The sequence below is a fragment of the Plasmodium malariae genome (assembly GCF_900090045.1).
Source record: "Plasmodium malariae genome assembly, chromosome: 9".
Classification (NCBI taxonomy): Eukaryota; Apicomplexa; class Aconoidasida; order Haemosporida; family Plasmodiidae; genus Plasmodium; species Plasmodium malariae.
The window spans coordinates 1,676,179-1,820,357 of record NC_041783.1 but is presented as its reverse complement, the minus strand read 5'-3'; the positions used below and the strand labels follow the sequence as shown (position 1 = coordinate 1,820,357).

At 25.6% G+C, this 144,179-nt stretch overlaps 28 protein-coding genes, 1 non-coding gene and 1 pseudogene across 29 annotated transcripts in view, besides 1 other annotated feature; 17 read left to right on the top strand and 13 right to left on the bottom strand.

Annotated features, from left to right (window-relative positions):
- The window catches only part of PmUG01_09048100 (conserved Plasmodium protein, unknown function), a gene marked incomplete at both ends in the record, with an annotated part of 6,038 nt that extends 5,708 nt beyond the window's left edge, over positions 1-330 (top strand). The window contains one exon of the mRNA XM_029005186.1: positions 1-330. This exon is cut by the window's left edge and continues 4,962 nt beyond it. Within this exon, the coding sequence (XP_028861801.1) occupies positions 1-330 (330 nt within the window).
- A 1,536-nt stretch (positions 331-1,866) lies between these two features.
- PmUG01_09048000 (beta-catenin-like protein 1, putative) lies at positions 1,867-3,997 on the top strand (the record flags this gene model as incomplete). The annotated part of the gene is made up of 3 exons (XM_029005185.1): positions 1,867-1,926; positions 2,347-3,754; positions 3,897-3,997. The coding sequence occupies 3 exons, from the start codon at positions 1,867-1,869 to the stop codon at positions 3,995-3,997; spliced, it is 1,569 nt and encodes a 522-aa protein (XP_028861800.1).
- Positions 3,998-5,377: 1,380 nt separating this feature from the next.
- On the bottom strand, positions 5,378-8,071 carry PPM2 (protein phosphatase PPM2, putative; the record flags this gene model as incomplete). Its single annotated transcript, XM_029005184.1, has 1 exon — positions 5,378-8,071. The coding sequence occupies one exon, from the start codon at positions 8,069-8,071 to the stop codon at positions 5,378-5,380; it is 2,694 nt and encodes an 897-aa protein (XP_028861799.1).
- A 6,354-nt stretch (positions 8,072-14,425) lies between these two features.
- PmUG01_09047800 (guanylyl cyclase, putative) lies at positions 14,426-26,551 on the top strand (the record flags this gene model as incomplete). The annotated part of the gene is made up of 2 exons (XM_029005183.1): positions 14,426-16,716; positions 16,867-26,551. 2 exons carry the CDS (start codon positions 14,426-14,428, stop codon positions 26,549-26,551), a joined length of 11,976 nt encoding a protein of 3,991 aa, XP_028861798.1.
- Positions 26,552-28,436: 1,885 nt separating this feature from the next.
- PmUG01_09047700 lies at positions 28,437-28,808 on the top strand (annotated as a pseudogene).
- Positions 28,437-28,808: a sequence feature (conserved Plasmodium protein, unknown function, pseudogene).
- Positions 28,809-29,339: 531 nt separating this feature from the next.
- On the bottom strand, positions 29,340-30,110 carry PmUG01_09047600 (conserved Plasmodium membrane protein, unknown function; the record flags this gene model as incomplete). Its single annotated transcript, XM_029005182.1, has 2 exons — positions 29,340-29,683; positions 29,897-30,110. 2 exons carry the CDS (start codon positions 30,108-30,110, stop codon positions 29,340-29,342), a joined length of 558 nt encoding a protein of 185 aa, XP_028861797.1.
- Positions 30,111-30,973: 863 nt separating this feature from the next.
- URM1 (ubiquitin-related modifier 1, putative) lies at positions 30,974-31,351 on the bottom strand (the record flags this gene model as incomplete). The annotated part of the gene is made up of 1 exon (XM_029005181.1): positions 30,974-31,351. One exon carries the CDS (start codon positions 31,349-31,351, stop codon positions 30,974-30,976), a length of 378 nt encoding a protein of 125 aa, XP_028861796.1.
- A 913-nt stretch (positions 31,352-32,264) lies between these two features.
- On the bottom strand, positions 32,265-41,702 carry PmUG01_09047400 (conserved Plasmodium protein, unknown function; the record flags this gene model as incomplete). The annotated part of the gene is made up of 1 exon (XM_029005180.1): positions 32,265-41,702. The coding sequence occupies one exon, from the start codon at positions 41,700-41,702 to the stop codon at positions 32,265-32,267; it is 9,438 nt and encodes a 3,145-aa protein (XP_028861795.1).
- A 1,774-nt stretch (positions 41,703-43,476) lies between these two features.
- Positions 43,477-46,035, bottom strand: PmUG01_09047300 (conserved Plasmodium protein, unknown function; the record flags this gene model as incomplete). Its single annotated transcript, XM_029005179.1, has 2 exons — positions 43,477-43,786; positions 44,102-46,035. The coding sequence occupies 2 exons, from the start codon at positions 46,033-46,035 to the stop codon at positions 43,477-43,479; spliced, it is 2,244 nt and encodes a 747-aa protein (XP_028861794.1).
- Positions 46,036-47,894: 1,859 nt separating this feature from the next.
- On the top strand, positions 47,895-48,763 carry PmUG01_09047200 (conserved Plasmodium protein, unknown function; the record flags this gene model as incomplete). Its single annotated transcript, XM_029005178.1, has 2 exons — positions 47,895-47,955; positions 48,351-48,763. 2 exons carry the CDS (start codon positions 47,895-47,897, stop codon positions 48,761-48,763), a joined length of 474 nt encoding a protein of 157 aa, XP_028861793.1.
- Positions 48,764-49,409: 646 nt separating this feature from the next.
- PmUG01_09047100 (calcium-binding protein, putative) lies at positions 49,410-51,599 on the bottom strand (the record flags this gene model as incomplete). Its single annotated transcript, XM_029005176.1, has 1 exon — positions 49,410-51,599. One exon carries the CDS (start codon positions 51,597-51,599, stop codon positions 49,410-49,412), a length of 2,190 nt encoding a protein of 729 aa, XP_028861792.1.
- Positions 51,600-52,330: 731 nt separating this feature from the next.
- On the top strand, positions 52,331-54,042 carry PmUG01_09047000 (conserved Plasmodium protein, unknown function; the record flags this gene model as incomplete). The annotated part of the gene is made up of 2 exons (XM_029005175.1): positions 52,331-52,642; positions 52,906-54,042. The coding sequence occupies 2 exons, from the start codon at positions 52,331-52,333 to the stop codon at positions 54,040-54,042; spliced, it is 1,449 nt and encodes a 482-aa protein (XP_028861791.1).
- A 982-nt stretch (positions 54,043-55,024) lies between these two features.
- On the top strand, positions 55,025-55,714 carry PmUG01_09046900 (30S ribosomal protein S14, putative; the record flags this gene model as incomplete). Its single annotated transcript, XM_029005174.1, has 2 exons — positions 55,025-55,427; positions 55,611-55,714. 2 exons carry the CDS (start codon positions 55,025-55,027, stop codon positions 55,712-55,714), a joined length of 507 nt encoding a protein of 168 aa, XP_028861790.1.
- A 1,554-nt stretch (positions 55,715-57,268) lies between these two features.
- PmUG01_09046800 (UVB-resistance protein UVR8 homologue, putative) lies at positions 57,269-58,540 on the top strand (the record flags this gene model as incomplete). The annotated part of the gene is made up of 1 exon (XM_029005173.1): positions 57,269-58,540. The coding sequence occupies one exon, from the start codon at positions 57,269-57,271 to the stop codon at positions 58,538-58,540; it is 1,272 nt and encodes a 423-aa protein (XP_028861789.1).
- A 2,698-nt stretch (positions 58,541-61,238) lies between these two features.
- On the top strand, positions 61,239-63,215 carry PmUG01_09046700 (conserved Plasmodium protein, unknown function; the record flags this gene model as incomplete). Its single annotated transcript, XM_029005172.1, has 1 exon — positions 61,239-63,215. One exon carries the CDS (start codon positions 61,239-61,241, stop codon positions 63,213-63,215), a length of 1,977 nt encoding a protein of 658 aa, XP_028861788.1.
- Positions 63,216-65,649: 2,434 nt separating this feature from the next.
- Positions 65,650-71,730, top strand: PmUG01_09046600 (conserved Plasmodium protein, unknown function; the record flags this gene model as incomplete). The annotated part of the gene is made up of 2 exons (XM_029005171.1): positions 65,650-67,492; positions 67,745-71,730. 2 exons carry the CDS (start codon positions 65,650-65,652, stop codon positions 71,728-71,730), a joined length of 5,829 nt encoding a protein of 1,942 aa, XP_028861787.1.
- Positions 71,731-72,822: 1,092 nt separating this feature from the next.
- AEP (apical exonemal protein, putative) lies at positions 72,823-74,118 on the top strand (the record flags this gene model as incomplete). The annotated part of the gene is made up of 1 exon (XM_029005170.1): positions 72,823-74,118. One exon carries the CDS (start codon positions 72,823-72,825, stop codon positions 74,116-74,118), a length of 1,296 nt encoding a protein of 431 aa, XP_028861786.1.
- A 600-nt stretch (positions 74,119-74,718) lies between these two features.
- On the bottom strand, positions 74,719-75,612 carry PmUG01_09046400 (mitochondrial ribosomal protein S9 precursor, putative; the record flags this gene model as incomplete). Its single annotated transcript, XM_029005169.1, has 1 exon — positions 74,719-75,612. The coding sequence occupies one exon, from the start codon at positions 75,610-75,612 to the stop codon at positions 74,719-74,721; it is 894 nt and encodes a 297-aa protein (XP_028861785.1).
- A 740-nt stretch (positions 75,613-76,352) lies between these two features.
- PmUG01_09046300 lies at positions 76,353-76,551 on the top strand. The gene has a single exon (XR_003751945.1). It is a non-coding gene; the product is annotated as an uncharacterized ncRNA (small nuclear RNA).
- Positions 76,552-78,137: 1,586 nt separating this feature from the next.
- Positions 78,138-82,612, bottom strand: SUB2 (subtilisin-like protease 2, putative; the record flags this gene model as incomplete). Its single annotated transcript, XM_029005168.1, has 2 exons — positions 78,138-79,218; positions 79,527-82,612. 2 exons carry the CDS (start codon positions 82,610-82,612, stop codon positions 78,138-78,140), a joined length of 4,167 nt encoding a protein of 1,388 aa, XP_028861784.1.
- A 5,046-nt stretch (positions 82,613-87,658) lies between these two features.
- Positions 87,659-89,591, top strand: PmUG01_09046100 (DnaJ protein, putative; the record flags this gene model as incomplete). The annotated part of the gene is made up of 5 exons (XM_029005167.1): positions 87,659-88,432; positions 88,857-88,985; positions 89,083-89,179; positions 89,331-89,389; positions 89,550-89,591. The coding sequence occupies 5 exons, from the start codon at positions 87,659-87,661 to the stop codon at positions 89,589-89,591; spliced, it is 1,101 nt and encodes a 366-aa protein (XP_028861783.1).
- A 1,153-nt stretch (positions 89,592-90,744) lies between these two features.
- PmUG01_09046000 (conserved Plasmodium protein, unknown function) lies at positions 90,745-93,016 on the bottom strand (the record flags this gene model as incomplete). The annotated part of the gene is made up of 7 exons (XM_029005165.1): positions 90,745-91,345; positions 91,473-91,551; positions 91,849-91,935; positions 92,112-92,212; positions 92,413-92,472; positions 92,605-92,848; positions 92,947-93,016. 7 exons carry the CDS (start codon positions 93,014-93,016, stop codon positions 90,745-90,747), a joined length of 1,242 nt encoding a protein of 413 aa, XP_028861782.1.
- Positions 93,017-94,125: 1,109 nt separating this feature from the next.
- PmUG01_09045900 (conserved Plasmodium protein, unknown function) lies at positions 94,126-98,274 on the bottom strand (the record flags this gene model as incomplete). The annotated part of the gene is made up of 1 exon (XM_029005164.1): positions 94,126-98,274. The coding sequence occupies one exon, from the start codon at positions 98,272-98,274 to the stop codon at positions 94,126-94,128; it is 4,149 nt and encodes a 1,382-aa protein (XP_028861781.1).
- A 5,538-nt stretch (positions 98,275-103,812) lies between these two features.
- Positions 103,813-106,307, top strand: CK1 (casein kinase 1, putative; the record flags this gene model as incomplete). The annotated part of the gene is made up of 8 exons (XM_029005163.1): positions 103,813-103,929; positions 104,161-104,230; positions 104,451-104,599; positions 104,783-104,855; positions 105,124-105,273; positions 105,435-105,611; positions 105,868-105,967; positions 106,172-106,307. 8 exons carry the CDS (start codon positions 103,813-103,815, stop codon positions 106,305-106,307), a joined length of 972 nt encoding a protein of 323 aa, XP_028861780.1.
- Positions 106,308-110,090: 3,783 nt separating this feature from the next.
- Positions 110,091-112,609, top strand: SRP72 (signal recognition particle subunit SRP72, putative; the record flags this gene model as incomplete). The annotated part of the gene is given in 2 exon segments (XM_029005162.1): positions 110,091-110,336; positions 110,351-112,609. The coding sequence occupies 2 exon segments, from the start codon at positions 110,091-110,093 to the stop codon at positions 112,607-112,609; spliced, it is 2,505 nt and encodes an 834-aa protein (XP_028861779.1).
- A 965-nt stretch (positions 112,610-113,574) lies between these two features.
- On the bottom strand, positions 113,575-117,282 carry PmUG01_09045600 (tudor staphylococcal nuclease, putative; the record flags this gene model as incomplete). The annotated part of the gene is made up of 2 exons (XM_029005161.1): positions 113,575-116,675; positions 117,210-117,282. The coding sequence occupies 2 exons, from the start codon at positions 117,280-117,282 to the stop codon at positions 113,575-113,577; spliced, it is 3,174 nt and encodes a 1,057-aa protein (XP_028861778.1).
- Positions 117,283-120,250: 2,968 nt separating this feature from the next.
- PmUG01_09045500 (conserved Plasmodium protein, unknown function) lies at positions 120,251-123,089 on the top strand (the record flags this gene model as incomplete). Its single annotated transcript, XM_029005160.1, has 5 exons — positions 120,251-121,496; positions 121,623-121,750; positions 121,911-122,034; positions 122,341-122,587; positions 122,693-123,089. The coding sequence occupies 5 exons, from the start codon at positions 120,251-120,253 to the stop codon at positions 123,087-123,089; spliced, it is 2,142 nt and encodes a 713-aa protein (XP_028861777.1).
- A 515-nt stretch (positions 123,090-123,604) lies between these two features.
- Positions 123,605-125,353, bottom strand: PmUG01_09045400 (conserved Plasmodium protein, unknown function; the record flags this gene model as incomplete). The annotated part of the gene is made up of 1 exon (XM_029005159.1): positions 123,605-125,353. The coding sequence occupies one exon, from the start codon at positions 125,351-125,353 to the stop codon at positions 123,605-123,607; it is 1,749 nt and encodes a 582-aa protein (XP_028861776.1).
- Positions 125,354-127,051: 1,698 nt separating this feature from the next.
- Positions 127,052-138,367, bottom strand: PmUG01_09045300 (conserved Plasmodium protein, unknown function; the record flags this gene model as incomplete). Its single annotated transcript, XM_029005158.1, has 2 exons — positions 127,052-137,826; positions 138,196-138,367. The coding sequence occupies 2 exons, from the start codon at positions 138,365-138,367 to the stop codon at positions 127,052-127,054; spliced, it is 10,947 nt and encodes a 3,648-aa protein (XP_028861775.1).
- A 4,745-nt stretch (positions 138,368-143,112) lies between these two features.
- Positions 143,113-144,179, top strand: part of PmUG01_09045200 (3-oxo-5-alpha-steroid 4-dehydrogenase, putative) — a gene marked incomplete at both ends in the record, with an annotated part of 2,729 nt that continues 1,662 nt past the window's right edge. The window contains 4 exons of the mRNA XM_029005157.1: positions 143,113-143,215; positions 143,471-143,512; positions 143,892-143,972; positions 144,130-144,179. The exon at positions 144,130-144,179 is cut by the window's right edge and continues 80 nt beyond it. Of these exons, the coding sequence (XP_028861774.1) occupies positions 143,113-143,215; positions 143,471-143,512; positions 143,892-143,972; positions 144,130-144,179 (276 nt within the window). The remainder of the gene's footprint in view (positions 143,216-143,470; positions 143,513-143,891; positions 143,973-144,129) is intronic.

The following is a 144,179-nucleotide window of genomic DNA, read 5'->3' as shown; positions in this document are numbered from 1 at the left end:
TATTTAAATAATTTTGTAAAAAGGTTCCCAGATAACAATAAATATTATTACAAATCTTATTATTATAGTATGGTGGGCTTTTCAACTTTTAATGAATTTATTAATTCCATAAAATTATATAACTCATTTAATGTTTTGCACTTTGATTCATACAATATATTATTTAGTACCTATCCAGTTGATAAAAAAAATAAGCTACTTTTATTAATTGTTTGTGATTTTGTTAAAAAGAAATATGCAACTTCCAAAGACGCAGTAAAGTTGCATTTTATATCTGTATCCTATACCTTAATTAGTTTTGCCGTTAATCTATTTAAGCAAATTTTATAGTTAAGACTCTTTTTTTTGTTTTTCAAATGATTTGTATTTTGTATCGGAATTCTAGACATATACATATGAATACACACGTACCCATACACATACATATATATATGATTATACATATGCATATACATGCATAATATGTATTATTGTTCGTGCGTAAATATTGCATAATTCTTCCATTCGTTTAAATACATATCGTGTTGGAACAAAGCTCATATATTTTGTTTTTTTTTTGTGTTTTTTCATTTAATTTTGTGCTTCGTTTTTTGTTCTTTTTTTGCATGAAGAAATATGTTCATTATGCTTTTATATTATTATCTTTATATTGTTCTTTTTAGTTATCCGTTTAATTTTTTTTTAGTGTAACTGTCATTTCGTTTTTGAAATTGTTTAATACTGATTAGCGAAATGGCACTGTGGAAATGGGCTTCTTCAATTTTTATGATTTTTCAAATTACTTTATTTTAAACTTCTTTTATTTAATGCTTATCAGTAATTCTTTTACTTAACAGCAGCTGATATTTTTTTTTTTCATCGTTTATTAAACATTCCTTTTTGTATGTTTAACGTGCTTTGTTCCACTCTTCAGAGCAGAGTAATTTCCCAATACCTTATTTTTTGATACAAAATTATAACCCTCTTTTATATAGGTATAATGGAAAAAAAAATTTTTGTTTTGTGCAATTGTACAAAAATTAATTCTTTTTTTAATTCAAAAAAAAGGAACGATATTTCATATAGCACAAATAAAATATAGCATATATCCTGAAAGAAAATAATAATTATGCAATTCTTTTGTTGAGAGTATTAACTTTATATAATGCTTACAATTATTTTAAAAAATTAGTAACTAAATAAAGAAACAAAAAACATAATCACATAAAATTTTGTAATACGTTTTTCGAAACTTATGCTATTCATTTACTTACAACTTTTTTTTGTCATCATATCATATTTTCGTATTCTCTTTTTTTTTCTTTCTAAATTTGCTATAATATTTTTTGAATTAACTCACACGAAAAAGAATATTTTCATTTTTTTATATCACAAGATATATATATATATATATGTATGGCTTTGTGGGAGACCAGCGAAAATATGTTAGTACAATATGTAAGATCATAAACTTAATATTTATTTTCAATTATAATTTTTAAATTTACTTTTTTTGGTATCAGAATTTACCATTTTTAAAAGTGTTTTTTAATGAAGATATAAACATACAAAAAAAAATTTATATTTATATGTAAGTGTATATATATGTAAGTACATATATATGCATATTAAGCATATATACATTTCCTGCTCACGTAAGCATATGTCTCTTTTTTGAATTTAAGGAAAATATTAAAAAATTGTACAAATCCATTGAAGTCCTTTCGTCATTTTATGTGTCGCTGTAGTTTAGAGCCATGTCAAATTGAACCCTGTTAACTGCTACAATTTGAGAGTAATATATTTTGTTTGAATGTAGACTTATATATATGTATATAGGTTCCCCTTTTATCCACCAAAAAATAAGATGCAGAAATATTGTAGAATATGGAATACAGTGATGAAGATGATATTGACATTGAGGAAATTTTAAAACAAGCTGAAAATGTATAAAAAATAAAAGAAAAAAAAAAAAAAAATAAAATAATGAAACCGTTACAAGTGTCCATTTGCATTAGTGCATATAAATTTGTGTTACTCAAAAATTTATTCCGCAAAATGTGTATCTTCAGTGAATTTTTATTTTTAATTCTATTACATTTATTTATATTTTTTTTATTTTGTTTTTATTTTACTTTTTTTATTTTTCTTTATTTCCTTTTATTTTTTTTTTTTTATTATATTTATTTTATTTTTTTTTTTTAACAAGTTAATTTGTGTATTCCTTTTTCATGTAACCAAAAGTGTTAGAACGCATAGTAACGTGCGTTTCTGTATGTACGATAGTACACGCGCATGCGTGTGTACATATATATCCATATAAATATACATCCTTACACACGCTTATGCTTTAACCCCTTGATATAGGTCGAATGCATCGACGAGAATAGCATAAAAAAGTTCGCTACTGTTTTTAAAAAGAAAAAAAATAAGAATGAGCGAGATAGAATTGAGCATCCAGACAACCCGGAAAAATGGGTGAGTAGTGAAGTAGACTTAGACGAAATGTTAGTGAATACCAAAAATTTAAGTGTATGCACAAATTTGTATAAAAGTATGGTTGAATGTGAAATTTTAGGAGATATTGTTGATCTTTTAAATCATCCAAATAATGATATAGTTATTGAAGTACTTGATATCATTAAAGAGATAACGAATCCTTCAAATTTATATGAGTTAGACAAAGAGGTAAGTAACATAATAGTTGAATATTTAAACAACAAAAAACTAACGCATTTTGTTATAAATGTGTTAGAGAAAATTAATGAAGAAGAGAATGATGAATACTACAATGCTATGTCTTCTATCTTTAACATTTTTGAGAATATTTTTGAGTTAGAAAATAATTTACAGAATGACTTATTGACTAATTCGAAGTTATTATTTTTTTTATTAAAAAGAATTACTGTTGAAATAAAAGGAAATGATTCGAATTCTTTATATGCAAGTGAAATTTTGGTTTTACTTATCTTACGAATAAATCAATTTGCTGAAAATGTGTATGATGATTTTTATTATACTATTTCAATTTTTAATTCACTTTTAAAATATATTTCAAAATATAAAGATAAAGATCCTCCCAATATTAACAAGAAAGAGATTCTGCTTAATTGTTTTCAAGCCATAGGAAATTTATTACTTCTAAATGATAATAAAAAAGTATTTGATAGTACTATAGGTTTAGAATTAATGTTGAAATTACTTAGTGAAAGAAAATTTTTATGTTTCCCATCCTTAAAAATTTTTGCAATTGTGCTTAACGATAAAGATGCGTGCAACAAATTTGTAGAGTTAAATGGGTTAAAATATCTATTCTGCTTATTTATGTTAAGGCACATACAAAAAAATAAAATTACCATATTTGAATTTGAAGAAAATATAATTACGGTCATATCCAATTTATGTATACACTGCACTGGAACTTACCTAGGAAGAGTCCTAAATAAGTTTGGAGAAAAAAAATGTGAGAAAATTATCCGCTTGTTAGAAATAAGGCAAAAATATAATGATATCATTACCAATGAAAAGAAAAAAAAAAAAAAAAATTTATTAGTAAATGAAAATTTAAAAAAAATGAATATCCAAATTGATGATGATTGTAGAAAAAATCTCGAATACATAGAATTATGTGACAAGGGATATCTCATATATCAGTTAACTGATGTAATCTTAATAGCTCTTTTTTTTATGAACAATTCATATATTTCTAATAATATATTTATCCATTTGTACACCAAAAACATTGACATACAGTCTATTTATGAAAATATACTAGGTGGGTTAATTTGCATAATAATTGTGAAATTAAAGAAGTATTTTTTTTTTTTTTTCGTGTAATTGTGTACTATTTTAACTATATTTCTTTAAACTTTTTTCTGATCCTTCTCAAATTTTTTTTTTTTTTTCTGTTTTTTCAGATTTTCAGGATTGCTTAGATGATGATGAATTAAAAGAAAAATTAAAAAAAATGTTAACATTTTTTTTAACGTCGTCCAAGGAGTCTAACCTATTTGTATAACACAATTTGCAATGTGTAATTATACTTGAAGTGTTATTCTTATTATTATTATCACTTTTATTTCTTCTCAGTTAAGCCTTATTTCGTAAATTACAACTTATTTATATAGTGCTTCTTTTTACGGTCCATTTGAAAAGGTTATTGCATGTGTACGTACAGTTGTTTCTTTTTTGGCTAAAATGCAATGAGCTGTAGTGCCTGCATTTGTAATATTTATTTTGTTCAATATTAGTTTTTTGTTTTTTTTATATAAAAATTAAGGTGAATAATATGAAACAGGAAATTAATGTAAAATTAAAAGTTTTCTTATATATAATTGACAATTAAATAAAATGATAGCACATAATAGTTATTAATAAAATAGTTATACAATAAAATACTTACACAAAATGATGATCATATAATAATATTTATACAATAACACGTTCAAATAGTACGTTTGTGTAACACTATTATACAAGCTCATACAAAACGTTTTTATAGCACTGATATATAAAACACGTTTACACAACACACTTATATAACAAAATTATAAAACGCGCTTTATAACATGTTTATGTAATAGTCATCGTATGAAATAATTTTTTAGTATGATATTATGCTAATATATATGCATTCACACAATATTTTTGTATGTATAAAATGAGCAGTGATGCATTTATATATGATAGGGATACGTTGATAATCTTTCTTTTGCGCATAATTAATCATCTAAGTAATCCTCGTAACTTAGTATAAAAATATAATAGATGGTATGGAAGGAACAAAAGTATATCTTCAAAAAAGAAAAAACTACATAAATGCAGTAATTACGCACACGCATACATACACATATATATATACAAACATACTTATAAAAATGAATATATATATATATATATATATATTCATGTATGTACGTTGAAATATAATAGAGAAATAAGGTATACTGCAAAACATTTGTTTAAAATAAAAAAGCAGTTCATTCATATGAAGCACGCTTTCACTATTGTTATTTATTTTCTGTCTTTTTGCCTTTTTTTTTTGTTTTTTCAATTTTTAACTAATATTTACGCTACGAGTTGTAAGATTTACATAGACTTAAATACAAAAAGTGCGGGAAAAAATTAATAGAAAATGTGTAATAATACGTATAAAAATTTTAATGCATGATTAAATAGCATTAATACAAATTTTTGTACGATCGTATTTAACAAATAATATTTTTAATGCGCAGTATTTTTCTACTGAGTATTATTCATAAAATGTGTACATGTAAATATAGGTAAGTCCATATGTGTATATATATGTATATGTACATATATGTGTGAAACTTGCGAGTATACCCCTAATTCCTCCTTCCTCCTTTTCTACAAGTTCATTACCAATGACAACCGACCTTTACTCAATCTCATCTATATTTAAAAATTTCTTCTCTGTGTGTATTTTATAAACTGGGTTATACTGCACTATTAAACATGTCATATTATCACATCCAATTCCATCATTCTCTTTATAATTATTAGATAGACACTCATCACATAATTCTTCACATATTTGTGATAATTTATTAAATTTTTCGAATTTTGTTCTTTCGATAATTGGTGCGGAATCAAATTTAGTCTCATCTTCATCGTCTCTTTCTATATGCATTTCATCATTTTCATTTTTTTCCTGAAGAATATTATTATTGTCATCATCCATTTTATTTTCATCAGTAGCTAAAACAATATCCACATCATTCACAACATTATCATTTTTGTTACTGTTTAGATCATTGCTTGCAACATTTCTATTTTCTTCTTTATCTAAATTATTTTCAATATCTTTCCATTTATTTTCCTCATCATTTTTAACACTACTAACTATATTATCACTCGTTGCACTAGTAATGTTTTTTTCATGATTACCTATTTTTTCCATATGGGTCTCCTCATTGGTAGGTTCCTCAAATTTCTCCAGACGTGTTTTAACAAAACCAACTACATCTTGACCATCTTTACAATCCCATATTCCATCACACGCAAGGAATAAAAATTCATCATCAGGTGTTAAAGTAACACATGTAACTTCTGGGAAAGCAGAAATTTTCTGATCCTTTTGAGGTAAAAATGGATCTCTTTTATAATGTAAATCCCCAATTGCTCTTGTCAAATTTAAATTCCCATCTACCCTACCATTTGATATATAACCACCTGCTTTTTTAATTCTAGTTTCCTCTTCTTGTAAATGTGGTTTATGGTCAGTAGACATACCTAAGGAATTTCCATTAAAACAAACTATTGCCCTTGAATCTCCAGCATTGGCTACAATTAAATATCCTTTTAATATAACTGCTACAATGGCTGTCGAACCACAACTATACGCTATATTATCTTCATAATCATTTGAATAATAATTTTCAAACAAACGTAGTTCATCAGAAGCATATATTCCATTACAATCTTCTCCTTCATTATTTGCATCACTATTGCTACTACTAATATTATTATCAATTACATTTGTTATTGCTTCATCATAGGAAAAACCTTCCTCACTACTACTACTACTACTGCCTTTTTCATATAATCTCAATGAATTTTCATCATAACCACTTATATTTCCATTTGTGCTATTATTTGTGTCACAATCTTCATTAAGTTTATTTTTTGCTTCTGCTGCTTCTTGCTCCATACATTTTAAATTATCATATGTTAATTCTGATTTTACTTTTTCCGTTTTATTATATTCCTTATTATTTATTAAATTTTCCTCCTCTTTGTTATTATTATTGTTGTCATAATTATTGTTGTCATAATTATTGTTGTCATAATTATTGTTGTCATAATTATTGTTGTCATTATTTTTGTCATTATTATAATTATTATTATTGTTGTTACTGCTACTATTATTATTATTACTATTGCTATTACTATTACTGCTGTTATTATTATTACTATTACTACTATTATTATTATTATTGTCCTTTTCATTGATCGAATATTCATTATTCATATCTTTCTTTAATCTTTTAGCATTAGTTTCAGCACTATCATTCGAATCTAAATAATCAGAAATTTCTTTATTGTCCTCATCTTTTATTTTATTTTTATTTTCTTTATTTAAATTCAACAATCCATTATCATTTCTTGCATCCTTTTCAGCCATTCCTTTGTTAGGTGATATATTTATTTCTCTATTTTCTTCTGTATCACCATTAATCTTTTTCTCAGTATCATATTCATTTTTTTCTGCATCTTTTTTTCCTTTAACTACTTTTGTATCATTATTACTGGCAGTTAAAGCATTTGAATTTGCGCCATCTTTTTTAAAAACATTATTATTATTAATATTATCATCGTCATCGAAATCTTCAATGTCTTTACTACTTTCGTCCTTTGCATTTATTTCTGTTTCAAATTCTTCATCTTCATCGTCTTCATATTTTAATATACCATCTGAACTATCAAATATGGTCGAGGATTTATTATTTTCTTCATCAACTGTTAAAGACCTTGACGATTCTGTGCTCCCCTCTTCTACAGGATTTCCATCTTTATTATACACAACCTGTAAACACCTTTTTCCATCCCTTTCTATTGCTTTAATGCTAATATTTTTTGATATTATATCATTTAAAATGGAATATAAATAATTTTCCCTTGTATCCGACTCTTCTTCATTTTCTTGTGTTGGCACACTGTATTTTTTTAATTTTTCTTGATTTTCTGCTAAGAGCATTTCTTCATCTAATTTTAAAAAAGTTTTTTCAAGAGTTAATTTAATAAGTTTTAATTTATAATTTTTCGATTTATCTATATTCTTTTTTATTAATTCCTCACTAGCTTCTTTTATGCATTTTATAAATATTCTACGAAAATTGTACGATATCCATTTTGATACATTCGGGCCACCATGACCATCAAAAACACCATATATCGAAATATCTTCTTCTATTTCATTCACTTTCAGATTATTATAACAAATATGGCTGTCTTCCATATTCTTCCTCCAACCCTGCATACAAGACAACCCATATCTACTTGGATCCAACTCTAAATTTCCTCCATCTATAGATTCTTTATTGGTTTTTGGTGCCGATAAATATGCTCCCATCTATTTAAATGAACAATATATAAAAAAAAAAAAAATTAAAAAATAGTTATTTATCTTGTATTAACGTTAACAATTCTTTTATATATATATTAAAACATAAGCTACGGTATGTTACACATGCATGTACACGTTCATGTATCTATGTTTTACATATATGCCGAATGTTTAAATAAATACTGTATATCTATATAATTATGTATACGTATATATATGCATGTGTTCATGTGTGTGTGTATACTTATATATTTTAAATATAATACAATGAATGCCCTACTGTATTATTAAATTGATTTTTTGTCCCAATTAAACAAATTAATTTTATTTCTATTAATAACCCTCCTTTATTATGTATGTACTTAAATTTTATTAATATTTATTATTAAAACTTAATATTTACATATACATATATTATATATATATATTATTATAATATACTTCGTTAAACCTTTGCATAATCATTATTTATTTTCATTTTTTTCATTTTTTTCATTTTATTCATATGCTATGCTTTCAATTTTGTATTAAAAAATACAATTTTAGTTTTTCTTTAAATTTCGTGCATCAGCTCTTTTTTGTAGTGTAATATCTTTATATTTATTTTAAAAATTTTAACAAATCATGATTATCTTAATATATCATACATTTATCCATTAATTTAATCATTAATATATACATATAAAACATTTTTTTTACGGAACAATACATATATATAATATATGAAATATAATTTTTACAAATTTATTTTATAAACTTGTACATTAATACTAATATAGCATTCAACAATTCGTATATTTCCTATTCATTCTGTATGTTATAATTTTTTACACTTATGGGACATATGCATAAGAGCATACATACATATATATATATATACATATAAGCATAAATAAATGTATGTATATCTTTATTAATATTATAACTGAGCTTATTTACTTTTCTGATTTTCCTTAACAGCTCTAAAAATATCTTGGTAACATTTATTGTTCTTGTCAAAAAAACTATACTCTGTAATGAGTACTATATTAAATGTATGAAGAATGAAATGTTATTTCTGATTTTTATGGAAATTTTATATTTCTTGAAAAAAAAAGGAAATAAAATTAATTATAAATTGAGAATTAATAAAAATTACAAAATAAAATAAAAAAAGTAAACTGTTTTACATGTATATGTGATCTCTTATACGTCCCAATAGAAGAAATGTAAAAAAATTTTTAATGAAAAAATAAGAACATAAATGTATATAAATATACTTTTTTAATATGTATTACTTTTTTATAAATATATATGTATACATATGTATAATATGTATTATATATATATATATATTTTTCTAATTGTTCAAAAACATTCAAAATAATTAAATATAACATAAAATATATGTAATTAATTGTAAAACATGCATAACACAACACATTAAATATTTTAATACATAAAAACTATATTCATTGAAAAAAATTTTATTTTTAAGCTTCTAAATTATGTAATTTATATTTTTGTACAATTTTAATTAGAAAAAAATTATATAAATTACTTCATATATTTAAACAGTAACTCGTATAAAATTCATTAATTGCTATATTATGTTTAAATGGGGGTTCTCAAAACTTAAAATTGGTACGATATTTTATATATGTACAAAGCATTTGATTATAAATACATTGTATATTTTTTTTTTTCACAAATGATTTATCCTGTGTATATCAAAATATACAATAAAATTTTATTTAAAACGTTTCTTAAAAGTAGTGCTTAAAATAGAATGTTCGTTATGTTTTTGTTATAACTCATTCATAAAATTTCACAAAATATATATATTATAAAATTTGAGTATTTTAGTTATAAAAAAGTATATATTTTTGAATAAAGAATGTGTTTTTTTTTTTTTTTTTTCTTTTTGTATGTATGCATATAATATACATATATATACATACATATGTAATATATATCAAAATAAAAAAAAAAGTGAAATGTGTTAAAATTCCACTCAAATTTTTTAAATCAAAAATTATTAGGAACCCTTTTTTTTTTTTTTTAAGGGATATGTATATATATAAATTTACATATATATACTATAACAAAGCATTCAAATGCAGTTTTTTATTAAAGTATTGAAGTGAACAGGGAAAAAAATAATTTGCTATTTTTATGAACTTTCATAGATTTTTTATTTTTGTTGTAAAAATATAATATATAAAAATAGGACATTTGTTGTACTAATATATATTCTACAAAATAAATACAAGTATGAGAACTTCCGTGAATGTGAATTTTTAATCATATATTTTTACCTTTTTAGTATTAATAACAATTTGTTTTCTTCTACCCTTACGAATTATATATTACAATTATAAATTAATAAATATGTGTAAGGATTAATAAATTTCAATTGGTATTATTAAAAGCATTATTAGGAAAAATTGAAGTACCTCTTTTTATCTTCGTTTAAGCGAAGATTCAGTTGCATATTAAGAATTTAATGTTAATTTGTGGGTATAAAATTACATTGTAGAAGCTTACACGATTTTTAAAAATGTTTTCTTTTCATTTCTTTAGTTCTTTCATTCTTTTTTTCTTTCTTTCATTCGTTTTTTCTTTCTTTCATTCTTTTTTTCTTTCTTTCATTCGTTTTTTCTTTCTTTCATTCTTTTTTTCTTTCTTTCATTCTTTTTTTCATATCTTTTTATATTTTTTTTTTACATTTGACATAAGGACAATTTCTTTTTAATAGTACAACAATATGTGAAAAGAACGGATGGAAATTTTATAAATTTTCACTCTATATATATTCAAAATTTAGTTATATTTTCTATTTGAATACACTTGAGTTTTTAATATTTTATGTATTAAAATACACAAAAAAATTGATATTTATCTGTTTCCTTCACCTCCTTTATAAATAAAAAATAAAAAGATTACAAAGTTTTTTTATTATCTTCTTTTATATTATTACAAATACGTAATATTTAAAAGAACCAAATTCATATGACGTGTTGTCGTTATATATATATATATGTACATCCCCAAAAAAACTGGTATAACAAATATTCCGTAAAATGCTTTATTTATTCTTATTTGTTTTATATTATAATTAATCTAAGTTTTGTCTCTTTTTTTTTATGCATTCCACACTTGCAAAAGCGGAAAACGACAATCTTAAAATATGTTTACGTAAATATAATTTCATTTTATGATTTACAGTTCATAATAGAAGAATAACTTAGAATGCATTGTACATATACGTGTATGTATATATTTTTTCTTTTCTTTTTTTTTCGTTATATTTGTGGAGTAAGAAAAAGTACACTACGCTTCTTTCTACCATAGTAGTAGGCAAAAATGAACAAATAAATATTGAAATGGAAGGAAAAACACTATAGTCAGTAATTTGCTTATATGTGTATTACATGAGTATTTTTATTTGTACTGAATCATCTTCCTATATCTATATATACACATACATACGATTGTACGTAAAATTGCTGTCTCTCAATTTAAAAAATATTTCTTAAGATATAATTTACAAGCAAATGCTTTCTCATATTGTTAAGTTAAAAGTTAATTAAGACATATATAATGAATTATTCTAAAATTTTGTTTGTTTTAATGATATGAAACTTATTTATCTTAATACTATATAGTTACTTTTTTTTATAAGGATAGATCTTTAGTATAATGAAACTCTAATAATTGTTTCCCCATTTTTTTATCTTTCATATTTTTAGTTATTACTATATTTCAAAAGAAAAATGTAGATATATTCAAAAATATATATATCGTTAATTAATTGTTTTATCTGTTTTTGTAATCTCCTTAGTTACGTATAATATGGTAATAAAATAATTAAAATCTATCACTTTCTATCGTAAACAGTATTAACAACATATTGCATATAAATAAATAAAATTAAAAAAAAAAAATTTAAATAAGTACAAGCCAAAATTAGATATTTTTAATCAGATAAAAGGCCGAGAAAAATATAAAAAGAAATAGTCCCACCCTCCAAAAAAAAAAAAAAATATCCTTTTCGCGTTAATACGTTTCCATGATACGCTAGTATATATTATTATATAGACATATAGACATATGTACATATTTATATATGTAGTCATTCATTTATGTTAACGATGCTTAACTCCCATTTGTGTATGTTAATTAGTTGCTACCACTTTTTAAAAATAGAATTATATATATTCTATGAATAGTTAGGTTAAACCCTAAATCAATAATTAATTAAGCGGATAAACCAGCAATTAAATCATATGTTAAACACAGTACAAAATTATCTCAACTATATTATTGATTATTTATAAGTTGTTTAATCTGTTAGCGGTACTTCTTTTTTTTTTTTTTTCCCATTCCAAGTTACATTAGTCCCTCACATATGTACGTACGACGGCGCATATTAATGAGGAAAATATGTATGTGAGCATGAAAAGGAAAACTGTAATATTTTATCTTTATAAGGGTTCCTTTTGGTCTTTGAAACAAATTCTATGTTAATCCTTAAGTTATTAATTTTAAGAAAAAAATGAACAATTTTTCAGTTCGTATATAAACAAAAAATATAATTATTTATGAAAACTTCACCTGGCAAACACATAAGCCGAAAGCCCCAATATTCGCAATATAAATATTACATTCTTTAATGATCTAGCCGATAATATAAATATTTTTTTTTTTTTTCTATCTTTTTCTCCTTTTTGTAATTTTGAAAAAAGCGAAGTTATTTTGTAAATATGTTTAGAAAAATTAGGTATTCACTACGCCACATTTTCAGTGTCATATATAGCTTAAAATATTTGAAATGAAATATTTAATGACAGCAGAAATGCACTTAAATTTTTTCTTATTACACTTTACAATTTGTTAAAGAAAATATATTTCTGGAAAACACTTATTTCTTGATCATATTAACACCTACTAAATGTACACATTTGCATGTATACACATATAATTATGTACATACATATATGTGCAATTCATATTATTGTTGTATTAAGTTTGTAATTGCTCTACTCTCTTGGTTAATGGATATAAAATTTTTACATACATACACATATACATAAATATAAATGTATATTTATGAATTGTAGTTAAGATGGCAATATATCAAAAATTTCCAGTACATTTTTTCATATGTTCCTTTGATGCATTACATAACATTCAAATTGCAACAAAATTAAATAGAATAAAAAAAAATTTAAATAAAAAAATGAAAAAAAAAAATGTAAAAAAAAAAAATATAATATTAAAAAATAATAAAATTTATACATATACATTACATATATATATGTTTATTTATTTGTCTGTTTCATTCTCAATTCATTTAATAGCAGAAATATTTTTAATCATATTTCGAAGAAATATCATTTGTATACTTGCAAAAAAATTTACGTATTTACTTAAATTTTTCTAATGTATTCCCCTTTTCACCTTATATTTCTTATCTTTTATTATTTTTTTTTTTTTATATATATCCTTCTTAGTATGTCCAAACTATGTTCTATTTTTTACACATTTAAGTATATAAATATTTAAGTAATATATCTTATTTTTACTTGAAATTTCCTCTATTAAAAATGTTTTTTAAAATATTTTACCCTAACAGAAGTATACCCTTCGCTTAAATGTCGGTTAAACTTTGGTAAACTCTTCATAAAACTTGCTTAATATTCTCATAAATATCGCACAAACTTCATACGCACTTGGCATACACCTTTGTATATTCTTCGCGTATGTTCATATTTGTTTATACTCAAAACAAAATACAGTATTATATTAGTTTTATTCTTCTATTTTCGTAAAAACTAATATGAATTATTACTATGCCATTTGCAGCTAATATTTTTTAAGTACCATTTATATGGAAGAACGACTTTTTTAACTGTGATATTAAGAAATGTGTAACACGTTTCTACCTTAGAATAGGGTTACACATATATTAATGTAATGTATATGCACGTAATGTATGTGCATGTAATATATATGTACGTAATTTGTATGTATATATATATATATATATATATATATATATATATATATATATATATATATATATGTTTTTTATTTTTTTCTGTCATATCTCTCCTGCGTTTCTTTTTTTAAAACATTCTTAAGTGAATTCAATTAGAACAAATAAATATAAACATATATAAGTGCATGTATATATATATGCGTGTATACATATGCATGCGACATGCTTACAACGTGCCTATTCCCTTCTACTTTCACTTTTTTAAGTTGTAAAAAGAGAAAATGCGCCTATATATGCTCACTGATACATCAAAAGATATGTGAACGTGAATGTTATAACTTGTAATTAATTATGCTAAAAAAAAATTGCTAGAAAAAATGCTGGAAAAAAGAAAGAGTCACGATAAATCAAATAATCGTTATAAGGTAAAATATTCTGAGAAAATGCTCACTAATAATATAAGTATGAAGAATCAGAATTTCAATGAAAATAAGCAGCAAAATGATTTCACAACAGCAGAAGCAGCATGGATAGAAAAGAAGCAAAAATTATACAAAGACACAAATAATCAACCGTTATGGGATTTCAGAAAAATAGAAATTAATCCAACAGATACAGAAGAATTAATTAGTTTTCCAACAAATAAGATATCTTCCAGTAGATATAGTACTTATTCTTTTATTTTTAAGAGTTTATATGAACAGTTTTTACGTTTACCAAATATATGGTTTTTACTTATATCGTTATTAGAATTTATACCAGCTTTTCATAACATTAGTAATTATTTGTATTATTCTAAACATAAGTCTATATATTTACTGTTTTTTTTTATATTTGTATCTATTATGAAAAATATCTACGAAGATTCTAGAAGATCAAATATAGACTCTCAAATGAATAATAGGTTGTGTCATGTTGTAGATGTATCTAATTCTCAATTAAAAGCAGTTAAATGGATGGACCTAACAGTTGGTAGTATTATTCGTTTAATTGAAAACGAACAAGTACCTGCTGATATTCTTTTGCTAAGTTGTAATAATAATGAAGGATTAGTATATGTAGAAACTTCCTTAATAAATGGAGAGACAAATTTAAACAAGAAATGCTGTGTTAATGAAACAAGAAATGAAACATCTATGCATGGTATCTGTAATATTAAAGGGAGAATTATCTGTGAAAAACCAAATAGTAATATGGAATCATTTAATGGATCCTTAAAATTAGATGCATATCCACGTGCTACCTCTTTATCAATTAATAACGTTGTTTTTAAAGGATCCTATATAAAAAATACAGATCATATTTTTGGAGTTATTATATATACAGGAACAGATACGAAAATCATGAAAAATATGTTAAGAAATACCTATAAATTTGGTTATGTTAATAAAGAATTGAATATGTATACAATTATTACCATCTTTTTTACATTAATTTGTGTTTTCATATCCGTGTTATGTAAATGGACAGAAGATGACAAATTTAAAAGTGGAACTCATTTTATGTTAATTACTACAAAAGATAACTTATTTGAATCGATAATTAAATACATTTTGTTATATTCAAATACTATCCCAATTAGTATTCTAATTACTGTTGATCTTATTTCTATATTTCAAAGTATTATAATAGAAAATGATAACCGTATTAGTACATTTGAAAACGAATCATCTGATCCTTCTGCCATTGATGAAAATGAACAAGTCATTGATTTAAAAATGAACAAGTCATGTAAGGATTTTAGAAATTATACTTTTTTTATGAATCATTTTAGTAAAAGAAATTTCAGCAAAAAAAGATATTCCTATACGAATAATGAATCAAATTCTGTTAATAGAAAAAGTTTTATAAGTACATTTCATAAACTAAGTAAAATTAAAAATTATTTTTATAACACAAATAGTTTAATGAACAACTCGAAATCTCAGTCAAACACTGTCAATAATAGGAGTTCAATGGCACTAAGCGATACTATACATAAAAAATATAGAAAGACTGGCTCCTTTTTAGAAAAATTAAAAATTTTCTTCTTCAAAAAAGATGAACATATGAACTTTGATACACATTTACCACAGAATAGCTTTCTATATAAAAAATATATAAAGAATCATTCATATTCTCATGAATTGAAGGGAAAAGAAAATGCAAATGATAAGTGTCGTGGTACCATAAGGGAGAAAGATAAAGGATGTGTGACTACTAAAATGGAGCATGCCATAAATAAAAAGAATAGCAGTAGTTTCAAAAACAGCATCAACATCAATGATAGCAGACACAATAAAAGTAGTAACAATAATAGCGTCAGAAACAACAACAACGACAGTAACAATAATAATAGTATTATTAATATCAGTAATAGTTATAATAAGGGAATTATTTTAAATAGCAAAAATATGCAAAAAAAGGAAAAAGGAATATTACGGAAAGTTTTCCCATTTTTATATAAAACGAAAAATGAAATGCGAGCAAGAGACTTTACCAAAAAAGTAGACAAAGAAAAAGGAATTAATACACCCAATTTATCTAATGAGAAATCTTCCGTAGATGATGATGAATACGGGTGGGGGATATGCTTGAATTCGAATATGCATGGTGATTTAGGAAATGTTGATTTCATATTCACAGACAAAACCGGCACTTTAACAAATAATGAAATGTTCTTCAACATGTGTTCTATAGGTGGAAGGACATACGGCAACAAATATGCAAATAGAAAAAAAAAAAAAAAATAATAATAAAATAATAATAATAATAATAATAATAATAATAATAATAATAATAATAATAATAATAATAATAATAATAACAATAACATTAGCGCCAATAATAATAATAATAATAACAATAACAATAATTGTAATAGTTATAGTAAGAAGAAGAAGAGTAAATCATCCAGTTATGATAAAAAAAGTTCTTGGTGTAAAAATAGAGCCGACAGCAAAAAAACTGCAGACGATAACGAGGCAAAAAAAAATTGCTTTGCTACAAATACAGGCAATAATTTACATCTAGGAAATAGTAATATACACGAAGAAATTCAAGAAAAAGAGATTGTTACGGAAGAGTATGATGTTAGTGCTAATGTGCAAACGCACCGTGATTGTGATAGGAATATTAATAACAATAATAGTAACAGATACAACAACAAACTCAATAACAGCTGTAGTAGTGGTTATGATAGTGATAGTGTACAACTTATGGAAAAGGACGAGGATTCTTCGGATTACATCATGGAAAATATATATGACAAAATGAATAGTGATAATTATATAAAGGAAAATATGGACTATGAGCATGATAAAAATAATCTTAATTATAAATCAAACTCTTCGAGAAATTATAAAGGTAAAAATTCGGGAAATATAAATGGTAGTTGTTTTTATAATAGATATAAATCATCAGAAAATTCATCGACGTCATATTCTTCGTCTTCATCAACATGTTCCTCTTTATCTGATAATTTCAGCTCATCTTATATATATTCATCCTCTAATTATGATAGCATCGAAATGCATAATGACAATGAGAGTGTCAGAAGTTGCTCCAGTTATACAGAAAGACAGAATTTGTATGTACCATTAAAAAATTCAATGAGTAAAAAGAAAACTGAAGAAAAAATAAATGAAAAAGTGAAGCATATGAAAGAATCCACTAGTGGAACCTACTTTTTTTTTAATAAAGAATATCAGAATTATTTAATGCAACAAAAATTTTCAAAGCCAAAAAATTTTAGATCGCATATCAACACAAACCATATAAAAACCCGATGTGATTTTACTGATAAAAGAATATATGTTGATTTAAATTCTGATAACTGGAGAGGTTATTACATAGATGAATTTTTAAAATGCATAACCTTATGTCATACGGTGGTTCCATTTATTCAGATGGATGCTATTAGAAATAAGAACATGCCACATATTACTTCGAAACATTCAAAGGGTATCTTTCATTATTTGGATAATCATAATCATGCGAATAAATTTTATAATGACATAAACAAAACTAGAAATGAATTAAATTTTCAGAGATACACTGAATATGATAATGGTCAAGGTATTAAAACAAGTAATAGATTATATAAAGATTTTGATAAAATAGACAATTCCTATAATTTAGATAATGATAAAAATTGTAGAAGTAAAAGTAACGAAAACAAATTAACCATTAATGAGAAAAAGAAATGTGAAACAAATTTATACAACTACACAACATTAACCAACTTTAAGTATAAAAATAATAATAAGGGAAATGATTTAAAGTTCAGATATTTTTTTAACAAAAATTATAGAATAAAAAAAAGGAGTTTTAGATCTTCTAAATGCTCCGATATTTACAAAGGTATAGAAAATACAGAAACCAGTGTATGGAGGAAATATCCAAATTTGAGTAGAAATAAAAATACCTTTTCATGTGAAAGGATTAGTGAACACCGTGATAGTGGATATATATCAAAAAAACATAGTGTAGTTTCCTTTAAACAAATATCAAAAGAAAAATTGCTTTCTTTGAATAGCTACACAGTCAATGGAAGCATTGAAAGAGCAAAGTACAAAAGTAAATATCATAACGTGGACGATAAAAGTTTTGAACTTACTTCTTTCGTTAATGAAAAAAATTTGGGAAATTCTGAGTATGAATTCGACAAAAATAAAAACATGAAATTTATGGATAATTACCCTTCAGAATCAAATATATATTTAGATGCTATAAAATATCAGTCTAGTTCCTTAGATGAAGAATGTTTAATATATACATGTAACTATTTAGGCTATAGATTAATATTAAGGAATAAAAATATCATGTGTGTAGAAATAGGTGGAAACTTTTATAAATGGAATATCATTGGTATTAATGAATATACAAATAAGAGAGGAAGAATGTCAATTGTCGTTAAACCTGAATTTATGCATTCTGGGTCTATTCTGTATGTCAAAGGTTCAGATACGTCTATTCTCTCACTGTTAAATTTAAAGTATAGCAAATTTTTAGACAAAATAAAGAGTAACAAAAGAATAAAAAAGAACAGCCATGATGTCAGCAGCAACGACAACAGTAGCATAAACAACAACAAAAGATACAAAAAAAACTACAATGGAAGAGGGAAGAAGAATAGAGAAAAAAGAGACCGACGAGAAGGCGAGAACATTTCACTGAAAAAAAGATTTTTCGACCTGGAAAAACACTCCTTAAAATCTGAGCATATTGAAAGTATCGAATATGAGAATATTAGTGAGAAAATATTTTGCACTAATTATTCTGATGAATATGACGAAAAAAATGAATATTCTAATCTAAACGATTTAAGGGAGAGAGAAATATATGCAAAACGTCAACAATACAAAATTAAGAAACGATATCGACAATTAGAAAAACAACTACGAAAATTTTCATTGAAAGGGTTGAGGTCAATGATATTCGCGTTTAAATATTTGAATGAAGAAGAGACTATTAAATACAAGAGGATGTACGATGATGCATGTTTGTCTATATATAATAAAGAAGAAAGATTAATGAATGTAGCGGAAGAAATCGAAAAAGATTTAATCTATCTAGGAATAACTGGAGTTAAAGATAGATTACAAAAGAAGGTAACTAAAACGATGGAAATTTTGAGCCAATCTGGAATCCGAATTTGGATGTTAACAGGAGATAACGTTGAGTATTCTTTACACATTTCATTTTTATGTAAAATTTTAAATTCTCATACCAAAATATTTCATGCTATGCTTGAGAACAAGAATTATAAAAAATTAAAACGGGAAGGGGCAGCATTATATGAGTTATTTCAGGCGGAAAAAGAAGAGAAAAAATGTTACGAAAAATTATGTTTATTAATAAACGGTAAAAACTTACAAACATTTTTAAATCATAGTGATTTACAAACGCATTTTCTAAATATGGCTTGTAGATCTGATGTCGTAATAGCTTGTCGAATAACAGCTAAGCAAAAGGCATTTATAGTTCGATTAATTAAGAATAGATTATCTCCAACACCAAATACATTAGCCATAGGAGATGGAGCAAATGATATTGCAATGTTACAAGAAGCTAATATAGGGGTAAGTATAATGACTTCGGAATGTATTATATCTGCAGGATATTCAGATTACTGTATAAAAAATTTTTGTTATTTAAGGAAATTATTATTTATATATGGATCGAAACATTTATATACAATTAGTATTATGTTATATTGGAGCTTTTTTAAAAATATTATTCTTATACTACCAATTTTTTTTTATCAAGCTTATGCCGCCTGGAGTTGTGTAAAAATATATCCAGAAATGTTATATACATTTTTCAGTATTTTTTGGGTATTTATACCTATAATTTATTATATGTTCCTACAGCATAATTTGAATTATGATATATTATATAATATTCCTTTATTTTATGCACTAAGTAGAAGAAAGTACAATATGAACATCTTAAAATTTTTCTCTTGGATAATTGAGGCTATCTTTTATGCTGTGATTATATTTTTTTTTTCTTACATAGCACTTAAGGAAAATTCTCATCTGAATAATGGAGAAGTAGTCACAATAAATACCTTTGGAAATATATGTTTTCTAGGGAGTTTATTAATTTCTATTATGCGTCTTTTCTTAGAAGGATCTTTATGGTCTCCATCAATACTCATTACGTGCTTTGGTTGTTTTCTTTTTGTTTTTTTCCCTTCAATGATTTTTATTTTTTTCGCTTATGTGTCAAATGAATATATAAGAGAGGTATTTAGGCAAACCTTTTCTTGGAATCCTTTATATGTTCTTTTAATTTTATGGTTTACAATATGTATCATCTCGTATATATTTATTAATTTTACAAAAACTATCTTGTTCCCTAATATATATAATGTAGTTAATCACTGGATATTTGAACAGTATCAAGAGAAGCATAATAAATATAAATATGCTTATTTTCTATCAGGAAAGAAAAAATTTTTAAGCTTAAAAAGATTTAGCAAGAAATTAAAATTTAAATTTAGAAGAAATATAAACAAGACATCTAATTTTAAAATTGACGATAAGCATAATTCTCTTGAAAATACGTTAATAAGTAGTGCAAAAAATTATAAAAACAATCAGCGATACATTAAGAATAACTCCTTTTCTAAATACTTCCATAAATCGAGGAGCTCAATCATTGATCGTAACATTCATAGTAGTATTGCCAATTTGGATTATAATAACACTGATTTTGACGAGGAACAAAAATATAGAGGGTCACAAGTTACCTTATCGGAGCAGGCGGTTCACGGGATGGGAAATTTTGACTCTACTAGAAAAAGGGGGAAAAAAGGAATTACGGAAGAATATAGAGAGGGGCAAATGGCAAAAATAGATAAAAGGGAAAGCACAAATAATAACATTAAAAACACACAGAACAATCAGGTTAACAAAGTTCAGGTTAATCAAATGAAGGAAAAAGAGTTAAGTGTACATACAGGTAAGGAAAATGATACAGATGAAGAGAATACAAAACAAAGGCATTCAGATAAGACATATAAAAACGAGGAGATAAAAAAACGTGAAATTGATGAGAAGGCTAAAAATGATACAGAACAAAGTAAGAGGAAAAGAAATGAAAAAGGTGGAGATAAATCACCATTTGTTGAAACCGAGAAGAAAACTACAGAGGTAGATACATGTAACAAAATATATTCTTTCCAACTGAAGAAGGAAAAAGCAAATCAGGCAATTTGTGAAGAAGAAAAGAATCAGAGTATTTCCAATTGGTCCAATAAGTTTAATATATTTAATAAAATATGCAGTAACGAAAATGAGGAAAAGGACTTCTTTAAAAGTGATGATAGATGTCTAGTTAACAGAGGTTTACTTAATTACAGAAATAGCTTAACATATGATGAAACAACTATAAGTGGGAATGGTTATTATATAGAAGATAGTTTTCCTATGGATTTTAGATCAGATGAATATTTGGAATCAAGTTCTAGAATTGATGAATCCCTAATGGCAGAAATGAAAAATTGTTTAAACCCATTAAAAAATACGTTTCTAGTTGATTTATTACCTCAAGGGAAACGTTTTCGAATTAACGAAGAGCATATATTTTTTAAAAATAATGAACGTATGGAAAATATACCTGAACCATTAGATGTTAATAAAAGAAATTATTATATAATTCAAAATAAGGCTGCATATTATGATAACGAATCGACATCCGAATTTTCCTATACAAGTGCGGATAGTTCAAATTATAATGGCAATAATAAAAAGAAAAACGAAAATGAGAATGCACAAAAAGAAATTGTGAAAGTGACCAATTTAATTAATAGATTCACATTAGCATTTAAAGATATGCAACTGGAATCAGGATTTCAAATACATAAAAAGAATAAATTTTACAAAACATTAATACCATGGTATCGTTTTATTTTTATATTATTAGGAATATTTTTTTTATATATTTGGAAATTAGAATCATCATTAAATGAATCGTGGTATATGTCACCAAATACTTCCACGGGTTTATTTGTATTAATTTTATATCTCGTATTTGAATTAATCTTACTAATTGCAACAGTTACCACATTTTTCCCCATTATATTTATAGAAAATTTTAACAAAATTATCAATTCATTGGTAATATTAATAATAACTCATCATGTGGTTAGTTATTCCATTACACACACAGATGGAGTCTTTCAAGCAGTTCTTTTTCCCTTATACACATTTGTTATTTTAAGATTACCCTTTGTTAACGCTGTATTTTGCAATATTATTTTTTTAAGTCTGTTCATTATTAGGTTTAAGGGAGACCATTTTTTAGATAAAAAAAGCTTAGCTCATTATATCCCTTTGTTTATTGGTGTTGACGTTTTTGTCGGTTTTGTAGGTTATCGTCTTGAGTTTAATCAAAGGAAAAACTTTTTATTGGAATATTCGGTAGAATCCTCTAGAAGAAAACAGAGGGAAATATTAAACACCATGCTTCCTGCTTTTATTGTGGATGAAATGATATATTCTGAATTAAATGAAGAAGGTATACCTATATCGTTGAAAGCAGAGGACATAGATACTGTTACGGTGATCTTTTGCGATATATATGACTTTCAAAACATTGTAGCTAATATTGAACCTACAAGATTAGTTGAAGTGCTAGATAGACTATTTTTATGTTTTGACAAATGTACTGAGCAATTTAACTGCACAAAAATTGAAACAGTTTTTGAAACATACTTGGCTGCATGCGGATTGGTGAAAAAGGAAGGTGACAACAGAAGCGGCAGCAGCAGTAATGTTAATAATGACAACAACAGTAGTATTAACAACTGTAAGAATAACACATATGACAAAAATAATAAACATTTTGAGGAGAGTAACGAAAATTATAACAATATGTGTGGCAAAACTAAAGGCCAGGAAGACGCTCATGATTCAATCGATTTTGCTTTATCAATTCTTCAAGTGAGTAGTCATATTAAATACGAAAAAACAAAGCAAATGGCAAAAAAGAACGACTGCTATGAACATGATAATGCGGATGAGCATGAGAATATAAACAATTCAGTGAATAATATGACACAAGGAAAATCCTTAGAGAGTAGACCAACCAGAATTAGAGTTAAGATTGGAATACATTCAGGAAGAATTATTGCTGGTGTTGTAGGATCTAAAAAACCGCAATATGCTCTTTTTGGTGATACGGTTAATACAGCATCTAGAATGAAAACAACAGGGAAACCTGATTATATTCATTTATCAGAAGCGACGTATGACTTGGTTAAGGATGATAAAACATTAATTTATGAAAAAAAAGAAACAGAAATAAAAGGAAAAGGAACTATGACCACATATTTAATAACATCTGTTATTGGGTTAAATTATCCATTTGTAGATGAGAATGTGGACAGAAAGAATCATTTTTTTTCTGATTTTTATGCAGATAATAATAAACTAAATAATTCTATAAATTATGATAAAACACAAAATATATTAGATTATTATTCAAACAAAACAAATCAATATAATGAATACAATTTAAATGAAAGTACTTGTAATATTGATATGAATAACTACGGTAATTTTGACAATGAAATAAACAATGATTACGTAAATTTGAAAGATTTGTCCTTGAATGATTTGCCCAATGAATATATAAGAGATGTTAATATGCATTGTTATGAAATTATAAAATTAAGGAATCTAAAAATTGGTGCAGCTCTAGGTTATCAGTTGAAACAAAAGGATTTTCTTAATATGTCCTTTTTAAATAATGAACTTCATAATGATTCTACAACAAATTTCAATCACTACCTTGAAAATAATAAAGATTTTGATGATATTAAAGATTTTAATACTACCTATATGAATAAACTTTCCTTGAGTGATTCATTGTACTATTTGAATGATAATTTAATAAATAAAGATCAAAATAGTGAAATTATCCAAAAAAAAACAAATCCAGAAATCATGAAACAAGTCAATGCGCAAAGCATGAACAACCTTACATATGTTGGTATAGAAACTCATGATGAAGACGATGACGAGGATTATAAAAATGTGCAATTATGTGCTAAAAAATGCAGAACATGTAGTGAGAGATATTGTACTGTTAGTAACTGTATTAATTATGATCATGTAAACCACGTAGCCTATCACAAAATGTTGAATAACAAGAGAAGGAACTATCTTAGGAGCATCATGAAGAAAGGTAAAAGGGATGGAGAGACAGAAACGGGTGGGGAATCGAAGCACCAACTGAAGATGCAGAAGGAGAAGAAGAAACAGCAGGAGCAACAACAAAAACAGCTAGAAGCGGATGAAACCTCTAAGAAGGGTGCCCTAAATATGTCGGGGCTTACTTCGTGCTTATTGAAAATATTTACTTTTTCTAGAAAGGGAAAAAAGGAAAAACACAATACCATATGCAAAAAACAAGACCAAGAAAGGGGAAAAGGGATAGCTTCCATAAGTAGCGAATGGATATTTTTAAAATTTAGTGACAAGAATTTAGAGTCTAAATATAGGTCTCATTTTTATAGTAACAAATCTAATCTAAATTCAATTGAGCAAGCACTAATAATTTTTCTAGTAGCCTTTGTTATGCAAACATTAATTTCAAGTACAGTACCAATAGTATTTGTAGATCATAAAAGAGCAACTCAAACGCTACAAGTTAATTATTTTATATATTGGTCTGTGAGATCTGTGTATACATATCTTGGTTTTATGTTGTGGTTATTATTTCATTATAGAACTAGACCTGAAGTTTCCTCTTTATTAAATATTAAATGGATGATATTTTTCTTAAATTTATTATTCATATCAGCCGCATGTGTTTTTTCAGTAGCATATTTATGGTCTATATCAGAAACGGATCAAACGACATCCCATACTATATGGATGACAAATGATACTATAGAATTTTTCTTTTATTTAGTCATATTACATCATAACACAGGTATGTTATTTCAGACATGTATATTAGTAGACCTGTTGTTAATTACTATGTCTTTGACATTTATATCAACGAGTGTTGTAAAAACAATAACTACAGACTCAACTCTTCTGCTTATACCATGGTACGTTGCCTTTAATTTAATATCAACATATTGTAAGGAATCTATTGATAGAAGAACATTTTATGCAAATGAGAGTGCAAAGAAGACAGAAAATAGAGCCACAGAATTGTTAAATGATATGCTTCCTAAACATGTGTTAGAAGAGTTTCAACAAGATAAATTAAAGCTAGCTTATACACATGACAGATTGACATTTCTTTTTGCTGATATATGTGGATTTACTTCATGGGCAAATGGAGTAGATGCTTCAGAAGTCTTAACATTGTTACAGAAATTATTTGCAAAATTTGATAACGACAGTACAAAATACGGTTTATATAAATTATGCACAATAGGAGATGCATATGTAGCTATAAGCGAACCTGTCACAGAAGACAACCAAGATTATGACCCTGTAGATGGTACTGAAAGAGTTCTAGAAATGGCATATTCAATGATAAGAATTATTAAAGAAATAAGAGAAAAATTAGGTATACCTAATCTAAATATGAGAATAGGTTTACACTATGGTTCATGTGTAGGTGGGGTTATTGGGTCCGGTCGTTTGAGATATGATTTATGGGGAATTGATGTATTAACAGGTAATCTTATGGAAAGTAATGGTATTCCAGGTAAAATTAATGTTTCTGAAACTCTTAAAAATTTCTTATTGCAACAATTTAAAAATAGATTTATTTTTAAAGCAAATACAACTGTTAGAGTTATTTACAAAGATGTCAAATGTTTTATTATTAATGATAAAAAAGAAACTGATTCCTCTAATAATACAAAAACATTACCCAGTAGAAGCCATTTATTTAATAGAAAATTCCAAAGACAAAACCATCTGGGGACAAACCGACTTGACAATAGAAGAACAAGCACTTTATCCATATCTACTCGTAACCTCAGCAATTTCAACGGTAAAAAATTTTCTAGCAAGGATCTCTATTACATAAACGTCAACAACTCTTAATCTAATTTGTAGATCGTTAGAATAAAAATGAGTCGAATCATGGAGAAGCATCGTCTATATTTTTGCCCCCCCTCAAATATGTGAGTACATATACATATATACCCACGTTTTGGTACTCAAATTTTATGTTAACATTTGTAAAATTGGCATTTAATAATTTTGTATCATTTATTGATAACTATGTGTTTTAAATAAATAAATATATATATATATATATATATAATTTTCCCTGTTTTTTGTGTGATTATTTGTGCTACTCATAATTAACACATTATATATAATTCTTGTAATTAAATTCTACTATATTTTATTATATTTTATATTTTAATAAAAAATAAATCCGATAATAATTCCTAACAACTGTATGTTATATTATGCACACGTTTGTGTTTAATGTTTTTTTTTTTTTTTTTTGCTCCTTTTGTATGATTCATTGTATATTCTGATTTTTTGTATTTTCTTTTCGCTATATTTTCCTCTTTTTTTGTGTAAGCTAAATTTTCGCTTCTTCATCGTTCTGGCATATATATAACGAGGAGAGCTACCTGCCTTTTATTTTCATTTATATTTTTTTTTTTATTCTGTTTAATTTTCATTTTATTTTATTTTCATTTCATTCCATTTTATTTCCATTCTATTGTATTTTTATTTCATGTTATTTCATTTCCATTTTAGTTTATTTTTCATTCCAACTTTTGCATTTTTGTTACCTCGCATTCCTTTTTTTTTTAAATTACAATTTCTCTGTTTTAAGTATGGTTCTTTGTTTAGTTTTTTTTTTTTTTTTTTTGTTAAATAAATATCGTTATGTAATATTTTGTTTAAAGTTTTATTGAATTAGACCAATTTCGTATTTTTTCAAACATCCATACTGTGCATATATATATATGTGTACTTATGTATATATATTGATTTACTTCTTTTAAATGCTTTTTAAAAAAAATTAATTTCTTCAAAAGACGCAGACGCATATTGTTATTAAAGAAATGAATAAAAAAACTGAAAACAAAAAAGTTCAAAAATTGGCTGAACTACTTGTAAGGTTAAAACAAGATGAAATAGGTATGAAAAATTAATCATACATATGTAATACCAAAAAAAAATAAAAATAAAAAAGGCGCTTGTTATAATATTAAGAAAAATTAGCTATGATTTCGTTAAGCTTTAAATATTACAAAGATCATAGAACATATATTTATAATGTAATAAGACAAAACTGCATAAGTGGTATTTCTTTTAAATGTGTGCTGTGCAATATTACCGCCGATATTTATATTAGTCCACTATTACGCTTTTTCCCATAAATAAGCGTTAAACAATTGCATATTCTTACGCGCAGGCACACATACACAGAAACGACATATATATATGTACCCACACATGAATGTGTTAACGTATTTATACTGTCTGAGAAACACTTTTCCCTTTTGATAACACCCCAAGATATGTGCAGAAATAACATATATAAAAAATATTATGACAACATTCTTATGTAGCCAATTTTTTTTTTTTTTTTTATTCTTAATTATGATTAGATGCCTTTACACAACTATTTAAAGAGAGAATAGGAGCAAAACCAAAGTTTTCAAAAAAATCAGTAGCAGAAACTGTTTTAACGCAAGCACATACGAAACGATTTCCAAATCCTGTGAACTTAAATTATTATAGAAAAGATATTATTTTTAACTTTTATTTTAAATTATTTCAAACAATAAGGAATACCTTGTTTTTTGTAAATACGAATTAAGAAATAAGTCGTCAGTATATATTTCTGTTTTTGCACTTCAAAAATAGGTTCCAACACATGTTGCTTATTCATATATGCGTTTATGTACTTATTCTTGTTTGTATGTATTTTCTTTTTTTCTTTTTTTTAGTTACATAGAAAATAAACGGAATAAATACTAATAAACAGGTAATCAAATTAAGCAACTCTTTGATTATTAACTGGCCTATTAGTAGATTATGTGATGCTGTAGCTTCTGTCTTTTATAGAAAAGCATTAGATGCTTATATTTTTAAAAATAACTCGGATGTAATAAATTTAAAATGGATCATCGGAATTATCTCAAGAATAACATACCTTCGCCTGCTTTTATTTTTAGTATGTTGATATTTAGACACAATATCTTATTAATGAAGGATTATTTTGTTTTTTTTAATTACAACTCCATTGAATTCCTTTAAGTTTTTTTTTCAAGTGCTACATTTGGTATTCTATTTTTTAATGAAAAAAGAAATCTTTTTTTTCTTTTGAGTATTAGGAGGTTTCCTTATATTTTTTGGTTTAGTACTTATGATGGACACCATAAGTGGAAAAAATGAAATAAAGAAAAAAGAATAAGGAATATAGAGAAGAACATTATTCTTTTGTTTTCTTTTGACACTATTTCATATTACATCCTATTTAATTATATAAAGTAAAAATATCGTTTTTCTTTTTTTTGAAAAATATAGTAATAAAAAAACATTAGCAAATGCGTCTTTAAATATATACGTAAAAAATAAGTTCAGACAATAATGAATTATTCTCATAAATCTTCCTTAGATAATACACATATAAAATAGTGATTGATAAAAAAATACATACACTCAGCTATTCCACATATACCAGCTATAGTTTAAGTATAACAATATTTAATTAAAATAATGAAAAAAGAAATACACAAAAAATTGAAAAAAATTATATTTCAAAAAGGAGGAAATAAAATTATTTTTTTTTTTATGAATAATTAGCATGAGACAAGAGGGCAAATATGTTATAAATTGTTTAAAAAAAAAAAAAAAATTATATAATATTTCTATTATCTTCTAACTGTTCTTCAATTCTTGTCATAAGTAAAAAGTATACAGCAATACTAACGATGGCAACAACTAAATGAAGAAAAATTAAAAATGAATTTGCCGAAAAAAAAAGTATAGCTTTGTAACAATTACAGTCGGTCATTCCAGAAACATCAGTAAATACTACGTCAACAATAGTATACAATACATAAATACCATAACAACTTGAACTAACATCAATAATAGCCATAACAGCAGAGACTATTGCTACTATAGCCCATTCAATTTCCGTTCCCCACTCTCTACAACTAATTATAGAATAATAGGGAGCCATTAAATATGATGCTCCTTTTAAAACAAAATAAAAATGGGGTAAAAAATTTATTTTATGTTAATAGTTATGGATAATAAAGACAGGCAAAAAAATTGGAAATTTTCGGGTAAAAAATTAATGTACTATTTACAATTATTTATGATAAAAAGTACGAAAGAAAAAAAATATTACATACTGTTAATTATTATATATGAGCAAAACATCAAACTATATGATTTATTTTTTACCTATTGATAGAGAAAAATTAAATAAAGAGTCACTCAAATAAGAACAGTGTAAATCAGATGCTTTAGGGAATAAAAATATACCATAGGATAAAATACATAAGCAAAAATATAGTATCATTAAAATGATTAACCATTTTCTAACAGGGTTGTAAATTAAAGGGGCAGTCCCACCACTTCTCAGTGGACGACCACATATGTAATTAAGAATTTTCATTTAAAGTAAAGAATACTCCAAAAAAAAAAAAAAAAAAAAAAACTAAATAAATAAATTAAATACAATAAAATATCAACTATATGCCACTACTTATTCGTATTAATATTTTAAAAATATATATATTTTGAATTTATTAGAGATTTATAATCTATAAAAGGATATTTTGTAAACAATATTTAGGGGAAAAAATAAAAAGAACACTAATATAATAAAACAAAGATGAATAGAATAGGTGAAAGAACAAAATGGACCACTTGAAAAAAAAAAAAAAAAAAAAAAAAATGCAAAAACAAAAGTAGGTGAATTAGAAATAAAAAAACTATGCTACAACAATCTTAAAATGAATAACATAAATGTGCTTGCGTGTATACAAATATGTTTTTGATATGCCAAATAACTAAACATATTTGCTTGTTATATACATATATACATGCACATATATATAATTGACGATTCCAATAATTCATCTTAATAGACATTATTTCTACCTTAAAAGTATGAAAAGTACTGCTTCTTCTTCTGTTTGTGCTCATTTTTTTTAAAAGGGAAGGAAATTTTTATTATTTCTATATAATACCACATAGGTACAATATAAGAAAAACGGTGAATATTTCTACTATTATTTAAATGTGTAGTAATAACTTTTTAGTTATTCATAAAAACATTACTACATAGGATATAAGTTTCCCCCTTTTTTCAACGATAGTATGATGTATTGGCTTCATGCATAAATAAAAGGAAAAGTTGCTTGTTATTGTAGTGTGTATACAAACTTAAATGAATAGGTAAGTATATACATGTATAATTATGTTTTTGATCATGTAGAGATATACAATCACCCACACACAATGCAATATTTTTCTTCAACCTCCATGCAGAGTTGATAGAAAACATATTTTGTCATCATTTTTAATTTTGTAGGAATAAGTATCTAAAATTTCCCAGTCATATTCATTAACTAACACAATTACTCCTGGTTTTATTTTTGCCTTATCATTTAAATTATAATTAGAGTATTCCCTATCATCAACCATCACTTTACAAAATTTCGCATTATCGCTTATCACAAAATCAGAAAAAACATCCTTTCTTTCTACAATTATGTTATTCCTTATGTAGGCAATTAAATTTTCAAAATTAAATTCATCTGATTCTATTTCAAGTGATACAACGTTTTTGGACTTGTTCTCTAAATAGCTTTCTAATCCTCCCAAAAATTTTAATTCTATTTTTATTTTCATATCATCTATATGTTGCTTTTAAAAATAGAAATAATATGATACATTACAAATTTTCCACAGGAAAATTAAGAAAAAAAAACAATATAAAAATTTAAAAAAAAATTGTTTTCTTTTTTCTCTTTTGGAGGCCTTTTTTTATGAATTTAAATAGTTAAATTAATATAATATAAAAGATAAGCTCTTTCCGAAAGATGTATTTCTCATTAAGTATGAAGTATGGTCATTATTATACTTGTGTTTTTACCTTTTTTATTATTTTTATTTTTTCTTTTGTATTTTTAATATGTTACATGTAAACCGTTTGCTCTAGATTATTATAGTTTTGATGTTCCCTTATTTTTTTGGTTTTTGAGCCGAAGTTACAATATCAAGCTTTAATTTTTGTTATTTGAAAAAATGAATCAAAGAATGAAGAGATATTTTATATATATATAAATATATATAGTATGTGCATATATATATAGAATTTTTTTTTATTTCCTATCTTACAAGAACTGTTAATATATTGTTTTTTTCCCATTATTTAAAATTCTTTGTAAAAAAAAAAAAAAAAAAAAAATCACTAAAACAATGTATTATGTTAAATATAAATAAGCAAATTGTTAAAAATGGAAAAAATTATTTCTTAAAAAGTTTAACAAATAAAAAGAAAAAAAATTCTGAACGATCATCAAGAGGCAGGATAACGGTAAAAACGTATATAATGCGTGCACATATGTGTGTATAAATGTATACACAGGTAAACGGGATCTTCAAAGGAATTATTCACTCGGATATGGCACATATTATGCCAGTAGAATATCCAAAATTAGCAAAACAAAAAAAAATATAGTGAGATGCATTAAAATATGTGTTGCTTCATAAAATACAGTTCTTTGAACTTTTTTTTTCTTTTTTTTTTTTTTTTTTTTTATCAACCCAAAATTCCTTGTTTTTTTAAAGCTTCTCTAAAGCAACTTAAAGATCTGCGCGTCTCAGATTGAAATGCATTACCTTCTTCTTTTCGATTTAAAATAATCGAATTCTTTACCAAATGTTGATTTGAATTTACCTGTTTATATATAATATTATGTGCATTATTTGAGTAATTCTTGAATTGGTCTTCTTTTAAGATATTTTCAAATTTATTCAAATTATAATTAAAATTGTTCAAATCATAATGCATGTTATTGTTTATATTACTATTTATACCAGCATTTAATCTTGTATGTTCACCATTTTTTGCATTCATAGACATTAAATTTTTTTTAATATTATTTTCATTATTATTGCTTGAAGAATTCCTACTTGATAATAATGCATTTTCGTTGGTTTTACCTATCATAATATTATTTACACCTTCCCCCACTAAATAATTATTATTATTACTATCATTTGAATCATTGTAGATAATTCTTGTCTCATTTTTATTAATAGATGGGCATTTATTTATATAGTCACCTTTTTCCAGTCCCAATATATTTATATTGTTCATTATATTTTCTGATACATTATTCGTTTCATCGTATCTGTAATTTTGGTAAAGATTCTTGGTTGAAGTACTTTTGAGGAGGGTTCCTCCATGGTTGCTATGTATTTTATCCTTATTTTTGTTTAATTTTCCTGGTTCATGTTTCGTGCACAATTTATAATTCGCACTATTGAAAGTATTGCTATTGCAACTTCCACGGCTACCACAGCTGTTACAACTACTACTACGACTGCTACTAATACTATTATTGCTACTACTAATGTTACTGTTGTTGCTAACCATTTTAGTAATAGAACGGCCTGTTTTACCTTTTAGGTTTGCCTTGTTAATTAAATTGCTGACATTGGAGGGAATCAAAGATTTCATATCCTGTAACACCTTATCAGCATAAGTTGACATATCTCTTAATCCGTTATTCTTATAATCAGAATAATTAAATATTTGTGTTTTCATCTTGTTCCTCGTAGAATCTCCTTTACTAGCTAAATCGTTCTTAGTTTCGAATCTTCTGATATCCACAGATTTAGATCTCCTTGTATTTCTTTCTAGAGTTTTATGTTTTTCGTCCACAATATTTTCCTTTAATAACTGATTGTTTCCTTTTTTATTTACATTAATCTTCTCACATACTTTAACCTCTTTTTGTGTTTTATTAGATATGTTCTTATCAACGCAATACTCCGGAAAAAAGGCAATACTGCCATCAGCATTCTTAAAATTATGTTCACTTTTACCGATGATTTTATTACTACTGCTGCTATTATCATTTTTGTTACTGCTACTGTTTAAATTGTTACCTAGAGAACCCCCCTTACTTCCTTCGTCCATATCATTCACATCATTGGTATCATTCATATCATTCGTATCGTTCCTGTCTATCAAATTGTAATTCAAGGAGGCATCATCATAAAAAGGGGGAATCATTCCTTGCTTTATTGTGTTAATGTCGAATAAGTAAGAATTGTTCATCTTATCAACATCAAAGATTGTACTAGCTTCTTTACCATTTTTGTTACTCAAAACACCGTTGTATAATAAGCACTGGTTCGTATCATACACGTTGCTTACAGGATCATTTATAAAATTGTTATTAATGTCTTGGTAGTTATTTATCACCATATTCATGTTCAAATTGTTATTCGTATTTTCAATACTATTATTAACGTCTTCATCCACAATAAAAGCTTCTTCGTCTTTCCTTATATTTCTGCTATTCATTATGTTCGCGTTTTCTTCAGCATTGACAGCCTTATTTTTTATAGAGCTATTCAGCGCATCGTTATTATTACTACCATTGTTAACATTAGTATTACTACTACTGCTACCATTATTATTATTATTATTACTACTAGTACTATTATTTTTTATGTTTATATATTCATTCACAACTATGTTGTTACTCTTGTAATTATTCCTATTGTTGCTTAATGAACTTTGGTTTAATTGATTCTTGTTACTCAAACCAGAAAAATTAAGGTAATCAATATTATGCTGTAATTGTACATTACCTACATAATCACAACTCAAATTCTGCTTATAATAAATGTCCCCTATATTGTTTAATGGAACTTCTGGTAGTACAGATTGATCATTGAGAAAGAGGTTTTCATTTAAACTTCCAATGTCTTGCATATAATTTTTATTTACTATGAAGTTATTCAACAATGTATCGTTATTTAAGTAGCTTCCACCATATAAGTAATTTGCTTCATTTACGTAGGTTCCACCATTTATAATAGATTTGTTCATATTAGTCAACTGAAAATTATTTTTATCGTCTCTATCCTTATGATCAACAAATGAGTTGTTATTTTTGCCTATATATACATGCCTTCCCTTTCCATTTTTTGATAAATTGCTAGCACAATCTGTGTTAAATGTCAAATTACTTTCCTGCATATTCCTCAAGAAGTTAGGAGTAATCTGATTATTCTTATGATCATCTATTGTTTCAAAAGTGCTATTTAAAGTTCCAGATGATAAGGACATTGAATCACTTAAAATAATCGTAGTTTCTTGGCTTTTATTTTTTAAACTACTATTTGGAACTGCTTTTTTTTTTTTTATTTTAGTTATTTCAAAATTTAATATATCTTTTGATATATTTTTACTCTTTAATTCTTCTTCTATCTTTCCTTTAACTAACTTTGAAATGTTGTTTACTAGTAAATGCAGCTTGTCTTTATTTTTACCATTATTATAAGCAGATCCCTTGCTAAATTTTTTATGGTGTAATAGTGGCTTCAATTTTGTATGGTTATTCATATACCTATTTTGGTGAAGCCAGTTTTTCATTCCATTTTTCTCTCTATTTTTTGCCTTATTTTTTGTCCTATTTATCCCATCTTTTACCCCGTATTTCCCTCTATTTTCTGTACCCCTCTCCACTTCCTCCGTTAAAATCGTACTCTGCAGTTTTCTATAAGGCATTATTTCATTATTCTTTATGTCAATGATCCAAGCCTCTCCTTTTTTTTCGTTTTTCGCATTTTGATATTTATCATTTGCCTCAACTCCATTATTCATGTTTTGAGAAGTAGCTGGTGCATTCCTATTACTATATTCAGGATTACCATATATTGTGATATCATTTTGTTTATTATATGCAATATACATATTTTCCGATGAGTTAAGCTTATAATTGTTAAATGAATTATTTACTAGATTATTATTATTATGAGCAGACGTGTTGTTTTCATTACATAAATGTAATTTGTTCATATAATCATTAGATTTAACATCATTTTCATTTGTTTTTTCTAAATTCGTTGCATTACATTTTTGTAATGGGTATTCATTATTTAAACCATTATTTTTTATTTGCATATCTTCTTTATCATCATATATTTGGTATGTTCTGAGTACACTTTTGAAGTTATCACTATCATTATTAATAAGGCTATCTCCAACATTCTCCTTGTACATGTGATAAGAATTAGTCGACCTAGCTAAACTGTTATTATAACTGCTATTATTCATGCTGTATGTATTGTTCGTATTATTTTTGTAATCCGCATTGTTCATATTTCCTAACTGCTTCTTGTTGTATGTTTGATCTACACTGTTCATAGGAATTATATTGCCATCTGTCTTATTATTGTACATTCTATTAATATCTTGTTCGTTCCCTTTTTGTTCTTTTATAATTCTATTTTTTGGATCTATATCTGAATAATGTCCTTGATAATCTTCCTTCATATGAGATTTGCTATAAGGAAAATTATCATTGTAACATATATTCTTTATATTATTTTTCTTTTCATCTATATATTTATTTATATTTTCATTCATTTTTTTTATTTTGTCGGACACAAACCTTTTCTCTATATTCCTTAAACTTCTTTCATTTGATATGCTATTAGTGCTTTCTATATTTTTTACCCCCTCCTGAGTATTAACCCTAGTATTAATAATACTGTTATCATTATCGCTCATACTATCCTTAAGTAATTTTTTGCTCGTGTTTTCTGTATCACTACAAAACATATTTTGCAAGTCCTTTGTTATGCTATCAATTTCGAAAATATTATTTACGTGAACATATTTATTCTCACTGTCCAGCCAGTTTTGGTAAATATTTTCGTCTTCATTATTCGATATCAAGTCATTAAATTTTAACAGTTTGCTCACCTCTTTATTCTTTTTCTTATTATCCTCATTTTCTTCTTTTATACCTACTAAAGTGCCTATACCTGTACTACATTTTCCATTTATGTTCCTCTTCTGTACAATCGAACCCATATTACCTTCCTCCTTAGTATCGTTGAATACTTCGGTACTTTTCTCATCTTTTTCATATAACTTATGCTCTAGGATATTTATATGTTCTCCTTCCTTGAGTAGTTGCATATCATGAATCTTATTCATTTTGTGTATTGCCTCTTCGTCTTTATTGTTATTAATATCTTTTGAATCATATAGAGATATTCCTGACTTTTCATAATTTACTTTTAAAATTTCATCATCATATTTTATTTTTAGTTTTTCCAAATAGGTAAGGCACTTTTCGTACTTTTTTTGCAATGTTTTGTTCTCTTTTATGATATATTTAACTTTCTTATTTAACTGTGTAGTTTGATTATTGGACGTTTTTAATAAAATATTTAACATGTTTATTTTATTTTTGCTTGCTTCTAAATTACATTTTAATAAGTTAATTTTATCTATATATATTTTTTCAGTTTCAGTTTGTATCATTTCTATATGTTTATTACTATCAAGTATATTACCATTTTCCTTATTGGACAATAGAGCAGTTTTTCTTAGCTTCATATTTTGTTCCTTCAAATCGCATATCTTTTCATTCAGATGAAAATTTTGCTCATTTAACAAGTCCACAGTTTTTTCCAGTTTTTTTATTATATTTCCATGCTTTTGCAGATCTCTTGCTCCTTTTTCATTTACTTTACTGCCAATTGTTTGAATGCTTGCACCATCTGCATGCAGCTCCTTCTCTATATTCGTAGGTTTATCATGTATTTCTTCACTAGAATATGGTACTGTTGTATTCTCTTTCTTCAACATGACAATATTTTCGCATAGATTAAAATTTTCCTTATATATGCGTAAATTGTGTTCATTTAATTTTTCTATATGCTTTTCTAATTTCATCGTGCTTTTTTCATAATCATTAATATTAGAATTCTTCATAGTTAATAATTTTTTTAATTCCTCATTTTCTAATTTTAAAAACTCTGTTTTTTTAATTTCATCTTTCAGAATATGTAATTGCTTTTGCAGTTGATCTATCTGTGTTTTAATCTTTTTTTTATCTATTATTTGTCCTTTAAATTCGTCTAATCTGTTATTTATATCTATATAAGTAAGTTCATCTTTTATCATATGTGTATGTCGCTTTAACGTAAGATCATCACTGTCATTCACATCATTATTAGTGTTACTCTCATCTATTTGCGATTCCAGAGCTATTATTTTCATTTTTTTTTTTTTTATATCACCTTTCATACTCTCATTTTGTTTAGACAAATTATCTAACTCCCCATGTAACTTTTCAATGTGTTTTTCTGTTGCTAAAAACAAGTTATCTTGACTTTCCTTTATTTTTTCAATTTTTTTATAATCGTTTTTTATTTTTTCCTTTTCTTCGTATAATTTTTCTATTCTTCTTTTTAATCTTTCATTATGCGATATTAGCAAATTCATTTCTTTTTCAAATGACTTCATCGATTCAAGTGTTTCCAGAGTGCTCACACTTTTGTTGCTCTTGCCACTGATATTTCCATTGTTACGGTTGTTATCTATATGACTACTGCTATTCTTACTACTATTGTTACTTCTCCTTTTTTCCACACTCCTACTATTACAAGTATTATTATCATAAATTCTACAAGAATTACTGTTATTTTTAAATTCTTTTTTATCCTGCAACATTAATATAGCCGCTGCTTCATCATTATTTTCATTAGTATTCTCATAGCATGATTTTATTTTTTCCAAAATTTTTGCTTTCAAATCATTTATCTTTTTCAATTCATTATATTCATCATTATTTAAATCATCATTCCTATCGGAAGCAAAATATTTTCTTTCTTTCGATTCGACGTGTGAATTCTTAACTGCACAATTATCAACATCTAATGGGTAAGAATCCTTACTTAGATTCCTAAAAAATATAGAATCTATACTGGTCTTTTTGCTTATCATATCGTTTTGTACGTATAATTTATTATTTATATCATTTATCTCAGTTTGCATACAACTGTCCGATTTATTTGTGTCCTTAATACTTGTCTGTATTTCTTCATTTTTAAAGTGTTTATCGGTTGTCTGCGTATTTTGATTAGACCTTAAAATATGTCTAGTTTCTTGTTCACACTCGTTATTTTCAATCTTGTTTATGTTCTTCTTTCCTATTAAATACATTTCCAACTGCTTTTTCAATTTATCGTCATTTTCTCTCTGAACAATGTGTTCAAAAACTTTCGTTAAGGAATTGTCATCGATGCATTTTAAATATTTCAAAAACATCTTAATCTTCTCATTTTTTTCTTCATCAGAGTATATTCTCGTATCACCCTTTTCCTTTATATACATACAATTTTCTTTACTTTCGTCAATGTTTTGGAAAAATGGCAAATTCTTCTCATTGTTGTTATTTTCTGTACTCTTATTAAAACACTCTTCATTGTTTTTTTCCGAATAGTTATTTATCTGATCGTAAATACTGTCGTAAATTTTATCATAAATGGTATATGTATCACCACTAATTTGACCATTACAAATTTCATTCTGTAACATATTTCGAGGTATACCTAATAAATCCTTTCCTTTATTTTTATGATCATTATTAAAGAATGAATTATTATGCACCTCGCATGTATTATTTGAATTGCTTATTTGATTCATATTTATACTATTAATATAGGGAACCTTCTCTTCCTTTAAAAAGGTATTGCTATTATTTATGTTTGCACCGTTTTCATAATTCACATCATTTTTTATTTTAGGTTTATCAGAAAAAAATTCGTCGATAATATTACAACTTTTTAACGAATCTACTTGATCATTAGTTGAAATTGGAATCATTTCTTTATTACAATCTTGTATTGTCGTTCTATTATTTGGTACTTTCAATGAATCATCATATCTGTTAAATCGATCATGGTAAAGATGCTCTAACCCCTTTTCCGCTTCTATATCTTGATTTTTGTTTTCCGAATTACGTGTATTAAATAAATCCTTTTTTTCACTTAAAATATCGTTCGTGTTGTTATGAGCAAGGATATTTTCAGATTCATTAACAACTTCTTTTCTATTTGCATCGTTGTTAACATTTATATGTACATTGCTACTATTTTTGTCGTGTTCCTCTTTTCTCTTTTGATACTTTTCTACATAATAAGAAATATCTTTTGGTATTTCATAACGATTTAATATTCTCTCTTTATTCAAAATTTCCTTTTCTGATTTTATTACTCTCTTTTCATTATTTAATTTATTATCTATATCTTCTTTCATGTTTTGAAGATTTTCCATTTGTGTGTGAACCGTTTTTTCATTAGGCTTCCACCATTCAAAATTCATTTCTTTTGCAATCTGCTCATTCACTAAATCATTTTGTTTTTCCGTTTCTGTTTTGTTTATTATTATATTCTTATTATGTATATAACTAATAATTTCATCGTTACTCTCACTTGTTGTACTACTGGTTGTTACCCTTTCGCTAGAATTCTTTTCATCAATAATTTCTGTTATTTTTTTACATGTAAAGACTTTGTCTTTTGCAATTTTTTTTTTATTACTATTTCTTTTTTTTGTTTCGTTATTCTTCTTTTGGAAATTGGGTATATTCTTACTATTAATATTATCAGTGCGTATTTTTGAAGCTGCTTTATTTGTATTCCTTTTACATTTCGAATTTTCTAAGACGGCATTATCTTCTTCCTCATTTCCTTCATCCTCTTCCTCCGTATTGCCACCCACTTTGTTATGTTGTTCTTCTTCTTCTTTATCTTCATCTTCTTTTATATCTGTGTTTTTCTGTGCGTCCTCTTCTTCCTCATTTTTTTCTTCTCCCTCGTCTTCTTCCTCTTCCTCTTCTTCTTCCTCCTCCTCTTCCTCTTCTTCTTCCTCTTCCTCTTCTTCTTCCTCTTCCTCTTCCTCTTCTTCTTCCTCTTCCTCTTCTTCTTCCTCTTCCTCTTCTTCCTCCTCCTCTTCCTCCTCTTCTTCCTCCTCCTCTACCTCTTTTTCCACTTGTTCAACGCCTCTGTTTGCTATTTTTCTCAACCTGGTATTTTTTTTCTTCACAGAATTACTATAATCCGTAATTTTCCTTTCATGCAACTTCTTACCCTTATAAGCAATGTTTTGATCCACCAATATTTGGTCAAATGTGTCTGATGTGCTATTATCAGATGAAATACCAAAATTTTTGGATATTTTCTTCAGAGTGTTATCATCTAGCACCCCTTTTTTTAATTTACTACTATTTTTAGCACTTGTATACTGTACATTCCTATAATGACTATTTGAAGAGTTTCCGCGAGTAAGGTAATCATATTCAGAAGTACTTAACTTCTCTAATATATGTCCTTTCTTTAATTTTTCATGTTCTCTTTTTAATAAATCAATATCCACCTTTTCATCACTTACATCGTAATATATACCATTGATATCTTTACACGTTTTCGGTTTCATAAAATGTTTAGTTGTATCATCATACCTATTTTTTATACTTTTAAACATACTTAAATTGTTATACATATTGTTTTCTAATTCTTCTCTAAAGTTATAATTAATACTACTAGAAATGGAAATGTTCTCCTTATTTGAAAAATTACCAAATGGGTCATTAGATTTTGAATTTTTTAATTCATCATTTATTTTATCAAATGCGAAAAAGTTTTCAGAATTATTAACTCCATTAACAAAATTTTTTATCCTTGCCGTTTCCTCCTTATGCTCTCCTTCTTCATACCGCTCATTCATTTCATATGGTTCATCTCCTCCATTCAGCTCATCTTTTTCATACAACTTGTCTTCTTCATTCTGCTCATCTTCACCATTCAGCCCATCTACTTCTTTTCCCTTTTCATCCTCAGACGAATTTCCAAATCTGGGAGATTCAATTTCGCTTTCCGATTTATCATTCTTAGAATATTCATAATCTGAGTACGAATCTTTTGCTGTCTCCTCAATATCGTAAAGACTTTTCCACACAGGTTTTTCTAATTTTTCTTTTTTATAATTTTTCAAGCTGTTGTTGTACGAATAGTAAGGTACCTCTTTTATGGACGCAACTCCTTCCGATTCTGAGTCGCTATAGCCTATTTTACACGATATATCAGAATGTGTTTCATATTCTTTTAGTTCCTTTTGCATTAAATTTTGATAATACTCGAACTCATAGTTTTTGTTCATTTTTGTCACTCAAATATTGGTCTTAAAAGTCGTGTATTTATATATGAACATACATGTGTGTATATATGTTTGTTTAGAAAAAAAATAAAAAAATAAAATCAAGTGATGCCTGCATACTTACATTTATATATCGAAAAAAAAAAAAAAAAAACACTTTATAAGAACTAATAAAAGTCAGATAAGACAAACAAAACAATAATCCAAGGTGTACTATCCCTAAGGGGTGTGTAATTCCAACAAGTACTCGTAAAATTCAAAATTATACAAATGCTAACAGGTGTGTAATGTACATAATGTGTGTTATGATCATACGCGCACATAAGATGTGTGAGTATACGTTCACACTAAATACGAATACAAAAACATAGAGAATATCAAAAATGAATCATATTTAATATATGGCCTAGGGAAATTTTACAAATTCCGAAAGTTTAAATAAGGCGAAATGTGACGATGTATGACGATTTACTACATATGAAGAACTATTCGAAATACCATAAAAAAAAAAAAAAAATGTATTATCTTTATATAAATTATGTACACTTATTTATCTTGCAAATTTTATAATATTTAAAAAAAACATACACTTTTTTTTATTTTTGTACTAATAATGTCAAAATCGGAACTATCATTTTGATGACTTCAACATTTTCTCATGAATTAATCTATTATTTTATATTTTTATTATTTTATTTTGTCGGAAGTTTATTTTGCATATACATATATAAATATGTGCTACAAAATACGCAAAAAAAAAAAAAAAAAAAAAAGAATATATGCTTTGTTTAATTTAGATGAAATTATTATTTATTCTCCTGTTTATTTGCTTATCTGTCTGGATTATTTATTCATTTATATTTATTTTTTTTTTTTTCGAATCTTGAATAATATAAAATAAATATGCATCATAAATTTTACAACGAAACAAATTTTTGAATAATTGATAATTCATTGCTTATTTTGTATAATTAGTATGCATACAAAAAAAAAAAAAAAAAAAAAAAAAATATACCGTTAAATAAATAATATAGTTATACTTTTTCATTAAATACTATAAACTATTCATTGTAAAAATTATATTAATCCATAATTTTACTGTTTTGTACTTAAAAATAAATAATTTTTTTTAAAATATTTCTATTTTTCAAAAAATTAAGTTGTCTAATGTGTAACTGTCGAGATTGTTTAAGTTGCACAATGTATACTTTTTTGAAAAGATGTTAAAAAAAAAAAAAAAAAGCATTATAAAAAAAATAATACTATTGAAAGTATTAAGAATAAAAATTTTAACAATTATATTTTTTTTTTTTTTTTTTTCTGTAATTTCTTTTTTTCCCTTTTTATATTTTTTATGTGAATGATCAATTTTGCCTATTCTCAGCATATTTAATTTTACATAAAATATTAATGCGTACTTCACCTTTTTCAAGCTAATACATATAGTAGTTACATATGCTAATGAAATTTAAAGGAAATTTTGTCTTCCTCTTTTGCATTGTTGTTCACTTTTACTCTTTGAAATTCGTGAATTTCATATATATATATAAAAGTAGTTAGTGTGTTTTTTTTTTTTTTTTTTTTTTTGATAGTGTTTGTATATTAATTATAAATATAACTTTCTATGATGTAATAATATGAAAGCTCCATCATAAGGCCACTTACAGATAGAAACGTTACTATGCATATATATATATATATATATATATATATATGTATGTACCCATATACAAGCATAACAGTATGCATACGCGCACATGTGTATGTACATTTGCCGCTAAAATTTTTTCGATAAGGAATTCATTTTGTATATCCAATTTAACTGGCTCTCGTTAAAATTGTTCGTATCCAGGTGATCCAACATCTCCTTATAATCCTTTAAGCAATTTTTTATTACTAAATTTGTTTGTTCAAACCTTTCCTTCAAATTAACACAGTTGTCTTCTAATGGGGATATAAGTTTCAGCTCCTTTGTGTTTTTAAAGTTATTTACCAGAGAGTTTATTTTTTCATTAAATTTTGAAGCTGTCATTTTTAGAACGTTGAGCAGATCGATTTTTCTACTTATGCTGCTATCATATTGTTTCCTGAAGTCACAGGGAAAAGCGGAAAGAAGACTAAATGTGTAAATGTACGAGGATATACATGTATGGGGATGTGCATATGTGGAGATAAGCATGCACGTCTGTGTGTATGCATAGGCATATACATATGCTACGTTTTAATTCTAACAGTGAAAAGCTTCTTTTTTCTAATTGTTTCCGAGTTGCATAATCCTATATTCACTACTGCGTTGCGGATGTGCATGTACTTTACAAAATAGAATTAATACAGACTATAGAAAGATTTGCTCTAATGATTACTTCAAATCGTATGTTTCTTGAAAAATTCGTTCCGCGTACTTTATGGCTTCATTTAAATTTTTCAAGTATTCTTCTTCTTTTTTTTTGCATATATCTTGTATCTTATCTTCTTCTTCATTAGCATTGTAGGTTTGTTCATCTTTTTGAAATTTATTTATATCTTCCTCTTTTCCTATTGTTTTTTGATCATGTATTGACGATTCATTACGAAATTTTAAAAAAGACGTGTATTCCTTAGCTAGCATACCATCAGCAGTCTGAAATTTTATTAAATTTTGTTCTTGCCTATGTTTTTCGCCTTGTAAATATTTCGAATTTAAATCCTTATGTTTTTTTATTTCATTTTTTAGTTCCAAACATTTTTCATTAATATAAGTAATTTCGTTAAGCGCACCATTTATATCTCTTTTTTTTTGCTCTTCCTCTTGTTCATAATTTTTTATAATGTCATTTTGTTTTTCCACTAAATTTTTAATACTCTTATGTAAGTCTTTTTCCTTTTCTTTATAAAACGAATAATTATGTTGAAATGTTTTATTTAGTAATACTAATCTATCAACATATTCTTCAGGAATATTCATAGCTTCTTTTATTATATTACATTTTGTTTTTTGATCTAAATCGATATTTTTGAATAAAACATTATTTATTTTATGATATTTTTCATTTTTTAATAAAAGGGTATCCTCAGAACTTTCTCGCAAATTCGAATTTACATTTTCTAATTTCTTCACATTTTTGGTCAAATAATTTAAGAATTCTTTTAATTCAAGGTCAATGGAATGGAGGAAATTCAAAATAGGCTCATCTTTCTTTTTAATATCATAATTTCCTGACATGTGCAGGACAATTTTTATGTGAATATTAGCTAAATCATAGAAAATTTCTGAAATTATTTTTGATATTTTGTTAAAGTTTGAAATATCAATTTTGAAATGTTTATCCGTATAATAATGCTTAATTAAACTGCTAAATTCGATGAACGATTTTCTCAAATTATCCTCCTTATTGTTTTCTTCTTCATAATTATTATCATTTGTATAATAGACATTAATAAAGTAAAAATTGTTTAAAGTAGATCTATGATTGTCATTATTATTTATGAGGCTACTATTAAACGTGTCTTCTTCTTTTATTCTACTAATATCTATAATTAATAATGTACAAAAAAATGATTCATCTTTTTTTAATTTATTTTCTACCACCCTTTTCTGTTTTTCTGCAAAGCTGAGCATGTCTTTTAATTTCCTTGAATCTGAAAATACAACAGCCCTTGTTTTCTCAATGAACTTTTTTATTTCACTTTTAGAAGGAGTATTCACATTTTTATAATTATAATAATAATAATTATTATTATTATTATTGTTACTGTTATTGTTATACCTCCTTTTATCTATTTTTTCGTCACATTTTAACGTACAGCTTTTTATTTTTTGGTAATACTGCATATGCTCATAGTAATAATCTTCTAATAAATCATATAAATTAAAGGAATTAGTGAAAATACCATATCGTAAGGAATAATTTTTTTTTTCATTTTTTTTAACTGATACATCACATGTTTTAATGAAAAAAGCGTCTATAAGGTTGCTTATATATGTTTCATCTATACTATTATTAGAATTATTGTTTTTAACATGTTTGCTGTTGTCTTTAGATATTTTTATATTTCCATATTTATTAAAAAAAGATATTACACACCCATTACTGTTTTCTATAAAGCTATTCGAAAGACGATTTATTATATCATTATTTATTTTTGTATCACTAGTATAATCATCATTATAACATTTAATTTCGTAAAATTTATTTGAATAAGAACCCAAAAGATTTTTATAACATTCTTCCAACTCTCTTACACTTTTACTTATATCATTATTCTTGATGCTTTGCTTTATTTTTATGTATAATTTTAATTTATCGTTACATTCGAAAATAACATTTCTTACTATTTTCCTATTTTCAATTAGCATTGTATGCAGAAGTAAAAGGATAAAACTTCGAGCATGTACATATATTTATATATATATATATATATACGTATGTGTTTTTCTTACTCAAAAAGTTAAAAACAATCAAATATAACATTACATATCATGTTCTTTTCTTATCGTTCCTCGGGGGAAATGTTTGCATATACAATAAGACTCAAAATTTTTATTTTTATCTCTGGAATCATTTTTCTTCTATGATCATTTTTGCACTAAAAAATATCAAAATTTTAAAAGAACGAATTTGCTGAAGGAGCAAATATTTTTAAAAGCAAAATTAAAAAAAAAAAATAAAAAATATTATAACTATATTACTTCTACCTTAGTGATGTTATGTATACACTATAGAGAAATGGAAATTAACCTTTTTCTTTTTAATCGTTATTCAGAAACGGTAATTAAAATTTTTAATTATAATAATTGTAGTTAAAATGTGATTTCCATTTTTTCTTTTTTTCCACATTTTGTTTTCTCTTTCTTACTTTTTTTTTTTTTTTATTTATAATACATTGCAGTTATAAAAAACTTTCCCACAAAAAAAATTACAATGTCATATTATATTCCTGAATACTTTTTGTTTCGTATATCGTTGCGGAAGTTGAAACTTTTAATGAATTTATATAAAAGACAATTTATTCTTTTCATTCTTTTTTTTTTGACCGTATATTCATTTTGAATTTTAACTGCACATGTGTATACATACATACATACATACATACATACGCGGTTTATAAAAAAATTCGATTTAATATAACATAGTATATATTTCATAATCCCCAATAGGATTTTTATATATATTTATTTTGTATTAATTCCTGTAAAATAGTGTTTTGTATATTTTATTGCACCCTTCTTTAGACCATTTTTAAGAATATATTTTTTTTTTCTTTGAAGATGAGCATAATTTACGTTTTGTGTTGGTTTTAAGAAAAAATTCTTTTTTTAAGCTTATTTCAATTATATTATGTTTTATATAATTTAAAAAAAAAAAAAAAAAATCATATCTCAATGGTGTTTTTTTACGTTAATTATAGCTTTGAACTTTTTTGCAAATTAAGCGTAACATGTTCACTATTAAACATTGTTGCTATCTTGTTCAGAAGATATTGGATTAAGCAGAGTTAAATGTATAAATGAATATACATATAAATTACGCTAAATTTGTTGTACACAAAAATATGGATCATTTGAACATTCACATATGTTCACTTAGTTAATTAGCAATGTTTTCATATATTACATGATGTATGCATGCAACAAAATAAACACTGAAAGTTAACATGCTGAGTTAGAGTAAATAAGAAAAAAAGACAGTATATTGTAAAAAAAATATATATATATAAAACATGAGGAATGAGGGAACTTTCTTATTTTCTTTTAAAAGGTGTATTATGATCATGTAAATTAATTTAAAAGGACTTAAAGAATTTAGAGCTTTTAAAGCTTTTTTAATCGCTGCTTATATTTTTCCAGCATTATTTTTCGCCTTACCCTTTGTTGTTTTTTTAAAAAAGAAAAAAGAAAAAAGAAAAAAACATGCTCAAAATTAAGTTACACAGAAAGCTAACTAAAAATTAACACATATTTAAGGATGAAAGATATTTCCTTATTTTAAAAACATAATAAAAAATTTTCCATATTATACTTTTTGAATAATTTTTAAGCACACAACCAAATTCATACATTTTGATTTGAAAAATATTTTAAATAAAATTCTTCTTTTACATAATATACATATATATACGAACGATATATATATATATATATATATATATATATATATATATACACGCACATTACATACGTGTATATTCAATTTTCAATACATTAAACGAGCAAAAATGGTGAGATCATATGCCTCCAGTCCCTTAATACTAGACACCTACGATTATACCTATTTAAGTAATAAATCATACAAAGATTACGTACTTTCTTCTAGTTTTTTTTTCTTTTTTTTAATTTTATTTTATATATTAATTTATATGAAAACGATGTTGCTTATGGGAATGGTCTTTTTATTTATTATACAGAACAGCATTTGATGAGTCATTTTATAAATAAAAAATTATGATCATTTTTTTATATGCCTATTTAAAAGAGAGAAAAAAAAAAAAAAAAAAAAACGAATGATTTTTAATGTATATTGTTTTTTTTTGAATTTTTTTTTTCTTGTACGATTACATGTATATTCATGCGCATACATTGTAATGTATTTTGGTATAATCACCAATGAAACACCTCCTAATATACTCTTTTTATTAACAAATTAATTTATTCTTTTTTATATACATTCTTAGGACCTGAAATGTATAATCCACTTTATTACCCCTTAGGTGTTACATGGAAATATGTTTTAAGTTCCAAATCAACAGGCTGTTTTGGCTCTTCAAAAAAATATACTGTAGTTCCTGCAGCTTATCATTATCCTTCTTACTATTATGTTTACTATTATCCTTGCGAGGTTTCCAAGTCTTCTTCAAGTGATAATGCAGTAAAAACAGATAAAAAAAAAGAAAAGGAAGTAAAAGACAATGAAACAAAGGAAGAAGAAGCAAAAGAAGAAACAGAAAAAGTATCAAAAAAGGAAGTAGCAAAAAGAGAGTATGTATATATAGATAGGGGAAAATGGATAAGAATATATGTGGAAGCACCAGAGCCATATTACTTTGCAAGTAGCCTTTATGTTCCGTATACTTATTTTTTTCCTTAATTTGTAGTGTAATAAATAAAGGTCTATACCTTTGTCTTAAACATATATATATATACACACTCATATTGACATTTTATTTGCTAATGCATTTTTGTTATAGTAATTATGGAGACGTGTATTTCTGTTATGTATCCATTAAAGGGAAACCAACTCATTTTCGTTATTATTTAAAAATTCTCTTATTTTATTATTTTTTTTTTTTGGCCATAATTCTTGAACTTTCGTTCATTCCTCTTTAATTTTTTCTATTTTTTTTTAGCATTTAATATTTTTATATCTTTGAGGATAATATTTTTATAGCTTTTTTTTGTTATTTTACTATTTATTTATTTTTTTAAATTATGTTACTAGCCAATTTTTTTTTTTTTTTTTGTATGACCTGTTTATGCAAAATGTTCGTTCTAATGAACGCCTCTTCCTAACATATAATGAAGTGAGCCGATTCCACTTTAAAAATACGTTTATTTTGAATTACATTTTTTAAAAACACATAAAAAAAATTATTAACTGTGCGAAGAAAAATTTTATGGTTGTAAGATACAAAAAAAAAAAAAAAAATTTATTGAAAAGGATGTTGAACTTCATACTTTGCTTAAAGGTGCAGAACAATGACAAGCATAGCACGATATTTTATTATTCTTTACAATCAAGTGTAATTTAAATTGTAAGTTGTTTTAAACCTCAAGTTGTCATTCATATACAAGTCTGAATTTTCGACTGGTTGCACTATATTGTTTGTATTTCTATAGGACGTTAAATGAAATCTAGTTGCATTTACGTGTTTATTCATAAAGTCTTCCTTTTTGGCCATAAAATTGTCTCTTATTCTTTCTCTTATAATATAAGAAGGACAATATGGATCTAATTCTAAGTTATAATTACTTATTACATCGTCATATTTTTTGGCAATAGAAGCATTTTTATTATTTATAACCTTTTCACTAACAGACCTTTCATGGCAATTATGTTCTCTTTTTAAATTTTGAACAAATTCGAAATAAGGCTTATTTGTATTTTTTATCCAATTAATCAATGACTTTTCTTCAAGTTGATAATTTGTTAAGAAATCATTGACATTTATGTACCCCTTTCTTTGTGTATCTATATACTTTAAAAATATATTTATATCCGCATTAGTTATATTTCTTATTTTTAATTTGTTAAAACTTTTTTGCAAATCTTCTTTAGTTATATAACTATCTTTATCTATGTCCAAATGTTTAAAAATCTCATAAAGGGATAAATACGAACTTTCGTAATCTTTGTTTTTGCTACTTTTTGCACCTAAATAATTTGACTTGTAATTATTCCTTACTGAATAATCTATTTCTTCAATTAAAAATTTTGCTCTTTTAAGTTCTTCATTATTTAACTCATCAGCATAAGATTCGCTCAAAATTTCTGTAGGTGCAATATTTCTAGAATAAAAATCATAAGCGTCTTTTACATTCTTATTTTGGTTACTTAGAGTTTCGTAATCAACACTTAGATTATCAATGAAATGTTTTACTGATACTTCACCATTTTTGTTCGTAAGTAATGTAGATATATAAGCCTTCATATTAAAATTTGTAAGCCCTTCCATTTTTCTGGAATATTTTTTATTTTTTTTTTCATCTGCATTTTCTATACTATCTATAATTGATGAAACGTTTTTTCCTATTTCCTGGTAATTCGTTTTCCCTATCCTTTCGTGGATTATATGATTGATATGCTTTTCCAATTCCTCTATTTTTATTTTTTCTTTACCTTTAAATAAATTATTTAACTCGTTTTCTGATATCAACTGTTTGAATTCTTTAGAAAATTCGGTAGCTTTTAACCTAATATTGTCAATATAATTAATTGTTTTTAATTGAACATTTGACGGATTAAAATTGTATTTCAACATTTTATTTTTTAACTTGCTTCCCACAATTTTACTTATGTTCTCGCTTTTATCATTTCCTGCTTTTTCATTAATGAAACTAAAAAAGTGCTCATAGTTTACTTGATCGTTTTCACATTTTAAATTACTTTTTAAAACACACCAAGAATATTTTATTTTATTGTCTGACATGCATGGTAATATATATTTAATCATATTTTTGTATTCATCGTAGTTAATATTTTCCTCCTTTTTTTTAATATTATTTTGGTTATTCGTTTTATTAGATACTTCTTTTTTTCTTTCTTTGCTACTCTCTAGTTCATTATTCTTCCCTTTTTTCTTGTAACTAATCTTTTCTTCATCCTCCTTAACACGTTTATCAATTATTTCGTTCATTTTATATTTGAGTCTACCACCTTCTGAATTATGTACATAGCTTAAGTAGTTCCATAATTCACTTACATCAATATTTTTCTCTATTTTCTCAGTAGTATTATTTTCCATATTTATACTTGAAACACTCAGTTTTTTTTTACCTTTATTTTCTTTAAATTTACAAGGTGTACCTTTAAAGTATATGCTATTTTCATCGTCCAATATTTTATTTAGTTCAACTAATTCTGCTTCGTTCTGCTTCTTTTCATATTTCGCTATATTGAATGTCTGTAATTCATCTTTGTAACTTTTCCCAGATTCTCGAAGCAGCTTTATGCCGCTACTTGGGCTTCCTATGTATTTATCATTTCCATAGGATTTATTAAGGAAAGGATTTAACTTGTGTTTATTGCTATTATTAAAGGGATGATCTCTTCTACTATTTTGGTCATTATCAGCATTATCAATTCCCTTGGAATATTCATTAAAATATTCATGATCAGAAAAACTCAAATAGGTCTTTTTTTTATTTGATTTCCCCGTTTTATGATATCTTTCTTTTTTCCTTGTTGCCATTTGTACTATAGACATTTAATATGTGTGGGGAGAATTTTTTATTTGTTATGTGTCTTACATAACTGGCAAATCTGTTAATGGTAAATGAGAAGTTTTAAAAATGAAAAATATATTCAGCAATAGAGCATAAATATGAATATTAAAGAAAGTAAGAAAAAAAAAAAAAACAAAGTCAATTAACTTCTTAAAGATTAGATACACTTATAAAACTATGTCATTATTTCGTTACTTTGTGTAATCATTGCGATACTTCTGTAGCACTATTACAAATGCTTCTTCTAATAGAAATGTCTTTTTTTTTTTTTTTTTTTTTGCATAATGGAATATTCTCTATTTTTTTAATTTAGGTTGTGCACTAAATATGTACCTACGTATGTGCACATTTAATGAAACAAGTACATAAAAAAAAAAAAAAAAAAAAATACATGCGCAGCTTTAATTTTGTAGAACTCCTAAGCATATGCGTACACAACATAATTAATGTAATGTGCACGTACATATACACATATATATACTCACGTACTGAATATTTTTCTTTCAAGTTTTAAACGATAATGTAATTTTCAAGGAGCACGATCATTTCAGTCTTCCATTCAATACAAATATATAAATAGGAGGGGGAGAAAAAAGAAAAAAAAGAGAAAGATTAAAGTAGAAAAATAAAGAGAAGAAAGATAGGGGGAAGAAGTATAAAGGTAAGAAAGATAAAGGAAAGAAAGAAAAAGGGAAGAAAGCTGAAGAGAAAAATGAAAGTGAGCAATGAACCTAACGACAAACAAGTAAAAATTGAAAAGAACTACATTTTAGAAATGCTAAGAGAAAATGAATGTGAAACTTTAGAAGAACTGAAAAATTTAATAATATTCTTAAACAGCGAAAACAAAAGGTTACATTCAATTAATATGGAATCTTTGAAGAAAATAAATATCTTAAGTGTGAGGGTTAAACACTTAGAAAATTTAACAAAAGATTATGATCGCTTTTATCAAAATAAAATAAGCTATAATCGTAAGTTTAAAGAGTTAAAAAATAAAGTAAACATGCTCGTAAGATTCGCAGTAAGTTGTAAAAAAAGTAAAAAAAAAAAAAAAAAAAAAGGTAAAATGTTTCTATAGAATATGATATAGACATATAAAAATGTTATATATAAACAAACATGAAGAATGAAGTGAAAAAAAGTAGTGCACGAATATATCTACCCATTGTACTTTTATTTTGCTTCTTCCTGCTCCCTTAAGCTTTGTTTTTCCTAATTATTCTGTGTTTACTTTTTATTTTATTTTATTATTTTTTTTTTTTCCTTCCCCTCTTTTTGACATAGAAAGATAAAGAAAATGAATACAATGAGTTAATTGGTAAACAAGACAAATACTTTAAAAATTTTTTTTTTGACTTAAATAAAACTATAGAATCAATTATTTCATGTGACAAAGACAATGGTTGTAGTACCCCTGGGAGAACATCTCCAAATGTTAGCTCGATTAAGTATAAAGAAAAGGTTCATTCAAATAGTCATCTAAAACATCAGGCGTTTCCCTTATCTTTTTCTAATACTTCCTTTTATGGCAATAACAACAATAGGGTTTGCAGTGCTAACGAGGACGGTGTCAATGAGAACAGTATCAGCGAAGATGGTTTCAACGATGAGGGTGATAAAGATTTGAAAATAGAAAAAAAAAAAGACGAGGTAAGTAGCACAAGACATGGTCTTGGAGTAAAGAATGTTATCCCCAATGCATTAAAATTACAGAAGGAATTATCATCAAAGAATTATATTTTATCACCGAAAAATTCAGGAAAAAAATGCGATTACGATTTATGTTACAACAGAAATATAGAGAAAATTAAAAGTTTATGTGAATCCATTAAAAATGTAGATAATGAATCATCAAATTCTAAGAATTCTTATTTAAGTAAAGAAAACAACTTTTCAATTTATAATAATCATAAGACAGAATTGGAATATTCTCCAGATGATGTACTATGTACAAAATTTGAAAAAAAAAAAAAATATATGGTAAGTTCTGATAAGGGTAATATTAAAAATACGAATTTGATTGAAAATATTACATCAAAAACTATAAACATACAAGATGAAGTTGAACTATACAAAACACAAAATGGGAGAAACCTGCAAACACAAAAATCGCTAAATAAAATTGTTGATTATAATGCTGATATAAAGCAGAGATTAAATAATTTGATGGATGAGGTCAGTGTTGAAGATAATAAAAAAAACTCTATCATTACCAAGAATTATTTGAATAAGGGCATAATCTCAAAAAGTAATATAACTGGTATACTAACTAATAAAGCAAATATTGCTTCCTTAGAACATATAGAAAATAGCATACCCAAATATGTTAAATATAACACTATTCATCGTGAAATTATGAACCCTCGTCAACATTTTCTCACTCAAAACAAAAGTTCAATTGATCATATTATTTGTTTATAACAGTCGTCTTCCCCTGTGCATGGTTCATTATATGTGTGTACAGTCACATTCCTATATTCACCACTTCCCATATACTAAAATAGTTGTAAAAACTTTTAATTATAAACAATTTAGCTTTTATGAAAAATTTAGCATTTATAAATAATCAGTATTTATGAATAATTAAACTATTATAAATAATTAACCAATTATGAATAATTCACCTTTTAACAGTAACCAACTGTGAATTGTTTTTCTGATAAAATATATATTTTTTTTTTTATTTTTTACACAAAATGTAAAAGGTTCTTTTTTTTTTTTTTTAAATAATATAGCTCTTTTTGTTTTCATTTAATTAAATTAATTTTTACATTTCATAAATTTATTTCTTATATTTTTTTAAAATGTTTAATTCTTTTGAAACGTTTAGCATTTTTAAAAAATTGCATTTCCATGTATAAATAGGAAGAGTATTTTTTCATAATAATGCAAATTCAAAAAGAATGCAAATAGTACTATTTTTTTATTGTTCAAAAAGAGAAAAGGATAAACTCAATTATGTATGAAACGCAAGTTCCACAATTTTCCTTATCACCTGTTTTAGTATGAAAGTTTTTTTGCACTCATTTGTTTTTACTTGAAAGAATTAACCGGGGTCAAAAAATAAAAAATATTTAAAAGATTTTCTTACAACATTTTTTAAAACCATTTATAAGGCATTTTTTCCCCTATTGGAATGATTAAAAAAAGAACAGTTTTCATAAAATAGCAAAAAATAAATTAACTGTCAATCGTTAACGCTGAAGAGCCCAAATGTAATAAAATACATGCACATTTATAACTGCGTGTGTACTTATATATGTATTATATAATATATGTACTTATCATAATTTTTGCGCTATTTGGTGTATTCAATTAATCACACAAACCCTTTTTTTTTTCTTTTTGGATATTATTTTTCACCATTTTTGCAGACCTTACTTTTCATTCGTAAAGATGTGAAATGTTGAGTTTTATGAAATTTTTCCTTTCTTACCTTATTTTAGTCCATTCACACATTTTTAGCATTAAAGTGAAGTACACTTGTCATTTATTTTTAAATAACTATTCAACTTTTCAAAAGAAGAGGAAACAAAATTATTTAAAAACAATAAACCCTTTAAATTTAAAAAAGAGGTTAGACCCAAATAACAAATATACTGTTATAAAAAGACATGAAGCAAAAATTCAAAGGAACTTAAAAAGAAAATATCTTATTGAAAGATATAAGGAAAAAAGGGAGTTATTAAAAAAATATATATCAGAAGCATCGTCTCCCATTGAATATGTTTACTGGAAATACAAACTCTCATTGTTACCGAGGGATTCCTGCCCAGTAAGGTTCAGAAACAGATGTGCAATAACAGGTCTGATATGAAAATGAGTATATATACCTAGATACGCACATATACCCGTGCATACATACACAAGTGTGTACATTTCCGTGCAGGATTGCATATGTATTTGCGTGTATGTACACGCTTTCGTCTCTACCCGTGTGTATATACTTTTGATTAATAACATACCCAAAAACGTACACATCTTTTTAGGGAGAGCAAGAGGCTATAACGCATTTTTCGGTCTGTGTAGACATCAAGCTCGAAAATTGATACAAAATATGTTTTTTCCTGGTTTCGTTAAGGCAAGTTGGTAAAATCTATGAACTTTATTACAAATTAAAGTTACTGAAGAAATGATTGATACATTAATTTATCGATATGTGCAAAAATAATTAGGTAAGTGATTACGTATGCATATCAAGCAATATTCTTTTTACAAGTAATTTTCCTTTCTTTTGTTTCCATTTTTTCCTTTTTTTTTTTTTTTTTGCGTGAATTTTTTTGTTTTCTGAACAATATATATATGTATTTCAGTATGTGTAACACAATAGAACATGCATATTATATACATATATGTGCCTGCATATATGTACACATTTTTGTAATACAGCAACTCGGAATGCATTATATTTACAGAATAAAAGAAAAAAAGTAATATAAATTTACTGTTTAATATTTTTTGTTATTTAAAACCTTTCTTAGCCTGTTCACGGGTACGTAAGATCCATAAATGTCATTAAAAGTGGTTGTAGTTACATATATGTACGATCATACATATATATATATGTATATGTTCCTGTTATACACTTTGCTTTAGCAAGAAGAGAAATACTCGAACAAATGAACATTACATCTTTCCATGTATCGATTCATATTTGGACATCTTTTAGGTATGCATGGATAAGCTTTTCATGTAACATAAAATATTGTTAAAAATAATTCTTTCCCTTATTATTAACATTCCTATTATACAGGAAAAAAAATATAATAATGAAATTAAGTCGCAGTTGCATGCATATATTATGCATGTATATATACATATTCATATATAGATTCACCTTTTCCGTTATAAGAAAAAAGCATAAAAAAAAAACTTCCTCAATAGGCAAATATATAATGTACAAGATATAGGTCATACTAATTTTGTAATTCTCTACATTCATCATGTTATGCTAATTTTTTCCCTTTATAACATTTTATGGGTCCATAAACATTTGAATAAAAAAATAAAAAAAACACCAAATTATATTTATTTTTTTTTTTTATGAGGTATTTCTTTTTATTTTCTCACGTTTACAATTTTAAACCAACAAATAGCAATAATATTGGTAAACTTTGAAATTGCATATATATATATATGTATATGTATACATATGTACATGTAAACCTCTATCTCAATAACATACATTTGTAGTAATTCGAAAATTTGTATCTTTTTCCGTTTATAGCATAACATTACTTATAAAATAATATCCACAATCATAAACGTAGGTGAAAGTGTTGTTTTTTTTATAAGCCAAGTGGTAACTTAGCTTTTCCGTATATCGTTGATATGAAAAAATTTACAAAAGAGTAATAACGCACGTAATAAAAATAGAAAAAAAAATAAATGCTTGTATCATCAGTGTAGAAGTAGTCATACTAGGCGCCAAGTATGTATATATGGATACATTACAAATATATTACATACTAATATATATTCATTAATATTTACATGTTATTTATAAGTACATTCTCTTCTATTTAATAGTATGCCCATTGAGCCTGTCATCCTTGAACTTTTTTTTTTTTTTTTTTCATAAATTTTAATGCTCACTGTACTATATTTGTAAACACACTTCAGCCATTTGAACACTTAAAATGTTAAAATGCAAAAAATTCGTAACACTTTAAAGGGAAGAAGTCGCTTTTTTATATGCGATTTAAAATATTATAGCAGTAAAAAAAAAGTAGAAGAAAAAAAGGAAAGAAAATATAACTTATGGAGATGGGGTTGTTCAGGTGATAGTATATTTTCCTCCATAAAAGTTGGGGAAAAAAGTCAGTTACCTGAGAAGGTACCAAATTTTGAAAATGTAAAGATTGAAAAATTGTCAGCTGGTTGCAACCATGCAGCTTTTATAGTAGAAGGGAAAATTTTCACATACGGTTTAAACGACAAAGGTCAATTAGGCAGAAATTTAGATGAAAATGAAAAAAGTAATAATTATTCGTTAATACCGAAAGAAGTAAATAATGTAAATAATATAAAATTTACAGATGTTTGTTGTGGTTATAGGCACACCTTAGCTGTAGATGAGAATAATGATTTGTACAGCTGGGGATGGGGAGGAAACTTTTTTAGAGGTGCAAACGGGTTAGGACATGGTAGTAAACAAAATGTAAATATCCCTAAAAGAATTGAATCATTTAAAAATGAAGATTCAGAATTTACAAATATATGTTGTGGTGAACAACATAGTTTAGTATTAACAAAAAATGGAAAAGTGTATGGATGTGGACGAGGTGAATTTGGACGGCTAGGCAAAGGAAATCATGGAGATCAATTATTTTTTGAAGAAATCGATTATTTTATAAGTAACAATATAATTATCAAACATATCTGTTGTGGTCATAGTTTTTCTGCTGCCTTATCGACTAATGGTGAGGTTTATGTTTGGGGAAGAAATGACTATGGACAATTAGGTATTGAAAATAGTATAGGTGATTTATATTCTCACGAAGTATATCCAAATAAAGTAAAATATTTCGAAATGGAAAATATTAAAATAAAATTTATTGCTTGTGGAGATAATCATATGATTGCTTGTTCAGAAAATAATATTATCTATTTCTGGGGATCAAGGGCATGGTTAGAACCAAAGGCCATAACTTTAAACCCACAATATGAAAATAGTATAATTAAAAAAGATATTGAGAAAATTCAAGCAGGTGGAAGTACTTACTACTATTCTATGTTACTCTCAGATAATAAATTGTATTCCTGGGGTAAATATAACTCATCCTGTTTAGCATTAAATGATAAAAAAAATCATAACGAACCAACTTTAGTGGATTCCAAACTATTTAATAACGAAATTGTTTGTGATATTTCTTGTGGCAGGGGACGAGTGCTCGCTAAAACGTTAGCGAACGTTTAATGTTACCACCAAAAAAAAAAAAAAAAAAAGCGGCCATCACATATGCTTACTTTATATATATGTAATAATATAACTTTTTACAGATTTCATTTTTTACCTCAACTGTAAAATGGGCCAATTTTAAGAAGTACAACCAAAATATATATAGTTCATTTATATATATATATATATATATACATTTTTATATTAGGACAATTTTCACCTCTGAATGCTTCCTTTTTTTTTTTTTTTTTGTATTTACCAAAGAATCGTGCATTCCGCAAACATGTGCTTTTACACATATATATATATATATATATATATATATATATATATATATATATATATGTTTGCCATTACATTTTTCTCCTTTTTAATATTTACAATGCTGCTCATAATTAGTACATACATTTTAGAATCTATATGCACAGCCTTGTGTCAGTTTTCCTTAATAAAAAGAAAGGAAAAGAAACATCTTCCTTACTTTCATTCGTTTGTTTATATTCAAAAATTTCTTATTTTTTTTGCGTATCTTTTTGTTGCAAATGTTTTGCATATAACATGTGGCATAATAAGTTTAATTTTTAACACGTTATTTGGACATCCCACTGAATATTATATGCATATGGTACACATATATGCATACATGTGTACATTGCTTTAACAAAAGCAACATTTTCAGAAATGTGAGGCACTTTATTTATCCAAAATACTTCTCCAAAAAGTTTGCATAATTTTAAACATTTAAGATTAATAAAAAAGAGTGCACACTAAAAGTTGTAACAAAAAGCAAATTTCCTTTTTTTTAATTCTACATTTTATATATTTTCAAGATTTCTGAAATATAAGAAAAGTATCATGTAATATCATTTAATCAATTTCTCTCTTTCATTTTATGTTGCTTTTTTTTCGTATATAATGGACTATTAACGAAGGGAGAAAAATACTTTAAAATATACATGCGTCTTGCACACACTGATTAAAATGTGCTCCATTTATCCCATTTTACTTTTTTAAAATAGAGTTTTCCATATTTCGACTGTTTAACAAAAAGGTTTTATATTTTACGTATTATGTTTACGTTTGTGTTCACATTAGTGTTTATATTTATGTTTTTTTTGTTTTTTTAAAAAAGATGAAAAAACATTATTTCACCTGAAAATGTTAGAAATTTTTTTTTATTTTGAGTTATGTAAAATCACGGAATAATACAACTGCACATATTTATAGGATTCACAGTAAATAGCAAGCATATATTCAAATGTGTATAATATTCCAACTTATGTATGTTAAAGTAAATAAGCTATTTTCATAGAAAAATGTATATCCTTTCTCTTTTTTTTTTTTTTTTTAATTTTCTTAGATTACAAGTATTCAGTAAACCCTTGCAAACAAAAACACTTATACAATGTATGTATGTGGGTACGTATATATTTACTTAATAGATTACAAAAATTTAAAAAAAAAATGAACTTCCCAACTTAATACTTTTCATTTTTCTCTCGTTCGCAAAAACCAGTGCTCAATTTTATATATATTCAAGAATGAACCTTTGACCAAGGAAGAGAAGGCAAGAATTATATCATATAATTAAACAAAATACATTAAAATACGAATTAAAACAGAGTTACACAAACGTACATACATAATACATACGTGATACATATATATATTCACATGCATATTGTATAAATGCACTTAGCGAAGATCGACTAATTAAGTAACAATTGCTGAGTAGATACATTCTTAATATCGCTTTAAGTATGTGATAAATTATAAGTACGTAATTTATTAAATGTGTAAAAAAAAAAAAAAAAAAAAGCCTTGCCTTTTAAATACGCAAGGAAAAATAAACAGAACACCTTGATGTATTTTTAAATTGAGCAAGTGTAATATTTAAGTGTTAATAAATTATGCTACTGTTAGTTTTTTATTAAATTAAAAAAAATATATTATTTATTTTAAATTCTGCAACATGATGGTAAAAAGTATTAATTGGGTTTATCACATGAAAAAGCTTAAGCAATAAAACTAGCGTATATAAGAAATGCATACGTATATATATATGCATATATGTAGCATTATCAGGGTTGATTATGTAAAATGTAACATATACACATATATATTTATTTCTGTGTATATGTTTTTATATAAGTTTGTTTATATCTATGCACATATGTTTACATATATATATGTATATATGCACGTATAATGTACATATTGTACGCCCCATCAGTGACTACGGAAAAGAACTATGTCAAGTTTACATGGAAATAATTAAGAAAAGCGTGATCTGAGAGTAAAAAAATTGATTAGGCAATTGTGCACGTATTCATAAACAGGTTATAATATAAATTACGAATAAATTTATTTATTTTGTAAAAAATCAAATTGATGTATGTATTTACTTTTGAATTGCCTGAGTGTGGACGACTTCATAAAAATTACACGTAAGAGGTTTCAAGGGATACAATAAAAAAGAACATATCGGAGATACTCACTTCTATCATATACCGTTTCGTGTATACATATATATGTTTATATATTTATATATATAAGTATTGTGTACACATTCGCTTTTACTAATTTTTGTTCGTTTTTGCATATATGTATTTGTACCCTTACATTTACAAGCACGCATGTACATACATACCCATACATACCTACAAACATATATATAATATATATAACATAATTATCGATTCGCTTGAAAGGAAAGATGGGGTCGGCATTAAGCTCTCAGAACGTTGTAACGAGTGGGGCTAACACTCAGAATGACAACAATAATGGTAATGAAAATGCGAGGGTACCATTTTTTCAAAAATTAGTATCAATAATTATTCAAATGCTAATAATGCATTTAGTGATGTATTTTATATCAGGAGGGAAAAATAAAATGGTACCTAAAAATGGTAATATAGATGGGAATAAGTTATTTTTAAAGAATAGTTTTGAAAATGGGGATATATTTGATGTATATATATTTTTAAGTAACAACCATTCAGTGAATTTTGATTACATAAAAAATAATAGCAAGTTAATACAAATAAGAGAAAAGGAATTATATATATATAGAAAATTTAGTAATTATGAAAAATTTGATTATTCATTTTATCTAAATGATTCATGGAAGAACGAAAAATATATATCTGTTGCTGTAATTCCTCTTCATTTTTACAAAAAACGTGATATGTCTTGTTTACTAAATAGTAGTATAAAAAAAGAATTTAAGAATCAAATTTTAGTTGACAATATACCAATAACAGTTAAGATGCTTCCATATGAGTTAGAGGAAGAGGAAAAATATAGTTTAATGGGTGAAGACTACAAGAACATGAAAAAGAAACAAAAGAAAAAAGAGAAAAAAGAAGAGTTCTATCATATAAAGAAAAGAATTGACATCAATATTGTACATGATTTGTCCCAACATAGAATAAATGAATTTAATATGCCTCATTTAAAAACATGGAAAATTAATATACACACAAATACGTATACACCACCTATATTTTTATCTGATTTTTGGTTAATTGAAAGTGATTATTATGTGTTAGATAAAGTGTTACTAAAAGATAAAGATAAAAGAACTAACTACATTTCTATATATGATCCATATAGGATAAGAAAAAAAATAAAGGATGTAGATTCCTTTTTAATAATAGAAAAAAATATGGATGAAAATAAATTACTAAACATAGAAATAAATTATGGTACTTGTAGTTTTATGTATTATATGTTTATAAAACAAATGGATACATCTATCCGAATAATGGATAGGAATAATAACAAAACATTTTCCTTTCAAAACTTGACTAACGCAACTGCCAATAAAGAAATAAATATGATGAAAAAAATATTAATGACAACTAATATATATATGTTAATCTTTTCAGCTATATTTATATTACTACATTCTATATTCTCTTTTTTTGCATTCAAGAATGATATGCAATTCTGGTACCAGAATGAATCAATGGAAGGATTATCAGCACTTAGTGTCATAACGACATTTGTATGTGATATCATTTTAGCATTATATTTGTATGATTCAGAAAATACCTCATGGTTATTACTATTTGAAATGTGTGTAGGTGTTGCATTATCAGCATGGAAAGTAACAAAAGCTGTCCACGTTTCTTTTAGCAAAAATTATCCTTTTATTATTTTGAAAGATAAAAAAAATTATACCGAATCTATGACTAAAAAATATGACAAAATAGCGGTGAAATATGTAGGAATTGTTTTAATACCATGTTTTATTGGATACGCTATTTATTCTCTTTTTTATTATAAATATAAATCATGGTATTCATATATTATCTCTGTGTTAGCGGGAACAGTTTATACCTTTGGTTTTATCATGATGACACCTCAACTTTACATAAATTATAAGTTAAAATCAGTTGAACATTTACCATGGAAAGCGCTTATATACAAATCGTTGAACACCTTTATTGATGATATTGCTTTCTTTCTAATTGATATGCCATGGATGCATAAGTTATCATGCTTCCGTGATGATATCATATTTTTATGTTACATTTATCAAAGGTGCATATACAAAGTAGATAAAAACAGAAATGAAAAACTTTCTCATGATCAACCGCAAGGCCAAGGTCAAATTAGCGGACAGAATAATCAGCCAAAACAAGTGGTTGCGTTGCAAAATGGTAGAAGCGATAAGAAAAATGACTAGATGTAAAAAAAAAAAAAAAAAAAAAAAAAATAACAGAAAAGGAGGAAACAGATGGAACAAGGGGCAAACGTAACGAAAAAGGAAGAAATGTAAAGAATAAGAGAGAAAATAAATCAAAAATAAATAGAAGGAACAAAATTTCTATGTTTGTATGAGATATGTTAAGTAGGTTCCCCTTCACTAATAAATCGAATGTACAAGTGCTAGTGAACAGTTATTAAGGAAGAACATTCGGCATATAAAATAACTATTAGTTGCAAAGCATGAGCCTAATGAGGACGGAGAGTTAAAAATTTGGCATTTTTAAAAAAAGTAAATAGTATGTAAGCACATATATATATATATATATACATATTACTATAACAAACGAACGAATGACTATTTTATGTGAGGAACACACAAATGACACAAATTGTTTTGCGGGTTTTTTTCTCACCACCTTACCTATAATTCACACCAAGAAAAATAAATATTACGAATGTGCTTAATTATACATATGTTTTTCTTTCGAATTTGTTCGTGGTCGGAAGTACCAGAAATGTCGAACATCATTATTTAACGCTTTTTATGAATTTTCAAAATTTTATGTCTCACATGTGGTGCTGAAATGGATCTTACATGTGCTGTTGTTATTACGTATGCTAGCTGTATAAGCATATGTATATGCATATATGTACATTTGCATATACATATATATAACAATGTATAAATGTACATATATACATACATTTGTGTACCACTATTTTGCAAAAGTATGTGCCACCCTTTTACAAATTACTTATGCATTATATGCCTTAATACGATTTTTGTATTACCTCACTCATATTCTGTTTACGTTAAAAAACGTAACTCACCATTTTTTATATTTATTGTTACCTTTTTATACCTGTTATTATATGTATTATTATATGCTTATTATGTTCTACTTTTTATACTACCTTCTGTTTTTACTCGATCATTTCTTATTTTATATAATTAGCTTAAATTTCTCTTTGTTTACATTTACATATATATATATATATATATATATATATATATATATATATATATATAATTTTAATAACCTTTGTCACAGAAAAAGGAGATAATATAAACGAATACAGAGATATGTGCATACATCTGTGTTTAAATATACATACAATCGTTTGTAGAAAAACTTTTTAGTACATATAAAATAAAAAAATTAACGATTTTATATTTGTGAAACTGTAGTCATTTCCTGATATATTGCATAGTTTATGAATATTCGACTTGTGAAAAAAAAAAAAAAAAAAGAAAGTTCTTTCCTATAATAATAGTTTATATTTAGCTATACGGCTTTTTCCTTTTTAATTATTCATATAAAAGATATCGAAAGTGTGTCCTTGTAACGCACAAATGCAAAATTTATATTATGCTTGTATTCAAATTTTAAATGACGGTTTTTTATTTCTATCTTTTAACTCGTAACCAATGATCTATATTTTTTTAATCATTTTAGCTAAACATTTGACAATTTTGATTTGTTGTTAATAAGGAACATAAAGAAGAAAAACATGCCCATAAAATTTCCGTGTAATAAAGTCAACACAGCAACATTGTAGCAGGGTAACTTAAAACTAAAATTTAAAACGTAGATGTTACAAGCATAATAATAAAAATAAAGCAAAACAGAATATAACAAATATAACAAAACATAACAAAATGTAAAAAAATGTAAAAAAACATTACAAAATGTAAAAAAATGTAAAAAAACATTACAAAATGTAACAAAATAAAAGAATCATTTTTTAATTATAAAAACAATAACACAAAACTGGAAAAGGGGAATTATGTCCTTCCTAGTTTTATAAAAATGCGTGAAAGGGGGATATTGTTTTGTTTGTACGTGTTATAGAGAATGAGTTTTTTTTTCTTTTTTTTTTTTAAAAAGTAGAGGATAATACATAGGTATATACTTCTGAAGCAAGGAAAATTCGTTACTGTCATTTCCTTGCACTTTCAAATAATTTTCCTTTTTCATATCTTTGCTAAACTGATTATTCATGTAATTGTTTATCTATATATTAAGCTATTCACGCAGCTACTAATTCTTGTATGTGTTTTATTTTTTTGTTTATTTTGTATTTTGTAAGGGGTAAGCGGAATGATAAGCTTTGTGTAGTGTCAATCGATGATCATAAAGCGCTCACAATTACATGTACATACATATATGCACATGTATGTGTATATATGCCCAATGGAGGCAAGTTTTCAAATAAAAAAGGCAAGAAAGCAAAATAAAGAAAATCCCAGGAGCTACTGAATTGTATCACTTCTTCCGTTCTACTGTTTTTTTTTTTTTTTTTCTTTTTTCTTATAAAAACATAAAGAAAAAAAAAAAAAGTTTCATTATATATGAGTAAAAAAAAAAAAAAAAAAGGCTTACTATTTTCAAGTGGAGAAGTACATTGAAATGGAGTACTCAGAAGAAGGAAAAAAAAACTTATGTTATGAATGTGAAAATGTAGAAAGTATGATATATAAAACCAAAAACAAATTATATGTATTAGACCAACTAGATGAAAATTTTGTCTCCAAAAATTACTTTGTGAACAACTACCTCTTATGCGATAAGAATGAAGACAGTAATATGGAGACACAAATAAAATATATTTCTAAGGAGACATTAGATGAAAATAAAACAGTAGGATGTTATAATGCTCTTGAAAAGGTTGGAAATAAGTATAAGGCAAAAACAAATATTTCTTTGGTTCATGATTGTTCTGAATATTCTGAACAAGGGAAACAAATAGGTATATGTTATAACAGCCAAAAAATGGAAGCCATCTGTGGTGGTAACTATAAGTACTACAACTACAGCAACAACTGCAGTAGCGGTTTATCCAGAAAAAAAGGGGAAAATAAAAGCAACACAAATCTTTCGTTGGATTACTATGAAAATGTGTTTTGTTTTCAGCTTGTTTTAAAAGAAATAATAACAGAAATGAATGAGATAAAATTCAAATTAAACCTCCTGGAATTCTACAATTTTTTTTCTAAAATAAATGACTGTATAGTGGTAGGTATAATTCCTTCAACCGACGAACAACAAAAGGAGAAACAGTCCGATTTGCTTATTCTAAATTTTATCAACTTATTATTATACAGACAAAACGAATTAATTGGATTAAATGATTTAACGAAAAATTACATGAAAAATAAAGTACGCTTAGAAAAAGGTGTTAAAAATAAAAAAATGGACAAAATGGGAAAAACGGTAAAAGCGGAAAAAGTGGAAAAAATGTGTACACATTACTATGGAATATTTATTATAGAGAAGCTAAATTATATAATTAATAATAATAAAAACATTTATGATGAAAATAACAATTTAATAAATCCGCACTACTTAATTAACATATTCCCTCCATCTAATATAAAATTAGGACCATCCTCATTTATTTGTGCAAATATGTTATTTGCTTATAATTATATTTATTTTAAAAGAGAAAACCTGTTATTTGCTTCCGTTGATTCATACAATATATTGAAAAAGAAGAAGTATGGCAGTATGCCTTATTTCGGTTTAAAGCAGCATAATTATATGCCTGTAAACAAAGAAAACAAATCAGTAAATTTTATGGACTATTTCTATGAGTATATATATTCTTCTAATATCTACTATAAAAACTTGCTTAATATAAATATTTCAAGAGAAAAGAGGAGTAGGAAAAAAATAGACCAACACAAATTAAACGAAAAAAAGGACACATATATAGAAGAGACATATCATGAATGTACATCAAATTCGAAATGTACACCAAAAGAAGATAACATCATGGATGTAGTTAACAAATTAAGAGATGCATTTAATGAAGAAGAAGGCAAATATAGTCCATCTACTTTTAATATCTACAGTGTGCTGAAAAAGTTATGTAATAGGTTATTTAATCAACATGACCAAAATGTAAAGAACCATGTGGGGTTTAAAAATATATGCACCTTCGAAAATAAAGACTTCCAGTACGAATTTGACAATTCTCAGGATATTTATAACCACTTTTCTCACGAACCTTACTTTTTTTTACATCATATTAATCAAACAAAGACAAACGAATGTGGTAATTTCAACATTCAAGAAGTTAAAAATGAAAGAGAATACACAATTTACAGAATATACACTTTTTTATTTTACATTTGTGATATAGTGTTTTACGTTCAAAAGACGGCATTATCTTTTCATACAACCATAGACCCGTTTTTTGAAAAATTCCTGAAATTTCTTTACAGATACAACTCTAATTTTAGCGCTAAAAGTAATACTTTTAAAAAGTTGTGAAGATGCTTACATGTGTTATGTATATTATTTTTTTTTTTATTTTCTCTTATGCATTGAATGTTTTTATTTTACTGTCATTTGTACCTTTTTATACGTTTGTTACATACATCTGATTCTGTTAACTCACTCTTTGACATTAAATACCAATAATGTACTTCTTAACGCATGAATACTGTCGTATTAACATGTGTAGGATTGCATATTTTGATAATTTATTGCTTCTTTATAGGTACCAAGACAGAGTTGCATTTCGTGTATAACGATGAAGATACAAATGAGTTTTTTAATAAATATAGCAAGTTTTATCATAATAAAATAAGGAAGAAGAAAAAAAAGAAGGAAAATGGAACATTAAAGAAAAAGAAGGAAAAGAAAAACGATTCAGATGAATACATTTACAAATGGTCGGAATCTGACAGTACAGATAAATTAATGGCAAAAAAGGATACATACTATTACAGTGAAGACTGTGAAAGGATTTTAATGAATTATGTGTATACAAATTATGATATGGTAGAAAAAGAAAAAATGGAAAAACTGAAAAGTATTATAGAAAATAATATTATGGAAAAGATTCAAAAAAATAAATTATTTTGTTATGGCAGTAATATTGTTACTATTGTTTTAAATTACAATTTTGAAAGTAACAATTTGTATAAATATTTTGATGAGGACAAAAAAATGAGGTTGGAGTATTTTCCTTTTTTTAAATATAATATTTGTAAATATCAGAAAAAACATAGGAAAGATATAAATAATTCGAAATGTTCTTTTTGCGTAAAAAATAATTTTACTTGTTCTTATTGCCTTAAAAAAAAGTCTACCTCATTATATGCGGAAATATTTAATAACATATTTTATAATGAAAAATATGATGTATCGAATTCTAATTACATCCATCCTACATTTTCTGTTGACTTATTTCAAAAAAGAATTTATCGTTTGATATATAAAAAAAAAAAAGGGGCGATAAATTATTTTGTTGATTATTTTAGTGCACTGTCTGATATTAGGGAAGAGGAAAAACTTTCACCTGATAACTGTCTTACGTTCAATTATTCCTATTCGTGTGATAATACTTCATTTACTAATGTTAAAACGAATATTGATATATTTCTGGGAAAAATGAACCATTCTAATATAGTTTACCCAAAGAATGATACTAAGAAGAACAGCGACAAAGAAGTTGATGAGAAAAAATGTACTATCAACAGTCATAGAGAAAACAAGGGTAACACTACTAGTATGGTTGATTCGAAAATTAGTAGTTACCTTTTAAACAATTCTGTGAAAAACAATGTAAGCATTTGTTATAACAGTTTCTTTTATCAATGGATTAAGGAGGTTAACAATTTTAATGTTACAATAAATGACCTAATAATATATATATCAACATATGATATTTTATATAAATATAATGTTTTGAAAAATAAAAAATTGGACATACAAAGATGTAAATGTATTTCCTGCAGATTTAGTAATATAGTCTCTGTGAAATGCGATAATTTTTGTGAATATGAACAGAATAAGAATACACAAATTCGAGAAATTATTCCATTAAATGATATCACTAAAAGTAGAAGAAACAGTACGCAACTTTTAAACAAAGGGGACATCAATACAGGCATAGATGATGGTAGGATCCACTTGGAGCTTAAAACTTTAAATGAGGAAAATAAAAATAAATTGCCAGAATTGCACGTACTAAATGAGAAGAACTTACTTATACATAACAACAAAGATAAGGCTCCAATACAAAAGGATAATATTTCAAACCAGGAGGGTCTTTACACTCCTTCTAACTCGAAAGGTGCTAAAAACAATTGTTATGGTGTTAATAGTAGAGAAGAGGACTATAAGGAAAATAAGAAAATTTCTAAAGAGGAAAAAAAAATCAACAATTATAATAACAAGTTTATCTGCCCAGACAATAGCATAAGTAACAAAAAGGACCATATCAACAGGAATAATGAGCAAGTATGTAGTAATGATAAAAAATTTGAGTCACAGGTAATTCGTATGCAAAATTACATAGATATAAATCTTTTTAGCAAAACTGGGAATAACCATAGTTGTAAAAAAAAAAATGATCTTGTAAAAAATGAAGTAAAAAATAACTATCATATGTTTTATAAAAATAATGATTACTCTTCTACAATCATAGAAGGTATTTTCTACATTTTGCATAAATGTTATGTTTCTTTACCGAAAGAATTAAAGGGGCATGAACTAGTTGATAACTTATTAGATTTAATCGAAATGTTTCTCTTATATTTGTTGAATAAAGGGTTTCATATTTTACATGAACAAGAATTGTTTGTAAATACAATTAAAAGTTTACATGCATATTTTTTGTTTTCCTTAAATAAAACTAAGGACATAATTACTAGTTACATTATTAATAACGATAATGTTGATCTTATTATAAATCCATGTATATTTCTCTTTATGAAACATTTAATTAGAGAAGAGAAGCGAATGCATAATCGTAAATTAGATGAATATTCATTATTTAAAAATTTATCAGGACGTAAGAGCAATGGCATAAATTATGCATATTTGCACCAGCTAGAAAGTGGAAAGTATGAAAAAGGAAAAGATAACAATAAAGATATTGAAAAAGATAAAAATAATGATATCGAAAAAGATAACGAAAAAGAAGACGAAAAAGATAAAAAAGAAGAAAATAATTACATTAAGAAAAGGGAGCATATTTACCGAGAATTTTCTACTCCATTTGAGGAAAATTTTATGTACACATTTATTATGAGTGCATTAAATTTAAATTATTGTGAAAATCTTAAGCTGCTAAAAAAAAAATCAGAGACAGTATTTTCCAATGTAACTGTTCTAGCGTACAATTTTAAAAGTATTAAAATGTACAAAGATTTTGTGAATAATGAGCTAAAAACGAAATATAATAATTCCATAATTTTTAAATTAAAAAATGACTTTTCACTTTACTTATGCAAAGAAGATTTATGCAATATACATAATCAAAAGCATAATAGTTATTTATTTAAAAATTTCATAAATACATTTGATAACATACAACTTTATCAGCTTAAAGACAACCCAAATATATACCTCTATGTCAATGTAGAATGTGAATGCTACCAAGGATGCAGATATTTTAAAAGTATTAATTCGACTACTAACTATTTTCATAAATATAACGAAAAGGGTTCTTCAACTCAAGGTAATAAAGAACATGGTAAAAAAATTGTTGATTTTAAAAAAGATGCAAGTTTTAAAATAGAACAGTTGAATGATCTCAATCTAACAGGTATAGATTATTTTAACATTTCCAAAGGTGCTAATGCAATAAGCCAACGGGGCGAAAAATACGTTTATGTTAAAAATTCCTCTTTAAATGATAATTGCAACAAGGATGATGTCAAGAAGAACAAGAATGCGACCTATAACACAACAGAGTTTATAGGTAACAAGGTCCTTATCCACACCTTACCTGTTTTTGACACTTGTCCTGCACATGTAAATAATATAAACCAAAATGAAAACTTAAACTATTTTATTAAAAATACGAATGCAAAATTATCTAGAATTTGGGTGTACTCACCTGTAATAAAAAACATTTCTTTTCGAACAAAAATATGTATACCTTTACCTTTAACACAATTATATAAGATGAAAGAAAAATTAGAAAATAATGAACACTTTGAATTTGAAAGGTTCGATGTGAACGAAGAGAATTTTGTATATATGTATCTCAGTCACGGGGAAATTTTAGTTCCTCAGCACACATTAGCCCTGTTAACTTTTCCTTTATTTTTCTATGTTTGTTCAAAAAAATTGCTAAATGAAATTAATAATTTACTTAATCAGAATGGAAAGACAGATACGAATTATATAACCCAAAAAAATAATTTATTTTGTTCCAAATTCGAAGAAAATTTTTTTTTTTATCATTTTTACATAGACATTAATATATTTGATGTTTCGAATTCTTCACAAGAAAGTGAATCATTGGTCAATGCATATGCGAGTAACCATTGTAAATCAACTGCACATGTTCACCACACTACTGTGAATAAAAAAGATACAAAAAAAAAGTCTACTGAAAATAATTTAACGAGCTCCAAAGGTTGTAATAAACAAAAATATGTTATCTTACCTTTTCCATATTTTTACAATTGCACTAATGAATTAAATAATTATAGAATTAGTATTGATTTTACAGAGCTGGAAATTTGACATCATCCCTTTTCAAATTATTAAAAGGATTGGCGACGAATCACAAAATGTGGAAAAAAAACGAAAAGGGAAAATGCTACAATAGTAATGCTAATAAAATATACTAAAAACGGAAGATTGGAATACCCAAAAATAGTCAACTGTGAAGAAAATTACATATATATATATATATATATATATATATATATATATATATATATATATCTTTGCGAATAAAAGTTGGCCGCAGTTTCAACAGAATTATAGGTGATATTTAAACTCAAAAAAATGAAAACTTTTGTTTGTCAATTCAAAATGCTAATAAAAAATATGCTTGCGCTTATTTTTGCTAAATGCACAAGATGCATTACATTTGTTCTTGTTGATTTTTGTCGTTATATATGTATATATGTACATATATATATATATATATATATATATACACGTAAAGTTGTATGCGTAATTCTTTCACATTTTATCATTATGTATTTTTTTTTTTTTTTTTTTTATCATCTAATTCGCATTCTGTTTTTGATGTAGCAGCTGTATGCATATATTTATACTTTTGAATAATTATATTTATATAAGCAAAATATGCGTAATTTTTTTTTTTTTTTGTTGTTCGAAAATATTCCGTTTTATTATATCAAATTTATACAATTATTTATAACGTACATTTTTTTGAAAAACATCTCACGAAGTGTGTGAAACATAGCTGGAAAAATGACCTATAAAAAATGATAAATGCAGTGTAAAACATTTAATATATAGCACACATTTTTTCCAACACAAAAACTGTAAAACGTGTGGATAATTTAAGCTGTTTAAAAAAAAAAAAAAAGAAAAAAGAAAAGCGAGTTAACACTTTTTGGCGCTACATTAACTTCATATCTTTAAATAATTAAGCAAAAAGGTAGATAGAAAGGAGGGATAGCATATACATAAATATATATATATATATACATATATATATGTATATATTTATATGCGCATTTAAATCTTTTTTTTTTTTTTTTTTCTATTCCTTTAAACTGTTACAGACTGCTCCTCAATCTGGTTCGTGTCGCTACGTTTAACTGCTTTTTCCCCTTCCCGCATTCACACGAAAAGAGCATGGAGAAACTATACAACTGCGAAATTTTAGACAAAAATAATATACTTTGTGATAGTGGAGAAAACGAGATATACAATTTAAAGCTAGCCGAATCTGATTCAAAAGGTTGCATCGATTCTACAATTCACAATATTTTAAATTACACGGAATTGTACAAAAATTTTAAAAAAAAGAATAATGTTAAATCATACAATAAGTTACCTGTACATGCATATAAATTTCCCAAAAATACAAAAAATGCAAATTTTGACGAATTAAAAAGAGAGTTCATATATAACCAACTAAATAAAGAGGCCGAAAAGGATAACGGTAAAAATGAAATGAATAATGAGAATTTAAATTATTATGAGGGTAATCTTAAAATTTTAATTCCTAAAGATGAAAAACGCCAAAGGGGTATCATTAAAAAAGAAAAAAAAAGTTTAAGAGAAAAGATTTATGATGGAGATGTAATGTTTTACGAAGATTACATAGAGCAATTAGCAGCAAAAGATTATGAATATTTTTTTAGAAAGCCTTATGAAATAAAAAGAAAAGATGAAGGAGGGAAGTATTACTTTTATGGGAAAAAAATGCCCATGGAATTAAATGAAGATATATACAGAAAATTTTATAATTTAGATGATGAATACTTTATCAAAAAATTAGACATAAAAGAGAAGCTCCATAAAAATGTAAAAAAAGATGTTGAAAAAGAAAAAAAGGAGGAAAAAGAAAAAATATTAGAAAAGGAGTATCAAAAATTAAGTTATGAAGATCGAAATTTTATACAAAAAATCAAAGAAGAAAATCATATGCAGATGTACGCTACGTACAAATTTTATAAAAAAAATAAAAATATATTCGAAAAAAATTTACCAGAAATAAAAAAAAAAGAATTATTGTTTGGTCATATTCCTGATATTATACTCCCTGCTAATACTAGAAAAACGAAGCACCCAAAAAATTGTACTGTTCCTGTAAGTAGTTTACATACGTATGCAAAATTTATTGATGATTTATTTAAGTGCCCCTACATATATACCGCCATTGATGAACAATTAGGAAAGTACTGGAAAACTAATGAAAATGAAGTTATACAAAACATAAAATCAGAACATATTAAAAAAGGCTATAAAAAAGATATATATTCTGCAACAAAAGAGCAGTTACAGGTTACCAGTGAAAAACTGAAAAATCTGCTTAAAAATGAAGAGAGTGCAAATAATAAAAACATGAATTTCACTGTAAAATTTAAAATACAAAAAAAAGAAAATAAAAATAAAACTGTCTGCAATGGTAGATATGTCATATAGAAAAGCAGAAAGATATCGATGTATATATAAATGCTTGCGCGTAAATTCTTTGTAATATTATTTGCGACAATATTGAAGGGAGCCGTAAAGACGAGAAGGGGACATGCTTATTTTACACAATGAAAATTTTATATCATTAAAAGAAAAAAGGAAAAAAATTTACGAACATAATTGCAGTTCTTTCTTTGTGCCTTATCCGCATATACTCTTTTTTACAATTATATATTTTGTTGTGTATGTCCATTTGTTCATATGTTCACTGCTCATTTGTGCATATGTTCACTGTGCATTTGTTCATGCATATTGTTTTTGTTAATTTTTTAAATAGTCTAATTACATCATTTATCGTTTTAGTTTTTCAAACTATATTGTTTTTAAAGCTTTTTGTGCGAATACTCAAATTACTGCTTCATTTTAAGGACTGTCTGAACTCCGTTTTTAATGAGACACTATATAGATATATACATTTGCATATATATACACAGACGTGTACATACCTTTTTTCCGATGCTTATATCATACCTTTCATTATAGCAACATAATTTTCTTGTTAAAAATCGGGTATACTAAAACACCGACAAAGGAGAACGTGCTGACAATTTACCTTTTTGACCACTGCTTCATAGCCCTTGATTTTTTCCTTCCAGGCATTTTCGGAAACTTCTGTCTCATGTCTTCGTACAAAATATCATGTTCTTTTAGTTCATCATAAATATATGGGCACGCGTTCACTAAAGCCCTTCCTATTGCTAATCTAGCAGCTTTTGATTGTCCGCTTATGCCTCCTCCTTTTAATTTTATAAATACATCATATACACATGCTGTTTTTGTTAAATAAAAGGGTTCTACCACATCCATTCTATTGTAAAAATAAGGCCAGCGGATATATAAATCTTCTTGGTTATTTATTTTGATAACACCTGTACCCCTTTTTATATAAACATATGCACAAGATCTTTTATTCGTGCCTATACCTTCTGATTCTTCTAACCATTCCATGTTATTATGAATAAATGTTTTTCCCCTTTTTTTATTAAAATTTTCAGTGAGAATCTTGTTAATAATACTCTCACTTAATTTATTTGCGCATTCACTTGTTTCAGTACTATTTAAAAAAGCTTCCTTTTTTTTTTCTTTCTCTTCTTCGTCTTCCATTTTTAGCTCTCTAATCTTTTCATCAATTCGATTTATTTCCAATGAATCTTTTTGCTTGTTTACTATACTTAAAAAATTCTCAATAACAAATGGGCTAGTGTCTGCAGAAAAAGGGGGTGATCTCATGATTATTTTTTGTATTTCTGTTGTGGTCTTAATCCCCATTTCTTTAGACAAATACAACGCTTCATCTAATGATAATATATATTCATTTTTCTCTTTTTTATTTATTCCTTCTTTTGAACAAGATGTATTTACGTATCTGCTGAAGTTATTTATCCTTACCTTCCTGTTGTACCCTTTCAGCAACTCTTTCGATATTTGGAATACACACATCATATTGTTCAAAAGTATTGAATAACATATTATATACGCATACGTATATAATATAAATGTTTATACTAAATGAATAAGTATACACTGTATTACATATATTTTTCTGCATTTTCAATACTCATATATATATATATATATATATATTTTTTTTTTTTTTTTTCACATCTTTCTATCCTATTTTTAATAGTTAGTGCGCACGATTTATCAGTTTCTCTTTCTTATCATGGAAGACCAAGGGCATGAATTTGGCAGAAATTTATTAAATGTTCTATTATTCTGCTTTGTTATGGTGCTTAGCTGTGTGATTCTCATGGTTAATTTTAACATGACTAGTTCATTATAATGCTTGATTAAATGTGTTGCCTTTCTACCATTTTTTTACCTATACATTCAACAACTATTTTTGGGTAAAATATATTTATATTTTTTTTTTTCTGCAAAAGGGAAAAAAATACAGAACATTTTTTTTTTAAGTTATTAAAAATGTAGGATTTAATATATTCTTAAAAAAAAATCATACTGTTGGGAAAATTTATTTTAGGTAGTTTTACTTGCATGTAAACTAACAAAAAAGTAGCTATAAAAAATTGCGCATATATATATGCATGTATATATTTGTGCGCACCAAATTGATAAGCAAAAAAATGCGTTACTGAAAAGCTGAAAAAAAAAAAAATTTACTGATAGGTACACCTTTCATAGGGAAAAATATACATAATAAAAATTTTATATATACATTAGTTACCCCTTCTCGGCCTCTTGGCTAAGATCAATTTGTAGTACCTGTTCTTATCAGCGTGATAGCTGATATGGTCTCAATTGAGACCTTATCAATTTTCACATTAATTTTTGATTGGGGAAAGGATAATTAGAAGCTTGCTTCTTATAACCTTTCGCGCGTTGCCTTACCCTAGCACAAAAGGTTTGTACAGTGCACCCTTTAACAATTTATAAGTATACCAATTCTTTTGCATAAATATGAAATAAAAATTTGTATAGGATCTAATAATATGTGCTAATGTGAATAGCTACTGTTCCTATTGGGGTGTATAATCCCCATTCATTATTGCTTCATATGTGTTGTACAAATATATATATATATGTATTATATAGAAATTATTTCTATTTTAACGTATTTTGAATTTTGAAATAATTTTTTTGAAGGAGAATTTATTATAATCAATGTAGCAGTTAAAAGCTTTTGGTATATTGTAAAGTTGAATATTGTAAAAGAAATCATTTATTATAAATAGAATGTACGTACATGTTAATTATCAATATATTAAATTATACGTAGTTTTTATGTATATTATTATAATAATTTTTATGAGAATTTTTATATTATATTTATTGAGCCTACTCTATTCAGAATTAATAAATTCAGAAATATAGGATGTTGTTATAAAGGAATATGTAATTGTATTTTCTGCATTTATGTGGTAATTTCTTTTTTTTGTTTTTTAGTTTAAATTTGTGTAATATTAATTTTAATTTTCTTTTTTAAGATAAGTGATATTATTGTTTTACCTTATACTATACAATCTTATAAAAAGAGGAACAATAATAAATAAAGCATTATATTTTATTATAACGTAAAACTCATATGTAGCCCATATTTTTGCTATTGTTTTTTTTAATGTTTGTTGTTAATAATTGTTTTAAAGCAGTGATATTAAAAATTTTAATTCATTTTTAAGGATTATATGGTAAAACTTCCTGTAAGTTCATTGTAGGTTTTGCACATTTTGCACAAAGTGAATTTAGTATCCCGACTATATATATATATATATATATATATATATATATATATTCTTACATATGATGTTATTGAGTTATAAATTTATACATAATGCGTACGTGTTAATTTAATTACCTTCACTTCGAAATGTTGAACCACCTTTTTATTAAAAGCTATTACGATTCATTATAAAATAAATTGTTATTAATGGTTACAAAATAAATATAATATGTGTATGAATTTAACGAAGGTAAAGTGGAAAGAGGAAATAATTAAATGAAATCAATGATACTGAAAAATAATAAAGAAAAATAATAAATTAATAAGGAAAAAATATAGGATGGTTCAAACAAATATTATTATGATAATGCAGCAAAAAATTTGTAGGTACTACTAAATATATTGAGTGTTGTGTAAATTAAAAAAAAAAAAAATAATAAAATTAAACAATTAAACAATTAAACAATTAATTAGTTTATCAAAGATTTAAGCAGCTAAACAATTAAGCAATGCGAATATCCTTTTTGAGGTAAATAATATCAAATTATGAGGAAATTAAACAATTGCATTTTAGTAATAATATATATAGTAAAAGGGTTCAGAAATTATAATCAATACCAATTTATTTTCAACCCATTTGCGCATACTTTTAGTGTGCGAAAGTATATGTATATGATATTCTTGGATGAACACACACATGTACACTAAACCGTACACTCATCAATACATCCATACAATATGTTGATCGGCAAATGCGCCATGCTACGGATAATGCCCCTTGCTGTTTCAATTATTCCATGAACATATCATCTAATTTGTTTAGCGTCTCGTTAACGTTTTTATCTCCCGAAATTTTGGTATCCCCACGCCTTAACGCCGATCTATTTACTAAGTCGCAGTTTTCGAATTTCAGTTTTTTTGGTACATCATTCATTAAAATAGAATTTCTATCTTTTCCTTTAATAATACTAAATCTTACACGGTTATTTAATTTTTCTATATGTTCTTTCTTTTCTTTTTCAAGATCTTCACATTTTGGACCATGTAAGATATGTCTTTTCTCCGCCACGTTATAATTTTCAAAGTTATGTTCATTATCGTCATTACAGTATTCATCATGATATATTTTTTTCGTCATATAAATTGTCCCTGCAACAATTAACAAAAATGCTACAAAAAACAAAGCTAACGATGTAATAAGAAAATAATTATCTGTTTCGTATAAATTATATAAAGCGTTTTCACATATATAAGACAGCACTTCATCATTACTAGCTTCATTGCTATCAATATCCATTTTCTTTCCATATCTTGGTGATTCTTTAAAATTTGCTAATTTTGTATTAGTTACTATTTTTATAGGTATTAAAATTTCACCATAAACATTAGAATTTTCTTCAGTAGGCATAACTGCTATAACAATATCAGTTTCATATACTCCGTTTTTATATGCTGAAAATACAATAGGTATATGTTTTTTTTGCCCTTTATCTAAATTAAATTTAACAAAATGGCAATCCATCTGCATCCATAACCCTCCTAATAATGTCGTTAATACAGCCGCTTCTGCATTTACTAAACTGTCATTAATTGTTTTCCTTCTTCGAGATACAACTTTGATAGATGTCCTAGTTATAATGTCTAACACCTCCTCAGCTGAAGGAATAAATCCTTGGTTGTAACAAACTGAGTATATTAATGCATTAACTCCACATACATGAGGAGCTGCCATGGATGTTCCTGTGTTTATTTTGTATGAGTTGTTAGGTGTAGTTGAATATATGTGGTGCCCTGGAGCAAGTATGTGAACACTCTTTACCCCGTAGTTAGAAAAGGGAGAAATTTCGAAATTCTTGCTGATGGACGCAACGCTGCAGGGAGAAGTGGTGAAATGAAAGGGGGAGAAGTAAAAAATTGGTGAAGTAAAATGGAGGTTTAATAAAAAAGGGAGATGGAGAAGGACAATATAATAAACATGTCGTAAAATGCCTTAAAGTAAGGTATCCTATCATGAGATAAAACACCAATAGATATAGAGTACTTGAAAAGCATGATACGAAAAGATACAACAACAGCATCATCAGCAACAACACAAAAAAAGTGCGCTTTCATTATAATAGTGAAACTTGAGAGAACACAGCAAAATATCACGACAAATCAAGAAATAGCATTCGAGTACCTGTACACATGGGGAAGCATAAAATTTGCGGGATACAAAGGATGTTCATCATTATTTTTATTTTCGTTTCCTGCAGCTGATACCAAAACAGTCCCTTTTCCATTAAAGGTATATTTTAATCTCTGAACAGCTAAATATATGTTAGGATCATATTTACTAGAACCCCAGCTGGCATTAATAATTGGTGCTTTATTTAATATACAAACATTTATAGCTTTAATAGCATGAAAGCTACTTCCATATTTTGCTCCATCAATAAATCGTAAAGATATTAGTGTAATATTAGGAGCTACACCAACCATACCTAAATCATTTACTTCTCCTCCAATAATTCCTGTAACGTGTGTCCCATGACCTGATGAATCTGTTGGATTCTTTACCATAAAATCGTAAAAGCCTTCTGTCATTTCGTATTTATCTGTATATTCTGGAATATATATATTTTTCATTAAATCAATATGATTTTTATCTACTCCTGAATCTATAACACATACCTTTACATTTTTATTTCCATATCCTGCTAAAAACCACGCATTAAAAACTCGTATAATAGACAGATTCCATGTAGAATATTCTCTTAATTCTTTTGGAAGGAAATTTAATATTTCTTTTTGGACACGGAAATTTCTTTTATTCATTTTTCGTGCAAATGATATGAAGGGATCCATGCTCCAGAACTTGCGTAAGAACGAATATTTTATATTATATAAGTTTTTCTTTTTTTTAATATATTTTTTCTTCCCTTCCTCTTTCTTTTTTTCTTTTTCTTCTTGTCCAAATCCAGCTTGCCCTTTTCTATTTGTATCAGCATGTTCTCCATCCTTTATAGGACCAGCATTTGTGTAATTCATACCATCGTCCTTATTATAAAGATGATCATTGTTTGTGTCAAATGTTACATACATATTTGAGAAGCTCCAATTTTCTGTATATTCTTCTAATTCTTTGTATAATATTGTTAAAGCCTCTTTTAGTATATGGTAATTATTCATATCAAAAACATTTGGCACAAAAAAACATAAAAAATTTATTGGGGAAGAGACATCATAAGATATTTTATCTACTTCCTCAAAATTCTTTTTTATGTATGTCTCAAATTTATTATTCGCATTTTTTATAACATTTTTCATGAAAGGGGAGTGTAAATCTAGATCTCCTCTCAGCACAAATATTAGTTCTTGATTTGAAGAATCACCATTTTTCAGATTAAGGAGGTATTGATCTACCACTTTGTCTACACTTAAAATACTGTTTACATCATCCGGATTCATTTCCTTACTATTGTCATTTTTTTTTGCACTCTCTTTATCCTTGGTTTGGTCTGAATCGCTCTTTACTTTATGTTCATCACTTGAAAATGATAAGAAGTTGAGCAAACGTTTTAACATCCCTGCTCCACCTCTACCACTACTACTACTGTTAGTACTAGCACTGTAGCTGCTACTGCTAGTACTACTATTATCACTACCACCGCTACTATCGCCTCTTACTTCTTTCCTCTTTTCACTCCTTATTTTATTCTTGTAAGCCTTGCTAAAATCAAGGGTTCCCATTCCATCATATAAATTCCTATGTTTAATACTTTCATCCTGTTCATCTTTTCCCCCCTTTTTCTTTTGAATAAAATTTGTTTCTTGAATTGCACTTGGAATTCCAACTGCTCCCCGTTTCTCAGCTTCTTCCCTATTCTCAGCTCCTTCCACTTTCTCATTTGTTCCCCCTTTCCCAGTTGCTCCCCTATTCTCAGCTCCTTCTCCTTTCTCAGGAGCTTCTACCTTTCTGGCCACTTCTCCTTTTCCAGCTACTTCTTCCGTTTTAATTGCTACTGGTTTAGGATTTTCCTCTCTTTCAGCGTCATCTTCGTTTTCATCCTCTTCAGCTTCAACGAATTTAGGATTTTTTGTTATTAAAACTACCTTATATTTTTTATTTCCTTTATTGGTAAGTACTATATGTCTTTGGTGAGTATAAGTAGTTCTATTTTTTTCATTATATGGTATACTTAAGTTTCCGATGCTAAGTTTTGAAATTTCTGATGCATCCACTGAAATGTCACTTAACAAATCGTTTGAATTTGTTACAATTGTGTAATTATTAAATTCCCGTGATATTATTTCATCATTCATATCTTTTCCATCTTCATTTAATTCATAATTTTTATCTTTTTGATCAACATCGTCTGAGCTTTCATTTTCTTCTTCTTCTTGATCTTCATCATGGAGATTGCTATGCTCACCATTTTGATTATCACCTCTATCATTATGTATATCAACTTTATTTTGCTTTTTCTCTTTCTCATTTTGTCTTTCATTTGCCTCCTTTTCTCTGGCATGTAAGTTGTGTTCTTTCCCTTGTTCTTCCTGTTTTATTACTTCACCAGCTTGTCCTTCAGCTGACTTCCCTTTCATTTCATTTACATCCACTTCATTTTGTCCTTCTGCTCTTACTGTACGAGATGGCTTTGATATTTCTTCTTCATTTGAGCCAATATCTTCTACGTGCATATCCTTTTTATCTAAGTTGTCAACATAACCTATATTTCTATCCTTAATTAAGCTATCAAATTCATTTGATTTACTTATAACATCCGTATGATTATCATTATTTCTCATTCCAATATTTATCGCGGAAGATGTAGCACTATGTTTATTTCGTTTTCCTAATTTATGAGGATCGTTCTGATTCCTTCCTTTTAAAATATCACGCTGTTCATGGGGATTTTTTAAAGAAAACTCAAGAAAATGTATCTGTTCGTTTGATTCTTTATTTTGTTCCTTTTTCTCTTCTTTAATATCTTCTCTTTTTTTTTTCTTTTTTTTTTTTTTCTTTTCCTTCTCTTTTGAAATTTTTAGTTTTTCAAAATTAGCTGAAATCTCATAAACATCAAATAGGGGTTTATAACTCTCTTTTATTTCATCTAAGTATTCTGTCTTATCTATTGTGCCATTTATCAAAATTCTACTTCTTCTCTTGATTAACTTAATATTATATACCCCTAACACTTTTAAATATTTTTGGTTGTGGCAATTTTTGTAAAATATAAAATTCGCTAATATTAAAGTTAGAACATAAAATGAGTTCAACATTTTGTATAACATAGAGTTAACAAAATAGAAAAACATAGAAAGAAAACATGGAAAGAAAACATGGAAGAAAAATAAAGAAAGAAAGCATGGAAAGAGAGCATGGAAAGAAAACAAGGAAAGAAAACTTAGAAATAAAATAAATAAATAAAAATAGCTTATAGGTATGGAATATATCAAAAAGGTAATTACGTTTTCGAAAAAAAAATTTTTTTTCCGTAAAACAAACACCGAATTGTAAATATCAAAATGGAAACACGCAAAACCTGCGGTAGGAAGTGTATACATGTGTGTGAGTGTTTGTTTCTGAGTTTGTATGTGTATGTAAAAGTAGTAAATCCCTGTGAATATATATTTAGGTTCATTTCTGTTGCTGCGACGCCATTTCAACGGTGCAGAAACATATTACATTGTAGTTCAGTCTCGAATCTCGATATATACGTTCATGTACATTTGAAGTTATTTTTTCATAACGTGCATATTAAAAATATTTAACGTTAACTTCAGGCCAACAGAAATGTATTCATATATGCCTATATATATACATACATATATACACATCACCAAAAAATTAAGATAGACTCTCCTTTAACGAATCTACACATATTATAAAAACATAGGTCGCAATGGAAAAGTCCAAATATCACAAAAAAAACAAAAACAAAAAAATATATACAAATAAAACTTTAAATTTACGTAGTTCATTTGCTGATTCATTGCTTTTTTTTTCTATTTAACTATTTTCCTATACAATAATAATTATTTTCATTTATTCAGCGCCCATAAACCCGGGCATATATATGTGTGCAATGTACATATGTATATATGTAAATTTGTACATATATATATATATATATATATACGTGTTCGCGTTTGAGCGAATATATATTCCCTGTTGCGGGTAACATAAACTCTATTACAAGGAGAGCTTGTCATTTCATATAATAAAAGTGTGTAAAAACATCTTATTATATAATTCTAAAAATATATTTTTTAATAACAAACATATATTACACACTTCTTCAATTTTATTATTTAATTTCCTCTTTTTACATGAAATATATTGATCGATATTACTTTTACTGGTATCTTATATATATAACATTTTTATGGAAAATAAAGTTTTTTTAAAAAATCTTGCTTGTGTGTAAAGCTTGTAAAAAAAAAAAAAAAAAGTGTGGTTCCTAAAGAAGCTTAATTTATAAAAATTTTCTATATAAGCTGCACGGTGTATTTTACGTATACATATGTATATATATATATATATATAATGATTTTTTTTTTTTTTTTTTTTTTTTGTGAAATTTTACAGATTATCTACTTACGTTCATTTAAATTTTTAAGCATAAACGTAACGAGCGCAACCAGTAGTTGTTTTATTAGCTTTTTCGGAAAAGCAAAAAATAGTTAAAAAAATTTTTTAAATTAAAAAACCAAAAAAAATGAGAAAATAGCATGTACATATAAATATCAAAATTTTTAAAAAAGGGAAAAATGGAAAAAAAGCAAAAAATAGAAGATGCTAATATTAAAAGTTGACTAATACATCTTTGATTTAATTACACTACTTTTTCTCTTACCCATTTTTTTATATTTCGATCTTGAAGTAGTAATATCCTTATAAGCAAAAAAAAAAAAAAAAAAAATAGTTACCTATATTTCAATGTTGTTAATCTGTTCCAATTTAATTTTGCTTTTTATGGTTGCATGCTTAAATTGTGTTAATTATTAAAATAAAGAAAAATTTTTAAAAGGGAAAAAAAGTCAAAAAAAACAACATATAAAAAAGGCAAATAGATTAAAGAAAAGTAAAACAAGGAATATATAAGGCACAAAAAAAAAAAAAAAAAAGCAAAAAAGGCAAAAAAAGCAAAAAAGGCAAAAAAAGCAAAAAAGGCAAAAAAAGCAAAAAAAGCAAAAAAGGCAAAAAAAGCAAAAAAAGCAAAAAAAACAACCAGAAAAAACCGAAACAGTAATTCCGGCAAAGAAAAAATTTTCCTTCAAGTATAATTTTAAAAATAAATGAAAAAGGAAAACACATTCTCAATATTCTCGAGCTTTTTCACGCGTTGTAGATCTGAAGGTGTAAAAAGTGTAAATTTTCATGATCACCCGAATATTTTATGCTACTATTTCACGGAAATTTGTATAAAGAAACATTAATTTAAATATGCAAATTTATGCTGTTTATTTGTAGTCACCCTTCTTTTCAATATTATTTTATTATAATTTATTTCATGTAATTTAACGTAATTTAATTTAAATACATTTTAAAATTAAACCGAAATTTTTTTCGTGAAAGGAGCGACAATGCATAATTGTAAATTAAGGAGATATCAATAAGTTAAAGTTAGGGTTAAAAACTGTTACAAAAAAAATTTACAATTTTTTATTTAATAAAATGAATTAACACCTTTGTTGGTACATCCTTCTACGTATATATATATATATATATATATATTTATGTGCTTCTGTAAGTAAAATAAAATTTTATTAAAAAATATCTTTAAATTCGCCTTAAAAGGAATGCTAGTAAAAAAATTATTCTTTAAAATATAGATTAATGCAAATTTTCTTTATCCTTAACATTCGATAGAAAAATAGTTCTCTTAAAGATATATATACTTTAAAACAAAAAAAAAAAAAAAAAAGAAAATGAAAAAGAAAAAGAAAAAAAATATTTATAAGGGTTTATTTTATACATTGTAATAACATTGTAAAAGAATGCAAGAAAAACGTGAAAAGCAGTTCCTTATTTTCTCTTTTCTTTTATCTGTCATACAAAAAAAAAAAAAAAAAAACAACGAATAAAGAATAATGTTTCCATTTTAAAATATACATAAATATGTAAAACAAAATATACTCAAAATATTCAATTTTACTTATTTCCCTTTCCCATTTCTATATTCTTATCTCTTTAATTTTTAATACAAAAACTTGGATGTTATTGCAACGGTTATTATATATATGTTTATATATATATTATATACATATTATAATCATATATTAGCAATCTTGCTAGAACAGTGTAATAATAGTTTGCAATATATATATGTACATTTTTTATAATAAATCATGAGATTACTGAGTTTCCGTTTCCTTTTTATGTTTTATATTTTCCATATATATGCTTTATACGTATAATACAGAACTGTATACGAATAGCGACTGCTACCATATACAATTAATGCCAAAGCTAGTTATAATATATGGACACTTTGTTATTGCATTTGAGTAGTTTGTAACATCTGCGTATATAAATTTTCCTTATATTGCTTTTTAAAAAAATTACTAGTATTTTTTTAAGTCATATATTAATATATGTTATGAAATTATACAGTTTTTTAATACATTGCAACACTGTAGTGTTAATTATCCGAATATATATCACATTGTTTACTTTTACATATATATACTTATACATGTAGTACTTACTATATAATTGCGTAAATAATACTTATTCTTACCATATATCGAGGTATATATTTACTTATTTTACATAATTATTTATGCTTTCATTTTTTTCGTGGTTTCCTTCGTGTTCCGAATAAAAAAAAGAAAAAATTTTATTGTAATATTTGGCAAAAAGAATTCATAAGAAAAAAAGTAAATTTTTATGAGGTAAATATATAAAAAGAAAAAAAAAAAAAAAAAAATTATAAAATACAAACTGATATAATTTCTTTTTTTTTTTGCAAAATAATGAAATTATATTTTACAATATATATATTGGAACAATAAAAGAAAGATATCCTAAAAATGTTATTAAAATAATTGAAAGTTTGTAAAAAAAAAAAAAAAAATGAAAATTTTAAAATATTTTATATAGCAAAATTGCTTGTTTAAACTAAATATTTTTTCTTTTTTCACAATTATATAATATATATGATTTTATACGAATATACATACATAATACATTTATATTATGTATAAATATTTATGTACAAGAAAACATATATAATAAGTATTTCTGTTTCTTTCTTTTTTTTTTTTTTTTTATCTTACCTATCTTTTTTATGTATCTTGTTCATATTTTTTATATTTAACTTTTTTTTTAAAACAAAAGAAAGGGGATTAAAATTACAGGTATTTATAAGTACTGTTTAAATTAATTTTTCCTTCAGTGGCTTATGGAATATTACTTATACATATATAATGTATATATATGTATATTTGTGTTACTGAAGAGGCCAAGATAATTGTGTCTCTAAATGAAAGCTATAACTATAATTAGAATATCAAATCCAGCTCGTGAGCTACATTAATCTGTTTTTTTCTTACATTTCGTCATGTGGGAGAGAGGATGACATAATACTCTTTTTCGACACGTATGACACATAAATAAATATATATATATATATATATTTATACGTATATGTATAAAATAATAGAGTAACAAAATACATAATGCGTATGAAACTGAGGGTATGAGGTATAAGAAGACTGTAACAAATGTACAAATGTGAATATACATATATATGTACGTATATATATATTTACATATATATATGTGTGCTGAAAAAAAGACGTAGCCAACATAATTCAAGAAAGGGAAGAAAACATTTTCACAAAATTGAGGACACAAGAAACGAATGAACGAAAAAGGACAAGGAGACTTTTTTTTTTTATGTGTTTTCAATTGCTAGTTATGTCAGAATAATTTGATACGTTCATGTAAATATATATATATATATACACATATACATGTACACAATAATAACCATACTGATACCATGTCATATATTTCCACGTACGATTTCCCCAAATTTTGATTAATGGAATAACAAAATTAATAATATATATATATGCAGTTATGTTTTTAAGTAGGCATTTGCAAAAGCTAGAATTGCAAAATTACAAGAATACAGAATAAAGTAGGACTGTAACTGAAAAAAGTTAATGATTTATATATAACGCAAGGGAAAAAAAAAAAAAAAAAAAAAAAAGGAAAAAAGGTGGAAGAGGTAAAAGAGGAAAAAAGTGTAAAAAGTATAAAAAGTATAAAAAATACTATATAGTCAAACAAAAGATATATAAAAAATTCGCAAAATGATAGGGAATAAGGAAGAAGCTTATGAATGTTTTAATTTAGCCTTAAAATATATGAAAGTTGGGAACTATAGTCATGCAAAAAATTTATTACTAAAATGCAAAAGAATGTTCCCTGATATTGATATAAGTGAAAAATTAAAAATATGTGAAGAGGAATTGAACAAAACAGAACATATAGGAAAAGAAAATGAAGTACATAATAATAATAATAATTCAACTTTTAGAAATAATCAAGGTAATTTACATGAACGTCATAAAACAAAAGATGAATGTTTAGAAAAAATTTTGAGAACAAATAATTACTACGAAATTCTGGGTATACCAAAAAATAGTAATGATGAAACTATTAAGAGCGCTTACAAAAAATTAGCTAAGTTATATCACCCAGATAAAAATAAAGAAAAAGGAGCAGAAGAAGCTTTTAAGAAAGTTTCTAAAGCTTTCCAACATTTAATAAATAAAGAAAAAAGATATGAATATGATAATAATTCTGAGACAGATCACCATCATCAAACTTTTAGAACAACTCATTATTATTATAATGACGAAACGTTTACTCCTGAAGATCTTTTCCGTAGTTTTTTTGGAATAAATTTTGCTACATGTAATAATAGACAATTTAGAGCTAATGTCAATACTAATAGAACTTATGCAAACACTAACAACAATTCTAATAATAATAGTCAACGAAATTATTCCTTCGTTCAAGTTTCCATATTTTTAATAATGTTTATTATTTTCTTTTTATCAAGTCATTTTGAGCAGCCTAAGGTAATAATATGCATCTCTATTTTTTATTCTATCATATTCTTTATATATAGTAGTGTATATATATGTTCGTATATATATATATATTCATGTATATGTACATATATATATTTATGTATATGTACATATATATATTTATGTATATTTATTTTGTGAATTTGCGCACATTTATATTTAGCAGTTTTCCTAGGACCATAAAGCGAAAAAATTTTAAGTCATGTACACGTACATATATATGAATACATTTATATATGTGTGTATATGTATATGTGTATATATATACATGCTTGTGTTTATATACATATATATCCCTTTGCTGTATAATTTCTACCGACAAAAAAAAAGAAAAAAAAATATGAGCCATGCAAGTTGATTGTACCACATAATTATAATATTAAAAAAATATATTTTTCTCCATTTTTAATAGGCTGTATATTCCCTTCAAAAAACAGGTTACTTTGATACGTTAAATTACACATCTCTAAACAATATTCGATTTTTTACAAAAAGATCATTTAATTATAATTATCCTAGAAATAGCCATGCGCGCTTTCAAGTAATTGCTTTTTTTAATACAAATATTATAGCTAATTCGTTTAATTGTATTAAAGTTTATTATTTGTTGTTTACATTTCCTTTTTTCTTTTTAACAGATTGAATACGAAGTAGAATACAAATATTATGAGCATGAATGTCATATTTTAACCAAGAAAATAAAAAATGATTACTACAAGCAAAAGAATCAATATCGTAATACTAATTTTTCTAAGCTTAAAATTATTTTGTCTTATTCATTTATATATCTATAAATACTATATGTATATATATATAACATACAATCATTCTCCATTATTTTTATGAAAATTTTTTATGGATATACGGTTTTTCTTCTATTTTTTAGAACAAAAATTAAATTATCAAGATATTCCAGAGAGTTGCATGAAACTGAAGACATTAGAGGTATTTTTTTATAGTTTATATAAAATGTAATGAATTATGCGTTGTATTTTTACATGAATTGTACATAATTTTTACGAAATGCATAGTATTAGTGTGTGTGCAAGCCCTTGTAACATGTACATATATATATATATATACTTGCACATCTTACTCTTCTTAGGAGCAGTATAATAACTTCATATTAAAGATGAAGAAGCGATAGTAGGAAAAAAACATTTATACCTACAAATTTTTTAAATTTAAAATACAATTTGAAAAAAAAGTGAAAAAGATTATTTTATTTTTTTTTTTTTTTTGATTTTAATATTTTAGAATACCATCTTCCTATGCTTTTTAAATAAAGTTTTTGTGAACATATTTTAAAATGATATAAATTTGATCCAAATTATTATATACATATGTATATTTGTATTTTTGTTTTAATTATTGCGAAAGCATATATATTTCAAAAACAATTATGAAAAATATGCTCTAACATTTTTTATCAGTAGGTTTTATTATTTACCAATTGTTTCTTTCATATCCCTTATATATATATTTAAACATGCATTTTACTTTTTTCGTTATTGTATTTGTAATTTCAACATCGCAGATTTTTTGAATTCAATATAATAAGTATGCTTAAAAAAATGATACTTATGCATATATACACATATAAGTACATATATTAGAAATATTTTAAGTTACATATTTCTTCCATTCAGTGTGCATTATATATATATAATGTTTTATTATCTCCCTCATATATTTTGTTTACATGCATGTGTATGTATATGTATATACATATATATACACGATTGCATTTTATATATGTTGTTGTATTTCATATAAAAATTAACATTTTTTTTTGAAATAGTTAATTGTTTCATAAAATTTACTACATATCTTCGTATCTTTTTTTATTTTTTTGAACTTAATGTATATATATATATATATATATATATATATATGTATGTATAAATGGTATAATATCCCACTTTAATTTTTATGGTAATAATATGAAAAACAAAATATTCTAAAAATTATCATTAATTTTTAAGTAGATATACGCACAAAAAAAAAAAAAAAAAATAAAATAAAAGTAATGAACTAATTTGAGGTTTTATTTGTACTTAAATCCCCTAAACTGTTAATATGTGTCATTTTTGTTGTAATTTTGCAAGAATTTTATTCTGCACACACTCCCTTTCTAATGTTGTAATTGCTTTTTCGTTGATATTAAATTAGAAAATCCTTAGGCATGCTAATATAAAAAGCAGAATAAATCATGCCTTATTCAGGTTGTTATTAGGACTATTTTTTATTTTAAGCTCATATTTAACTTAATATGCTATTATATAAAAATTTTATGAAGATTACTGTGACATGCTGTCGGATGTATGAGATGAGTATTCATCATTGCTATTAATGTACATTTTGTCAGTTTCATATAATTTTTTTTCTTCATTTTTTATTATATCTTTTATATATTCATAACCAAATTCTTCAATATTATTAGATGATAAAATTGTGGGGAAATCATTTTTGTTTTCTTTATTACAATTAATGTTCTTGTTACCGAGATTTACAATATTATTCTCACAATTCTTATTATTGCTTTCTCCATTTATATATGTATCATTTATCTTCTTTTTTTTTTTATTATAAGATATCACATCTTTTATATTATTATTATAAACATTATTTTCATTTCTAGCCGATTTAACGAAATAAGTTGTCTCATCTAATTCTTCATTTTTTTTCTTTTTTGTATTAGATTTATTCATCATTCTTTTGAAGTTAACAAAATTTAAATAATGTATTATTTCATTCATACACACTAAAATGGCGTTAAAAAAATTGTCGTTCAATCCTTTTAAGATAACTGTTTTCTCTTTTTCTTTGTGTTTCATCTTTCTGAATATGTGAATGCTCTTAATATCATATATAAAATAGGCGTCTTCTATATCATAAAAACTGCATTTTAAGAAACAAAAAAAAAAAAAAAAATACATATACAAATGCACATATATATATATATATATATTTATTTATTTAAATATTTCCATATTATTTTAGGAAAAATATTTTTTATGCTATTTACCTGAACTGTTTCAATACACTGGGGTTTACACCCTTTATAGTTTCCTGATATGTATGAGAGTACACTGTTAAAAAATTTTCTAAAAAAATTAACACAGATTATATATAGGAGGTATCACATTAGCAGTTACTATACACATTTATACGTTTAAAATAAAATTACCAAATAAAATAGAATGTGGAGTTAAATGCAAAATTGACCAATATGCATATGTACATATACATATATATATATATATATATATATATATATATATATATATATATATATATATATATATATGTATATATTAACTTACGCATCCGCATAATTGTTTAATTAAAAAATTAAGTACTCTTTTTCAGATATGGTTTTAGTTTCTAATTTTGAATAGTACCTATATTAGTGCCGTCTAACACGATGTAGTGCAATTTTTTTTTCTTATAACTTTCAAATATATTTTTAATAAGCAATCCATTACAACCTAATAAAAACAAAAAATCAAAGTTGTTCATCGCTTCTTCACATTTTAAATAATTTACAGGAGGACGATAGCCATTCCACAAAATATTCCGTACATATAAATATATATATATATATATACATATACTTATGTCTATATCTATATGTGCGCACCTCTTCATATTTGTTTTTTTATACCTTCTTTTCCTATATCCCAGGCCTTTTTATAAGACATATTTAACAACGAAATTTCGGGAACGTTCTTCCCTAAAGGTTTCCATTGAAAATTGTCTATTTTTCTAACATGTTATGTATATGTACATAATATTGTGTGTGTTTTTTTACTTTTAGAACAATTTCAATTATTTTTCGTACATATCGAATCTAAGAGTTTTACGTATAAGTGCATCGTTTCCTTTTTTTTTTTTTTTTTTCTTTTTGCACACGCAGAATTTATGTAAATACGGACAAACAAAAAAAATTTTAAAGGAAGACTTACTTTGTTTTATCTGTACCAGTGATCATGTTTCCATAACTTTTGAACGGGAAGTTCTCAACACTTTCAAGTATAAAATAAAAGGAATTTTAATAGGTAAGATATTTAGATGTGCATAAATACATACATATTTGTATATACAATATATATTCTTCAGAGTATGTCAATTTAATGCATTTTTTTTTTTTTTCTGACCTGTTCATATTATTTATAAAACTAGCTGTATAACATTTTTTATATTTTCTCTCTTTTTTTGTTATGAAATTATTACTAACATAAGAGTAAATTGGAATATGTTTTTCATCTGTAGAATAAGTGTTATAAATACTTGAATTTTCGCTTTCATTTGAATACTGGAAATTGGATTCATCCGAATTTTCTAAAAATTCATTTAAATCTTGGTACGATTCCACACATGTTTCACTTGCATTGTCTTGTACTACAGAATTAAAAAAATAAATAATCTTGTTATTTATACATAAAAAAAGGAGCAGAACAGCTCATCATATTTATGTTCAGGTAAAAAAGAATTAGTACTCATATCATTGTAGGAAATAAAAACTTCATTCATATTTTCATTTGTTAACGAGTCCGTTAATTTGTCCATTTATTCACCCATTAATACTTTTAAAACAGGGAAAAAAAAAAAAAAATCAATTACATACACATATATACGTGAATAAATGTACAAACGTAAATAATTGTACATACAAACATAAATATGCATATTAACAATAACTGATGTGTGTAATATGGCTTAAGAAATTGTGTTATACTTTTATAATAGTACAACTATTAGCATTATTGAATCTGTTTTTCATATTTTTTTTTTCATATATTAAAGATGTTTGCGCTTTAGAAAAATTTCTTTTGGCAAAATATAAATTATTATTTTAACAAAGAAAAGAAAAAAAAAAAAAAAAAAAAGGAAAAAAGAATGCTAATATTACGCATTTATTTAATAAAAGGCAAAGTGGTTACATAAAATTGCATGAAAAACAAAAATTTATGTAAAATATAAATTTATAATTAAAACATATTTTATTTTTTATTTTTAATTGTGCACAAATTATGCCAAGGGGATTACATGTATACATATATGTACATATATATAATTTTTTTTTTCTTTTTTGTTCTGCAATTTTGTCAACAAACAGTGTTCATAATTATGCGTATTGAAATAATAAAAATTGGACGGTTTTCTTAATAACTGAGATAAAACAGATTCTCACGAAACTTAAAGATGTTTTGGTAAGTAAATTTATACGGATATATATATATATACATAAGTAGATATATATATACATATATATATGTGTACATATATATATGTATATACGTATGTACTTATATGTATATTTTTATTTATATCAAAAACACAACTTAAATTTTTTACTTTTCGTTCTATCATCGTGTATGCATATAAATGTATACATGTTATGCCAATTTACACTTATACACATATGAACATATACACATATGAACATATACACATATGAACATATACACATATGAACATATACACATATGAACATATACACATGTGAACATATACACATATGAACTTATACATATAACAACAAAGACATATTTAAATACATATATGTAGCGTTATATACACACAGGTCTAAATTAAATGAAAAAATTACTACTTCCAAAAAATAACATTTTTTACATAATATTATTATTTTATTGAAAAGTTTTTTTTACAAATTTTCATTTCATGATAGTCCCATCTCTATAATTAAGAATTTCTGTATTTTCCAAAATTTTATTTTTCATTATACTGTCAACAGTACAACTAATTTTGTCTACAACGAGATTTATTATATGTTCATTTCTCACATATTTGTCTGCAACATTTGTTATTTTAGTAACTAAAGAACGATGTTTTCTCCCTTTCAGAGAATCTTTATATACTTTACATATACATTTAATCCACTTATAAAAAGGAACAAGAGCATATGTATTTCTCATTAGTGTGTTTAAAAGATATTCTAGTAATTTAATGGAATATTTTTTCCCCATATTCTTAACAGTGCTTTTAATTTGTTTCTTACCTGATACACAAAGTAAACTAAATAGTGCACCATATTTTCTTAATGATAAATAAAGTTTAATCATTGATGATAATACTAAAAGGTTGTTATTAGAATTTATTAAATCATTATTATGTAATTTATTATTCAAATGTTTTTCAGAATCATCATTATTAATACCATCATGTTTATCACTCTGTTCTTTTTTATCGACTAAAATATTGTCCTCTATTCTTGCCTTTTTCTTTTTTTTCTTTTTTTTCTTTTCTTCTGTAGTTTCTTCTTCCACATCTTCCTTTTCTATACTTTCTATTTTTTTGTCTTTTCCCTTTTTTCTTTTTTTCTTTTTCTTTTGTTCTACATTTTTATCAAATTCCTCTTCATTATTTTCATTAAATTCATTTTGGTCCCCCACTCCTTTTTCTGTATCAACAGCAACAAAATTTGTTTGATTCATTTCCTTTTCTCCCTTTAATTCTACATTTTCATTGCATGTTTGTATATCACCACCATCTTTCACTTTATTGCCTTCTGTCATATCATTCTGCCTAATGCTGTCGTGTTGTGGTTCACTCATTTCGGGGTCTACATTTACTTCTAAATTCTCATTTTTTTCCTGGTCTTCATTCACTTTTGGATGTTTTTCCATATGGGCACCTTCTTTATCATAAATCTCATAAACTTCCTTTTCTTTTTCTAATTCATTTTCTACTACTTTTTCTGCTTCTTCATCCCCGTTTTCGCTTATCTGTTTCGCGCTCTGCTGGTTTACTTCAAAAGTGGACGTCTTTAATTTTATGCTATTTACTGATGAAGGTGTAGAGATACATGAATCATTACTTGAGTTCTTGTGATGTGTCAAATATAACAAACTCTGGTTTTTCGAAGCATTTTCTTTTATTTCACATTCTATATTATTTTCTAGAGTCTCTTCATTTTTCTGACCCATTTTTAACTGTTCAATTGTATAGATATTTCCGTTACATTTTCCCTTCCTTTTATCTTGATCTATTTCTTCCTTTTCCTCAATTATTTTATCATCTATATTACTACCATAATCATTACTGTCATTATTATTATCCTCATTATTATTATTATTCTCATTATTATTACTTTCATTATTAACATTCTCATTATTATTACTGTAATTATTATTACCCACATTATTAACATTCTCATTATTATTACTGTAATTATTATTACCCACATTATTAACATTCTCATTATTATTACTGTAATTATTATTACCCACATTATTAACATTCTCATTATTATTACTGTAATTATTATTACCCACATTATTAATATTCTCATTGTTATTACTTTCATTATTATTAACATTCTCATTATTATTACTTTCATTATTAACATTCTCATTATGATTACTGTAATTATTATTACCCACATTATTAATATTCTCATTGTTATTACTTTCATTATTAACATTCTCATTATTATTACTTTCATTATTAACATTATTATTACTTTCATTATTAACATTCTCATTATTATTACTTTCATTATTAACATTCTCATTATTATTATTTTCATTATTAACATTCTCATTATTATTACTTTCATTATTAACATTCTCATTGTTATTACTTTCATTATTAACATTCTCATTATTATTATTTTCATTATTAACATTCTCATTATTATTACTTTCATTATTAACATTCTCATTATGATTACTGTAATTATTATTACCCACATTATTAATATTCTCATTGTTATTACTTTCATTATTAACATTCTCATTGTTATTACTTTCAATATTATTATTCTCATTATTATTATTTTCAATATTATTACTGTCATTGTTATTACCCACATTATTAATGTTATCATTACTATTATCCTTATCAGCTATGTTATGAGTAAAATTATCTTGCTCCTTTTTTATATTATCATAATGATCTATTTCAGATAATAGGCTTTGTTTGTTTTGGCTAAGTGCATTACTAATACTACTAGAACTGCCAATGTTTTTTGTTTTTTCCATTTTTCCCGAATGTTCATAATTATTCAAATTATCTTCTCCCACATGAGAATCAATATTAACATTGTACAAAGAATTATCATTATCATCATCATCATCACTTTTGTCACTGTTTGTCCATGTAATATCACTATCTATATATGAATCACTATCCGAATAACAAGAATATTTGGACTCATTTATAATTTTTTTTATTTCATCATTTTTATTCTCATTATTTATTGCTTTTTTTACTGCCACAACTTTATTACTGCAATTTACAACATTGATAACCGTAGGCTCCATATTATTTTCACATTCAAGTAAAAGATTATTATGAATTTGGATGGTATATATGCTAACTGTACCTTCATTCATTAAAACTGTATCAATAAAAAGATTACTATTAATATAAATTTCTTTATTGATTATATGCTCCATGTATTTACAATAATTAGAAGATAATTTTTTTTTTTTTTGAATAATTTTTTTTTGTTTTATTACTCTTTTTTCATATAATTCAGATATGTTATATATATATATTGCTTTAAATGGCAAATGCATAAATGCAATTGGGTTGTTACTAAACCCTACAAAACCAAATTTAAAATCAGCTAGATTTAAATAGTCCACAAAATATATCAAAATTCTCCCGTTCTCACTATAAATTAATAAGTACAACTTTATAATATCCTCTTCTTTATTTGTAGAAATGTCTTCCTCTATCTTTTCTTCTTCTTCATTTTCAATGTTGTTATTTTTTCCATTATGTGTAGTTACTACATCGGAGCAAGTATGCTCCTCTTCAAACTTTGAATTTTCATCTCTTACAATTTTCTCATTCGAGAAAATGGAATCATTATTTTGTAACAAATTATTTTCATCACAGGGTAAGTTATCCACACAGTTCACATTTTCATATTTTAAAATTTCTTCACTATCACATTTCTTTTTTCCCTCAGTTACTTCATCCTCTAAATTCGAATCATTTGACCCCTTTACTACCACCTCGTTATAATTATTATTTACAACATCTGTGTCCTTTTTTTTTTTTTCCTGACCTTTTGACACCCTCTTAATCTTAAAAAAAAAACATCCTTTTATAATTTCATTATTTAATTTATTTACTGATAATTTTACAAAACATTTTTTTTTATTTTTAAATTCTCCTTTAACAAATTTATATACAGTTACTTCTTTATCAGAATAACTACACACATGTATTACTTCTTTATATTCATTTTTAATTTTATAGAATTTGTTTTCAAAAGAATGATATGCATATTCTTCTTGCTTAAATTTGAATGGAAGACTCATTTGCGTATTTTTAACTTTTAATATTTTATCCTTTGAATATATTAATTTTAAAAAATATATTCTTGCGCTAGTACATAAATATAGCATATCCTTATTACAAGAACAAAAATTTACTTTTAACGGTGCATCTATTAAATTTAGCAGAATGTTACATTTTCCATCGGCTTTTGCTTGAAATAAGGAAAATTTATCCTTTTGAATAAATATTAAATTTTTCTTATAATATATAAAATCTCTTGGTTCGCAGTCATTCAAATTTATTAAGCAATTTTTTTTATTATTTTCACTATCATATAAATAAAATAAATCATCTGAGAGTAAAAGGGCGTTTGAATCATCAGCAATATATGCCTTAATAAAATCTTTTGATGCGATGGAATTTTTGATTTCATAATATCTCAATTTGTCGCTCTTTGTTTTTAATTTAAATAAAAAAAGTTTGCAATTTATGATTGTCCTATCATTGGTTATCTGATTTATTATCAAGTCATTTCCTTCTATGTCTACAAGGTTTCCATTGTATTCCATTTTCTATTTTTTTTTTTTCGTCTCTTTTTTCTTTATATTTAAAACAATATAAAAAATTTGCGCGTTGTCAATTTTACAGCTTAGCAAATCTTGAACTTGATAGTTAAGCAATTTAACAGTCATGGAATTTAACAGAATTTAGCTTCTTTCCATAACCCTTTAAAAATATGCAAATACATTTAAAATAGTATCTTCAGATTGTCAAAAACAATACACTACAGTTGTTAACTGTTTAGGACAACCATATTTTATTGGCTCTGTTATATGCGGCACAACTAACTATTACAAATGTGTAAAAACAATATTTTTAAGGATAACATATGCAATTTCATATATATACTATATTATAAATAGTAAAATAATAATCAAAAAAAGGATCGTACTTTTTTTTTTTTTTATTATATAATGCTGATAATAAAAAAGAGCTACTTAACAGAAATGTCGTTTTTCCTATTTATTATTATCTTTTCAGTTGTTCATATTCAATAAAAAAAATTGTAACCAAGTTTTTCTTGTATTTTCCTTTACTTTTCCATGTATTTCACATTTTTAAACTTATTTTTATCTTATTAAAAATTTGAAAATATACATATATATATATGTATATAAGTATATTTGTTTTTTTTTTTGAACTTCAAAAAAAAAGAAAAAAAAAAGGCATAATTTATGTAAGGGCAAAAAAATATAAATATAAGTATTCGATATATTTACATTATTTATTTTATTTTTATTTTTTTGCCTTTTATTCCCTATTTTTAAATGACATATATTGACAAAGCTCAGTATAATTAAAAAAAAAAAAGTGTATATCCCTTTAAATATTAAAAAATATGATATATTTTAATTTTTTTTTTTTTTTTAATTGCAGTTCATATATGTATATTTTACTATTATATCTTTCAAGTTAATGGGCATTTATAAAGTTGTATTATATATATTTATATATGTATTATACTTACCTATTATTATTCATAATATAATTTTTTTCTAAGGCTATTGAATAGTGTAGTTTCGATATAAATATGTAAACAATATTTGAGTTACAAAATTATAAATTTTGATGTGTCCCTTAATATTTAATTCATACATTTTTATTTTTTTTTTGTATCCAAAGTTATTAGCAACAGTAATAAAAAATGAATAAATTAAAAATTTAACTAACGTACAAAATTTGCGGCTTAAGCTACGGCATTATTATTTTTTTCTATATTCTGTGTGAAGAACTGTTAGAATTTTTTTCATTTTTTATTTTATCACAATCTATAAAAAAAGAATAACATACATAAAACCAATATAACCTAACACCACTACTGATGTAGTAGTAGAATATTGTACCGTCACTTCAAAATTAAAAAAGTATTTTACATATATATATATTATGTAAAAGTATATATATGGATATACAATATAGTTAGTGAATTTATAAATGACTTCTATAAATTATTAATTGTACTGTGATTTGTTATTCAAAATTTTGCATAAAAAAAAGAGTAAATTGTTCCTTTGTTGAACTTACTGTAGTTTCTATAACATATTTACTATAATAATACATTTCATTATAATCATATTATATGGAGCGTAAAATATTAACGAAAAGTAAACATCCAGTTAGGCTCTTCTTTAATTCATGTTTTTATAGCATGTATATTTTATACAAAATAATAATTAAAATGTAATGATTCGTAATACGTTTTTGTGTGTTGTTTTGTTTTCTCCTTTTTTTTTTTTTATTCAAAATACTGAAAGAAATTTATGTTAAAATATAATACTTCCCTTAATGGAAACATTAGAAATGTATTCTGCATACAGAAAAATTAAAGTAGGTCAATTAAAATATATACTATTTTTATTTCCCTTCCTACTGATTTACAAATAATGGATTAATTATAATTTCTACGTTACTCATGCACAACTATTAGCAGTTTTCCAAATTATACCGTTCTGTATTATGTATTATTTCGTTCTTTTCCTTTTTTTTGCTATGCATATTTAACAGCAAATATTTTGATAACGCGTAATTAAACATATGAATCATCATTTGAAAATATGTAGAAAATGTGCACATATATACATACCTATGTATTCAATGAACAATTTATTTGGTGTAACAAAAAGGGAATAAGAATAAAATAAAAGATTAACAGTTATGAACAAACACGGGAAAACGTGAAGACATGTGTATCACGCTTCTTATCACTATGCAGTTCGTTATATGCTTTTATGATTCTATAACATAAAATTATCGAACAGCAGAAGAAACAGTAGGTTATATCACTGCAAAAAATGACAGTATAGTAATATAATTTATTATTCATATAATAATTCTCTTTAAAAAATGAAAAATAGAATTTTTTTTTTTTAAAAAAAAGACTATATAATAAAAAAATATAGAAAGGAAAACAACTTTATTTTTTTTAAAGTTTATAAACCAATGTGTGCACAACTCTAATATATTAAATTTGTCTTATAAAAAAGGTTAATATATAGTAAGCAAAATAAAGTAAAAAAAAAAAAAGTATATAAATGAAACTTAAAGCAACTCATGTTTAAATGTTAACAAAAGAAATAATTTTTTAGAATTCAAGTGAATGAAATAAATAACCAAATAAAAAAACGTAAAACATAAAGAAAAAAAACGGATACGCCAATACATATATACATCATATATACATATATACATCATATATACATATATACATCATATATACATATATACACATATATGTATATACATATGTATATACATAAGTATATAAGTATACATCAAATGATATATTTTTCTACAAAGCCATATGCATAAATGTAAACATATACTTAAAGCACGTCATATGAACCAAATTACATAAGAACAAGCAATAGAAAAAAATAGCTTTATAAAAGGAAACTCAATATTGTAAAACCATGAATTCTAAAAAAGACTAAATCATTTACCTTAACCGTTCATGAAAAAAAAAAAAAATACATATAAATATTAGAATAAAAAAAAAAATTATGTACAACTATAAAAAAAAAATAAATAAATCATCCATACATAACCCTAAAAAAAAAAAGGAAAAAAAACAATTATAAATTAAAAACTATATATTTAAACTTTAAAATAAAGTACCTAAAACTTTTTATTAAAAACATAAGCTGAAAAAAAATTTTATTTTATATGAACAAATCACACACACCCACAAAAAAATATGTAAAAAGAATAAAAATATGAAGCTTAACAAAAATTTCTTTTTTATTGTTACTAAAGTTTTCATTCTTATAAAAATTTCGCTTTTTTTTTTTTTTTTTTTTTTTTAAATACATAATATTTTTAAAAGCTATTTAAATTTTTTTAAAATATATTAAAAAAAAAAAAAAAAAAATTTAGTAATATATAGTAATATAATATTATAATTTTGTTCATAACTATTATATTATTTTATATGAACCGCAAATAATATATATATATATATATATATTTTGTACTAGTACTACTAATAGGAAGAAACAATTTGCATGTGATATTATATAATATAAAAATTTACATAACATTTTTTATCCTTAGTGCGCCATATTAGTTTGAAAGATTTCTTTTCAGTATATATTGTATTAATTTTTTTCCTTAAAAAATGAAAAAAATCTTAATTACTGTATATTAAACAAAAAAAAAAAATATATATATATTTTTATATTTTATATTAATATATATATTACGTGTGGTATACACATAAAAATAATTTATATTTTATAAAATATCATGAACGATTAACCAAAGATAAAAAGTTTTTAATTAAAGATTTCTAAGATCACCTAACTTGAGGAAACAGTTTAATAAATATTTCCAAAGAAAAAAATATATAAAGTATAACAATATATATTTATATATATATTACACATAAATATATATATTATATGCAAAATCAGAATTATTAATATTAGGGTGGGGGAACAAGAAAAATTTGAAGTAGTAATTGTTTAAAACAGTATATGTATTTGAAAGTATGTTAAAGTAAAATACAAAAAGGAATCGAGTGTTATTTTTCTTATTTGGTAATCATACATTATAATATGTATATGATAAGTATATAATGTGATATAACATGTACAAATGATATGTTGGAATTTGTATATTACGAGGTGTAATATGCTGTAATATGTAAGTATAACATGTTATGCTTGCTGTTTTACAAAACATGTTTATTATATGATATAATATGCTTATAACGTGATTGAACATCTGTTCAATACGATGTGGTACGTTTATAACACTATATAATAGTACTATATATATAACATATTTAAACATATCTTTGTTTGTGCTGAACATATCCCCATGAATATGTTATTTATGTAGAATTTATACATTTTAAGTCGTACTATATATATATATATATATATATATACATGCTCTATGTTGAACTACTTGATATGTTTATGTATATATGTACTTATTTATTAAATTATTAATGAGCTTTTTTAATTTATGATCACCGTTATATTAAATTGTATTCTTTTCTCAGAACGATATGAAAAAATGCTATTCTTCATAAATAAATACTCCCTGAAGAGTACCACATGTATAATGAAATATATATGCACATATGTTTTTTAAATAACTTGTGAAGTAACATTGTTTTAATAGGTTATGAGAGATTACTTACATAGATACATGTACTTGAACATACATACTTACGTCCCTACGTGCATAAGTCCATATGTATTTATGTACATATTTGCGTAAGCATATATATATATATATATATTTTTTTTGGACGCGAATCTAGGGCTCAAGTTTTTATTTATATATGTAGAAGTCGTGCTCTTGTATAAAATGTTTTTTTCTTAATCTTTTTAAAATTTTAAATTTTAAAAATAGATGATGATGTGATGTATATATACTAGAAAAATAGTTTTAAGAAAATTTAATAAATGTACATGGTTATTTTTTCGTACGAAAAGACATTTTTATTATATCATATTGCAGATTAAACTAAAATGGCATTCATATATGATTATTGCAAAAAAATTTTCCACTTACATTTTTATTATTACTTATATTACATCCACGTAATGTTTATTTATTTTCGATATTTTAATGATACATTATGAACATTTACTATAGGAAAAAATATTAAAAATATAAAATTTAAATTTAAATTTAAATTGGAATTAAAATATATATTTATATTTGCATTACATTGTATACAAACCGTTATAAGTTTTTCAATTATGATTGGGATGATTTTATTATTTTGAAAATTATTCGTGTAGATAGAAAGAAATATTAAAAAAATTTTTTTTTGTGTGATAGGAGCTTGAACTTCTGATTGTATAAATTATGGAGCAATTGCATATTTAGTTTATGCTTATTTAAATATATAAGCAGATGTATTATATATATATATATATATATATATGTATCTATAACAAAAACGATAAGTAGTACGTATTTCCATACTTTATATATGTAGTTGTGCTGTACATTTGTATATGTGTATATTGAGTTAATTATTTTAAATTTTTTCCTGCCACATTTTGTAGCTATAATATAAAAAAACAACCATGGAAATAAGAGTAGCGAATAAATATGCTCTGGGGAAAAAGTTAGGGAGTGGTTCATTTGGTGATATTTATGTTGCGAAAGATATTGTAACTATGGAAGAATTTGCTGTAAAATTAGTAAGTTGAAAAAGGGAAAAAAGAAAGAAAAAAAAAAAAAAAAAAAAAAGAAATTAAGGTTGAAGAAGAGAAATAGGAATAGTATTGGAAAGAGGCAGAAAAGAAATAAGCGATGAAGTGACGTGATAACAAATAAATCATGCGCAAAATGATGAATTTCTATATCGTTTTTGTGTATCTACCAATTTTCGAATTTCAATATTTCTTATACCTTTTCATCATTTTTTTTAGGAATCAACGAGATCGAAACATCCTCAACTGTTATACGAATCAAAGCTTTATAAAATATTAGGAGGAGGAAGTATGCATAAATTTTACTCGAATGAAAATAATAAATATTAATATATATTATATTTAAAAAAGAAGAAATAAAAGAAGGAATATAGAAATATAAGTGTGTTATATGTGTATCTGTATATATGTGTATATGACTATATCTATATATATATATATGCGTATATAACAAAAAAATGAGAAACGCACATTTACCTACATAATATACAACCCTTTTTGTTTATTAGTTGGAGTACCTAAAGTATATTGGTATGGGATAGAAGGAGATTTTACTATTATGGTTCTTGATTTATTAGGGCCATCTTTAGAAGATCTTTTTACCCTTTGTAATAGAAAATTTTCTTTAAAGACTGTCCTAATGACAGCAGATCAAATGGTTAGATCCCGCACAAATACAAACATATGCAAACATATTTTTATGTATGTATATATTTATATATGTATATGTTAAAGTGATACCTGCTGCCTTATACATATTGTCATGCATTGTATATAATATGTTTATCGTAAATATAAACATTTTATTATTTTTTTTTTTGATGGTCTTTTATTTTTACAGTTAAACAGAATTGAATATGTACATTCCAAAAATTTTATACATAGAGATATTAAACCAGATAACTTTTTAATAGGTATGTTACTTCCAATAAAGCAGTTTAATAGTATTATGATTTTGACTATTTGTGAATGTGCACATGTGTGTATGTGTGTATCCGTGTGCGTATAAATATGTGCATATTTTGTTTATTTTATTTATTCCATATGATGTGTTCCATATGATGTGTTCCATGTGATGTGTTCCATGTGGTGTGTTCCATGTGGTGTGTTCCATGTGATGAGTTTCATATGATGTGTTCCATGTGATGTGTACCATTTTATTTATTTTTTTTTTTTTTGCAGGAAGAGGAAAAAAAGTTACATTAATTCATATTATTGATTTTGGACTTGCAAAAAAATACAGAGATTCAAGGTCACATACACATATACCATATAAAGAAGGAAAAAATTTAACAGGAACAGCAAGATATGCTAGTATAAATACTCATTTAGGTAACTTATTTATGTGTATATGAAGCGCAAATTCAGTACACTTCTTGTGAGTATATATATATATATATATATATATATATATATATATATATGTGTATGTATTCGTGTGTGTTTTTACACATATATGTTGCACGTTTGCGATTCTTTTCCTTTTCCCTTAGGAATTGAACAGTCTCGTAGGGACGATATAGAAGCCCTAGGATATGTTCTTATGTATTTTCTTAGAGGAAGTTTACCATGGCAAGGCCTTAAGGCTATTTCTAAAAAGGACAAATATGATAAAATTATGGAAAAAAAAATATCAACATCCGTTGAAGTCTTGTGTAGAAATGCAAGCTGTAAGAAGAAAATATTGAGGGAATTTTTTTAATTTTATCGTCTATTTTTAATGGAAACAAAGACATATATATATTTAGTGATGGTGTATTATAGTGATATTATTATATGCGTTGGTGTGATGAAATATAATAAAGATATATAGAACGGAGGGGATTTACGTAGAAATTATTATATTTCTTTGCCCCATTTTAATTTATATATATATGTAGATACCATATTTTATGTTATTATTCCCCCCCTTTTTTTTTTTCGCAGTCGAATTTGTAACATATTTAAATTATTGTCGATCTTTAAGATTTGAAGATAGACCTGATTATACATATCTAAGAAGACTTTTAAAAGACTTATTTATAAGGTTAGTACTATAGAGAACGAATTCAAAGAGGATGAAGATTTTTATAAATGCAACTAAAATATATACATATATAATATAGTATAATGTGTTATGTAATATAACAGATAAAATAAAGTGAAACAAAAAATATTAAGATAATGCAAATATACAATGTTACGTATTTATCTCAATTGAACATATTTACTTTTTTACTTATATTTACAGAGAAGGATTTACATATGATTTTCTATTTGATTGGACATGTGTTTATGCATCAGAAAAGGACAAAAAAAAAATGTTAGAAAATAAAAATCGATTCGATCAAACAGCAGATCAAGAAGGAAGAGTAAAGCAAAATTAAAAAATTTTAAGATATATATATTATTTTTTTTTTTTTTTGAGGAAATTAAATATTTTATATATATATATTTATATATATGTGTATATTTTTCCTTCGCAATTGAAGAATATATTATTTAAAGTTTAAAGTATAATACTAATAAAAAAAAAATACGTGGTTATTTTCTTAATGTTTATTGTATATAATACTTTAAACAATTTAATTTTTTTTTTTTTTTTTTTTTCTTTCATCATTTTACTATTTAACATGTTTTATTGTTATTAATAAACATTTAATATATATATATATATATACATATATGTTTGTATATATATAAATTTGTAAAAATACCTTTATAATACAGCTTTATTTTTTATTGTACGTATTAATGTAACACGTTCTATATGATTAATGTGCACAGTGGTATATAAAAACAAATATGTATGTATATATATATATATATATATATATATATATATATATATATATATATATATATATATATATATAAATACATATACATACACATTTTATTGCTCTTTTTTGCTTGCATCCCTTTTTTCTAGCATTTTCACATTTTTTTTTCATATTATTTTTTAAATAATAATTTATTCATATATTTATAATTATATTATTTTCAATACCAAAAAAAAAAAACATATGTATGTATATATATATATATATATATATATATATATATATAATAATGTAGTTGTGTTTCTATTAAATAAAAAAATATATATACGTACATATACATACACATTTTAAGATGCATAAAATTACACATTTAAAATAGATGAAAGAAAGAAAAAAAAAAAAAAAAAAAAGAAATTAGGAATGCATAAAATATTATGTGATTCAGTTATATTTTTTTATTTCTTTTCCTTTTCCCTTCTCTTTTTTTTTTTTTCTTTGCATTATAAATTGTAGTTGTTTTTCAAACATTATCCTTTTTTCCTTTCACCTTCTAGTTTCCATATTATTTTCCATTTCTTTTTTTTCTTTTTTTTTTTTTCTAATCCTTTCAACATATGAAATATTTATTTTGAAAATTATAATTTAAAAGTATAATGATTTTGCATAATTGTAATTACGCAGGGGTATGCATAGAGAATGTTACATACTAATTATGATCATTACGTCTATATTTATGTATATATATATATATATACGTATATATAGCTTAAACATATGTGTATGCTAATATGTAACGCAAGTTGGTAGTAGAATGCCTTAAATGAGCGTTGTACCAATATAAAAATGTATATACATAGGTGTGCGTATGCATGTATGTATATAGTGTATTCACAGTAGTTTCCTACGAAATACATGTTAAACAGGACTTCCGTATCAGTACAGTAAACAAAGCATAATCAAGTTTCTTTTTATCATTTTCTTTTTAAAAATAGGTTAACCACCCAAATTGACCTTTAAACGTGCAGAAAACATTATCTGCTTAAGAATGTTCATAAATAAATTGAGATTTTTAATAAATTAATATACTTTTTCTTTATATTGACATTATATCAAACATACGTATAATAAACAGATTTTCACATAATTAAATACTTTGAACAGAAAGGGTAAAACAAGAAAAAAGTTTACTTCATTTACATGCAGTACACATTTGTGTATATACGTATGTATACATATTTATATAATTAATTCATACATGCATCATATATTTTAGTGGTTAAAATGATTCTATCAATTTCACATTAGTCTTTTCTTTTTTTTGTATTTTACTTAGTAAGCATATGTTACAAGGAGGTCTGCTTCTCACATTTCATATTCGCTTATTTTATGCATATATATAATATACTTGGAACATACCTGGCACATACATAGTTCATATATATACATATACATACACACACACACATGTACACATTTAAAAAATACCAAATTATAAGTTTCATGTGATTCTGAGGAAAATTGTAAAAATATGAACAAAACAAATACACGCAAGTCATATGATGTGTTTACAATTCTTTTAATTTTCATTACATTATATAAAAATAAACAAATTATTCTTTTCCATGATTATTATATTACTATTTCATTTTTGTCAGAATTGTTCACAAAATGTTACTTATATTTATATATATATAAATTTAAATTAATATCCTACTTCAAATTATCATTCTTTTTCTACTGATAAATATTCTCTATATATATATATATATATATATATATATATGATGTATTATATACTATTTAAACTTTTTTTTTTCTGTGTAATTTTTAAAAATAATATTATTATAGGAATAATAAAATACAATTTTCCTTAAGCTTTTAAATAACAACATTATTTATCTGGTGTGATTAATATAGCATAATGTGAATATTAGGTGAGCATGTATTCATTATGTTATACATATATATATATATATATATATATATATATATATATAATACATACAAAATGAAGGTAACGATTTTTTTATATTTTTTATTTTTTTACCTTACATTTTTTTCCTTTGATACCTGTTCCTGTGTATAATTCATATTAACTTTTTATTGGGTGTAGCAATATTTACATATAATCCCTTGCATTTACATTTTTTGCTGCTGCTCTTATTTATTTTCCTCTTTTTACAATATATTTACATGTTTATTGTAATAATATAAACAAAGAAATTATCAAATTTTGAAAAATGAAATTATCAAATTATAAAAGTATATGAATATATACAAAGTATGCATATTTTTTATTTATATTATATTTATATATATTATTGTGTTATTCAACTTGATTAAATTTGTTACATTATTCTGCAATTCCATAAAAAAAGGGTGCAACAAGTCATATTTATCACTGTTATTTGGCTGTTTCAGTATTTTACATGTATAGGGCACGCATTAAGTATGTTTTATGTATATATGCATTTATGCAAACGTTAAGTATATGTAGGTATGTATGTATGTATGTATAGGTATACACATGTATATATATGTGTTTATATGTATGATCTTGTATATAAATATATAAGCGTATATACGCTCACGTAATCGCATTACTCACAACAGTTGACGAAAGTCAAAAAGAAAAAAAGAAAAAATATATACAAAATTACCTGATTGTAATTTTGAATAAACCAGAAAAAGTACATTTCTCATTTTAAGTAGTCTCCAAAATTAAAATTAAATTTATTTAGAAGAAATAGTATTGTTATACGACGATGGGCATCTGTATAATAGGCTTATCTTTATAGGCTAATTTGATGCATAAAATAATTAACCTCTTATTTTATTTTAATTTATATTAACTTATTTATTTCTCTAACATATTACTACTCAAGGAGCACCCATCATTCGTGAGTATTTCATGTATATAAAATAAATACCTATTTTACAAAATTTTGTTATTTTGTTTAATTTAATTTAATTTAATTTAATTTTTTTTTTTTTTAAAGGTGGAATTTAACTTTGCATTATTTCATTATAATATACAAAATATAAAATTGTTTTATTTTTTTTAAGATTGTTGTTTGAAATGGAAGGGGCTTCAAGTGATATTAAACTTTTTCGTTCATTTGAAATTTTTAAAATATATTATTTTTAATAAAAAGTTATTACTGTAATGTATAAAAATTATTTGCTACGATAAAAAGGAAAAATTCTCCATTGTTTATTCATTTAGATAATACGTAAGCCCGCCCAAAGTAATACATAAGTATATAACTTCATACCATTATAACTGCACACCAGTAGAACTTCATATCAGCGTAACTGCATACCAATACAGCTGAATACCTACTTATATACATACACACCGGTAGCAACCCTCTGTTCTTACGAAAAATGAGCGAATCTCAAATAAACTCGAAAGACACCCCCTCCATTGAAGAGATAAAATTAAATTTCGAAACGAAAAAGTTTGAAAATGTTCTTAACTTGACAAAGATTATATATAATAACAACAATTGCAATGAGTACGCGTTAAAAGCAAGGTATTCTTGTTTTATTGAAAAAGGAGGGTTTAGTAAAATAATACAAGAAGTAATTCATTGTTTAATTAAGGATGATACATTTAAAGAAGGGGAAAAAAGAAAAAAAAAAAAAAAAAAAAAAGTTTCAAAGATATATTTCAAGAAAATTACAGACAGATTAAAGATAAGAATGTTTTATTTGAATTTTTTTATTCTATGTATAAATTAAAAAAATATAAAAAATTGAATGGTTGTTTAAAATATTTTAAAGAACATGAAAATAAATATGAAGATTTTATTGATGTGTTATTAGCTGAAGTAAATTTTAAATTGCATAACTTTGATGTTTGTATTAATTCATACGAATTCTTATTAAGAAATAATAAAGCGAAACAAGTAATTGCAGCAACGGTTAACTTGAATAGTAGTTACTTTTCCTTGTACATAAAATTATTGTATGAATACAATTTTTTGAGGAAAAAAAAAAATACTAAAAGAAGTCAGAGGAAAGAGAAGTATAAGAATAACAAGGATGTGAAGAATGAGAAACATAAGAAGAGTATCAGTAACAGGGATGGTAACGATAACGATAACGATAACTACAGCTATAACTACAACAGTAACGATAAAATCAATAGTAATTGTAACGACGATAGTAACGGTAATGGTAATACTGGCGGGACAACTGTGAAGGCACATGGAGCTATAGAATTTAAGGACATACAAAATTTGAAAGACCAAATTGCTGCAAGTACCAATGATTTTAACTATGATAAAAATGATAGCTTTGAGCAACTGTTTAATTATGCTACATTTTTTGCAATAGAAAAGAATTTTTCCGAGGCCTTAAAATTCCTTGATATACTGGATGATGTATGTAATAATACGCTAATTGCAGGGGAAATTGGTTCGGATAACGCTGATATATCAGTTGAAGTAGAGGAAGAAGGTGTAAATGGCTATACTGAAGTAACAAGAGAAAAGATGAAAGGAGCGAATATGTCAATGAATCACGTGGATGAACTAAGTATAAAAAGAGTGCTAATTCAAATGGAAAGAGCATATGTTTATTCTAAAACAAACAAAGTGAATGAAGCCATATCTTTATATGAAAATATATTGAAAAATTATGATAATAATATAAATGAAGATATAGTATTATTAGCTTATAATAATTACATAGCATTAATGCATAATGATAGTCAAAAAGTTTTTGAGAAAAAAAATTCAAAGAAAACTACACCTCTCCTTTTTACTATTAATACTGATAAATTGAACCAGATAAAAATTTTTCTTATTATGAATAAAAGAGTACATAATGAGCTCAGCGAATATATAACTAGTACAATAAATTTTAATGAATGCATATTATCGTTAAGTAATAATAATAAAGAAGAATTTAAGTCGAAATTGGCCAAATTCTCCTTAAAATTTAGCAACTCTGTATTATTGGATAGGTTATATATACTACTCTATAAGGATATCAACTACTTGAAATGCAAACATTACATACATAATAACATTGATTTAATGAACTCTGTAGAAAATAAAATTAAATTTATTAATGCATATATATATCTATGTTATGAAAAAAAGAACTACAAAGATATTGTAAATATCCTTTTAAAGTATCAACACATATTTCAAAGTAGTCCTAGTCATTATGGCATCTTTTTTTCCAATTTGTTTCATATATATATTTGCGTAAATTATAAGGAAAATTGTAAGAAGACTAGTGGTAGCGAAAGTGCTACTGATAATGCATTATTACCTCACAAAAATTTAGAGGCAGTAATTTCCTTATTTGAAAAGTACAAAAATAGTGTTAAAACAAATATACAAATAGTTAATTATGAAACGCTCCTTTTAGTTAGTAAATATTTGATATGCCATGACAAGTCTAATATTCTTATTGATATTTTTGATCATTTATCCAAGGAAGTGAAAAACAATTTTAATTTCTTTACTTGCTTTACATATATTTATACCTATATGAATATAAATAATGCATATAAATATGAAGATAAGTTAAAAAAAATCGTTCTACCTGAAACATACCTTATTGATGTAGAAGAACTGGAAAATAAAAGCATCCCATTTGACTCTATTGTGAACAACAATCTAAGTTCATTATCTGTAGACAAAAGTAAGAGAAAACGCAAAAGATTGAGGAAAAAAAATAAAAAATCAATTGAAACACTAAATAATCAAAGCAGCTATGATCCTGATAAGTGGTTACCAAAACACGAAAAATCAGGATTTAAAAAGTCCAAAAAAAAAAAACAAAAAATGGAAGCAGATAAAACAAAGGACGTTGTATATGTGGAGGAAAATAAAACTCAGATAAATCAAGCAAAATTGCAAAATTTGAAAAAAAGGAGGAAAAAATAATATCCTCAAGTTAGCATTAGGAAAAACAACGAAAAAAGCAGTTACGGGAAAGTGAAAAATGGCAATAGGAAGGCACATACGGAAGGGTATATATAAAATGAGAAAAATTTATCCTTAATACATTTTTGCGGAATAGTTCAAGAGAACTTTTTTCCATTTTTGTAATTTTATTTTTCCACGTATGTCCTTTTTCTTTCCTTTTTCTTTTTTTTTTCATCTTTGATTTGAACAACGGCTTTATTGTTCGGCGGAAGTCTATAAGAACCTACGCAAATATTCTGCTTACATTTTTCGTACATTTTCCCCCCCTTTTTTGCGGTTTTTTTTTTTTTTTTTAATAGTTGATTTATCACGTTGGTAATGAAAAAAAGATGTAAATTAACGACAGCTTACAGTTAAGTTGATTTGAAAAATGATATGCATTTTTGTGAAAATTAATACATGCACATTTTTTTTTTCTTTTTTTTTTTTAAATAAAACAATATTAAATAAAAACATAAATGACACAGTTTTGTACTTATGCATATACATATACATTCATACGTGTATATATATATATATATATATATATGGGTATATACTCATATGTGAATAAGAAATCCACTACAATATTCATTACATTACGTACACGTAATTAAAGAATTCTCCTTTTATCTAATTCTTCAGCTAAAAGGAGTGTGAAGTTTGAAATTTTTAAATAACATTTTTTCAATTGGATAATAGGCGTGTATGTATTTATACAGCATATATATATATATATATATATATATAAACACATATGCATATATGTGTATATTTATTTGCACAGGTCCCTTCTGGCTACATAGTCAGCTCAAGCTAAACGCATTCCTGCGCACTAAATGTGTATATGTGTATATATGCGTACCTACGTAATGGTATGTATATATATATGCATGCATATGCGCATACCGTAAACACACATTCCTGTGGACGCAACAGGCGCGTCAATTTTCGTCGTCGTAGTCTATATCGCCATAAGACCAGATGACAAGTTTGTTCTTTTTCGCTAAGGCTTCCTCTCTTTTTAATTTTTCAAATATTTTAGTATCACTAAGATTGTCAACATAGCATATTCCATTGAACACTAATTCTTCATTTACACTTTTAACATTCTTGTTTGATGTAAATTGCTCATAATCATAAAAGACTACGTAATAGGTGTTATTTTCCTTTTTCTCAAATTTGACGTATAAATATTTGTCAAGTAAAAACTTCTTTATGTAAATTATTAGGTCTGTTTTATTTTCAGCTGGGATTTTCAATCCTGCTAAGGCCACTTTGATTGAAAAAGGAATATAATTTTTCAAATTAAAACTATCATTTAATTTTTTTATATCAATAAAATCTAATTCTTCTTCATTTCCGAAATCGATATATTTTACTATAGCTTTTTTTTTACTTTTATTTACCTGCAAAACGACAGCTCTGTAATAACATTTATCAACGTATTTTGCCATAACTAAAGAATTTTTATTTATTTCTGTTAAGGTATATGAGGATAATATATCTATATCGGGGTTTTTATTTAACTCGTCTTGTAATTTTTTCAATTGTTCTTGTTTACTTTTTAATTGAATACATATATTGGTAATGTCATCCACATAAGAACAATAGTAAATATTATCAAACGCGGATAAATCCTTTTCAACATTTAGTAAATTATCTGCATCTTCCGTTTTTTCAATAGACCATATATTTCGTTTATGTTTTTTAGCTTCTTCTGCTGCTTTTACATAATTATTTCTTTCATTTGTATTATTTAAACCTATTTCATTTAAAACCCCATATCCTAAGGAAAGTAAATGAACAGAAAAATCTTTATTCTGATATTTAAGGATACCTATAAAATTACCTCCTTTGTCACATGTTACAATAGAAATTTGTACGTTTCTTTGCATTAACATTTTTCTCGTATATTTATATGCTTGAATAGCTATTTCTCTATACTCTATCTTTTCCTTTTTACTTTTTTTTATTTCATCCCCATTTAAATATTCTTCATTCACTTTTTTATGGTTACTTTCAATTGTTCCTAAATCTTTCAAGTTTATTTTTTGAACACTTATACCGAGTAAAATAAAGTTTATTAACAAATTTTGTGAAGGGATATGTAACTTAAATCTATTTGCCCCATATATAAAATCGACACATGCATTTAAATTATTATATTTGTTTAATACATTTTCAAAAGAACGAGCTCTTAAGGCATTGTCACTTCCACTAATATTGTTAATCTTAATAATATCAATATGCTGATTAAATCTCCCAACTTTTTTTTGCTCAGCTTCTTTTTCTAATTCTTGTAAATGGAAGTAGTTACTTGCCTTTTCATCTTCCTGTCGTTGGGATATAACTCTTGCTAATCCTCTTGAAACTAGTTGCTCATTTAGGTTAATGTATTCTTCCTCCTCTGGTTTATTTACTCCCCCATTTAGTAGCTTCTCTCCCAGTTTGATTTTTGCATTTTTTCCACTTTTTGTGCTTTTTATCCCATTCACTTCGCTAACTCCGTTTATTCCACTCACTCCATTAACGCTTCTCATCCCATCGACACCTTTCTTACCTTTCAACTTGCTACCACCTAGTGCAACCTTTTTGCCATTCTTTTCCTCCTCCCATATATTTGAAAGGCTTTCTTTTCTGGTATTTTGATTACTTTTCTTTTTTCCTAATTTATAAACAGTGACAAAATGCATTCTTCCCTTATCATCCGAGCACTGAGGAATATAACCATCACTATTGCTTTGTGGAGTTCTAACATACTCTGTAACAATTTTAACTCGCTCTCCAACAATTTGACTTTTCAAATAATCCTTTGCTAATATACACAAGGTGTTTAGTTTTAAATCTGTATTATGTTTTTCACATTTAATGGAAGCCATATATAATCTTCTCTCTTCATTCTTGTAATCTACAATAATAACATCCCCATATAAAACCTCAACAACGGTTGTAAAATATTCCTTTTCAAAATCTACCTTTTTTTCTGTATAATTTATCCATTTTTTCTTTCTAAGTTGTATAGCTTCATCTAATGCCCTTTTATATTCAATAGCGTTGTCTACATATTTTATTGTATACTCATTTATATAAGCATATCCATTTTTTAATAATAAAGTACATATATTTCCTAACTTATAATAAACATTTGCATATAAATTACAATTATTATCAAGATGTTTAATTTCTATCTCTATATCTCTATTTAATAGTCTTGATTCTACAAATTTTTTGGTTTCCATAGCATATAATTCTTCTTTAACTGTTTCCACATTATTTACAATTTCTTTTTTGAACATATCAACAATTATTCCACACACATAAAAGGAAAAATAGTACATCGTTAAGTACTTTTCTTCCTTTTTCTGATCATCCTCATTCATTTTTTTTTTGTAGTTGCCATTTTTTTTTCTTTTACTACTGCTACTGTTGTTCTTTTTATTAGTATTATTTAGATCATTATTCAGACCAGTACTTGGACCATTAACACTATTCGTTTTTGCATTAATATTACCGTTTTTCTCTTCATCCCTTTTTTCATTTTCTACACACTCTGCAAATACGCGAAAGTTAGATCCATCCCTCACATGTTCTACAATACATTTCATTCTTCTATTCAAAAAAGAATCATATAATTTTTTGTTTTCATTTTTATCGTTGTACGAGTAAACAATATCTCTGACATAGTAATTAATATTGTTACTAAAAATACCAATTTTTCTTTCTTTTGCCTCCGTATAATAACTTTCTAAATCTGCATATACATTTGTTTTTACATTTTTATTTGAAACCAGATTAGCATAACCTTTCTCTAATAACAAAATAGATAAGTTTTGACCTTCAAAAAAAACACTACAATATGTTCTATTATTGTATGTATATTCAACTACGAAACTTACATTTTTTCCAATTATCATTTTTCTGATAAACTCTCTACTTTCCCATGCAAATGGTTCCTCATTCTTTTCGACACTCTGACTCTTCATAAATAACTTCGGGCAGTTAATGCACGCTAAGCTTATCTGTCTTTCCTGGGCTACTCCATCTTCAAGAACAGCAAATAGGGATGTATTCATGTTTACTTAGGTAACAAGCACGCAATCATGAATGGTAAATTACACAAACGCACTACTTACACAACTGTGTGCAATACTTAAGCATACATAATTACCTACAAAAACATGTGAAATATCAATACAGACGAGGCCCATATGGGGCCCCACTTAACCACAATTTACAACAAAATAACATGAACAAGATGCACATACGAAAGATAAATTTCCCATATATACGTAGGAAAAAAATTCAAAAATACCTGAAAATGATGTAGGTATATTTCGTTTTTTGCTTAAGCATGAATACAAATATTCCCACAAAAAACTACATATACAAAACAGTGCGATTAAAATGGGAAGGTTATATATTTGAAAAGAAAAATAATCACACTCATTTTTTAAGTCCCTTCCTCATACATATTAATGCATGTAATATATGTAGTACATATAATGCATTTCACTATTCACTTAATTATTTCTATATTTGTGTTCATATGCACAGTTATGGTATTTCCTTTTATCACCTTTTACAGCCCCCGTCAAAACATAGGTATCTGCTGATATGACTTGCTTTACAATTCCGTTCAATCTTTCCATTTAGGCAAAATGCTCGAACATAAATACGAAATATGCTAATACGCGTATATATTTAAAAAAAATGTTTAATACCTTACATATAAGTATAAACATATAAATATTTTAAAATCCCTTTTTTAGTTAAAGCTACACACTTGTGTATATTTATGTGCTTTTTTATTTTTTTTTTATTCTTTTGTTTATTTTTCTTCTTGCTTTAAACTCCAAAAATGTGATATATATATATATATATATTTACATTATATATATATTTACATTTGAGATTAGCTCCTTTTCAATATCTTGAACATTCGTTTAATTTATGCTGGTTTGTTATATGTTATCTAATTTTTAGTGTTCGATGCAATTTTTTTTTTTTTTTTTCACTTTAAAACATTTCAACTTGTTTGTACAATCTACTGGCTTTTTCTTTTTAGTTTTTATTATTTTATTTTTACGTTAGTATTTTTTTTTTTTCTCTAATTGTGATTACAAACGAACGTGCTCTTATGTTTACGCTTTTGTTTATTTTATTTTTTATATCAGGGTTTGTATCTACTGAAATGTGCATATAAAATACATAATGTTCACGTTGCATAGTAAGAGAACAAAAAATAAAAATAAATAAATGAACGAACGAATGAGCGAATAAATGAACGAACGAATGAGCGAATAAATGAACGAACGAATGAGCGAATAAATGAACGAACGAATGAGTGAATAAATGAACGAACAAATGAGCGAATAAATGAACGAATAAATGAACGGATAAATGAACGAATAAATGAAGGGATAAATGAACGGATAAATGAAAGAATAAATGAACGAATATATAAGCGAGTAAATGAACAAATATAAAAATGAAGAAAAAGGAAAGAGGAAAAAGGAAAAATAGTATCTATATCATTTTTTCCTTTTTAATGTTTTTTTTCTTTTTTTTTTTTTTGGAGTTTGAGTTTTTACATTTAAGGCTTTATTTTCATTTACTCCTTTTAAAATTATTTTAGGGTCTTTTAATAAAAATATAGTCTGAGCTAACTGAGAATAATAGTAACGTCAGAGTGTATTAATGAAAATAATCTATTAAACTGTGTAATTCTAAAAATAGTTCAAAGGTTATGACCGTTATATTTAGTCATTACACATTAACATATTATAATTTGTAAATTACATAAAATTAATAGTCTACAAAATATGTAGCCTCAAAGGCTTTAACTGCAAGTGTTATCAGCAAAATTGTGTTATCACAGTAAATCTACGCTAACACATAAAAAGGTTTTCGACATAAAAAAAGTACCTTTAGGTATGAATAAAAAAAAAAAAAAAAAAGAAATACATTTAGTTAATATACGTGAGTTAAAACTTACAAAGGTTAGCAGATCATAGTGAAAATAATATTTCACTGTGTATAGAAAATTTTTTTTTCTTTTTTTTTTTCGTGTTTACGTATTCCTGAAAAAAAGAAAGTCATTAATTAACAAAGTTTTGTAAATTTTTGAATTCGTAAATTCGTAAATTTGTAAACTCGTAAATTTGTAAACTCGTAAATTTGCAAATTTGTAAATGAATAACAAATTTTAAAATGCTTTCAGAAAGCACAAGAGGTATAATTTTATCTTCACTTCACATCCTTTTATTCTATATTTCCTTAATTTACCCCCGATCTACATTTACCCCCCCCCTCTTTTTTTTTGAATTTGCTTCAGTTATTTTCCTCACAGTATTTTTGAAAAAAAGGAAAATATTTTTCCTAGCTATATAATTATATTGCATTAGTGATATATTAATATATATCTATATTGGTTTACTAGTTAATTTTAAATCAAAATTTGAGTATCATTTTATTTTCCTTTCCTCTTTTTTTTTTTTTTTTTTTACACCCATATATATATATATATATATACATATTGTAGAAGGCACATCTCTTCTTCGATAAGACGATATACATTCTTTGAAATTCTTGTGTGTTTATGTAAACGTTTCATTTAATGATATATTAACAATGTCTTTACAATAAATGAATACAAAATTATTTTAAGAAAAATTATGTAGGTATCAAATTTCAAACTATTCATTCTGTTATAACCCCCCTTAAAAATGCAATTTATTCTATAGCATATAATTACAAGTGGTCAACTATTATAAATATGTAATCATTATAAACATAATTCACAAATGTCTGTATATGTTCAACCTACATAACCCCCAACAACGAAAATGTTACTGAAGGGGAAACATGGCTAAAATGTATAGCGAAAAAGTGCGGCCTAAAAGTATTGCTAAAAGGAAGAGCTATAACTCTAATTAAAAGGTGTACACATACGTACGTACGAACGGCGATGAAATTAAAAAAAGAAGTATATACGTATTATGCTTTATAGTTGGTAAAAATCCATTCCTGTTTTCATTTGCACCAAAAAGCACATGAAGAATAACTTTCCGTTCATAAAAAAAAAGATATATTTGAAAAAGACGTTTGTTTAGGAGAAATGAACAACTTTCTTTTTCTTTATCTTTGTCTTTTTCCTTTCCTTTCTTTTTTTCTTTTCTTTTTAATGTTATTCTACATGAATATGTTTGTGTATATAAATATATATATATATATATATATATATGCATATAACATGTATATTTATACATACAAAATTATCATACGAGCATTTCAGCTAAATTTTTCCCACCTTCACATTTGAATCATCGTTATTATCTGTTTACGCCGTACAACACAACAAAATACACATTTTTGAATATATATGTAATAAAAAAAAAAAAAATGTATTTGTAAAATAGTAGAAATTTTAAGCTTATAAATGAGTTATCACTTATATAGTTTTTACTGTAAAGTGAAAATATATAGCTGCTTTTGTTTTTGTTTTTGTTTTTTTTTTTTTTTTTTTTTTTTTTTTTTTTTTTTGTGTTTTTGTGTAACTTTTTAGGGAATTTATAAAAAACCAAAATATAATAAAATGCAACACACTGTTGAATTAAAATGAAATTAAAAATTATTTTTGCTCTTTTCAAAATAATTATTTTTAAAAATATGTTCAATTTGTTTGATAATACAATTATTATATCTACAAATTCTTATAAAGAAGTGAAAAATAAATTACCAAATAAAATAAACTCAGTGATACTTCAAAATAATCCAGATAATTTATTTTCTATAAATCATTCAGATATTTCATTTCAAAAAAAAAATTTTAAGTCATTTTTGGAATTAAATGTAAAACATTACAATAGAACAGATGAAGACGATGATGAATCTGATGATGAGGGTGATGAAAATTCCCTTTCATCTACAGACTCATACAGCAATGACAATAATGATGATAATGATGAAAATGAAAATCTTTTTACTAGGACAAACAAAAGGTTTTCAAAATATAATTTTTTAAGAAATTTGAAAAAACACAACTACAATCAAGAGGATAACTCAAAAATGGACGAAAATGACGATAATAATGAACATGAAAAGAAAAAGAAAAAGAAACATGGACATCATAAGAACATCCCCCAAGGAATCATCTCAAATAATGGAGGAATGAACAATAATGGAGGAATGAACAGTAATGGGGGCATGAACAATAATGTAGGAATGAACAATAATGGAGGAATGAACAATAATGGAGGAATGAACAATAATGGAGGAATGAACAATAATCAGAATATATACAACAATACGGGGGTAAACAATAATGGAAATATAAACAATAACAATAGTAACAATATAAATAGTAATATCGGTATGAATAACAGTAACAGTATGAATAGCAATGTAAATGCTAATAATGTTAATAGCAACAATAACTTGGGCACGACAGCCGCTGTTATTGCAGGGGCTGTTAACAACGGAAATAATGCAAATATTGTAAATAATACAAATGATGCAAATAGCGCAAGTATTGCAAGTACCGCAAGTATTGCAAATAACACAAATACTGCAAATAACACAAATGCTGCAAATAACACAAATTCTGCAAATAACACAAATACTGCAAATAACACAAATACTGCAAATAACACAAATACTGCAAATAACACAAATACTGCAAATATTCCAAATGGAAATACCGCAATAGGTGGTGTTACTCCTGTTCCTGTAGAGAATAATAGTACATCCGTCTTTTTAAAATTAATGGAAAATAATAATATATTTAACACAAGTGAAATGATATGTACTTCAATTAAATGCAATAGTTTAACTAATGACGCAAACGGAAAAATTCCTCTAACAGGTATAATATGCATATAAATACATATGTATGCGTATGTATATATGCACACACATATATATATACATGCATACACGCAACGCGCATTTTGTTTGAAACATTTATGTTCATAATTTTCTTGTTTTATAGATTGCACAAACATAACATACTGCGGAAACTGCGCAATTTCCACGAGTCCCAAAGATCAGTGTAGCACCATGAAAAATTTAAACACAGAAAACATGCTTGTGTCATCAGGTTTTGTCGACCCCACAAATGTTAAAAAGAAAAAAGAAAATTTATTAAATATTGCGATATATTTGAAAAAGTAACTAGCTTTTTTAAATTTTTTAGTATCACATTTACTAGAACAATATTTTTTTTAATTTTTATGATTGCATATACATTTTTTTTTTTTTTTTTTTTTTGTTTTTGTAGCTTATAAATAAAAATAATTTAATAAATATCCCGTTCCTCTGGGACAAGCCTTTGTTTGACTTCTCTAAATGCTTGCCTGATATAAATAAATACAAATTGGCATCAAAGAATTTGCAAAATAAAGGTTTTTTAACATATTAAAATGTTTCTTCATAGTTACATTTAATTAATTTTCACATTGAAAGCAACTATTTCTTTTAGTTGGCCGAGTGAATTTTATATGCGTACATGTAATTGTACATGTGTCTACACATACATATGCATATCTATATACATTTATTTATTTGTATATTTGTTTTATTTTTATTTTTATTTTTATATTTATTTATTATTTTTATTTTTTTATTTGTTTGTTTGTTTGTTTGTTTGTTTGTTTGTTTGTTTGTTTGTTTGTTTTATTTATTATATTTTATTTTTTTATTTTGGTTAGATAAAACTGAGCTGTACAAGCACTTATTCAGGTTGGCTAATCTTTATGTTTATATGACGAAAATTGTAGAAGACAACAACGTTAATGGGTTGAGTATATCTGTTAATGTAAACAACATTAACATCGCATCACTAAAACAAAATGAACAGTTAGCAAATGAAACGAATTCCCCATTAACATGCCCCTTGAACGTAGCTAATGTAAAAGCATTTAATATGCACCCAACACAATCCCTTGCCTTCTACCAGTAATATATAATTACATGAATCAATTTTAAACATGAATAGAAATACAAAGGTTAACTTTTGAGTAAATAAAAATATAACGATATATATTTTTTTCTTATTTTTAGGCGTCTTTTTATTCCGGAAAACAATAACATAATAGATAGTAAAAATCTAAGTGTTCAAATAACAAGTGAGCAAGGTTACAACGTAGGAAATTATTTTTTTTATGCAAAAATTGATTGTCCTAAAACAGATCCTCTTGTAGAAAATGAATTGAAACCTGCACAAACAACTCAAATTAATTTACTACAAAATATTGAAAACAGTCAACAAACGAACGAAAGTAACAAACAAAATACACAAAATATTAGCAGTACCGCAAATAAAGTTGGAACTTTTCAATCATTAAAAAATAGTACTGCTCGAAATGATTTTAAAGCAAGAGGAAATTCTTTTAAAAATACACAAAATTCTTTTCTATTTTTCTTATCCATAATTATATATTTTGCTTTTGTAAGTTAGCTTTAATTTTATTCAAATTGACGCAATTTTAATTTTTTATTTTAATTTTATCTTCAATTTTAATTTCAATTTTAATTTCAATTTTAATTTCAATTTTAATTTCAATTTTAATTTCAATTTTAATTTCAATTTTAATTTCAATTTTAATTCCAATTTTAATACCAATTTTAATTCCGATTTTAATTCCAACTTTAATCCCAATTTTAATCCCAATTTTATCTTCAATTTTAATTCCAATTTTAATTCCAATTTTATCTTCAATTTTAATTCCAGTTTCAATTTCTATTTAAACTTCATTTTTTTTTTTTTGTAAATCTTTACTTTTTAAAAATATTTTTAAGAATTCTATTCAGCATTCAAAATTAATTTTTAGTTACACAAAAAAAGGCGAATTAAACGCATTTTATGAAGACATACGTGCGCAGCAAGGGTCGTGTGTATACACACATATATATACATACGTACATATACACATATACATATATGCATATTCATAAGTACGCGCACGTAATGCTCTACTTTTCCTCTGACAGAAGGCCCTTTTGGATTAATAAAGATATTTGACTCGTATAAATTTCAGTTAAGTTATCAAAATTTTGCATATCCTTGTTAAAATCTTTAATTAACGACTCCTCATATGGAGAAGCCCAGACGCTATTTCTTTCTGCATAACTTTTAATCAACTTACTTATTCGATCATGCTTCATTTGCAGTTTCTTCAGTTCATCGAAATTTAATTTACTTCCATACATAACTTTTAATTCATCCTTATTTTTGCTGCTAAAATATTCGTTAAGAATATTTGAAGTAGAAGAAATGTCTTTTTGAATTTTTAGTAATTCTTCTATATATTTTTTGGTTTTATGAACAATAGAAATATTTTCAGCAACATTATTTTTGCTCATTGTAGGATACTCAATATTGTTTATCATCCCCTCTAAATTAGTAATATCATCATTCACCTTATTTAATTGTAACACCATGTAATCATTGGAAAAAACTTTTTTAATTTTATTTTCTTCTTTTAGCTTTTCTAAATTGTTGAATAAATTGTTAATTTGCATATCATATTTTTCATATTCCTCTTTTAACAGTTGAAAAAGGTTTTCAACTATTTTATATAATTTGTTCATGAATTTAGCCTTTTTTGTATCTACTTTTAATTTTCTTTTTTTCTTTAAATAATAGTTTTTTTTCTCTTTAAGAAGGTTTACATAATTACTGATATTGTTACACAACTGATCATATGTCTTATTTTCATCCTTTGAACTTAATAAATATGGTAATATAATATCTGAACATGTGTATATGTAATTCATATCATTCTGTTTTTCAATTTTATAACGACAAAAATATTCACTTCTTTCTGTTGTGCAAAAATCAGTATCTTTTTTTTTATTGCTAAATATACTTTTCTCAACTATTGAACAATTATTATATATATTAACCATATTTAAACAATCTTCCATTTGTTCATTTTTAAAATCAAAAGTTTTAATTATAATTTTTTTATAATTTTCCCCATAAACGGATTTTGTTATGTTATAATCTTCTACACTTTTTCTTTCGTAAGAGCTTTCACAAAAAAGCGCTCCATCCAGAATAACATTTTTTTCCTTATCGAAGGATGCACAGTGCACTAAGGGATCCCTACTGATTTTTTGTCTGCACCGTTTTAGTAAGGAAGTGAACAGAGTCTTGGTGCTGTTGCATTTTTCTGCTCGGAGTCTGTCCTTATTTTGTTCGTTTTTGCCATTTTGCTCAAGTTTTCCATTTTGTTCGTTTTTATTATTTTTCTCCCTTTTTTCATTTTTTTTATCCATATCCTTTTCCTCTTCCGAAATGATTAAATTGGCTTCTCTGGTATTTTCGTATGAGTTATCCCTCAACTCGTCTTCATCATTCGTGTTATCCAGTTCATCAGAGGTATTCTCTACTTTCAAGTATTTTAGCTTGCACAAAAGTTTTTGAATTGCTTTATAACAATTATGATCATTAAGTTTGTATGCCTCTAAAACAGAGTTCCCTATTTCTTTATAAATTAAGCATTTTTTATTGTAGCTATAATCTTTTAGTACGTCTTCATAATAAGTTATAGCGTTACTAACTTCTAAGCATGTATCAATTAAATGCTCACTAGTATTACTGATCGCATTTCTGTTAAGATTATTCTGAACTATGACTTGACCCTTACATAATTTACTTAAAAAAAAAAAATATTCAAAAATGCAAAAAAGAAAATTAATCACTTGCAGCTGCTTCATAATTACAGACACAAACAAAATATGAACAAACGTAGGAATGGAATATATGCATACATGTCACCATATATATATATATATGTATATATATATATGTATATATGCGATACGCGTAAAAAGGACTAACAATGAAACATTTTAATATTGTCAGTGCTTTACTTGTTTGTAGTGTTCTTAAGATAATTAAAACAAGACAGAATAAATGGAGAGACAAAATACCAATACAAACGTTTATTAGTGCAGGAAAAGTACAGGTGATATTTGCTCATACATATACCCACGTGTACCTACTTATACATACACTTATATATTTATGTGTTGTAGAATGTGCACACAATAAGAACAAAGACAAAATAGCTTAATCCTTTGAAGATCCTACACAAGAGCTAAATAATTTATTTTTAAAAATATAGGCGTGCGTATAATTTTTATATTAGCACGGTATAAGAATATTTTAACTTTTTGTTGTTTTTATTTTTTATATTGTAAAAATAATTTAATTGCATTAATGGCACTAATTATGTCTCTTAATTCTGGAAAGGTGCAGGTACGTTAATAAGATTGGGTATATCTATATAAGCAATTTCAATATTCCTTAACTTTTTTCAGTGTACATACAAAAAAAAAAAAAAAAAAAAAAAAAAAGAATAATAAAATTAAAAAAAAAATCTAAGTTGATGGAGAAAGAAAATACGAAAAAAAAGATCTGATTTAAGGTAATACAATTTTAAACCATATAACCGGAGAGGAATGGGAAAAGAGAAAATTCTAATTTTTGAAACTTCATAAAAAAAAAGGGGTTGTGCGCTTATAAATTATTACTATATATACTCCTCTTTTTCCGTAAGCTTACACGCGTGTATATATATATATATATATATATATATATATATATATACATACATGCCCGCATTCATACTTGAACATATACGTACTGTTAAGTAAAGGTAAAGGATAACGCAAATGTTTCAACAAAAAAAGTTCATAACAACATATTACAGAAGACAGAAAATTTTTTTTATTATACTTATACATATATATATATATATTTTCACTTATACTTTTATTTCACGTATAACTTTAAAAATATTAGAAACAAAGACATATAATATGGGAAGGGGTAAAAAAGGGATGGACGATAAGTTAATTAAAAAAAAAGAGAAAAAAGGGATAAGTATTAAAAAAAAAAAAGATAAAAACCAATATTTCTCACAAAAAAAAATGTAAAATAGGGTACATAAAAAAGTGCATATTTAAAGAGAAATGTCCAAAAAAAAGGCGTTTGTACAAAAAATTAAAAAAAGGAAAAAAATTTTAAAAATAAAAACATCAAAAAAATAAAAAACGTAGAAAATACCAAAAACATCAAAAACATAAAAATGATCGAAAATTGTACAAAATAACAAAAAGTTATCACAAATTAGGACAAATGATCGCAGTGTTTATATATAAAGTAGAGCTCACATATGTATACATGCAAGTATATGTGCGTGCATATATACATATATGCAGATAATTTCCCTACACGCATAAGGGCTAATGTTCTGGCATGTTAATATTCTATATGATCATTGTCACCAGTAAAGCTGTGAAGAGAAATGCTAATTTATATATGCATGTACACCTAAGTACAAGCAGACATCTATATATAATTGTGTATGTGTATGCATGTATGTAGGTATATCTACACACATGCGCTCCCTAGTTTTTGTAATATTCTACATAATAAAAGGGAACGGCATAGGACAGGTTAAAAAGTATTACGGTGTTATTTTCAAAAGACATCGAGTCGTAATTATTGTAATATTTGTGTAATTCATTATCCCTCGTTTTCATAAAACTACTAAAGGACAATTTGTTGTACTTGAACGATTTTCCTTTATGTAAGGCTACAATTATTAGTCTGTAACAGCCTCTGTGTACTTCACTGCCATTTGTGTTATCATTAGGAATATCATTCGGGTTATTATTAGCATTTGTGCTAATGTTCCCACTATTATTCGCGTTAGTCCCACTAATGAATGAGTCATAAAAATTAGAGGCGTCATTTATAAACTTAAAAAAAATTGCGAAATTTTTTACATTAGGAGAATTTTTTTCAAAAATTTTTTTATTGCAATCAAAACCATTTGAATCGCTAAAAATTTTGTCCATTAAATTAAAGGTCGAAATGAAGAAGTATAAATTATTTTGATCTAATTCATAATTACTTTTTTTCATTAATGGGATTATATTTTTTATATTAATTTTTTTATCTATTAAGGATAAGAAATGATCCAAGAAATATTTAGTTGAAGTCTTCAATATTCTTTTTTCATTCAAGTGGTATACATTGTTGTTATAGTTATTCTGCTCAATGAAAATTCTATTTATTAAATTTGTTTCATAATTATTATTAATATATAAACACATAGTAGAATTTTCATAAATTTTATATGTATCCTTAAATTTATTTTTTATATGTCGATAAAATTTATAGCAGTCAAAAGCATAAAATAATAAGTTGTTATAAGCCAAATGAAACATGTCATAATAATCCTTTTCTTGAAATAAAGAAACTTTATGTGTTTGTCTTTTCTGTTCTATATTGTAAATATTAAACATAATAAAATTATGTGTCCTAGTACTGTCTTTATAAAACAAAGAGGTAAAAAATTTATTAAATAAATATAATCTATTCGATTTGCAAATAACTGAATCATCGATATTCTCATAATTTAAATTCTTTAACACTAAGTTAAAACTTGTGCATAATTCTTTATTTATAGTGAAGTTATTTATGTTCCTTTTCCTTTGATCTATTGACTCCTCTCTTTGTTTTTCACTAAAATGGTTTTTATTATTTTCCAAAGCCTTATCGATATCGTTTACTCCATTTTTTGAAAAACCTTTCGTTAGAATTTTTCCCTTTTCGTATGTGCCTTTTTCGTTGACGTTCTTTTCGTACGTATCCTTTTCTTTCGTTCCTTTATCCTCTTTGCATCCATTATTGGGTGTAGTACTACCATCGCTACCAAATTTCGTCTCCTTGCTTTCCTTATCAATAGATCTTCCATCCTTTGAGTAGGCATCTAATGCTACATCCTTCCTTCCCTCATCTACTTTATTTTCTTCTTTCAAAAATGTTAAGCATTTTTTACTCTGATGTTTAGATGACATATTATCACCCTTTATACATGATTCATTATTATTCCTTTTTTCTGTCTCTTTGTCTATATTTTCATTTTCATTCTCATTCAACTCCTTTTTCTTTTTTTTAGTTAACTTGTGTTTTACGTCCTTCAAGTCGTTCTGTATATTCATCATAACATCCATTATTTTGCTGAGCACTTGTGTATTTTTCTCTTTCCCCAAGGTGTCCAAATGTTCACGACACATATCATACAAAATTTCATTATTATTGCTGCTCACACTAACACTGCTGATATTACTGCTTCTGTTCTTGCTTCTATTATTCCCTCTACTATTTCCTCTGCTGCTACTAATTTGTTCAGTGTTATTCTCCCTTTTGTCAAAATTAGCATGCCCATTTCTTCCTTCATTACCCCACACGTAACTTTGAACATCTGCATGACGATATACCACTGCATTATTGTAGGTCCCAATGTAATTTGTATTCCTGCCTATTCTAGCTCCATCAGAGTGCATAATACAGCAATTGTCGTAATTTTCATTGTGTATATCACTAGTGAATTTATAATTTTCATAATTCGTATTAGCTTTTCTAAAAGGAGTGTCATAATTAACATCATTTGAGTAGTTCCTCCTCTTAGCATTTTCACTTATTCTTTTGTCTATCCCTTTATCATAATTAATTTTTTGTTCATATTTATATTTCGTATCATATATAAAAGGAGGTGGAAACGCATTTACATTATTATCATTATTACTACTACTACGTTTATAAGGTGGACTATCTTTTCCATCATTTTCTCTATGATATTCGCGAAATTTACTTCCCTGGGATGTATATCTATTTTGATTATATTCTACTTCTTCGACCTCTTGATGATAATTTGCATGGTCATATAAATTGTCGTTTCCTTTTATTCTGAATTGTTCATGAGCATTTGTATTCTCATTTGCGTTCCCATTCTCATTCCCATTCATGTTCGCTTCGTTCCCATAACCATTCAGATAGTTCATATTAATTAGATCAACAATGTTACTATTATAATACGTATTGTCCTTATTAGTACCGCATTGTATATTTTCATTTTTGAGAAGAAAACTATCGTTATATTTTTCCCTTTTGTTTTCATTCCCCTTTTCTAGGTAGGAGGACGTGTGAGCTCTTAGATACTGCTCCTTTGAAAGATTACCCGTTGGAAGTTCTATATTGGAATGTTTCTTATCCTTATGAAAATAATTCTCCAAAGTACCTACACTCGTTTTGGATTTTTCGACTATTTTTCTTTTTTCAGCTGAAATGAAGGAATTTGTATCCTCATATTTTTCATTCGGTTCATAATTCTTATGCACAACATAGGTTTCCTTTTTTTTCATATAATCATTTGCATCATTGTCATTATAACGGTACTCATAATTTTGATCGCAGTCGTAATAGTGATACTGATGCTGATGATGATCATAATCGTAATAATAATTTTGTTTCGCTGTATGGTCAAAATTATTATGAATATGGTCATAAAATATTTTATTCCCTTCATTATAATATTTCGAATTTATTTTATTATTATACATTGGCACGTCATAGATCTGATCATCCTTGTTTTTCCTATTTCTACTAAAATTATCATACATAACAACATCATTAATATTCCCCTTTATGCCACGTTTATAATATTCTTCTTCGCCTTTATATCTCTTCTTATTCTCTTTATATATTTTCTTCTTATTATATGGTTCCATCAATATATCTTCCACAAAATAGTTCACCTCCTTATTATTGTACGGTACATTCCAAACATTCTGAGCAGTTGCTACGTCTGACTTTATTTCGTTATTTTCATTCCTCCAGAAAGAATCGTTTACACTCATTTGATCATTTGCCCTTTCGATTGTATTATCTTCTTTCTCGTATTTCAAAGTGGTATCATTCCCGCAACAGGATCTTTGTCTTTCTCTCTCTCTTTCTCTTTCGTTTTCTATCTCTCTTTCTCTTTCGTTTTCTATCTCTCTCTTTCTTTCGTTTTCTATCTCTCTCTTTCTTTCGTTTTCTATCTCTCTCTTTCTTTCGTTTTCTATCTCTCTCTTTCTTTCGTTTTCTATTTCTCTCTTTCTTTCGTTTTCTATCTCTCTCTCTCTTTTACTTTCATTCTCTCTTTCTATTTCTACTTCCTCTTCTCTGTTCAAATTAACGGTATACGAATGGCCCAGATAAATATTTTCTCTACCTCTCTCTTCATGTGCATACATAGTGCGACTTCTGTAATGGCTGTTATTATTAACACCATTTTCTATATATACATTATTATCTCCTGTTATTTTTTGGTTATTTTTATTCATCATCAAATTCTTTCCTTTGTTTTTTTCCTTTTCATTATGCATAATATCATATATGTTCTTTTTTCCATCCTCAGAGTTAGGTACCTTTGATTTTATTTCCTTTTCATTAATATTATTTGTGTCATTTGTTGAATATTTATTTAATGCATTCCCATTCTTATGGTTCATTTTTTCACTTAATTCGATGGAATTCTTTCTGTAGTCACCATTTTTATTATTCGTTGTAATAGAATTATCATTATTATTATTATTACAATGGCTACTTTCATTTTTTTTTTCTCTTTTTTTTCTTATATCTTGTTCGTTGTAATTATTCTCATTATGTTGTTTATTTTCCAAATACACATTTCTTGTGTAATAATTTTTTTCCATGTTTTCATTCATTTCTGGACTATCTATTTCACAACTGTATTCACCTCTGTTATAGTACACCATATCTATTCTTTTGCTTTTACTTCTTTCATCATCATCATCATCATAAAACTCTTTATTTAATACCTTATCATTCTCGTAAATGTTAGAGGAGTAGTTTCCAAATATGTTCTCCTTATTACACGCATCACTAGCACCATCTGCGTTTGCATAAGTCAATCCATAATTTACGTTCTTGGAATTGTTTCTATGATTACCATTAATATTGTTCGTTTCAAGTCTATTGCTGATACTACTACCATAGTTGGTTTTACTTTCAAAGTTGGTTTTACTTTCATAGTTGGTTTTACTTTCAAAGTTGGTTTTACTTTCAAAGTTGGTTTTACTTTCAAAGTTGGTTTTACTTTCAAAGTTGGTTTTACTTCCATAGTTGGTTTTACTTCCATAGTTGGTTTTACTTCCATAGTTGGTTTTACTTCCATAGTTGGAGTCATTTCTATAATTTCCTTCACAGAGAATATCAGTCTTTATATTTTGCTCGTCGTACTCTTTCCCTCCTTCATGTACCGCTCTACTGCCATAGGCATCATCAATTGTTTTAAAACTCTGACTTGTTTTCCTATTTGAATAATTTCCATCCACCTTATTGCAGTTGCTGTCAATGCACGTCCAACTCTTTAGGTAACTACTTTCATGGTGATCATATTTCTTCTCGCTTCCATCGATTAAATAATCGCTATCGGATTTTGCTTCTCCCCTCTTTTCTCGACTTGTATCACCCGTATCAACACCAGTGCCTTTCCCATTTGAGGTGCCATAACTGTTTCGTCTGAATTCTTCCACTTTGTAATTTATTGAGTCTTTACAATTTTCTTCTAATGGGGCAAAAGTATAGATATGCTTAAACTTATTCGATATCCCTTCCTTACTCGCTTCACCATTCATTAGAAAAAAATTATTTTTTTCATCAATATATTCAAAAAATGAATTTTTGACATCACATGAACCATTTTTATTGTTATCATCATCACGTTGGTCCCTTTTGACAGGATTATTCATCTCATTGTTTCTATGTTTATTACATGAGGAACTGCACATTATTGCTTTTCTTTCATTACCTACATTTTTATTTCCGTCTGCATTGATATCCTCTCTGCTTTCAGGTGAATCCTTTTTTTCTCGCTGGTTATTACGTTTATACATTTTTTCGCATTTTTCAAAAGAGTAACTAGTGCTACATACTTCTAAAATATCGTTAGATAGCTCACTTGGAGTTTTTTTTTTTTTTTTATATGTCATATTATCTTTCCCTTCTTTTAAATCATCTTGAGCATTTGTATCCTCTGTATATAATTTATTCACAGCATTACACAAGCTGCTACTATGCATGTGCTTTTTTTGCTCTGTTTCGCATTCATTACTATCAATACGGCTATTTTTATTACCGTCATTATTTGCACAGACGATACTAAGGTTAGTACCTATATTGCACTCATTTTTTCCGTTCATTGTTACACTGTTACTGTTTCTAGTTAATAGTTTATCATATAAAATTTCATTTTTAATGTTTACTCCCTTTTCTCCTACTGACATAAGATTAGACACAGTAACATGGTCGCTCCTACTGTTCATGTTATCAAGCAAAGGCATATTATTTTCTAATTTATTCTGACTAACATCATTTTGATAACAAGAACTATTATTTATGCTCGAGTTAATAATGAAACTTTTAACATCATTCAAAGGTATAGTTTTGCAATAGTTTATATTATTCTTACTGCTATTGTTCTTGTTATCTTGTAGTGAACTTTCCACATTCATTACTTCTTCTTTTACATGTGACAACCTACATTCATCATCAAAATATGAACTGTGAATTGGTTTTGGAATTGTGGCATACTCTGATGAATTATGAATGTTATCAAAAAAAAAAACAGCAGAATTGTTGTTAATACCAAAATTTAAAATATCAGACATGCTGCTCATAGTACTTTGTTTAATTTCATTCCCGTTAGACTGATAGGACAAATAGATAAGATCCTCTTTGCTTTTGTTCTTCCATACTTGGCTAACCTTACGCCCCTCAAAGGGGTTCACCCCCTTTTCACTCTCGGCTAACTGCTTTTCACTTGCTGCTACCTCCTTTTTGCCTGCTGCCATTTCATTCTGAATAACGTCAAAATTCCTACCATGTGACAAATTCGAGTAAGACCGCCTTTGACATCCCCTTGATTTTATCGAAAACTGTGAAATGTTAATGTTGTCAGTACTGTCTTTGCAGTTATATGCATGCTCCTTAGTACTACTGCAATGCATGCTATTTTGATTTATACAACTACTGCTTCTTATATTACTATTTTTACTTACATAACTTGTCAAATTTTGATATGAAAATGAATTCTTATTCTTAGCACGTTCAGCAGTGTGTTCTTTGTAATTATTCCCCCCTTCGTCATTCCTCTCGTTGACGTTGTATGAAACGCTATGCTCCATTTCATTATTGTCTACATCGGAAATATCACGCCGTTCATACATTATATCATCACATACGCTAACATTTTCATTCTTTCCATTTCCATTTGAACAATTCGTTTCCTTATCCCCCTGCTTAGTAGCCACCTCCTCACTGTTACTACTTTTCATATATATTTCTCTTCTAAGAATAGCATTAATTTTAGCCGATCCATCATTACTCCCCTTTTTGCATGCACCTTCCATAGAATAGCACCTGTTATTGTTGTTATTTTGACTGATAGTGACCTTTCCACTAATATTGCATTCGTAATCCTTCTCATTGCTCCTATTCCGTACTTTCAACTTATGATCATTCGATGTGTTTGTCTTGTCAAAAATGCTCGTATTTGCCATAATGGCATTAACACTTAGTTGGTTACAGTCATTTTCACTTCTTTTCCTTTTTATACATTCTGATATACTATGATTAGTATCGACTACGCTGGATTTTTTCCTGTCAAAAATTTTATCATAATTCGGCGAATTTACCTGTACATCTAATGTTTTTTCCTGTATATTTGCTGTTTTTTCCTGATCGCAATTAATAATAGTATTATGTCTGCTTGAGCTATTTGTATAAGTATTCTCCTGCATGTGATCTAATTTGATATAATTTAAATCTTCCTTATGAATATCAGATATTTGTTGTAACTTATTCGTATATTTGTTGTTACTCAAAATTTCCTTGCCTTGGTCAGAAATTCCACTTGTATTTAACAAAGTTAAATTGCACGATTTTTTAAACTCACTTTTCATCATTTTGTCTTCATAATTATAAGTCTCAAAATTTGAGAAGTTATTTATGATATCTGTTTTGTTGGTAAATGATCGACTACTATTTGTTAGAAAAACATTATTTTCTCTTATCAGTACATCCGTTGGGTACTTGGACAATTGCTCAACAGAAAACGTTTCCGCTTTTCTATTTTTTGTATTATGAGAATAATCTTTTTGAAGACTCATGGTATTTTTCAACCATACATTTTTGTCCAACTGAGCTTCTAAAGTGCCCACATTATACTGTGCATTTTGTACGCCATTTTTATTGTTTTGTTGTTTTTCTGTTACTCCTTGTGTGTCTATTTCCTCTTCATTTTCCATTACTTCTTGTGAGTCTATTTCCTCTTTATTTTCCATTACTACTTGATTGTCTATTTCCTCTTCATTTTCCATTACTCCTTGTGTGTCTATTTCCTCTTTATTTTCCATTACTCCTTGTTTGTCCATTTCCTCTTCATTTTCCATTGCTTCTTGTTCTTCCATTTTCCCCTCTTGTTCGCTTAAGGAAGCATGAACAGGGATCCTCATTCTTTGCTCTTGTTCTGGCATGGAAAGCATAGATGTTTTTTTAAAATATAACTTGTGTTCGCTGTTATAAAATAGATTATCATCATTTTTCATTTGACTTGCATTATCATAATTGCATTTTTCTGTATTCCCATTTTGTTGATACATCTGTTTTGCTGCTATTTCGTTCAGTACTAAACTGTTACTAAACATGTTATTTCTTTTACTATTTGACAGTGTTGTTATATCTTCATTACAGCTAAATGAAATTTTGAAAATACTGTCCGTTTCACCAGTTTCTGACAAGAAGGAATGCCCATTTTTATATTCATTATTTCTGCTACTACTACTATGAAGACATAATGTCTTATCTCTTTCTAAATTATTTGAAGAAATAAAAATACTATCATCTAAAATAACATCATCGAGAAATTTATCCTCGTAATTATTTTTCATGTATAAATCCATGATATTACTGTTTAGACTCTCCAGTTTGTTCAAACTAAGATCATTCAACATCGAAATAGAATTTATCTTCTTGTAAATTTCATTCATATTTTTTCTATCGGTCTCATCATTAATTGGGTTCCTAGCCGCTGCTTCAATATCATTTACCATTTCTGCTTTAAAATTACATTTTTCTTTTTGAGATTCTATTAAAATTTTTTCCTTATTAAAATTTTTGAATATATTATTATCAAAATCAACGTTTGCCATTACATTTATATTTTTTTTATTGTTTTTTGCACAATCATCTTTTTTTACATTAGGACTGCTATTCAACTGCGCAAATGATACATTCAGGTCGGCGTTAGATTTAGCTGCCTCTCTTTTTGAAATTTGTCTATTCGGACTTAAATCAAATTTATTAAAACAATTTGCATTATCTTCATGTGCACTGATTTTATTATTATTGGTTATTATTACACTGGAGCTGTTCGAGTTTGGCTCATTTACTATTCCGTTGGTAGATGTGTTTATTCTTGCATTATTTTGAAGAGAATATACATGTTCTGGTAAGATATTTTCCATTATCACGTTTTTCTCAGAAATCAAGTACGTATGATTGTTTTGTAGGTCTCCAGAGTGGCTATGTTGTAAGCTATCTACATGCCTATTTTGTATGCTACTTCTGTGGCTGCTGCTTAAACTCCCCCTAAGACTGTTTCCTAATGTGTTCTTGTTACTATTAGCTAAATTGTTATTATTAACTTTAAGGCTGCTTCCGTAGTATCTACAACTATTATATCTATTATTGTCCAACGGAAAATTTACATCGGACTTTCTCTTCTTGATTAACGTTTTCTTCTCTGCTAAATTTTCCTTTTTCCCTGTCACTTTTTCATCATAATCATTATCATTATCGTCGTCCTTTATATAATTATCGCTATACATACTGCTTAAATGATTATGTTCACTTCCGTTACCCCTCCTATGTGTGTCCTTACTTAGTGTGTTACTTATATTACCGTTAAATGTAAAGGAGCTAATGGATGTGTTACTGTCGTCTAATACCAATTCGTTGATGTTGGAAAATTGGGAAAACCTGCTGATATTCAGACTGTTCATGTTATTACTGCTGTTAGCATTGTTATTACTGCTGTTAGCATTGTTATTACTGCTGTTAGCATTGTTATTACTGCTGTTAGCATTATTACTACTAGCGTTATTGCTACTAGCGTTATTGCTACTAGCGTTATTACTACTAGCGTTATTACTACTAGCGTTATTACTACTAGCGTTATTACTACCAACATTATTACTACCAACATTATTACTACCAACATTATTACTACTAATATTGTTACTACTACTAACATCGTTATTGTTACCATTACTTCTACGACCATTTGCGTATGCATTGCTGTATTTCTCATTTTCTCCGTAACAATCGAAGCTGAATTCCCTTTTGAAACCTTGAGCAGACGTTATCGGTATATCTAACGAGGTGTTAATCAAATAGTTATCTACCATACTTTTTTGCTCCGAAAAATTATATGGTATTACGTTAACCTCCTTTCTCTTGTTAGTAATGTTAACTTCACCATTCGTTATACTACCAATATCACTACGGCTGTTGTAATAACAGTAACTATTATCACTTTGATCATTCTCATTTGCATGTCTTCCTAAAAAATTATTTTTTCCAAGTGTGTTATCAAAGCTACTTGCTTCTTTCCTATAGTTATTTATTATCACAGACGGAGGTATATTTGTAAACTCAGCTACCCGTTCACCATAGGTGTATTTTTCATTTATATTTTTATTAGCATCTATATCACTTGTACTTTCATCATCTGATTCTAACAAAAGGTTTATATTCTTTTCTATTTTTTTCAATGAATTTGCTTTAGCAATATTTCTTAATAATTTCCTCTCTTTATTATTTTTGTCTGCTTTTTTTACACCTTTTTGAGCATACGTAGTTGTATTATTATGTATACTTTTCTCCCCATTATATAAATTGAATATTCCATGTTCACTCGTATTATGCTCTATATTTCTATTGTACATATATTCTTCATTTTTACTTGCTTTTTGTTCTCCACCTTTTTCTACATCATCCTTTTGTTTTTCATATTTTATGATAGTTTTCAACTTGGACAGACTATCACTTATGTTGTTGTAACGATTAATACTTTCGCTTCTACTCCAATTGCTTTTTATTTCGTCTACAAAGTTTGCATTATTATCACTACTCATTTTGCTACTATTGCTTTTTGGGGCTACCTCATAGGGATTAATGTTTTCGTCTCTTTCGTCTTTTTCGTCTCTTTCGTTTCTTTCGTCTTTTTCGTCTCTTTCGTCTTTTTCGTCTCTTTCGTCTTTTTCGTCTGTTTCGGTGTGTGTATTGATGTGTACATTTATATATATATATGTAAATACATAAGCTTATATGTACAAAATAACACACACACACACATATATATATATTATTTTAAAGTGGAAAAAAAAAGCATTTTCTCCTTCCTTCGCAAAGTATTATTTGCACTTAAAAATGAACATACAGACAATTAACGATTGCGTGAGTAGGTCTGCGAATGTGCATATATGTACATAAACATATATATATATATATATATATATATATGTGTACACATGGTATTCGCACCTGATGTATATGCTGCCTCTCCTATTTAAGCATATTACAATTTAATGCAAACACACACGCAATTTTTTTTTTTTTTTTTTTTTCCCCATACCGCTGTCTTTTTTTTCCTCATCTTCTTTTTTGCTTTTAAAAAATTTATCGCAAGTAATTAAGTTAGAGTTAGTAAAACTATTACTGTCATTAATTTTATTACAACTTAAATCACCTACTCGTTCTATTTCATCTGCTCTATCAAGAACATCATGATATTCACTATCCATCATTCTCTTTAATTTAACATCATTTAAATAATTATAAAGCAAACGAAGGGAAAAAAAAAAAAAAAAAAAAAAAAAAAATCGAACAGACAGACAGAAGGATAGACAGGTGAACAAACAAGCAAAATTAAAAATATTGCATTAATAATTAGGGAATACACATACCGTATTTTAAAACCAAAGCATTTTTTAAAAAAGCTCTATTATTTATATAATAAAATTTCAGAATTGTGAAATAATGTACTATCCGTTATTGTTCAAAATGTGTTTAAGTGTACGTATAAATATTACACAATTAAAAATTAAGCTTTTCATTTTTCAAAATACAAAAAAAATAAATACACGAAAAGTTGTCGAATTGTTAATAATATCACACATACGTTAAAAGATTAGTGAAATCGGAATTTTCGCAAACGTGTAATTTCCCTTTTTATTTTTATTTTTTCTTTATTTACTCGTGCTTTGTTTATTCGTGCTTTGTTTATTCGTGCTTTGTTTATTCGTGCTTTGTTTATTCGTGCTTTGTTTATTCGTGCTTTGTTTAATCCTGTTTTATTTATTCCTGTTTTGTTTGTTCCTTATATATTTTTACTTTATTATATTTGTTAAACTTGCGATTGTGATATTCACGGTTGGGCCATTTTTTATCCCTACGTTAGCTGCTCATAAATATTTTGCTCTATTTCATTCTTTTTTTTCTTTTTTTCTTTTTTTTATGAACGTACAAAAACGTAAAGAAGTGATAAGGTAATAATGAGTAGCCAAATAAAAAGGCGAATTTCAAATGAGTACTGATATGTATATACGTACACAAATAACTATAGATAAAAAGAAAAAAAAACAAAACAGAATAAAATAAAATACCGCCCTGTGCACATAATTGTATATAGTTCTTTTGTTACACCAGATATATGTATATGTACTTAAACATATATTATATATTCACGGCGCATATATATGAAAGTAATATGTATTCGAGCTTGCTATAATAGTACATAATTACTAAAAAAAAAAGAAATTCTTAAAAAGGCAATAATGCAGCAATCAATGAAACAATTAGAATTGTTACTCTTATCAGATAATAATTGTTGCTGCTGTATTTTATTTGGCATACATATATATACGTACAAAATATATATTTGTATATATGTATATATGTATTTATATATTTACTTATTTATGTTCGACGCTAAGGCCTTGAGTGACGTAATTTTCGTTTCTTATTTTCAGCATTCAAATGAAATTTTTCGAAAACAAGAAATACTATTTTATGTGTGTATAACATCTTCAGCGAAATTTCTTTTTTAATTACTCATGTAGTGTTATAAGTGTTAAATATACTTCTTTTAACTTATTATTACATGTAATGAATAACATAACATCGTATGCCATATCAGTTTTGCATATTTTTCTTTATATATAAAATTTATTATATTATATTTTTTTTTTTTTTTGATAAAAATTTAATTTATTATTTTTCATTAAAACTGAAAAGACAAAAATAGCGAAAACAGAGAAACGCGTATTTTTTTTTTTTTTTTTTTTTAATACTAATGTTAATATTAATATTACAATTAATATTATAATTAATATTACAATTGACATTTCCCTTAATATTATAATTAATATTACAATTAATATTATAATTAATGTTACTATTAATCGTCAAATATTTGCAGTACCAGAAACAGGTGGAATATTTACAATGCGTAAAGTGAGAGTAATACTTTGAATTGTTTTATAAATGTACTGTAACACTAAAGGGCTCGAAAGATTAAGAAAAATAAAAAGAAAAAAAAAAGAAATAAAATAAACAAAGCGTTCCTTTTACTTTTTAAAAGGTAAATATATTCTTCATAAAGCTACTTAGAATAGGCAGCTCTTATTTTTATAATTTTATTTAACCACACATGCAGGCAAAGGCGCATTTAATTGTGCGCACACACAAATGTACACACATATATGTATACGTAAAATAACAAAGTTATGGTAAGATGGTATTAGATGTATATAATTCATACTTTTCACTCTTATCTCTTATGCGATAACAAATTAGATAAAGCTCCCAGTAATTATACGTATCACCTAAAATAATGTTAAACATTATAAACAATAACAATAATTCATGTTGTAACGTTTGGAAAAAATATTATTTAAAAGATATAGAAGTGCGACAAAAAAAAAAAAAAGGAAAAAGAAAAAGAAAAATTAATTAAATAAACTTGTCTGATTCTATGTATTTGTTTTATAGTTGAGTTCTACTTTTCAAAATGACATAATTTTACAAATCTACATAACATTTCCCCCTTTTTTTAAATAAAAAAACAAAAGATACTTTTTGACAGACTATATATTCTTTTATTTTCCTAAAAAAAATTAAGGTCGTATTTTTACTTTTGTCTATTTAGGAATCTATATGACATATTCTTTTTCTTTTGATACGATTTTTCTTTTTTTTTAGTCATTAAGATATAAAATTTTCACAAAAACGGAATTTTAAATTTCCTCATGAGAATAAATAAAATGTTATAAGGTTATGCAAAAGGCATGGGAAAATCTTTTTAAAGATTTACAATTATTTGTGATAGCTCAATTTTTCTCTCTGTTTATTTTTATGGGCACAGTATGCTTTCTTTTTCTCTTTTTGCGTTGTTAATGATTGTAATAACCAGAGTGATATACAAATTTACACGCTTCGTTGAAAAATAACAACAGATTAAATGACTATTTCGTGCTACTTTCAAAAAAGAATAACAAATAAAAAAACGTACTTAAGTACGGACACACACATGTTAAGGTATATGTGTATGTACTCGTATATGTACACGTATATGTATTCGTATTTGTATTTTTTTTTTTTTTTCAAAAGCCTTATATCATATGAAAATACGGAATATGCCACATTTTACATGTATGATAACAATTATTTTTGCATAACAAAAAATACAAATTCTTCTGGAAAAAATGAAAAATAATAATTTCATAATAGGTGTGAAGTCATGCAAGTTAAAAGGAAAAATAATAAAAAAAAAAAAAAATACGATAGCACAAAGAAAAGAAACAAAACACAAAAATTAGTTCCTCAGAATTGACAAAATTTGAATGTTGTACACAATCTTTAAAATCAAACTAAGTGAAAAAACGAAAAATAAAAAAAAGTCCATACATCCAGATTATTCAAGTATAATAAAAATGGCTATTTTAACAAGACGCGAAAATGAAAATTCTCGTTTAAACTGAAACCTTAAATTATTGAAAAATGAGGAGAAAATAAACAATTTAAATTAATACATATAAGTACACCAAAGGATTAACAAAATATGAAACAAACTGACGAATACACAGACAGACATGCCAGAAAGTAATGTGGGTCTTATTTAAAAACCTAAAAGGGGTTAAAACTACCTTAAAAGAGCTGTTAAAGGGAACCCCCACGTTCTAATAATTTACTCAACATATAATGTGTAATTTGTGTAGGGAATAATATCCCATATTCTTAATCTTTTCTAAATACACACAAATATATATATATATACATATCATTTATATATATATATATACATATCATTTATATATATATATATATATATACATATATCGTTTATATACATCGTTTATATATATATATATATCGTTTAAAATAGCAAAAAATTAAACAAAAAAAAAAAAAAAACAGAAACATATATAATATTTTGTATATCATACTATTAATTGTATTTTAATTATACTGTTATATTTCGCACTCTCTTTTTAATAATCGCCATTTTTTCATTACCAAATACGTGATAGTACAAAAGTATTAAATACTAAAAAGTAAATTTTATTGTATACATATTTTTTAGATTTCTTTTATTGCACTTTTTTTTAGTGTTATAAAGTAATTAATAAAAAAAAAATATATTAATAAATATGCAAAGTATGATAGGCACATATACAATAATAATTATGCATAAGTAGTACGCAATGATAAGTATGTAATCAGTAGTATGCAATGATAAGTATGTATTAAAAAAATAAATAAAAAAAAAAAAAAAAGGCTTTGAAGTTATAAAGGAAAAAAAGAGAAAAAAAGAAAGAAAGAAAGAAAAAATGAGAGAAAGAAAGAAAACAAAGTGAAATTACGAAAATTTGTCGATGTAATAAAAGCAAAATGAGCAAGATAAAAATAAATGTAATTGTATTTTAAACAAATACAATTCTTTTAATTTATTTTTATAGCGTTCAATTTTGTTACATATATATATATATAATTAATGGCATACAAGCCAGATCATGTAAACACGTATAACAAAAGTGTATATGTAAATATTTACATGTTTGCTATATATGTAAATTTTTATATGTTTACTATATATGTAAACATTTATATGTGTACATGTATATGTAAACGTGTTTGTGTAAATATGTATATGTAAACGGGTATATATATATATATTTATAACTCATATTTGTAAAATTGTATATATGATACACATATTTGTTTATTATATATAAACATTCATTATACGTTCACACCACTGTTTCATATATTTTTCCGTATTATTCAGTGTTAGGTTCAGTTTAGATAAGTTCATATACATGCTATAAATTTTTTCATTTATTTTTGTTATAATATAAAAGATAATGCAAGTGATATATGATATATGTATGAATATTCATTATAGAATTCCTAAAATATAACGCACATTTACAAAAATATTATAATAAAACTGGATTAAGAAAGATTATATATATTGTAAATAAAATTAAAAATGAAAGTAATCCTGAAAAAGAGGAACGGAAAATTTATAGACTGTTTTGACATAAGTCCGTCAACGACAGTTGATCAGTTTAAAGAAATTTATTATAAAAAATGTAAAAAAAACAAAAAATAAATAAAATAAAACAAAAATATTATAAAATAAAGTAAACATATAATAGAAGAAAAGATAAATGCATTGTGTACTAAAACTCATTCAATATAGCACATAGCATATTACTCATAATATATAAAGTAGAACATGAAAACAAATATGTATGCAAATATGTATACATATTTATATATATACATAAGCCAAAATAATTAACACACAAAAATGCTCTTTTAAATAATTATTCTTATATCTGCAGATCATTACTATCCGGAAAGGCAAAAGTGGAACTTAGACAGCGGTAAAATTGTTACATGTATTAAAAATGTATATATATATATATATATATATATATATATATATATATATATATATGTATATGTATATACATACGTATGGTAAAGGAAGCATATAGATTATATAAAAGTAGTTAAACAGAATGCTGGAGGATTTACCGAATAAGAACAAAAAAATGTGTGTGTGTGTGTGTATATGTTATTTAGAAATAGTAGTATATGTTTTTTTAAAAAAATTAAAAAAAAAAAAAAAAACACACAAGAAATAATAATGCAACGAGTTTCATTTATAGGAAGTAGAATAAAAAAATATATATTTATTACGTAGATAATCAGTTTTATAATATTTTTTTTTTTTTTTTTTTGTTCGTTTGTTTTTTGTAGCCGCAGGAAAAACTTTAAAAAGTGGAACTTTTAATGAAAACGGAATAAAAGACAGTGACATACTAATATTTAAAGATCTGGGTATGTGCATATTTTAAATGCCCAAATTTTTTAAGCATTTATTGATATACTGTATGGACTTGAGCATTTGAACATTTAGTTGTGGCGTATTATAATGTATATTATGATTGTGCATTACGATTCATATTATGCTGCGTGTTATAATTAATTTTTACAGGAGTACAAATATCTTGGCGATTAGTTTACGTGATAGAATATCTTGGACCG